At 46.9% G+C, this 143,780-nt stretch overlaps 1 protein-coding gene across 2 annotated transcripts; it reads left to right on the top strand.

The window, feature by feature from the left end:
• The first annotated feature begins 50,273 nt into the window (after window positions 1-50,273).
• PAMR1 (peptidase domain containing associated with muscle regeneration 1) lies at window positions 50,274-126,051 on the top strand. Of its 2 annotated transcripts, none has more exons than XM_007082055.3 (11): window positions 50,274-50,469; window positions 70,553-70,729; window positions 76,295-76,423; window positions 92,255-92,369; window positions 96,506-96,723; window positions 99,213-99,320; window positions 116,675-116,887; window positions 118,861-118,927; window positions 122,255-122,487; window positions 123,360-123,652; window positions 124,970-126,051. In XM_007082055.3, the coding sequence occupies exons 1-11, from the start codon at window positions 50,397-50,399 to the stop codon at window positions 125,504-125,506; spliced, it is 2,163 nt and encodes a 720-aa protein (XP_007082117.1). In that variant the 5' UTR covers window positions 50,274-50,396; the 3' UTR covers window positions 125,507-126,051. The 2 variants fall into 2 exon arrangements, with proteins under 2 accessions (XP_007082117.1, XP_042815014.1); XM_042959080.1 differs by lacking the exon at window positions 50,274-50,469 and adding an exon at window positions 65,473-65,513.
• The last annotated feature ends 17,729 nt before the right edge of the window (window positions 126,052-143,780 follow it).

Here is a 143,780-nt window from a genome sequence, read left to right as displayed (position 1 = left end):
TCGCCATGGGGGAGGATGTCAGCTTTGACAAGTGGTAACGTGTTTATTGAATTTTTGAAGGCAAAAGAAGGGAGATTAGAGAACCCAGGTGGCTATAGCAGCTCTTGGATTGGAGGCACTTAAATATACGGCTTTGTTGGCTTTGTGTAATTACAGAAGTAGGAGGTAATTGGAGAGAGCACGTCAAAAGCGTGCCTTGGAGGAAGACAATGGACGCGAACATTTTTTCTGGCAAATGGATTTTCCAGTCCTGACCTCTGCCGTCTCTGGAACACTCTCAGCCTGGCAAAACACAGAATGTTTTCGTCTTTTATTAAATTCTATCAATTTATACCATAACAAAAGTTATGGCTCAAGGTCTGTCAGTGACTATCATCAAGGTCTCATCTGGGCTGCTGCTGTTTCAAAACCCAGCCGGGGAGGGATGTTTCCATGTGATTGTGAGCCATCTTCAGGGGTTTTTTTTTTGCAGGGCTACCGCACCAAGAGCCTCAGTTTCCCAGTGGCTATTGGCTGGAGGCTGCCCTGAGTTCCTCGCCAGGTGAGGCTGTCCACAGGGAAGCTCACAGTGGTGGAAATGGGGTTCATCAGAGTGAACAGGGGAGAGGGCTAGAGAGGACGAGGGTATGAGAGGAGTCAGAGCCTTTTGTAACTGAACGTTCCAAGTGGCATCCGTCTGTGTGACCACCTTCTATTTGTTAGAAGCAAGCTGAGAGGTACAGCCCACACTCAAGGGGAGGGGATTACACACGGCTGTGAACCCCAAGAGGAGGGATCCCTGGGGGCCCTTTCAGAAGCTGCCTCCCACACAAAACACTAACCGAAGCCTAAATAAAAAAATGAACTTGGCTTGAGGGCCTCATGGAAGAATGACCTGGAAGGGTGAGAAGCTGAAACTACATTTCCCAGGATATTATCCTTTCTAGAGCTTTGTTGGCTTTTGCAGAGGGCAAATGACTGGCTAGCATTCTCACCGTGCTCGGCAAACTTCTCCACGCACGTCCTCATGATAACCGAATCTTATAAATGTGCCGCACGACCTCAAGCAGCCCGCTGCAAACGGAAAGTTTCCTTAAGTGTTAATGCTTTGTCCCAGCAGTTCACATGCACTGTGTATCCTGGGCCGTACTGTTTGCGTTTGTTTGAATATAAAAATACAAAAACGACTCGCCGTGGAGAACTGATCTTGCAAGGGGAGGCACCACGTGGGTGTAGCTTGGAGAGCCTGACAAAGACTTCACCCACCGCTTCTCTTTCGATGAGTCATCTCTGCTGAGTCATCCGTGCTTGTTTCCTCTGTGACAAGGAGAAGCTAACTACTATCACCTGCGAATAATAGGAAAACATTGAGAGCTTTTGCAACGCCTGTTTATTTTCTGTTACTTTGGGCATCCAGGCTCCCCGTTCACCAATTCTGTGTGGTCCGCACACCAGCCATGTTAAACACCCCTGGAGCACAGCGGCTCTCTCTGGCCTCCGGTTGTGTGAACGTGTAACTCCCTCAGCCTGGACCGCCTTTTTCTGCCTTGTGTCCCTGTGTGATTTTGCTTTCCCCTTTTTCATTCCGTGCAGGGGGTCAGGGGTAGTCTCGGAGAAACAGTGACACGTCATCTGAGTTAAGCGCGGCACCTGCTCTGTGTTTCCAGAGTTACCCTCATGTCAGTGTTCAGACGAAGAAATCTACAGTGACTGTCTAATATGATTCAACATTTCTTCCTCTCGGTGTGAACTGCTTGAGGACAAAGGCTGTGACTTTTCTTCTTTATACTCCAGCTGTGGGTATAAAGTATCCACTATTTGGAATATAACAGATGCTCAGAAAAATAGCTGTGGGCTTGGGCTGAATCAGTGGTTTAGCCAAACGTGTTGGTCGTAAGACCTCTTTATACTGTTAGCATTTCTTGGGATTTCTGAAGAACTTTTATTTATTGGGCTATAGCTACTGATATGTATCATATTGGAAGCTCTAACTGAATAATGAAGCATAGTTACTAAAACTTTTTATTAATTCATTGAAAATAACAAATCCATCATATATGTTGACCAAATGAGAATTTTTCTGGCCCTTATATTTTAAAAGCCTGTATGCTTAGAAGGGTCTAAGCATTTCAAGGCGGAGATAAAAGTTTGGTGGGGGGAACCTCCTAAGTGAGTACAAAGCATTATTCCTCCTCCTGGGTAGGTTCTCCTCCAAGAATAGCTGTCCTGGACTTAGGGGAATGGGTTTAGAGGAACTGAAAAGAGTATGGATGTTGGTGGAGCCCTAGCCAGGAGATAGGCCCAGGAAGGGGAAAGAACCCTAGAGGGATGGTGCAGAGTCTAAGCAGGTTCTCCGGACCTGGGTCCGAGAGAGAGACAGAGAGAAGGGAATGAGAGAGGAGCCGTGGCACCTTTGGTGGTCTTAATGTTTTCCAGGCTCCAGTGTGGCCTGGGAGCAGGAGAATGATTCCAGGCACCCACATGTGTCAACAAAGTTGTGGAGAGATCCCCAGACAAGAAAGGAAGATTGCATCTTGGGCGGGGGGGGGGGGGGGGGGCGCGGGGGGGCGTCTGGGCCAAAGACACTGGACTGATGGCGGTAAAGTCTGCTGTTCACATCTCAACAGAGCTCAAGATAGAGATTAAGCTGAGTTACAGAAAGTAAAATTAGAGTCCTTCCTTCACATGAATTTCTGGACCGACATTTTGTAGTTACTGCCACTGTTTTATAGATGAGAAGCCAAATGTTTGAGACAGCAAGGTATTTCCCCAAGGTAACCCAGCTGAATGGCTTGGCTGGATTCAGACATTGGAATCTCGGTTCCTAAACCTGGTGGTGTTTTGTTTCCTGGAGGACTCAGCTAAAGGCTAGAGGTATTCAGGATCCCAGGCCACATGACGCTTCAGGGTAGACTGAGCAATGGAACTGTATCTGGTAGCCTGTGCGCTTTTCTAAGACAATGGCATTGAAGGAATATGGTGAAATCCTACGGTGAATTCTGTTATAGGTGAGTTTCTGCCGACTTTTCTGAAGACCATGAGGAAAACCTGTGGACCGAGCCTCTGTTTTTTAGATCCCGGCTTTGCAAATTACTAACTTTGAAAACTTGGGAAAATAACTTCACCTTTCACCTACTTTTTTTTTTCTGTGAAATGGGCATCATGACATTTGTCTCCGCCTTCCTTCCATGTGTGTTGTGCACAGTGACTTCCTTCCAAAGACTGCGTTTGGGAAAAGGAGGAATTTTACAATGGCGAAACCTGACAGATGCCATCACAGCCAGGTAATCAAGGTCAACGTCATCAGTGATAAGTCAAGTTGACAAAGGAACCCTTGCTGATTTGCGCTGAGGAAGGCACTTGAGCTCTCTAGTTTCCTCCCCCAGACTTACAGCCTCAGTCTAAAACCACCACAAAAATCCTAGTTTTGATCTACGGGACACATGATTAGCTTTTGCTAAAACTATTATAGTTATCAAGAACCAGGAAAGCCTGAGAAGCTTTCATAGTCAAGAGGAGCCTAAGGGGACATGACTAAAACTGATATGCTACCCTTGATAGGATCCTGGAACAAAAAGAGGACATAATGGAAGACGAAGGAAATCTGAGTAAAGTATGGACTTTAGTTAATAATAATAATATATCAACATGGGGTCATTAACTGTGACAAATATACCACACTGTGGAGACATGCGAGAACTCTCCACTCTTATCTTTTCAATTCTCTGTAAATCTGAAACCGTTCTCAAGTAAGAAGCTGCTATGAAAAAGGAAAAAAAGCAAGGATATTGGTATGTGAGTGAGAAAATGATGTTGGATATAACAAGGAGGTATCCCTGAATATGTTTATTTGATGTAAAGAAAACTATAATTCTCAAACTCAGTTTTGTATGGTGGTAAAATACACATGACATAAAATTTACCATTGTAACCATTTTTAAGGGTACAGTTCAGTGTATTAAATACATTCGTCATGTTGTGCAACCGTCACCACTGTCCGTCTCCAGGAATCTTTTCGTCTTGTAAAACTGAAATTCGGGACTCACCAAACGCTAGTGCCCCATCCCTCATCCCCCAGCCCCTGGCAATCACCATTCTACCTTCTGTCTCTATATTTGACTACTTGAAGTACATCATGTAAGTATTTGTCTTTCTGTGTCTGGCTTATTTCACTTACCATAATGTCCTCAAAGTACATCCGTGTTGTAGCAGGTGTCGGAATTTTCTTCCTTTTTAAAGCTGAATAATACGCCATTGTATGTATATACCACATCTGGCCTTTCCACTCAGCTGGACATTTGGGGTTGTTTCCACATTTTAGCTACAGTGCATAATGTTGCTATGAACAGGGGTGTGCAAACCACTCTCTGAGACCCGGCTTTCAGTTCTTTTGAGGTAAATACCCAGAAGTGGAGTTGCTGCATCAAAAAATTGTATTTTTAATTTTTTGAGCATCCGCCATACTCTTTTCCACAGTGGCTGCGCCTTTCACATTCCCACCAGCGGTGCCCAAGGGTCCCAATTTCTCCACATCCTCGCCAACACCTGTCGTTTTTCTGGGTTTTTCCCCCCTTAACATAGTGGCAACCCTAACAGTGGTATTCATCATGGTTTTGGTTTTTTCCCCCTAATGATTAGTGATGTTGGGCATCTTTTCATACGCTTGTCGGCAATCTGTACGTCGTCTTCAGAGAAATATCCTTTCAAGTCCTTTGCCCATTTTTGAATTGGGTTGTTAGTGTTTTTGTTGCTGAGTTTTAGAAGTTCTCCGTGTATTCTGTATATGCAAATATTTTCTTCCTTTCTGTCGGCTGCCTTTCTACTCTGTTGGTAGAGTCTTCTGATGCACAAAATTTAAAAATTTTTATGAAGTCCTATTTATCTATTTTTTTGTTTTGTTGTTTGTGTGTTTGGTGTCATATTCAAGAAACCATTGCCAAGTCCAACATTGTGAAGCTTTTGCCCTATTCTCCTAAGAGTTTTGGAGTTCTGGGTTTTACATTTAGGACTTGGGTTCATTGTGAGTTAATATGTATATATTCAAAACTTAATGATAAATGTTTTTAGTAACCAAGCATTAGTGACAAAGTCGTGTGTCAACAAATCCTAGTTTTAACTGCTGAGGTGGGTGGTGCCAATACAGTGCTTTTTTGGCAACTCAGGCTTCTCGATTCAGATTGTCACAGTGCCTGATGTTCTTTCCTGAGCCCAGTCTTTATCTGATATTCACTGCCAGTTGGAGCCAGACTTAGCTGATCATTAGCATCACAGGAAGACTTAAAAAATTGTAAATTATATTTTGATTAACCCAACATATTCAAAGTATTTTAAGCGTTTATTTTTGAGAGAGAGAGAGAGAAAGAGAGCAGGAGCAAGCGCATACATGTGTGTGAGCCGAGGTGGGGCAGAGAGAGCGAGTGAGAGGGAGAGAGAGAGAGAATCCCAAGTAGCCTCTGCGTTGTCAGCACAGAGCCCGACATGGGCCTTGAACCCACAAACCGCGAGAGGTCACCATCTGAGCCGAAGTCAGACCATAACCAACTGAGCCTCCCAGGCACCCCCAAAGCATTTTAATTTTAACATGCAATTAATAGAAAAATATCAATGTGATCGTTTACTTTTTTTTTTTTTTTAAATACTAAGTCTTTGAATTAGGTCTGTATTTTGAGCTTACAGCACATCTCAATCTGCGCTGGCCACATTTCATGCCACAGTCGCAGTCCTACACTCTCATTTAGTAAAAGAAAAAACACAGTCTCGCACACACACAACCATGATCTTGGAATTTTTTTTTTTTAATGAAGACATTTAGATGAATAAAGGAACGAATTGCCTTGTCCCTATTGTTCTCTGTCTTCTTTATGACTGTCTTGGAGGGCCACGGGACTTCATAGAGAGGTGTTCTTCGTTAGATACCGCAGGGTACGCTGAGTTGCACCATGGTGTCTGGGACTGCCCCACCTGAGTCGATTCTTTCTTGCATTGACCAGCTATCCCTGAGAGCATACCTTGTACCAAGCCCAGCTGGGGAGAGCTTGCTGTGTGTGAGCCAAGAGAAGACATCTCAGAACGAAACCTACCTGACCAGCACCTCGATCTGTGACTTTCCAGTCTCCGGAATCGCGTGCGAGAAAAGCGTGTTGTTTAAGGCCCCCTGTCTGTGGTATTTTGTTATGGCAGCCTGAGGTGATGAACACACCGGATGAGTTTGACGTTCATCTAGGTGTTAGAACTCTTGATCTGAGGCAGGAATAGCCGTTAGAGTTCTTCTCCCTCCTATTAGGGAAGGACTTTCCCTTGGTGGAAACAAGTGCTGTATCTAATTGACCATTGATGTTTACCAAGGCTGGCAGGACGAAGGGGTGGGGTGAGGGCATGGGGTGGGGAGGACGTGGAATTATTTGCCGCAGTGCCATGTATTTGCCATTCATGTATTTCTTTCGAGCTTTAACAGCTTCTGTCCTTATTTCCTCGAGTCCTTTTTTCCCTTCTTGGCATTGTAGTATTAATAACATGTTAGCAAATCCTCAAAGAACTTTGCACCCTTCCCCTTGACTCATACTCATGCTCCTTGGATTTCAAAAACAGTTGCTCAAGAGCCAAGAGTCACTGTCTACATTTACTGCATTGGGCTTTCCCTTTTGGCTTATCTTGTTTTTTTCCATTTCTGTTCAGAGTTCTCAAACAAGCTTGGGAGTGATTCATTAGTCATACGTTCTAACTTTAAAGCAAAAGCATCTTTGGCATTCAAAATGAAAGAAGACAATTAAAATGTAATATTATTGTGTTCCTTATCTTCGCCATCCATCCAGCTGTTATTTTTGAGCACCTTCTAGGAGTTAGTCCCAGAAGGCTGGGCCTTTGGGAGACAAAGATAAATAGGAGATAAATCTCTGCCCTTGGGAAGCTCCAAGTCAAACGTGAGAGCCAGGTTCCATATCGAATGGTTATAATGTGTTAAGTGCTGTACTGGGAGGTGCTAAGGGATCACGGAGGAGGGCCCACTGCTGTCTGGAAGGGATGATTGAGGGCATTTTGGTTTTGGATTGCTAATCACACTCCTTCCCCCTGTGGATTCCTTAATTCATTAAACAAATAAATACGGAGCCCTTCCTATGTGCCAAGCTCTGATCCAGGCACTTGGGATACATCAGTGAACAAAATAAAAATTCCTCCTCTTGTTGAGCTTGTGTGGTAACTGGGGGACCAAATAGATTGGGGCCTCATCTGAAGACCAGCACATCAGATCTATGAGCTGGTGACAGGGTATGAGAGACTGGTTTGGACCTGTGGCTGGGGTCAGTTGCTCTGCCTTCCCTCCCACTGTCTCTGTGGGAGGCAAAGGCTGCCTCATGCTGTCCAGTCTCAGGACTGATCTTCAGAAGGGAGGCCCTGGGCCCTGACCTGGATGTGCTCACCTCAGAGTAGGAGGAAGGGTCAGGCTAGCCTGAAAGAGAGAGCTTTTCCTAATACCGACATTCTGGTGTCATACTCCCCCTTCACACTAGGAGAAGAGAGTAGGAATGGGGCCAGGGCTGGAGAGAAGGACAGAGTGGCTTTTAGGGACCTGGAGGAAGGTGGGGAATGGGGAAGAAAGTCTCCTTTTACTTTAGATCTGGAAAAAGTGCAGCGATAAGGAATTGGATGATGAGGAATTACCCACCAGGCAGATGAGGAAAGAGGGGGTTTTAGTTCAAGAAATTGCAGATGCTGAAGCATAGGCTCTGCCAATAAAGCCCCTGTAATGTTTTTTAACCCCCACTGGATAGATGAGGAAACCGCACTGGGCCCCTCTCGTGCTCATGTCCTCTGGGCCTACCATTGAGTCTAGTCATTGATGCAGCAACCAGCTTGGCATAGGTGTGGCTTGCCTGACCACACCTCATCCAGACTGTACCTCACGTCTCTTGCTTTCTGCTGTTGGGGAGGAAGAACTTTTCCCGTGCCCTCTTCGTTTCCTCTTCTGCAGGCCGGCTCGTTGAACTGACAGAGACAGATTAGCAGGAGGAAAAGTGTTACTTGCCTGTGAAAGTTAACAAAAGAAGTAACTAGCTCATTACATGGTTAAAGTTAGAGGATTAGAGACCTAACTTAGTAGGAGAAAGGGGAGAGGGGAAGGAGTTCTTCTTTGGGAAGAACAAATAGATTTCTCTAGAAAAGACAAATAGATTTTTAGGAGAATGAGCTGGAGATAAGAAGGTTTGTGATAATGTTTGCTTATGCAGGTGCAGATGGCCTTTCTGTTTTCCTGATGGCCATGACACTCCCCTGAGAGGGAACTCATGGCAGCCTCATTTCCCAGAAGTTTCTGCTTTTAGTCAGATAAGGAAAACCCTGACAACTGACAAGGTTTCTTTCTGCATCTTTTCATTTTCAATGGCTGGCCGCTCAAAATAATCCTTATGCCAAAATAGCCGATTTTAAGGTGGCATATTCCGGCATATCCACTGCCTCAGGACTTCCCCGAGACAGCTGCTGGGGACGTCTGCAGGAACCCATACTCATACTCATGATCTGCGAGCGGATGGGTGGAGGGGTGGACGGTGGAGCCTGTCCAGAGCCAGCCCCTCTTTTGTTCCTTGGACCTTCAACACGGACCCCAGAAGGTCCCTCTACTCTGGGGCCCGGTTGTCCACCGTGGCGGCTAACTCAAGAATACCCCCTGGTGATGACTCTCCCTCCTTTCCTGCTGTACTTCCTCCAGTTCCCAGTCCTTCTCCTAGGTCATGTCCCCAAATACCTGCATACCTGCATAAAAGCCCTTGCTTATGCTCTGCTCTGTGGTGGAACCCAATCTAAGACAGAAACTGCAGTTCAGAACTGGGTGGGGACAGTGCCAAGATGCCACAGATGATAGATCATGGAAGAGGAATCCAGACCTGGGCTTCACTCAAGACCAGGTTCGTTCTTCCTCCCGCGATGGTGCCTTTCTTCTCTGCATGTTTTTAGTTGCTGAACTGTACTCACATTCACTGTTTTGAGTCCTCTAGGCCAACAGCTAAAATAAACCAGGAGTGGAAAAGAAGAAGATATTTTGTAAAGTTTGAAAACGGGAAAGTTACATCTGGTTTCTTGGGACTTTTGAGAGTCATTGCCATCAATAGTTAAATTTCGAAAGTTTGTCAAAATACGGGTTTTGGAATGGGTTCCTTAAAATTATTTGATTTGGGATCCATTCCATGTGGTTTTTATAACACAGAAGTGACTTTTTAAGACAGTGCAAGGCTGTTTGTTTTCAAACTGTTTTTTTTTGAACCGGACCTCTTAGGCAAAATATTTTTGTAACATTTTTCTACTATCTAAAAATTAAAGAATTTTTAAAGCAAACGGTTTAAAACCCTGTAGAAACCTATTTATCTGAGTACTAAGATTTTTGGATAAGTTTCACACTATTTAACTTCAAAACACTTAGTCAAAATAGCTTGGATCTGGGACAGATTTCAAAGCTGGATACTTTCACATGGCTCATCTAGATAACATGCAAGGATATATGGACCATTTTATTGTCGCAAAACATTGGTTTCCCATCATATAAATAAAGCGTAAGCAATAACTTCACATAATTGCAAAATCAGCTACATATTTGAAAAATTAAAACATCTGTGCAATGTGCAAATGGATTGAAATGTTTTCTTTATCAATAATATGGAAACTATTTTGCAAAACTTTCAACCCAGCCTCCTCTTTCCCTCCCATAGGATTGTGACTCCGTGGGTTGTACATCCCTGGATAGAGCCAGCACCATGTGGCCTTGCCTTGTGCTTCCTTGTACTGTCACTTGTAATTTTTCACAGCAGTGCTGTGAGGCACATAAGATTATTATCTCTTTTAACAAACAACCCCCGGGGTCAAAAAAGGTTTTACGTCTCTAAAGTCGTAAAGTTCCTCAAGTACAGGTCCCAGGCCTCCTCCGGCTGCGTTTCTCAGATTCTTAGCCGTGGTACTTCCTGCCCGTGCCCCATTTTCATAACTTGGACTCACCGAACCTCTCTCTCGGGGCTGTGTACTTCCCCCTCTTCCTAGTCTTTTGCAGAGTGGATCTCAACGAAAGAACTGCCGTGTACCTGCAAACGGTGGCCAGATCGGTTGCGAGTAATTTGCCATCGGTCCCACCCGTGGATATAAGCTCATAATGATTTAGGTTGAGGCATGAGAGTAGGTTCAGGGCTATCCGTAAAGTTATGTCACTCCTGCACATTCCTATTCATATACGATTCCTAAACTGGGACGGGGGGAACAGGTGCAGTTCGAGAACAAGACATCCCACAGTCCATGTGAAAGTAGCACCATTAGCATTCTCCAGGATGAGAATGGCCCTTGGCCAGGAACTGAACGTTTTCTTTACATGTGGTTATTCTAAGCTCAGGCTAGGGCCATGGGGAAAAAGTTACTGTTGGTGCCTATCGCTACCAGGGGGACAGAATTTGAAAGGGTGAGGGGTGAGAGTAGAGGGGATAGGAAGTGACATTCTGCGTGGTAACAGAAAGGGCTCAGAAACAGGGAATTGTAGGGAAAAAGAAAATATTTCTCCTTCTCCTTATGGGATGAGTATACTGTCTCTGAAGTTGGTGTTTGACTTTGGGTGTGTTTGATTTCAACAGCCAAGAGCCGGACAATAAGGACAAATACGAGGTATGTCCCATTTCTGGAATGTTTTGTGGGGCCTCATTAAAATACTTTGTCGTGGACAGATGACAGCTGCTGGTTAGGGCTCATCTACCAGAATGAAACCATTTTGCCTCTGACTCGGTATAAACCTTTCAGATAAGTCAAGAATTAAGACAATTATGCAAATAATGTAGTCTTTGTGAAAATGAGTAATGGGAGACCTCACCAACTGGAGTCAGGATGTCCGCGTGGGGTTGCTCACTCTGCCAGTTGTAGACCCAACAGGAATAGACAGACCTTGCCCTGGATACTTCTTTCCTGGGGCAGCACCAGGAAGAAGGTCTTTCCTCCTCCCCCGACAACAGCCCAGCCAATGAGAGACAGTCACAACTCAGCCAGTGAAAAGCCATTATACTTCCAATTCCCAGTTTACCCCAATGGACTTTTTGTTTACAACAGCCTCTCCAGATCTCCTCCTTTCCTCTATAAGTAGTGTTTCTCTGCTTTGTTTGGCCTACTTGTCTATGCTTTTCCGGAAGGTTGCTTGTCTTGGATTATAATTCCCTGTTATCTTGAATAAACCCATCTTTTGCTGGGAAAATAACTGGCGGTTTTATTTTTAAAGTTAACATCTTCAAATATAGTTTTCTCTGAAACATTCATCTAATTAAGGCAAAGGATTTTTTCATTTCGCATAAATTTTCCCCAAACTGCTTTTGGGCTCTGTTAACAAAGCCACTGTCTGTAGGAGGAAATGTCCCAAGATGGGGGTGGGGGGCTGAGTGGAGGGGATGGGGGGTGAGGGTATGGGGTGGTGGAGATAGTTCTGTAGTGAGAGAAATTAGAATTTAACAAATAGAATGGCTGGTTGCCTTTCTGCATTCCAGGGGAGACACTAATTCCCTTTGTTTGTAATTTCACTATATTTTAATTCCCCTTTACAAGTGGGCAGCTTTTGTGAAGGAGATCACCTTGATAAGTCTTGATGGACTTTAAGAATGAGAAAGGTGAGACAGCCCTCTCCGCCCCCAACCCCGTTTCCTGGCTGAATTTGAATGGGCAAGCGTGAATTGCTCTGGAGATAAATTCCTAAGAATTAGGGTTTGCTAAGCTGAAGCAGAGTGAAGAAGGTCTCCAGAGAGAGAAGGACCCAAAGGGGAAGGAGACAGGAATATATCTTAGAGGAATTTGCCACAGCAGAGAATGACTGATAGATTTTAGGAGTGAAATGCCAAATATTAGTTTTTGGAGCATGTGTGGTTGTATGTATTTTGGGGTAGGAAACAGAGAGAGCAAAGTCAAACAATTTTAAAGGATCTACCATAAATCTAAAATGTTGATTCGGGAAGCCACACTATCTTTGTGTAAATCTCAGGTCCCACTCTTCCTGGCTGCAAAATCCTGGGTAGGCAAGTTCCCTAACCCCTCTGTGCTTCCATTTACCCAACTACAGAACACGGATGATAATGACTCACTCCCGGGGTTGTTAAAGGGAATAACTGATTTTCATCCATGTACCATCTGTAAAGGGTCAGGAACAGTATGTGGCTGCTAATGAGCACGTTATAAGCACCATATGTATATTGTCATTATCAAATATTTCTGAGGTGCTTCTCTTAACCCCACTTTGTCTACCCGTGCTGTCCCATTTCTTTGATCCCCTTTGCAGCAAATCATTGGAGTATTGTTTATCTTCTCAGCCTCTGAGGCTTTTCCTCACCTTCTGTCTGGAACCAGTGTTTCTCATGCTTGCTTTTTCGTTATTGTCCCCACAATGCGTCTTTCTGGGTGTTTTTTAAACTGCCTTCTCTCACCCATGACTTGTGAACACCGCAGACATCCTGTGTAGTTACGTACTATATGTTTACCTGTGCTCTAGACATAACAAGAGCAAGGTTTTTTTTCCATCTCCCAAGAATTGATTTTCCCTCCCTCGGGAATGATATCACCCCACTAAGAATGTGCGTCTTAAATCTACTCTAATCCTTCTTTTGTCCCCATTAGAAAACAATTCTCATTCAGGGTCAGATCATTGACCTCCATGTCGCCAAATCCATGGTCAGTTCTTAGTTCCCATCTTAATAGACCGGTCCTTGGCACCTGTACAGCTGATGACACCCTCCTCCTTCATATACTTTCTTCAGTGCGCTCAGTGCATTCCGTTATCTTTGTTTTTTCTCCTGTTTACTAGTTGTTGCTTCTCAATTCCTTGTGATTCCTCTCTTCTTGTCTTCCTCTTGATATGGATGGAGGACCCTAGGGCTCAGTCCTTGATACTCTTCCCTACACTCACTCCCTTGGTGATGTCATCTGATACTCTAGCTTTGCTACCAAAAGTCTCTCCTGGGGGTGTCTGGGTGATTCAGTCAGTTAAGCATCCAACTCGTGATATCAGTGCAGGTCATGGTCTCTCAGTTCGTGAGATCGAGCCCCGCATGGGACTCTGTGCTGACAGAATGGAGCCTGCTTGGGATTCTCTCTCTCTCCCTCTCTGTGTCTCTCTGTCTCTCAAAACAAATAAATAAAAACTTAAAAGAAAAAGACTCTCCTGGACTCTAGACTAGTATAATAATAACTTCTTACTCCCCTTCTCCATGTGGGTTTAATGGACCTCCTCCATTAACATGTTCAAGATTTAACTTTTGGATTCTTTACCCAAAGTACTTTATCCAAGATCTTTCCCTTTCTCTATTTTTCTTACACACTCAAGTCCATTAAGAATTCTGATACCAAAATAGATCTAGAATGCTCCTTCAAATTTACTCAAATGAACTGAAAAAATCAGGTGTTTACACACAAATGAGCACGTGGATGCTTATAGCAGCTTTATTTGTAACTGCCAAAATGTGGAAGCAACCAGATATCCTTCAGTAGGTGAATGGATAAATAAACTGTGGTACATCCAGACAATGGAACATTATTCCACACTAAAAATAAATGAACTATCAAACCATGAAAAAACACGGAGGAAACATAATGAATATCACTAAGTGAGAGAAGCCAATCTGAAAGGCTACACACTGTATGATTCCACCTATATGACATTCTGGAAATGCAAAACTATGGAGACAGTGAGCAGATTGCTGCTTGCCAGGGATTGGGGTTTTAGGGCCATGAAACTATCGTGTCTAATAACTGCAGTGGTGTATTCGTGTTGCTGTATATTTGTCAAAGTGTATGCCATTAAAGGCACAATACTAAGAATGAACCTCAACATAAACTATGGACTCCGAGTGATAACGATGGGTAAGGGTAGGTTCATTTCATTGGTTATAACAAACGTGCCTGTGGGATGCAGGATGTTGACAGAAGGTTAAGTTGTGTGTGTGTGAGGGCAGCGGGGAGATGGGAACTCTCTGTACTTTCCACTCAATTTTGCTGTCAACCTAAAGCTGCTCTAAAAAATAAGTTGTGTATAAAAAGAAATCCAGAATCTGCTATGAGCTTGGTGGGTGCCACCATCTGACTCTCTCCTAAATGACCACGATTGCCTTTTAACCAGGCTCCATGCAATGGCCTTGTCTCACTGTAGTCTGTGTTCATCCCAGGTTCCCCATCCTACACAGAGAAAGTCCAAAGTCCTGCACATGGCCTTTTTGGCCCTTCTTTCTGACCCTTGTCCTCCTCTTCTCCCTCTTGTTTACTGTGGTCCAGCCACACGGACTCCCTTGCTATTTCGCTAACACACCAGGTGTGCTCCTGCCTCATGGCCATTGTTTCGGCCATTCCCTGTCCCCGGAATGCTCTTCCATGTATCCTCATGACTCTGTCACCTCCTACAAGCCTTTGCACAAACGCTACCTTCTTAATGAGGCCTTCTTGTCCTCCAGTTAAAAACTGTAGCTCTCCTACCCTGCACTCTGAGCTCCCTTACCTGCTGTATTTGGTTTGTTTTTCCATAGCACATCATTTTTAATGTACTAAATCATTTACTTTTTAGTTTGTTGTTTATTTTGTCTTCCCTTGAACAAACACAAGGACAGTGACTTCTATCTTTTTGTTCACTGATGTATCTCAAGTACCTAGAACAATGCTTGGCACATATTAGGTGCTTGATCAGAATATGTCGGATAAGTGGGAGTCCCCCTACCGCCCCTGCCTCCAGGTCCTTCTGTGTAATGTCCTTCTGATGTCCTATGTACATATAGGCATATGAGATGAAAATAAGCCAGTTCTTATACTTTGCTGTATTCTGTTGCTCACAACCTTCAGTAAAAATCTTCTGTACACAATGCTAACACTACTTGGAGGGGCTGAAGGAAAGGAGTGTTCGGCATGTGATAAGTGGGACAGAGAGAAGACAAGAATCAAAAGAGATGAGTCGTGGAATGGAGAGAATCCATCAGAAACACAAAATCATGGTATGGTGGCCAGTAGAAACATATGGTCCCCAAGAAACCTTGGCGTTGTATATATACTGGTTGCCTATTTATTTACTATCCTATTTGAATGATAAATGAAGAAGCCACCGTCTACCAAGATTGGGAGACTTGGTGATATCTAGACAGCAGAGGTCTTGATCGGGATAGAAGCATCATCCCGATTCTTTGTTTCCTGATGCCGAAGTTAGCGTCACTAGGGGCAGGCTCTCCAATAACTGCTCTATAGTTTCTGTTTTCTTCTTTCTGTTGCTTTTATGAGATGATATCGGTTCTGATGACTGGGACCAAAGGTGTGGGTGGAGGAGGATGGGAGATTGTGAAATTGGCTGAAGTTCCTCAGGATCCTGTCCTGTTGGTCCAGAGACAGGTTCCTTCTCCCCCGCTCGCTGATGCAGGGGGTTGAAAACACTAGGACACAGACTCCAAGGCTGGGCTGGCCTCCTCTGGATTTTACAGCAGCGCAAATCTGTTTCCTTCTGGCTGTAATGCCTGGGATTGCAGGTCTGGAACATGTATTAGCGGAGCAACGTCTGGGGAGAAGGCGGCGGTGACATGGAAATGCTGGCTGCTATGGCAACAGCTGGAATAATAAACAACTTCTTTTCCCCCCTAGGAAAATCACAGAGCTTGGCCTTGGGGCAGCATTAGGAAGGGGAATAAGTAATACCCAAGTTAGAGCTCATGTTTGGCCTGATTTTTAACTCCCGGGTCGAAGAGGTTTGCTAAGCGCCTTATTGGGCAAATGGAGGGAATTATATGTCATCCAAAAGTTCCTACGCCTTTCTAGAAATTGCTTCAAATGAAGGCAACTCAGAATGTTTGAATTGGAGAGTCAAAATTTCCCCTCCCCTGCGTCCGCCTTCCTCTTCTGGGGTAATCAATACTATGTGTTGGTGACAGTTGGGTTTGGGGTTGGGCTGTTACTGAGTGGGTGACGCTTGGTGGGTTGCAGTCAGTAAGCGGTACAATTTCCCCCCCATTTCTTATGTCAAGTGTACTCTAATGATTTCGCTTCTCAATCCCTTGAAGGCATCTCAGATGGTCCCCTAGCTTTTGGACTGCTGGCAGGTGTTAAAAAGTCCAGCCCAGTATAAATGAAAACTTTAATCTCTCATCTCAGTTGGTTTCTTTCCCCACCACGCCCACCATGTTCCCGGACCCCAACTTGGTGCTGACCTGATGGGGAAGGAAGGTGGTAGTGATAGGATCTGTTCTTCTTCTTCTTCTTCTTTTTTTTTTTTTTAATTTTTTTAATGTTTATTTATTTTTGAGAGAGAAAGAGAGACAGAGTGTGAGTGGGGGAGGGACAGAGAGAGAGGGAGACACAGAATCTGAAGCAGGCTCCAGGCTCCGAGCTGTCAGCACAGAGCCCTACGCAGGGCTTGAACTCATGAACTGTGAGATCCTAAACTGAGCTGAAGTCTGACACTTCACTGACTGAGCCCCCCAGGTGCCCTTAGGATCTGTTCTTTCATACTTCTTGCATCTTGCTGTGCTTTGTGGCTCTGGGCTCCCCCAGGTTGGGAAGAAGGAATTAGAAGGGTGCCATCTTATTTGATTGGCAGTGTTGTAATCTGTTAGGCAGATGCTCATTTGAATGCTGGTTCTTCAGAGACCCCATGACTTACTCCACAGCAAATCCAGTCTCCTTTATGCCATTTGATGAGTTTATTGCTCCCTAAACTTGGGTCCTACCCTTTGGGGTACATACACCCTGGGATCTACTTGCCTCCTAGCCCTGTTCACTTCCATGGAGTTCTCTTGGCCCAGTGCTGCCCCCAGCCTTGGGCAAAAAGGGTACCAGCCCTGCACCTGCATTCCCCTCCCCCCCCCACCCTTTAGGGGACCCCATGCTTGCCCTTTTCTATCTGTAGCTCTTCAACTTGGTGAGAAATCAGTAGATCCATGAGGACATTCCCACCTGGAGCTCAGGCAGTCCTAATCCTCATTTGGGTAATGGGAGTCTGGAGTTCCCTACCGGAATGGCCTCAACCCTGTTTCCAAGGTCTTGGTGGTTTTCTTCCCCAGGGCCCCATTGCAGGTATGTACATCTCGAGGCTCAAGGAGTAGTCAAGGGGTGCTGCTTCCTAGGAATGTGGGTGGAACTCATGTGTGGATGTGCTGGAGCAGGAACGTTGGCGGGAAATGAAGGGGAGGCCCCGGAAGGGCCCAGCTTCACCACGCCTTGCATTCGAGCGTGAGTTCCAAGGATCAGGAGAATCCAGCTCCCCAAGTCATTATGGAATTACATTTGTCAAGGTAACATGATAGAGCATGTTTTCTTTAGCTTGATTCATACTTTACAAATATTTAGATATAGGATATGTGGGCCTCCACTTGTATTCTTGGTCTGTGCCCTGGAAATATTAGAGGTGGCCGTGACTCAGCCTGTAGGAAAACTCACGCCTCCATGACATGCTCAACCTTGGAAGCATAGGGGGTTCTGCTGCCTCCCTCTCACAACTCCCTAGCGTCACAGGTAGCTTTGGCAAGCCCTCACCTTTGTACTTCTCCAGACTAGAGGTGGGCATTTCTGTTTCCCTGTCCGTATCGCTCAAACTCTGGGGGCTACATTTCAGATTCTTAAAGGACTCTTTGGCACTCTACTTAGGTAACAGCACCTGGCGGTGGGTTTGTGAGTTGTCCCCTGGACGCATTAGGTTAGGAAGGGTGAGGTGTAGCCATTTCTCCCGGCAGACAAACCGAGACTGCAGGAGTGGTCCTCTTGGGGAGCATCTCCCCTTGGTCTGAAGTGGAAAGAAGGAGAAACAGGACTGTTTTCTCTACGCCTCTGAATTCCCTCCAAGAGATTTTCCCTCTGGGACCTCTTCCTCTTCCTATGTAACCTGAAGTTGGGTGAGCAGAATTGAAAGTGGAAGGCCTCTTTGCCTACCTCATGGTAAGACCTGTGTGGATGTATCTAGAACTTCTCCTTAGAATGTGTGGGGACTTGTCCCCTAGTTGTTTTCAGCTTTGGGCCTTAGCAGAATTCAAAGGCGGTAAGACAAGTCCCATCTGGTAATCTGTTATACATACACATCTACCCATTTATAGTCCTAAACGGGGCTTTTTCATTTGGGTGATGGTTTACACATTTCTTGAACAGCTACATAACATTTTGGATGCTACATGGGGCTCTACCATAATTTGTGTAACCGTTCTTCTATTGATAGTTATTTAGGTAGGTCTTTGATATTGTAAGTGGTGTTGCAATGAATAATCCTTTGACATATATCCTTGTGTCCTTATGTAAGTATTCCTAGAAGTATGGTTGCTGATCCAAAAGGCCCACACATTTTACATTTTGATAGGAAGCACATTCTGTGTTCTAGTAGGTGGAGTCGATTTGCACTCCTACTAAAAGTCTCTGGGAGTGCCCAAACCCCTGCCTGCACTGAATATTGCCAGAATCATCTAATCGGTGAAAGATTGTACCTCATTGTCACCTTAATTTGCATCTCTCAGATCACTAATAAGGTTCAGCATCTTCTCATACACTTTTTAGTGATTTGTAATTGTGAATTATGTTTATATCTTTCAGTAATGTTGCCTTGTTTTCTATTTAGAACTCTTTGTTAGTCATAACTGCTTGAACATAAAATATGTTGCAAATCTTTTTCCCTGTTATTCTCCGGATGCTTTTATCAAAAATAGATTCTCAAAGCTAAAGGATTGTTCTGTCCTGAACCAACTTAGGTTGGTATCTGTGGAAAACAGAGTAATGAATTAGATTGGCCAAAGTAGTCTAGCTGCTATAACCGATTATCCCCAAGTTTCTGTAGCGCAATTCAGTCACGGTTATTTTTCACTTTTGCGCAAGTCCCACATGGGTGTCCCTGGTCCGTTCTTTTCCAAGGTGACCCGTGGGCCCAGGATCCTTCTATCTTGTGGTTCTACTCTCTAGATTCTTGGAGTCTTTTCCATTTAGCGGGCATATGAGGAAGGAGAGAGCAGAGCATTTCACAGGATGTTTTATGTGCCAGGATTGGCAGTGACATACATCACTTACCCCGCTATTCCCTTGGCTAGAGCACAATCATATGGCAAGGGACACTGGAAATGAGGTCCAGCTGTGAGCCTGCTGGAGTCTGTGCTATATAGTAGGTGGAGCATCTTAGCAAATATACATACGTCTTCCATTCTCATCGTGTTACTGAAGGAAGCCTAGTGGCTCTGGGATAGAATGCATAGGATGATCCCTGCCAGAGAGTTTTCAAAACACAGAGGACTGTTTGAATGCCAAGAATCATGATTCCCTTGGTTTGAAGTCTTGAATGTGTAACTTCCTTGTGGAACAGGATTTAGTGTTCTTCAAAGGGACAAGGGTTTCTTGTGGATTCTTTTACAGGAGGAAAAGATCATCTCTTAATTCTAAAACATTTCTGGAGGTTTTCCTGCCCTTCCCAGGCTCAGAGGTTTTTAGTGTGGTGACTGGGTGGAGGGGCCGAGGTCAGGCAGGCCCTGTGAGGGTTGGGGTTAGGAGCAATGCAGGTGGGGAGGTGGTTGGCCGAGCGCCCATGGGCCAAGGTAGAGCTAGGGGAGAGTTGAAATAAACAAGTGTTAGGGTTGGGAGACCACTGTTGGGGTTTGAGAAGGGGTGACCTGGTAAGGGGTAACTTTAATAACAGATCTGGGCAGAGAGAGGAGAAAGACAAAAGACAGACTGGAGCTGGGATTTCTGACTCAAGTTCAAAATGGGAGAGAGGGGGCAAAAGCTAAGGCTGGCGAGGGAATTGCTCCCCAAAAGTGGCACATGAATTTCCAGGCAAGTAGAACGTTTTGTTATCTTCAGCAGGCTTGACTCTACGCTAGCCCTGTCACACCTTGGTCATTGCAATGTTCGCTAAGCCCACGCCTCTATGTCATTAGGAAGTAGTGCTTCCCCATCTGGGTGGTCATGTACCTGCAGGAGTTGTCCTGGGGCTGCCGTGTGGCTCTGGGGCCCTGAAGGGATTTGGCTACTTGGAGAAATGAGGGTTAGGTGTTCACAGCTAGAATGCCAGTGAGGAGAACAGTGTCCGGTTCCCCATTTGCGAAATCAGAGGGCTGATCGGAACGACCTTCGACATCACAGTACAACATTCACATTCCTTTATTTTTTTTAACGTTTATTTATTTTGAGACAGAGAGAGACAGAGCATGAACGGGGGAGGGGCAGAGAGAGAGGGAGACACAGAACCGGAAGCAGGCTCCAGGCTCTGAGCCATCAGCCCAGAGCCCGACGCGGGGCTCGAACTCACGGAACGTGAGATCGTGACCTGAGCTGAAGTCGGATGCTTAACCGACTGAGCCACCCAGGCGCCCAACATTCACATTCCTTTAGATGGGATGTTGAGGCCAGCGAGAGTCACGACCTGTTCTTTGGGAAGGGGTAATTAGTCCCAGGACCAAGCAGAGGGAAACAGCAGCCTCTCCCCAAATTACTCAGGCTCCAGTGATGTCCCTGACCTCAGGCAAGTTACTTTCTCCCCCTGGGACTGTTTTCCCATCTGAAAAACGGGGTGGAATCTGTTGGGGTGATTTGCTCTACCTGCTCTGACTTTCTGTGACAAACACAGCATGTAAAAAACCCAAGTTTGCAGGAAAAGAGGGGTCGTGATGCAGTACGATCAGGGTGGCACTGAATTCAGGGATCATCGAGTCGTCTTTCTGCTGCCATATATTGCTCAAAGACCTTCAGTCTCCCTCATCACTCACTTGGGAAGATAAGGATGTCCACGCAGAGTGCTTAGTGCTGTGTTCTGGTGGCTTGCGGGCCTGGAACCCCTCCATACCCCGATCCCAGCACATCTCTGATTTCTATCTGGTGGCCTTTCTGTGTGTGTTTCACCCTTTCAACTAAGGGTGATGGTCCCTTAGCTTTGAAATTTGGCTTTGCTCTATATCACAGAGTCCCCCATTCTTTCCAAAAACCATACTCCAAAGCTCATGGGTAAGTCCTAACCAGTCTCACACAGGCTCAGAGTCCTGAGTGTCCCCTGGGGAGAGTTACTGAACAGTTACTGTTACAGCACAGCATTTTGTCTTTCTGTTTTCTTTAAATGTTATTTAACTTTGAGAGAGAGACAGAGTGCATGAGCGCACACGAGAGGGGGAGGGACAGAGAGTGAGGGAGACCGAATCTGAAGCAGGCTTCAGACTCTGAGCTGTTAGCACAGAGCCTGATGCAGGGTCTTGAACTCATGAACCGTGAGATCATGACCTGAGCCAAAGTCGGATGCTTAACCGACTGAGCCACCCAGGTGCCCCACTTTGTTTTTCTGTTTGACCAAACTTTGGAGGGTGGCAGATGGTAGTCAAATGACCTTTAACTCCGAGGGGCTGAGAATTCTTTGTGAAAGTAATGTGAGTAGTGGCATTTCCAATGGCTAGGATTTACTAGATGCTGGGCCATCTTGGAGAATTCATTTGCCCCATATTTTACTAAGATGCAAGGAGTTTGGCAATCAAATGTACACTGTTAGCAGCCAACAGGGTCTTGGAGTTGGACAGGGGCTGGAAGAGGTCCTGGCTGATGTTCTGGTCCAGTCTTGGGCTATTATTCCTTAAAGTTCTCCCAACATTTGCAGGTCTAGGATATTGTTATCATTAAAAAAAAATTAAGGTTGCACCGTTCAGGGTCAAGATGATTGAACAGAACACTGGGCTTATTTTTCCTTATGCTAGGCAGCCCCTTCTAATTTAGCAAGCAGGAATGGATGGTAGTCATTGAGGGAAGTGTTAAATTGGTTTATTAGCTTTTTCAGAATGGCTAGCCAAGTTCTCAGCTGGTATCACTCTCCACTTTGACCAGGCCTGTGTGTCTCTGCTTTAAAAGGGCACATCTGGGAAAGAGAAACCAATCTACCAACCCAGAGAGACAACTGTGGGAGAGAAGCTTCTGTGAAGCAGAAAGAATTTTCTGGAAGAACTTTCTCATTCATGGAAGCCACCCTAGGCTGTGGGCTCCTTGAGGGTAGGGTCCATGTTTTGGTCACTATTGCTTCCAGTGAGTGTTGAGTGGCAGCATCTGGAATGCACAGGTGAACCCAGGGCTTCCCCCAATACCCATGGTAGATACTCCCAGGGCTGGGGTGCCTTCTTTGATGAGTAAAGCCCCACAGTGACTGCCCCATAATTTGGGGCACACATTCTGCTGTGTTCTGAAACCCACACTGTTTCTTACTTTTTTTATTCAACATGGTTTTTGAGACCTAGCCCTGTTCCTACCTGTAAACTATGATTTTTGACTGCTGTATAATACTTCATTATACATTTATACCAAATTCTCTAGAGAGGGGTATGTAGGTTGCCTCCAGCAACGAACTCCAATTCCTAGCTAGCTCGTTCAAAGTATATCCTTGTGCTTATCTTCTTCTGAAATGCAATCTGTCTTTATTTGTTTCATGTTTACTCAGATACTTTGAAGGATTAATTCATTGCTTTCTTAACTAGTTTGTAAGTTCCCTTTGATCAGGTAATCATAGTATCCACTTTTTAGGGTGGTCGTGGGTATGGATGAAATCATGCGTATGAAGTGCTTAGCACATTATCTGGCAAGCAGAACATTCTCAATAGATGGTATGAGCCCTCCAGAGCCTAGAACACATTAGAACTTTAATAAATACCAATTACAGTAATGAACGTTTAATGACCTCTGGTGATCTGGGGTCTCCTTCCTCATAAAACTAGGCCCCAGAACACTTGAAACATGAGTTATTCAGGAGATGGTAATTACGGTGGCCACCATTAATCCTCCCAAATGATTCCCCATTTACAGATGATAAAACTGAAACTCAGAGAGGTTATACATCTTGCTTATGGTCATTCAGCATTGTTAGTGGCAGAATTGGGGCTCAAACTCTGGTCTAGCTCGAAAGCTTTTATTCGTAGCTACCCTGCTATATTGCCCCCCTGCGGGAAAGTGTGCTTAGATTATCACCATTTCAGCAACAATGGCTTTTATTTTCTCCCTGTTATGGATAGCAAAGAATTTAAGATTTAATTAATGTTTACTGAAGCCTAACACGTGCCAGGCCCTGCCATGGCCATTTAGCTGTGGGCACATGGCTTGCTCAGTGGAATCTGGGCTGGATTCTGGCCTCTGCCTGTCTCCTCACCTGGGCACCTGTGTGCAGAACACACACTGGCCAGGTGTGCGCTGTGTCCCTACGAACTTGCCGTGTTTCCTCACTGCCGCGACATTGAATCTTCCTCCCCACACCAGTCCAAGGGGGCAAATGCAGTTCTACGTGACAGATGAAGAGAGTGCGGTTCAGAGTTGTGACATTTCCAAGGCCGTATGGTCTCACGGTATCCAAATAGGAGCGTTCAAATCAGAGTCCTTGGACTCCAAATGCAGAGATTGATCAAATATGAAGCCGAGGGCTCCAGGAGGGTGACACTGTGGGAAGGGAAAAGAAATACAGGAATCCCTGGGCAGTGATTGGGCAGTGGACCGCCCAGTTTGACCGCTCGTGCTCGGATGACCCTTGTGTGCCTCTCTGGCGAGGGGTGGATATGGTCCACTGGAACCCCAGAGGAGACAAAGCACCTGGCAGGCAAAAGCCCTCTGGTGCAGGATCATCATTGAGCTTGGGGCTGTGGAAAGTGAGTGCCTGGAGGGCGTTATAAGCTCCTTGAACAGGCCTCAGGCTTCAGCGCACACCGCTTCTTCTGCACAAGGGATCGGTAAATGTACCTGCATTTGCAGAGTGGCACTTGCTTGGCCAAGGCCCGAGAGATCTTTTCACTGGCCGAGTGGAGCGAGACAGGCTGTTGAAGAGCCGGGTCAAGAGGTTGGCCCCTGGAGAAACTGGAGGTTTCCTCATCCTCCTTGTCCTTCTGTGATTTTTCCAGGCCTTTGAAGATTGCATTTCTGATCTCTCTGCAGATGCCTCAGTGTCCCCAAGTCAAACAGAATGTTCTACAAAATCATTACCTCCAGGAGGTATCTGCACTCCCACATTGACAGGAGGAGTGTTATTCGCAATAGGCAAGGCGTCCACTGGCAGGTGAATGGATAAAGAAGAGGGAAGAGGCAGAATGGAATATTTATTATCCAGCCTTAAAAAAGCAGGAAATTCTGTCGTTGGTGACAATACGGTGGAACCTAGAAAGCGTTATACTGAGTGAAATAAGCCAGACAGAAAGACAACGCGTGGTATCATTTGTATGTGCAATCTTAAAAACAATAGTGTCGAATTTCTAGAAAGACAGTAGAAAGGGGCAAGGGGGGCGGGAGACCTAGGGGGGGTTTGGTAGTAGGGAGCAGGCGTTCAGTTACAAGATGAATGAGGTCTGAGGGTCTGATGTATAACGTGGTGACCATAGTCAATAATGCTGTATTATATCATTGAGATTTGCGAAGAGAATAGAACTTAAGTGTTCTCTCTCACACAACAAAGGTAAAATGTGAGGTGATGTGTTAACTGACTCTATGGGGGAGTCCTTTCTCAGTGTATACGTGCATCAAATCATTTTGTTGTACACTTCAAATATCTTACGATTTTATTTGTCAGTTATACTTCAGTAAAGCCAGGAGTGGGGAAGTGGGAACAAAGATTGTTCTAGAACACCGCAGATTTTTCTGTCAGTGAAAGAGATATATATTTGGCGGGGGCATTCTCAAGTTACTCTTTGGAGGCATTTCTTCCTTCCAATGCTGGGACTTTTTCCCTCAAAAACCTGTGCCAGGTATTGGAAATACCATAGTAGTATTTCCTGCCTCGATGGAGTGTACATCTAAAGGGAAGCAGATTAATAAGCAAGAATTTATAATCTTGTATGAGAGCTAAAATAGGCACAATACTGGGGGAATCAGAGAAGGCTTCCTGGAGGAAGCAATATCTAACCTGAGTCCTGAAGGATGAGTACAACGTGGAACAGGAAGAGGGCTTCAGGGAGAAGGTGCATCCTGTGCAAAGGCCCAGAATAAGTCAAAGCAAACGCGCTTGAGGGACCGAAAGGCTGGGAAACAAAAGACTTTTCAGCGTTGTTGTTGTTGTTGTTGTTGTTGTTGTTGTTGTTGTTGTTTTAGCTACATTCATGCATTTAGGCTTGTTCTTGGGCAGTAGGGGTCCTGGAAGGAAGAATTGGAACAAGGATTAACCTGCTGTGAAGTTGAGAAAACCACTCTGGCTCCTTGGGGCAGAGAATTGGGGTGGGGCAGCGAGGGCCATCCAGATGTGGGATTACTTAAGAAAACCTAGAAATACAAGTCTCACTGGCCAGGAGGAGAGAAGACTTCCCGCCCAGGGCGTTACCTCTAGATTCTCTGAAGCCCCCGAAGCTGGGAGAGCCCGAGGTTCTCCTGGCTCCCAACGAATGCTCTGCCCCAAAGCTTCTCCCGGCCCCTTCCCTTCCAAGAACCAGGCCTTCCCTACTGCGGCTGATCTTTCCTTCCCACATCCCCAGGGCCTCCAGACCCATCCCTCATATTTCTTCCTGTGCCCTTTAGTTTTCCTTCCGACTCTCCTCTGATCTTCTCTTGACCTCCCGGGACCGACACCGAGATAAATCTGTCCGCCTCTTGGAGGGGGAGCCCGGTTCCTTTCCAGATCTGGCCTGACACTTCCCCTTAGCTCAGCAGGGCCGAGGCAGCAGCTTCTGTCTGGCCTGGGACTGGGCAGAGAGGCAGTGAAGGAGCTCTAGTTGCTGGGAGGTCTTGCCATATAGACTTTGGAGAAGGCGAGAAGACCTGATTCTGGTCTCCTCCGTGAGGAGTGGTGTGTGTGTATCCTGTCTCAGTGGTTCTCCAGCCTGGCCGTAAGATAGAAGCACCTTCTGGCGCCTTTTTTTTTTTTTTTTTTTTAAAAAGGCCTGGTTTTCCACCCCAGAGAGTCTGATTGTACCGTCATGGGAAGAACTCAGACCTCCATCATTTAAAACTGCCCAGGTGACTTTAAGGTGTGAATATCAGCGAAGACAGCTCTCCTAGCGGCATGTTTCAGAGATTCGTAGGCTGAGTGTCAGCTCCGGCAGCCTTTTGGCTGGGCTTGCCTTGGACAAATCATAGCCTGTCTGAGCCTCTTGAGTTTTCACCTCTGGCGGGGGGACTTAGTAAGGACCTACCCTGAAGATGGTGAGGGATCTGCCCAAGCCGGGCATTTGCGATGCTGGGCACATAGTTAGTGCCCAACTGTGAGCACTGACTGCTTCTCTTTCTTATCATTGTACTTCTAGTTATGCTTTGGCCTAGCCCTCCTGTTCCTTTTTCATGCCCAGCCACTCTCGCGCGAGTTAGACGATCAGATTTCTAACACTCGTGTGTGAGAGGGGATGTACTAAAGGAGAAAAGTGCAGGGTTAAAATTCTCACAAAATGACTCAGTAGAAAAGTTGTCTCCAGGGCCCCCAGCCCCATGTCCTCTCCCTGTGCCCTCAGGCTTTAGACAGGAGTTGAGGCCGGTGGAGGTCCACGTACCGAATACAAAGCACTTCAGCACTGAAGGACCAAGCATGCCTCTCCAAGGAGCATGGAGAAAGAATTCTTCTGGAAACTCTTCCTTTAATAAGTGGCTTCCGTGCCATTATACAATAAGACTTTCCGTAGCTTTCCTGCCAGAGTGTGTTCCATTGGTCTCTAGATGGTTTAGTATCTACACCTGTGTGGGCTTTGCCTATGGGTGGACGCTGAGACCCCTCTCGCTTCCTTACTTTGGCTGTGATTCAGGGGCTCATGCTGGGTAGCGTGGTGGGGGAGGAGTGACTTCTTCCGGGCAAGGTAGCTCTGCAAAGACTCCATCCCCTTCCTCCAGTATCACAAGCGTGTTTCGCTGGGCACAGCAGAAATGTCAGCAGAGGAGAGAAAGGTCAGCGAAAACTCATCACCATTCCAGGAGAGAAAGCTCACGACACGCTTTTCAATGATGAAAGGAGCGATGTGTCTCTCTCAAAATATTTGAGACGCAGAGATAGGCAGTGGTGCTCTAGAGCAGCTGAAACTGAGGCCCAGAGAGAGGCTCAGAGGGCCAAGTGACAGCTAATGGGAGACACCCCTGCGTCACAGCCATTGTGATAGAATTCTAGCTTTATTTATTTTTTTAAGTTTACATATTTATTTTGAGAGAGAGGGTGGGGGAGAGAGAGAGAGAGCATGAGCGGGAGAAGGGCAGAGATTGAGGAGAGAGAGAATCCCAAGCAGGAGAGAGAGAATCCCAAGGAGGCTCCGACTGTCAGCACAGAGCCGGACTCGGGGCTCGATCTCACAGAGCTGTGAGCTCATGACCTAAGCCAAAGTCAAGACTCAGAGGCTTACCCGACTGAGCCACCCAGGTGCCCCAGCTCTGATAGAATTCTAACCCAGAGGGTATTGGGTTGCCTTTCCATAGAGATCAGGCTCTCCATGAAGGCAGAAAACAATGCTTTCAAATATGAGCCCTAAATGGATTAAGCTAAATGGATATGAGCCCTAATGGATTCAGAAACTTTCAATTTCTGAAAGTTAAGCTATTTTAAGAAGCAGTACATTATCCCAAAGACTTTTTATTTTTTTTTTATTTTTATTTTTTTTTTATTTAAAAAAAAATTTTTTTAACGTTTATTTATTTTTGAGACAGGGAGAGACAGCATGAATGGGGGAGGGTCAGAGAGAGAGGGAGACACAGAATCTGAAACAGGCTCCAGGCTCTGAGCCATCAGCCCAGAGCCTGACGCGGGGCTCGAACTCACGGACCGTGAGATCGTGACCTGGCTGAAGTCGGACGCTTAACCGACTGCGCCACCCAGGCGCCCCTCCCAAAGACTTTTTAAATGCTATGACAGCACCTGGATGTCCTATGCATTGAATCACTTCGTAATTCAACAAACACGAGTTGTCTTAGTGAGTATCTGCGTCTTCTGTTTTGCCACAAATGCATCACAGGGGCAGACCTTGCAACGGCAGGCATGGATTTAACTATGTGTCCTGGAGAACTGAATGACCAGTTCACCACATAAAAAAGCTCTAATGCAAAATTAAAAACTATTGTAGCTTGGCATTAATCATTAACAATTATAAAAAATTATTATGACTTCAAAATTAATTTTTATTGTTTCCATTAAACTTTATTTAACAATGGTTAATTATTTCTGCTGAGCCAACCTGGCAATACAGTTAGTGAAAGAAAATATGTCGAGTGCACAGTGTCAGACATTTAAATACGTACACCAGAGGGGCGTCTGGCTGGCTCAGTCAGAAGAGCACGCAACTCTTGATCTCGGGGTCATGGGTTCAAGCTCCACATTGGGTATACAGATTACTAAAAAAAAAAGCAAAACAAAAAAAAAAACCAACCAATAATAATAAACTTTCAAAAAGTACATGAATAAATATATAGACAAGAAACGATGGTTTTCATTTTATGGGAAAATTATTATTTTTCCAAAAGATAAAGAAAGCATTTTGGGAAGACTTAGTTTTTACAAAAAAAGGAATAAATATGGTACTAATCTAAGGGCTAGTCTGATAGTCTAGGAATCACAGTATCCATGATTTCAAATCTAGATGTTCACTGGGTTTTGCCATTTCCTTTTTTTTTTTTTTTTAATATTTATATATTTACTTAGAGAGGGAGAGAGAGAGCATGATCAGGGGAGGGGCAGAGAGAGATAGAGGGAGACAGAGGATCTGAAGCAGGCTCCAGGCTCTGTACTGACAGCAGAGAGCCTGATGTGAGGCTCGAACTCACGAACTATGAGATCGTGACCCGAGCTGAAGTCGGATGATTCACCGACTGAGCCACCCAGGCGCCCAGCTTTGCCATTTCTTGAATGATCGATCCTATTAGCAGCAGCTACTACAACTATTATTGTAAGTATTATTAGTAGTATGGTCCCATTTGTCGTTGGCATCATTTATTTCTGCTTGCACAGGATCCCAGCCTCAGGCCCTGGATACTGTTTAGATTTTCCTTTGGATAATTACCCCTCCTCATTGGATTTGGTCTCGGATGGGATGTGAAAGTGTCAACCCTCCTTTGGAGGGTGACTCCATGTTAATGGAGCTGATTCATCCTGACAGCAACACCTGGAAGATACTGTCATTAGTTCCTGGGACTTACCTGGGCGCTCTCCTGACTCCTGCATCCTGGTTCCTTCCAAAGCTTGACCAGTCAACCTGTCCATTGAGTCCCTCTACTGTCTCCAAACCACTCATCACATGTTCTGTTCTTTTTCCCCAGAGGTGATTTGTTTTGCTTGGTAATCAACTCTTACGTAATATGCGGGAAGTATTATTAGTAAAAGCAGCTCTGATCGTCACTGCCTTCGTTCTCAAACTCATAGTAGCAATAACTACCTTTTACTTCCTATGTACTATGTTCTGGACCCTCTTCTTCTTTTTTTTTAATGTTTATTTATTTTTGAGAGACACAGAGACAGAATGCAAGTGGGTTAGGGGCAGAGAGAGACACACAGAAGCAGAAGCAGGCTCCAGGCTCTGAGCCATCAGCACAGAGCCCGACGCGGGGCTCGAACTCACGAGCTGTGAGATCATGACCTGAGCCCAAGTTGGACGCTCAACCGACTGAGCCACCCAGGCGCCCCAGGACACTCTTCTAAGTAGTATTCCATCGTACCCTCATGACAACCCTGGGACGTAGCAGATACACACCATCGTCACCCCCTTTTGCGGACAAGGAAACTGGTTCGAAGAGTCTAGCAATTTGCCCATAGCTAGCAAATGATGCTAGCAAATGTGGTGTACCCAGCTGTGGCACAGACACCCTCGATCCCTGGGCTGCTTTGCTCTGAAATGACTCAGACAAGTGCCTGGCAACGTGCGAATCCCTTTATTTATATCAATCACCTCTTGAATTTTTGCAGAACCAATCATGTCTCAGTATGAGTTCTGTGTGCAGTTCTACAGGTGAGGAAACAGGGGCTCAGGTGGGTTAAATGCTTTGTGCAAGGTCACTCAGCTACTCACATTCCAGAGCAAAGCCATGGAGGAGAAAGGTCTGAGCCTGTCGGGAGAAGGATGAAGGAAAGGGCCAGGTCTGTCCAGACTTAACCTCACTCACTGTGAGCAGAACAAAAGAACCTTTAAAAATGCGGAGAACTGGGCTGCCTTTGCAGAAATCCCCGGAGGTTTCAGCGGAAAGGGAAAACTTCCTTGTACTGAGATAACTTTGAAACCCTCACATCTAGGCCAGTTTTTTTTTTCTTTCTTTGTTTCTTTCTTTCTTTTTTTTTCTGTCTCCTTTCTTCTTTGAGAATTCCAGACCTGATTAGATCATGCTCTGGACTGAGTCAGCCAAGGGCCATGGTTTCAATCACTGTGATCCTGATGACCTTACAAGAACATCTTTAAAGGATAAATCTATTTGTTTTACACTGAGATAATGGAAAATAAAGCAACCCCCGCTCCTCTCCAGGAGACCTTGCTTGCCAACTTGGTTTTCGTAACATACTTTTACAGTTGATTTATCTCCTCTGAAAAATGAGATTCAAAAACTAAAAAATAAAGAAACCCTTAGTAGTGCCTGTGCCAAAAACAATGGCAAAAGCCAAGACCGTCTTCACAGAGCCTGTTACCAGAATTGGCAGGTTGATGTGCTTCCAGACATGGGAACAAAGACCCCAAATTCCATGGAGTCTGGGGAAACTTTCAGCGGCTGTATTTCCAGGGGAGTGAGTGAGGTGGAAAGCACTGTGTGGCTGCTGTTTGGCCCCCACCCTCGGCACCAAATCCCGAGGGAATTTTGGCCCTCACCCCAAACTCCTAGGGCAAGTGGGGTTGGCAATTTGAAATTTGTACCCAGGAGGTAGATAGGGTCATCTTGAGAGGATTATCTGGCTGGGGTGATTTTTCCAGGGGATGCTGACGGGGGTGGTGTGGGAGGTACTCAGGGTGATGGCGGAAGGACAAGTGATTTCCGTCTGTCCTGCCTTTTGTAGCAGTTATTTCTAGGGGAACACAACTTTTCACAAGCGTGGAAGGATGGGATTGCCATTGACTTACCGTCTCTTTTTGGTAAAATGGGGGTAGTCTGGCACCTAACTCAGCCAAATGGGAGGCTTACATGAGGTGACAATGCATGCATCGTGCCTGGCATAGGGTGAGGTTCTGGGAAATGGTAGGTGCTTACCGTTACCCCCTGCCAGCTGCTTTTGAGCTGAATCACTCTGTGGTCCCACGTATGGCCACTGGTCTGCCTTCAGGCGGCTGTGGCCTACTTAGATCACCTCCACATCTCCTCCTGTACTAATACCCTATTGCCCAAGGCCATTCCCCCCATTTTATAGGTGGATAAAGAAACTGATGCCCCGGAAGGTTGTGCGACTTATTCAAAGTCACACAATTAGTAAATCTAACTCTATTGTTACCAGCTATCTGTTGCCGCATAACAAATTACCCCAAAGGTAGCCTCTTAAAGCAATAAGCATGTAGTATCTGACACATTGTCTGAGGCTTAGGGATCCGGGAGCAGCTTAGGTGTGTGGTTCCGGCTCAGGGCCTCCCACGGGGTTGCAGTCATGGCATCGACCAGGCCTGCAGTCAACCAAAGACTTGATTGACCTGGGGAATCTGCCTGCAACTCACTTACATGGCTGTTGGCCAGAGGCCTCCTAGTGCCTTGGCACGTGAGGTTCCCCACACGGCGGCTCATGACTTCCCCCAGAACAAGTGATCCAAGAGAGAATGCGGACGGAAGCACAGTGGAACCTAATCTCAGAGGTGATGTAACATCACTCCTCCTGTGTGCTGTTGGTCACACAGACCAAGGCAGGTGTGCGGTAAGAGGGGACTCTGTGTGCATGGGTGCAACTTCCAGGGGGTGGAGGCCAGTGGCACCATGTTGGAAACGGGCTACCACCTACCCCTGGCTACTACACACGACAAGGACAAAAGTCCTTCACGTGACCCACAGCGATCTGTGTCCCTCCCCAGCCTCACTCATTGCCCCCTGGGTTCCAGTTCACGTTGGCCTCATTCCTCACGTATCCCACGTTCCCGCCCAGCCTGCCTTTGTGTGGTGCTCTTTCCACCTAGACCACTGCTGTGTCACTCTGTCTCAGCAGTTCCTCTCTGACCTTTAAAGCTCAGCCCTGCCGGCGTGCCTCCAAGAAGCCCTCCCAGATGCCCCAGCCTAGGTCTGCTCTTCCGGTCACATGCACTGTGTTGGCAATAATCGAGTCACGAATCGGCTCACTAATTAATTGATAGTACCAGAGCATGTGGTCTGACGGGCAGGGAGCACAGACCATAAAGTCAGGCCTGCGTTCCAGTTTCTTCACTCAGAATCCTGAGTCCATAACCTTGATAACCACTTAAGATTCTTGTTTAATGTTTATTTAATTTTGAGAGACAGAGAGCGTGAGGGAGGGAGGGGGAGAGAGAGGGGGAGACACAGAATCCAAAGCAGGCTCCAGGCTCTGAGCTGTCAGCACAGAGTCCGATGTGGGGCTCGCACCCACAGACTGCGAGCTCGTGACCTAAGCAGAAGTCAGATGCTTAACCGACTGAGTCACCCGGGTGCCCCTTCATAAACGCCTTTTAACGCCTATTCCTAGCAGGAGAAAAATAGCTATTTTGTACCTTGTCCTTCTACAAGGCTCTTTTCATTACTTCTAAAACTAGGATCATGCTCATTTTCCAGACTGAGCATCTAGCCTGTGGGTTTGCTTCCAGACCCCCTACATTAACCACAAGAAAGCACTTTCTTACAGTATGATCTTTTATTTCCTTATTAATTTGATTCGTACTTGTCAGCAAGTACAGAGTTTTAAAAGTCGCCAGCACCGTTCTTTGTCACAGGTTTTCTTTGGAGATCAAGTCCTGCTTGTAGAATACATTTGGGGGAGAAGAGAATTCTGTTTTTATTTTTTTATTTAAAACATTTTTTTCTAATGTTTATTTATTTTTGAGACAGAGAGAGACAGAGCACGAACGGGGGAGGGTCAGAGAGAGAGGGAGACACAGAATCCCCTGAAGCAGGCTCCAGGCTCTGAGCTGTCAGCACAGAGCCCGACGCGGGGCTCGAACTCACAGACCGCGAGATCATGACCTGAGCCGGAGTCGGAAACTCAACCGACTGAACCACCCAGGCGCCCTGAGAATTCTCTGTTTTTAGCCAGTCTTGCAATTTGGCCCACTGGACGGGCCACTTGGAGCAGAGCATTTAGTCCTTTTCTCTTAGGACATGCACACTCACCCCTCACGGTCACACGCACATCTACTTACACTCTCCCTGACCACTCAAACTCACAAACTCACACAGTCTCCCACACACACTCATGTACTCACATACTCACATACGCCCATACCCACATCTACACCCACCCACACGTACACACCCCACACCCACACACTCAGTTTTACTCACACTCGCATGTGCTCACACACCCACGCTCACGCACAGTCTTACCCGCTCTCACACACACACACACACACACACACACACACACACACACACACTCCTTTGATTTATTTGCTGGGATGATACAGTGGAAATTACAGAATCAGAGATACATACGTACGTGTGCATTTGGGGGCAGAGCGGGGATGTCTCGACTGAGCCTAAAATGGGATTCAAACATGCCTGTGGATGTGGTGGGGAGATTACCACGAGCTGATTTGCAGAAAGGCTCTCCCACCCCTCACTGGGAGGAAAAGGGGCTGGATGGGAGGACCCCACGTAGTCAGACGCTGTGTCTGGGTCTTGTAGAAGGGAAGCTTGCAAGGAAAAGAACGAGGATCTGTTCGTACAATAGATCCTGGGCACAAGCAGGGGCACAAGCAGGGCCTTTTGGAGGTCTAGGTGACCCCATGTAATTCTCAGCGGGGGAGGGGCCGATCACCTCCCTGCAGAGAGGACCAGAACTTGCTGGCACCTGGAGGGGCCCGGCAGCTGTGGAAATACTGGCAGGTGGCATCCTTGTGCGGACGTTGGCATTGAACTAGCAGCAGCCGCAGCTCAGAGGACACGCTGTGTGCGCTCAGGGGGCTTGTGATGCAGGCAGCATACATGAGTGGGGCGGGAGAAGGGAAAGGCCCAGCGGCTGCCACAGGAGGCGTGGTGTCTGTGGTCACCACTTGCCGTGTGAACCCCCGGGAGATACTTCCAGGGGCGCCAGGGTACGAGTGATCTCACGGGCCGATGTCCTTCCTCTGGGGTCCTATGGAACAAAGAGCCGGGGATGTGGCGGAACAGCTATAATAGGTAGCCTGTTCCCGGGCACAGAGCAGACAGACTTCAGAAACTCAAATCGTGCAGAGTAAACCACTGAAGCTGGAGGCTAAAAGAGACCTAGAGGTCATGTAGTCCCACTCAGCCCTCACTAACCGATGAGGAAGCAGAGCCCGGAAGACAGGCACGTGGTCCAGGGGCGGACAGCTACGATGGAGATCTGGGTTCGAGCCTCATGGCGTCTTGTTGCCTGAGGGAGTGTGGGGAGCTTGGTTTATCACTGTTACTTCAAGACTGTTGACGCTTGGAGGGGTGGGCTGATGCCAGAGGGCAAGCAGGCCCCTACGTTGGGTGGCTCCGTGTCACGTGACTGGAGGGACAGAAGAAAGCCAGGACACTTGAAACATCTCCCCTGACGGCATGCCCTGGACTCAGGAATGCCCTCCCCTCCTTAAGGTCATCCTTTGGTCTAAAGGCTTGTGCTTACTCGAGGAAGCGGGCCCTGGCAGGCAGCTTGGGAGAAGGGTCAGAGAAAGGAGCGGAAGGTCTGCAGCAGCAGCAGAAATGGCAGGTCTGGGAGAGGCCAGGGAGGGGAGGTCCACGGAGACGCCCAGAAAGGCGACCAGATGCTAAAATGGCAACAGTGGGGTGGAAGTGGAAGACAGGGACCAAACGGGCCATTTCCGGTGCCCCTTCAGGCAGGACTCCCTGAGTTTCAAAGGGCCTGATGTACATCCACCATGTGCTGAAAAATCCCCTTTGCCTAGATAAGTGATGTCCCAGTCCGGCCTCACGCTTAGGTTCCTGAGCCTTGTTCCGCTGCACATAGAGAGAGAGAGGAGAGGAGAGGAGGGGGAGGGGAGGGGAGGGAAGGAGAGGGGGAATCAAAAGGAGAGAAAGGGAGAAGAGAGATGGAGAGTGAGGGAGGAGGAGAGCAGAGGAAGGGGAGATATACAGAGAGACACAGAGAAAGAGCAGGCATGAGCCATAAATTGCTTCCAGGGTGTAAGGAACCACAGACACCCACTTTCAAGACCTTTGGGGGCCGCTGTTTCACAGCATCCAGCTGCCTGGCTGCGGGTGGGGCTCTCACCTGACTCCCATTAGAGCTCCTTGCCTCTGGAAACCGGCATGATTTATGGGTCCCTCTGGGCGCGTGGTCAGACAGCCACCCCTCACCCGTCACGTCCTGGCTGACCCTGAGTTGCCCTTCTTGTTGCACGTGGTCTAGCAGGTGGATTTGAATTTCTAATGACTGCAGACACCTGTGCTTCCCTGAGGCGCTTGCCCTGGTGATGGAGACCAGACCCCGGCCTTACCCAGGAGGAAGAGCGCAGCGCAGGAAATATGAGAGACAGACCTGTCGGAGGCATGAAATATCGCGGAAAGCGTGGACCCTGTTCGGTTTCATTAACTGTTTACATTTCCCCGGCTGCATTCCACTGGTCACCTGCCCAGAAACACAATTGGAAACACAAACCTTAAATGAGATCAGATTTTCCAATGAAATATGATAAGAAAAAACCAAAAAAGGATCTGGAGCCAAGTCACAGGTAAATGGGCCCGGTCCACCAGAGGGCCATTGTGGAGGAGCTCGGTGAAAATGCAGCCCCGGTCCAGTCTTACCAGACTGCCAGACTTACGGTTATCCTGCGGCTCCGGGAGGCCTACTCTGAAGGAGAAGGGGTAAAGCAGGTTTGCAGAGCCCAAGGGAGGCACGTAGGGACTTGGATTTATTGTGAATCCCCACCGGCTCCCTCCCAACCTCTTAACTTCTTTGGAGAATAGTATGCTGCCCCTGATCACAACTCTGTTGCAGCGGATAGAAACTCAGGATTGAAAGTTTAAGTAAGATCCGTGGTCCGGCCGGCAGTGCAGGGGGAAGAGGAGACCTCGTTACAAGTCCTAAATTCTTCAAGATACGGCAGGATCCATGCTGTGCACCTCCAAGCTGCTGAGCAAAGAGCAGCCCCTTTGTTCTGGGAAGCGTGGTTTGAAAACCACCTCTGTCAGGTCCGGCTAAGTCTGTGGTGCCAGCTTTCAAGGGTCAGCAGTGCCCCCATGCTGCTGCTTAAAGGGGAAAAGTGGTCCCTGCTGAATAATTCATGACTCTCCTTTAGAGCCTATTGAGAGAACTTTTTCCTCTATCAGAAGGATAGAGGAAAAAGTCCTCCTTACTCCTCAAACTTACTCCTTACTCCTCAAACGGTAGTACGTAGACCGGCATCATTGGGATTATTGGCATGATTTACGTCCTTGTTAGAAATGCAAATTCTCAGGTCCCTGTCCCACTCCTACCGGATCGGAATAGCCCCATATCAGGGGCTTAGGGTTAGGCCCCTCTGGACATCCAGAGGTGGCAGAAGTCAGGTTGGCTTTGGTAAGAAGCGGTCCAGGCTGTTGTGTTGTGTAACCTTGGTCCCTGCTACAGTGGTCATTCTGTTGATGTGCCTATCCTGCTAGGCATGGGTGGCTGATGACAAATACTGGTTAATGTCAACTGGCTGAGTCATTTTTGTCTGCGTGGATATTCCATGCCTATTCCATGCTGGATTCTTTCTTGTCCACCATGATGACATTTTCTGGTCGTCTTTGGTGGCTGGCCACCCACATGCGTCTGTTCCAGACCTGCTTGGGTCCAGTCCTTTCCTCTCGGGCTCCTCATCAGCCAGAGAAGCCATTTGCCAGGGTCTGTGAGTCTATAAACGTTCTCACTTCAGGCTCCTTCTCCCATGCAAGGCAGATGACTAGGTGCACCACTCAGAGCTCCCCGCAACGGGAAGATTTTCCCTCGGTTCCTTTGTTCAAGTCCACTCCGCAGTGGCTCTGCTCTAGCCACCATTCATTTTCAGCTCGTACTCACATTCCGAGATGTCCCATCTCTGAACTAAGCTTGAAGATTTTCTCCTTTAGCTACGTGAATTGGGAGCCCCCCCCCCCCCCACTTAACCATCTGGCTCTAGGTCAAATACCTCATATCCCCCTGGCCTCGGCAACACGCTTGGATCTGTTCCTCCAAAAGCAAATGCTGTAGATGAAGTGGCCTTGGTCCAGAACCCCAGGGGCCTATGTTGTGATTCTCCCACTAGGGCTTGAGGTAAGACCTCTGCTGCATGCGTTTGTTTGTTTGTTTTTGTTTTTGTTTTTGTTTTTCCAGCAGTGACACCTCCAACACCGGATGGCCTGCTAGATCATATGCTCCAAATGGCAGAGCTACTTGTACCATGGCCCCTTCCTTGCTCCGGGCCCCATGCAAAGCTGGCTGCCTTTCAGATTTCCTGGCCCACCGACTGGCGTAGTTTTGCTGGATGTGGAATGTGCCGCCTCTAGAGCCCAACCCAAAGAAGACTGACAGACATTATACTTCATTCCTATGGTAGGGGATGAAAAATGCAGCAATTTGTCTTTCACGTTGGACAGTATTTCTCAGCATGCCCCTGATCTCTGGACCCCTGAAAACTTTACTTTCGTAGGGCTCTCTCCCACCATCTGAAGGGAGTTACTTCACCCAGGCCTCCATTGTGCTAGCCTTCTCTTACTCTCTCTGCTCTGTCATTAATGTGATGGATCAGTGTGATAATTCTGCAGGATGTCCAGAGGGTCCAGACTTCTTCTGCCTACGTTGTGGGAACAAGAAATTAGCATAAACCTAGACGGTCCTAAAATGCATACTATTGTCCATTTCACGTGAATGTAAATTTTTTCTGATTCTCTTTTCTGATCGAGCTGGAAAAGAACTCATTGGCTGCATACCATTTACCCGAGTCTGTGTTCATCTGCTCTAGTAAAGATCCCATGACTATCAAGACAACCATTGTTGGAACTACTTCTTGGTTGAATGTGTAACAGTCTGTAGTCATTCTATAGGCTCCATCTGCTTCTTCAGGGACCTGACTGGTGAATTAATTTGAGATATGAAGATATGAAAAAGATTGCTGCTACTGCATCATTAAGATCTTTAGGGCTGTCGCTAATCTCTACCATCTCTCCCGGAATGTGATACTGTTTTTGATTCACTGTCTTGGGGAGGTGAAGGTAGTTTCAGAGGCTTTTACTCTGCTTTTCTGTTATGATGGGCATGATCCCATGTTGGAGTTTCATGGCTGCATATGGCAATCCCAATTATATATTTGGAGACCAGGAAAATGATCACTGGATGGGTCCATGGACCTACTGGACCCACTGTGAGCTAGATTTTGGCCAGGATTCAATTTATTAACTTGTCTCCATATACCCCAGACAGATGGCAACGATGACATTTTGGGTCTCCAGGTATTGAGGTCATCTCAGACTGTGTCCAATACTCAAAACGTATGGGTATTTCCCTTTCCTCAGTCCATAGCCATCTGAGTAAATGATCATATGTCTTATTAGAGAATGGTCAAGGGAAACATTACAGTATCTATTTGCCATGGTGTTACTGGTATACTTCCTTTTAGGGAACCATCTACCTCTGTAGCCAATAGTTCTTGGGTATGAAAACTGGCTCAGGGGGTGCCTGGGTGGCTCAGTCAATTGAGTGTCCAACTTTGGCTCAGGTCATGATCTTGTGGTTTGTGAGTTTGAGCCCTGCATCGGGCTCTGTGCCGACAGCTGGGAGCCTGGAGCTTGCTTTGAATTCTCTGTCTCGCTATCTCTCTGCCCCTCCCCTGCTCACACTCTATCTTTCTCTCAAAAATACACATTTAAAAAAAAAAAAAAAAGAACACTGGCTCAGGTCACGAAATTGAGCAACGTTCATGACTTCCTATTGGGGTGACCCTCAGCTTCCTGCTTATCTAGCCTTGCTTCTTTGATTGTGTATAATAAGTAGCACCCTCCTTATGTGCCTATTTTGTTCCTAGGGATATCGAGTTCTACTAAACATCTCCACAGCTTCTTGTGGGTCAGGCTGCCTTGGGTTCCTTTCTAATTTTATTGGCTGTGATGGTAATTTGAGGGCCCCCTCATTTCTGGCAATTAAACACCACCACCTGGACTCTGTTGCTTTGAGTCCTCATCATTCTCACTGCTATTAATAAGCCAGGTTCTGTGACATATTTCCAACAGTCAACCCTAACCTGTAGAAGAAAACCACCACTGAATGTCTTAGTGATGCCAAGACCTGTCCCATCAGTACATCCCCGATGGCCTTGGGGAATAGTGTGTTCTCTTAGTCCTTCCACTGAACAAAATCTCTGATGGGGCTTTTCTCCTCGTGTAATATATCTGATCGAATATGCCTCCTTTCCTGGGCCATTTAATCCCACTGTCTTCTATGGCATCTCAGGCATTACCACTTTGGTCAGTATGGGCTAATTTTTTCTCCAGGTTTCTAAGAGTAGCAACAGGTTTTCCCACAGCCAAGGGTTCTTGCCAGGGCACTAAATCCCATAGCCTTGAAGAGTACTCCCAAGTAAGTGAACTTGTGCTTATCTTTTCCTGTGTTCTGTACTCCTCCATGAGGGACCCTCACAATCCAATCCAATGGGTACTTCTGTTGCTACAGGCTAACCAATTCTTACAGATCCACTGGGATTTGTCCTTTTCTTTCTTTATCAGACCCATCACTTCCTGAACTGGAATTTAAACCTAGCTATTGACCTGGCAGTGAGGACAGGTCTTGGGGCAAAGTCTTGAGGAAGACACCGGTTGTCTTGCAGTGGCGAGGCCTATGCTATATCTTCCCACAGAAGGGAGTTCTAGCCCTTCTAGGGACTACAGATCCATCCATCTCTGTAGGCCTAGAAGATTCAGGGGGAGTCAGTGGAACCTCAGTCTTTGGGAGCATCCATCTAGATGACTCAATCTTATGTTTAGGAGTTCACGTTTTTCCAGCCAGGGCCCTGATTTTAGCATAGTAGATCTGCTTTGATTAACCATCCAGCTCTCTTTGAAGCTTGGTGACAAAAAATATCAGAACCTGAGTTTGCTCCTCAGCAGTGTCCATTCTCCTGCAGGAGCTACCTAAGAGGACCATTGTCTTTCACGAATAATTTTTAAGTCTGTTAATTGCCCTTAGTTTCTCATGATCCCTCTGTAGGCATCCATTCAGCTTAGTAATCAGCTGTTTCCATTGTCCTTAAATGTGTTAATCCTCCATGATCAGAGGCCCGAATCATCATCTCAGCCAAGACTTTCCCCTCCCCAGGATGTTCTTTTAAGTAACTACCTGTGAAATTTTTAGCAATTGGATTGTCATCCAGTTGTCATGCCAGGAAGTATCTGTGCCCCCAACACCATTTGGGATGGAGTCTTCTTTGCCAGCTGTGTGGTGAGTGAGGTGGAACCCACACCCGACCTTACCACCTCTTTTTTTTTTTTTTTTTTTTGGTCATTCCTGGTACCAGTTGTGTTGGTGGGTTCTCTAAGAAACAGACACCAAGCAGAATTAGAAGTGCAAGACAAATTGTTGGTGGTGAGGTCTGTGAAAAATAAATGGGAGAGGGGAGCAGAGTAGGCAGGGAGTGCTCTGCCGGTCTGACACTAAAAGGCAAGGGGAAACAAAGGAAGATTGAGGAAGATACAGCTGACTTGGGTAGGACCTGGATGGGAGCCTCAGGCTGACACAGCTCTCAGGACTTTTTAGCCAGCCCAGTAGGGGCCCTAGTGTGAATATCACCTAAAGAGAACTCCTGCATTGGGTAGAAATGCCAGCTCCCGTACCCTCATGGACCAGAGGCCACCTGGGCATAGCACGGCCTCAATTCAAAGGCTAGAATTAGGGGCGGGTCCACACATCCACACATACCCCCAAATTGTAGACAAGAATCAGTGTGTGTATATTTTGCTAGGACCTATAGCTTGTCGCTAAATTCTCAAAGGATTTTCGATGCCCAGATGGTAATGTGATATTGTTATCAAGCTTCACTTGGTCATACCAACATTTTCTCCTGGTCTCTTTCATGCCCCCCCTTGTTAAAAGGGTTGGGCGTGTGCTTGTGTACCTGCTGCCCTGGCTTTCTCTGTGTTCCACACGCAGGCGGGGCTCATTCCCACCCAGGGCCTTGGCACTAGGGGCCCTCTCTGCCGGGCACGCCCTTGCCTCAGATGCTCCCATGGCACTTTCCTTCAGGCTCGAAGTGTCACCTTCTCAGGAAGGCTTGTCCTGATTCCTTCCGCAGTCACTCCGTGGCGTACTTCTCTGCTTTGTTTCTAGCATGGCAACTCTCACCCTCTGATCTCCTTCTTCACTGCTTATATGCCTTTGCCCCGTTGTGTGGAAGCTCCGTGAAGCAGGAATCATTCTGTCTTGCTCACCAAGCTGTCCCTGGTGCCTAGAATGTGCCTGACACATAGGAGAGACTCCAAATGTTTCCCTAGACTGAAGAGTAAGTGCCTGCCTGCTCTGTCAGAAAATATTTTCCTATGTCCCCCTTTTATATCTCCCTATTGTGCCTTCTTTATAGCACTATAAAATAGAGATCTACTTATCAACAATTCAAACATATCAAAATTTTTCAGAAAATAACAGGTACCTATGGGTTCTCCTCAAAAGATAAACCGATATTTACATTTTGCTCCCAATTGCTTCCGATTTGTCTTTCGCTTCCTTTGTATTTTAGCTACAATTGCATGCCCCGTGTTTTGTGACACCCTTCGTTTTCAGTGATAACTGCTGTCTTGGAGGTAGTGTATGTCACTTCTGCATACGATTTAACCGTTTACTGATTTGCATTTGTATTCATAAACCGCATATGCTATTTTTATGTGTCCTGGGGTTTTTATATAATGGCTCGCGTGCCGTGCAACAGCATTGTTGTTGAGCCACAGAATGAAGTAACACTGAAGCCGCCCTACCTGTGGACTTCTTGCTATACAGGGTCGTAAAATACCCTATTGTCTACGCCACGTGCATTGGGTTTGTTGTTCTGTGCTGCTGACAGCCTCTGCGCTGTGGGGGTCTCATTCCACAGACACTTCTCGCAGTTGCATCCTTAAGCTGGGGCTGGCTAGCAGTTTCCCTTTGGTCACAAGTGTACCAGGATATAGACGGGTTTAGTTCCTCCTTTAACCCGGATTGCCCAATTCAGAAACCTCTTGTATTGGTACCTGATTGCTGTGTAACAAATTTAGCAACTTAATACTACACGGTCGATGATCTCATCCAGTGTCTGAGAGTCACGAGTCTGGGAGCACTTAGCTGGGTGGATCTGGCTTGGAAGGTTCTCCTGAGGTTGCAGTCAAGTTGCCGGCTGGAGCCGCAGCCATCCGGAGGGCTGGAGGGGCTGCTTCCAAGCTCATTCTCACCGCTGTTGCCAGAAGTTTCGCTTCCTTTCCGTGTGAGACTCTCCAGAGGGCTGCTCTCACACAACATGGCAGCTGGGCACTTCTCCCAGGGCAAGTGGTCTGAGAGTGAGAACGAGGGGGCTTCTCCAGCACAGCCCCCTTGCACACCCCAGCATCCACGTGGTCATCAGCCGGGAGTCATCCTTGACTGCTGTCTCTCCGTTATTCTCCACGTACATCAGAATCATGGGCCCCATCTGGTTGACCTCCGCAGTGCCTCACACACCTCCCACTGGTGCAGGCAGAGTCAGAGGTACAAATCTGATCCAGTCACTGGCCCTCAAACTGGTTCCCATTGCCCTTAGGATAAAGTTCATGGTTTTCATAGCCGGCCTACATCTCTAGCTTCCTTATGACATGACCCTCCTCAGACCTTGTCCTCGCCTGTCCCTACCCTCTATTTTTCTTTAGATCTGAAGCTCAAAGGCACTTCCTCAGGGAAGCTTTTCTGACCCTCCGACAAGATTCCCCTCTGCCTCTGCCAGTTAACATGCTTCTAGAATGTTCCATTCTTACACGCGTTGCTTTTCACATTTGCTCCATGTCTCATTGCTTTCTGGTCTGTAAATCCACAAGGTGAGGGACCACACAGGTTTTGTTCAGAGCCATATTCCAAGGATTTGAAATGATGACTGGCACGTAGCAGACAGGCAATAAATTGAACTGAATAAGGGAGCAAATGCTTTTTATCTGGTAAGTATTTGTGCTTTCTCCTTTGCTTCCTTCCATGGAAGAAGTCAACTTGCTTTACATATAAATCCTATTTATCCTAATGAACAATGTAGCAAGATTGAACCACATAGTCAATGCACAGACCCCCCCCTCCCAGGCTTTTTTCTGGGTTCTGTGACAAAGACTGTCTCCTTAACCAAACCCTTTTTTTTCTCTTTTACTAGACCTCACCCGTGGGCCTTGTCCTCAAGAGCAAGAATCTCAGCTTAGTGAAAATCTCCCAACCTTGGTATCTGATCACCCAGGCCTACCTTAGCAAGAATCCTGTCAAATTGGTTTAGCCAGAATACCCCCCTCTTATCCCTGAGTTTCCCCTTGATAATTTTCCATCCACTGATTTCTACCCTGTTCCTTGGCTATAAATCCCCACTTTTCCTTGTTGTATTCACAGTTGAGCCTGGTCTCTTCCCTCTACTGCAAAGCTCTATTGCAGTGGTCTCTTGAGTAAAGTCTTCCTTACTGTCTTTAACAAGTGTCAGAATACATTTTCCCCTAACACTTGGATGGGGTCCATTCAGGTCGGGCGTCTCAACTTGTCTTCAAACAAATGCACCCCCTGTCCCGAGACCTCCAGCTGGAAGCAGAAATGTACAAGGCAGTATATTTTTCAGACATGAATTTCTTTCAAATTAATATAGGAACATAACTTACATCACTAGACCTGAGGAAAATGGTAGCTATTTAATTTCAGTTACATTTCTGAAGGGAGGATTTTTTGAAAACTCTTAAGATCAGATGTCCATACATAGTTATAATAATAGTCACCACTGATTGAGCTACCGTTATGTTAGCCAGCCTCATTTTAATCTTCTCACCAAAATTATAAGGTAGCTATAACCTCCTTTTTTATAGATGAGCAAACCGAGGTTCAGAGAGACCAGTGAACTAGCCCAACTTCAGCTAGCCAGTAGGTGGTAGAACCTTGATCCATACTGGGGTCTGCTAACTACAGTGCCTTTTTGGTGCCAGGGTACCCTGGTGCCTTCCCTTGGAGTTATTCATTCTGCTTTTGTCCCCTTCCCCCCTCAAAATAGCTCAACTGCACAGAACTGTGGAGCTAGCCGCTTGGACCGTGGTCAGAATTTTTGCCAGTATATTCTGTATAAAGCTTTGCAGTTCAGTTGCATAGCAGACAGCATTTTTTTAAAAGTGGTTTATAAATACACACGTCGAAGTCAAGAACAGGTTTCCCCAAGCGATTCAGGAGTCCTTCAACTATGAAGGAGGGAAGCTCCCTGGCTTTCAGCAATTTGCATGAAGAATGACATAGAGCAGGAAGAATGTGGCCAGAGAAAGCACCACGCACCTACCCCCTAGCCTGGCTCCCAGTGGAAAGGGAGTGGAGCTGTGCCAGACCTGGAGGCAGAACATTATTGCTCATTGTGTAGGTGAACAGCCGGGATTCATTAGGGCTGGAGGCTTCCATGGTGGGCAGGTTCTAGCAGGCTCCGGTGGGAGGGCCCTTTGTCTTTCCCACAGACCTACCCCTCTCTGTCTCTCGGGCCCTGGTTGACTTGAACTTTGCGTTTTGTGCGGCGGAGGAAAACCAAACGTAATTACCCTGTTCGTCTGCGATGTTTCTCTCGGGTTTGCAGGCCATTCTACCCTAGCCTTCTTTCCTCTGGCTTTCCCACCGCGTGGTGGCTGCTGGGTGCTGATCCCAAGGTACAGCTTGGAGACCGGGGAGCTGTTGGCATTCATTCACAAGGCAGCCTTCTCAGGGGTTTCTTCCTGTGTATTCACATGCAACCAGCCTCCCTGGTGGCACTGAAAAAGGTACAGGTTTTGCTAGAGTGCCTCATCCTTTCACGTGAAAATTAGTGGGTATTGTGACTTGTAATTAAATGGGTGGCTTGACTCCTTCTACTACAGCCCATTGTTGATTTCTGAGCGCTGATTATAAGTAGATAATTCTTAATTCCAGGCGTCATTCCCTGCTTCCCAGCATGGCAATTTACCTTTTTTCACCCACGCCTTTTTGGCCATTTACTTCTGCCAGAAGTGGGTGTCGAAGATAAGGGCAGAAGGGGGAGATAACGGCAATAAAAATAGCTAACATTTACTGCATGCTTGGTGTATTTTAGGCACTGTGCTGAGCACTTTACTTCAACCTTCTGGGGGCAGATATTATTCTTCCCATTTAACAGATGACGAAACTAAGGCCATCACAGCTGAGAGAACCTGCCCAGGTGTACATGGGTAGTAAGTGCTCCAGCCAGACTCAGCAGTAGCCAGTGATCCAAGGCAAGTGCTTTTAAGGCAGAAATCAGGGAAAAGCTAGGGGGAAGGCTGGTCCTTCAAATATCCACCGTGTAGTTTGTAGCCTAGACTCAACAATTGTACACATAAAACCACTTTCCCCAAACCCAACAAATATTTCCTCAACTTTTCAGTGTCAGCTTATGAATACCAGTGATTCTGAAATGAGTTGGAAGTTTGTAGATCCTCTTGAGACTTTGAAGAAGGCTATGGCTCCCTCTTACTCCAAACTGCATGCAAAATTTTGCATATAATTTGGGGAGGTTTGAAGGCCCTCCCAAAACCCCCTCCCAAGAGAGCCCATGGGATCCAGGTTAAGAAGCCCTGATTTAGGACAGTACTGAACTCTATTGCTATGAAAAGTTGAGTTGACCATAATGGGAAGAGAGGAAATTAAACTTGTGTAGGAAAATCGAAATTTGTGTAGGGCTGTACAGCCTCAGGCAAACTACTGAGCTTTTCTGTATCATAGTCCTGGCTTCCCTCTCCCTCTATAAGCCCAGGTTTATTGTGAAGTTCAACAAGGAAATATTGGATCATGCATGGCTTTGAGTTCCCCACAGAAATGTGTCCTGCTTCTTTCTGAGAATTCCTTTCCAGCCTCTGTAGCCCTAGGAAATCTGCAAACCCAAATAAGACAACAAATTAGCAGGGAGCGATTACTACTGTGGGCATTCCAGGAAGAGCAGTGAGGGCCTGTTTCCAGGTTTCTAAGCCTGGAGGAGCAAAGACCTGGCACTAGGGACTCCTTTAGGTTCATCATCTGGAGTCCTGCCCTGTTGGGGTATAGTTGCTGTAGGGGTGAGGCTGCTGGGTTATCAACCCAGGGAGGTTGAATGTGTGTGTGTGTGGCAGGGGCGGGGGTGGGGGGGCGGCGGCTGGAGATGCAGGATCATGGAAGAAGGAAGTGCTACTGTCAGCTGGTAGTAAGAACAGACTCTTGAGAGGCTCTAATACCTACCATTATTTGGAAACTAAGTCACCTCCTCCCCAGTCCCATCATCGAAGGACTGGGGCTGGTTGACCAGACATAAAGTGAACCTCCCCTCTTCTCACCTCCGCCTTCCACCCCTTAGATATGCTGCTCTTTGGTATTTCCCACCTTTTTAAGGCTTTTTTTTTTTTTTGGTGCTTTTTTTAAAATAATTTTTTAATGTTTATTTATTTTTGAGAGCGAGAGGAAGAGAATGAGTGGGGGAGGGTCAGAGAGAGACGGAGACGCAGAATCTGAAGCAGGCTCCAGGCTCTGAGCTGTCAGCACAGAGCCCGATGCGGGGCTTGAACCCAGGAGCCGCGAGATCATGACCTGAGCTAAAGTCAGACGCTTAACTGACTGAGTCACCCAGGTTCCCCGGTGCTTGTTTTAATCAGATTTCACCCAGACAGGGAAGTTGAGGGTGAGGAAGAAGGTCCTTACCATAGGATTTCCTTGGTGTTAGACTGAGGCCCATAATGCAGATAATGATTACTCTTTAAAAAAATTTTTTTTTAGTCTTTATTTTTGAGGGAGAGGGAGACTGAGTGCGAGCAGGGGAAGAACAGAGGGAAAGGGAGACACAGAATCCAAAGCAGGCGCCAGGCTCTGAGCTGTCAGCACAAAGCCTGACGGGGGCTCGAACTCATGAACCGTGTGATCATGAACTAAGCTGAAGTCAGACGCTTAACCAACAGAGCCACCCAGGCGTCCGGATGATTACTATTCATGGAGCATTTAGTATGAGGTAGGCACTGTGCTAAGGGCCTTATATACACAGTCTCCCTAAATTCTCCCGTCTACAAAGTTTGATGATTATTTCCATTCTACAGATGAGAAGACTGAGATTCAAAGAGTCAGTTAGCTTGGTTTAGGTCATTGTATTAGGAAGAAAACCCCCAAACCCCTGCCCTTCCTTCTTCTGGGTGTGTCCCCTACTCTTGGACTACTACCATACTCATTTTGGAGACTTCTGATACCAGGCATGTGTGGGTTTTCCCCGCACCACGCAAGTCTGCAACACCAGCTGGGTGTCCTATAATTTTACTCAATCCTGACACTGCCTGGGGGGAGTGCCACATCCCACAGGTCAAGGGCTCAGTCTCATGAGACTGTCCCCCACTTCAGACATCAACCGCCAGTACTAGGTCCCCAAGTTACCCACAACCCCTGTCCCACTTGGCTGCAAATCTGGAGCGTCCCGTGACTTCCTCCTCGTTGGATTCGATTGCTTGCTTGAGGGGCTCACAGAGCTCAGGGAAGCCCTTACATTTACCAGTTTATTAAAGGGTATGACAAAGGATACAAATGAAGAGATACGTAGGGGAGGTCTGGGAGGGTCCCAAGTCAGGAGCTTGGAGTTGGGGTATATCATCCCCCCATGGAGTTGGGGTATATCATCCCCCCATGGAGTTGGGGTATATCATCCCCCCATGGAGTTGGGGTATATCATCCCCCCATGGAGTTGGGGTATATCATCCCCCCATGGAGTTGGGGTATATCATCCTACTGGTACGTGGTTGTGTTCCCCAAGCTGGCAGCCCTCCAAACCTCGTACCGTTGGGATTTTTCCAGAGGCTTTGTCATTTTAGGCATGACGGGTCATTAATTCCATTTTCACCCCTTTTCCCTTCTCAAGAGAATAGGGGGTAGGACTGAAAATTCCAAGCTTTCAGTCATGGCTTGATCTTTCTAGTGACCAGCCCTATCCTGGAGCCCACCCAGAGTTGCCTCATTAGGACCAAAGACGTTCGTATCACCCAGGAGATGCAAGGGTGTCAGCGCTCTGTGCCAGGAGCTCGGGGCAGAGACCAGCATGTATTTTGTGTGATCTCACAGACATAGAGTCAGAAAGTGGTGAATCAAGGTTTTGAACACAGGGCTCTGACTGCCGAGTTCCTGTTCATGGTCACTTCCCTGCAATAGGCCCCAGAAGCAGGGCTGGGATTTAGGAGTTTCTCTCTGAGAGGAGTGCCTGGGCCAGGCCCCTGCCTATCCAGTCTAGCCTGAGCCCTGGGGGCTCTCCCTTCCCTAAGTTTCTCCCGTCCTTCTTTCCTTCCACTCCATTGCTTACTGCTTACTCCTAGTCTGTCAACAGTCTCAGAAGTGCTCCCAATGCCAGCCTTGGCCTCCTCCTTCCCTCGGTCTGGATGCCAAGGTGGCTTTTCTTCCTAGAAATTTGCTTCGGGCTCAGCACCCCTGCTCCTAAACCGCCAGAGCCCCTCATTCGCTCCAGAATAAAATCCAAACACCCTAACCACTTGCTTCCTCTTTTCCTGCTCTCTGCCCCATCCACGCGACACACATTGTCTATCCTCCTGAGTTGGCTTTTGTTCTGGTACTGATATTGTTTATCCAAACCGTTAAAGATGTATTTTAATGGTACACATTGCCATGGATCCTTTGGGGACAAGAATAAATATAAAGTTGTACTATACACAGGCAAATACTGATTATTTCCCGGTGGGCCTGGTCAAATTTAGTCCTTCCTCCTAGAAAGGCCTCCCCACACCCCTGCCTGGGTTGACATCCTCCCTGTCTCCCAGGCTCCAGGCGAAGCCTCCCCGGTTGAGGTAAACCTCCCGCTGCCCTGGGCCTGAATGATCACTCACTTCTCCCAACATGGGTTCTTCATGTGAGAGTGCAAACTGGGACCAGGCATGGCCTGAAGCCCCAACACTTCCCTGAGTTAGACCTGGCTGTGAATCCTGCCGTGCTGCTTCCAGCTGAGTGATCTTGAGCACGTCACTTCCTCTCAGAGGCTTGGGTTTCTGCGTGCGTGCTGTGTGGACAGGACCGTCTGTTGCACATGCACACAGTGCCTGCGGCACTTTAGCGCCATATTCACAGCATCCTAGGGAGTGGTAGAGCCCGACGGCTACGACTGCTGCCTTTGGACCTGGGTTCAAACCCTGGCTGTGCCACTTACCCACAGCGTGGCCTTGGATGAGCTGTTGAATGCTCATCCACTCAGTTTGCCTCCCTGTAAAGCGGAGATGATAGGTTAATTACAAGGAATGAATGAGTTGATACATGTAAGGTACTTAGATCCCCCGTGCAGAGAGATTGATGTTAAAAATCAGCTATTGTCTAGGGGCGCCTGGGTGGCTCAGTCAGTTGGGCGTCTGACTTCGGCTCAGGTCATGATCTCGCGGTCTGTGAGTTCGAGCCCCGTGTCGGGTTCTGTGCTGACAGCTTGGAGCCTGGAGCCTGCTTCCGATCCTGTGTCTCTCTCTCTCTCTCTCTGACCTTCCCCCATTCATGCTCTGTCTCTCTGTGTCTCAAAAATGAATAAACGTTAAAAAAAATTAAAAAAAAATCAGCTATTGTCCAATAAGCGTTCTTTCTCCTCATTCGAGATGTCATTTGCTATTCCTGTGTCTAGACTGCTGCTCTCACAACGGAGGCGGCAGGGTCCTCTGTGTTCTTTTATCCCTGAGCCTACTTCCCTGCCTGGCACACACTTTATGCTCCTGAACACTCCATGATTGGGCATCAGGGGAAGATGCCTGTGATGCAGAGGATAAGGTTTTCAAATTGTGATCACCTGGAGGAACTGCTGGGGGGGAAGCAGAACTCGGGGATAGAGGTGGGTGAGGGGGAGGGTTGTCTCCCTTTCTCCTCGGTCAAGGCCACGTTCTTAGTCAGACTGAGTCTGTAGTCTTGGCAGGGTTCCTGTGGGATGATGGTGGGGTGGGGGTGGGGTTTCGGGCCTCACCTGAGCTGCCCCACCGTCCCGCCTACCTTTACCCCCATCAGAGGTGCTACCAGCTCTCCCCCAGCATCACCCCCCAACCCCTGCCCCCACAGCTCCAACCCGGCTCTGGGCATTCAGCCTGACTCAGGCTGGCCTCCTGCCCCGGGCGTCCCTCGGCGTGACCACACCTCCCGGGCCCCGCAAGGGTTAAGGCAGCGGAGAGGAGAGGTTTGGGCTGACGTCGCTCTGGCTGAAGGTGGTTCCCCTCGGACGAGGATGGGAGAGCCTGGCGAGCTGAAACCCGAGCTCCCGCTCAGCTGGGGCTTGGGGAGGTCCCTGTAAGAGCCGCCTGCCCCAGCCTCCCATCGGTCCCTCCCCAGCAGTCACTCTGGCACCGGCGCGGGAACGATGGAGCTGGGCTGCTGGACGCAGTTGGGGCTCACTTTCCTGCAGCTCCTTCTCATCTCATCCTTGCCTAGAGGTACTGTGAGTAGCATTCAGGACCCCCAGGGGCACTTCCCTCCTGGGTATGGTAGGGAGCCGCCCCCGCCCCTCGGGGGGGGGGGGAGCCCCGAGAGGTGGTGGTGCTAGGTGGGGGGCTGGGGGGAGCAGAGGCAGCGCTGGTGTAATTTGGGGGGCTTGGCTGCTGGTGCTGGAGCGTCTGTCCTCCCTGAGAATGGGGCACCGTTTTATCATCCCAACTGGTGGGACTGGACTGCCTCAGGAAGGGGTATCAGCTCCAGTGCACTTTCCTAGTTTTCATTTTATCTTCGTAAAGCACAGAAGTACCTCTGGGAATCTATCCGGTCTGATTCACCCCCTCTGACTAGCAAGAGGGAGAAGTTTCCCCTGGAAAGAGCCCCCCCAGAGGTGAAGCGGGAAGGAGAAAAACGAACCAAGAGCAAGGCTCGCAGCAAGGGTGTTCCTCCTGGTGGATGTAGCTTGCTGAAATCCTGCAGTCCCAGCCTTCAGAACAGAGCCCCAGCCTGGGAGATTCACCCACTCAGCATATATACACTTCCTTCCCATAAGAATGAGAAAGAAGAGAAAAAAAAAAAAAAAAACAAGCAAAAAACGGCCGGGGTTAAAAGTGCAGAATCGTTTCTGGGGACACACAGTGTTTGTTTGGAAAGAGCTTTGGCTTCTGTGTTTTTCACTATCATTTTCTGAGCCGCAAACCCCATGTCAAATGGGCTCCCAGGACAACTGAGGCTGAAATGTGACCCAGAGCTCCTGTGGGGCCTCTTAACCCCGCGAGGGAATGGCAGGCTTGTCTTGTAACTGCTCGCTGGCAGGCAGAGAAGCAGGGACTTCTGGGTGCATCTGTCCTTACCTGGCTCGAGCAGGGCCAGGAGTCAGGAGGTAGGTGAGACGTCCTGAGGGAAGGGCAGGCTGACGTGTGCAGATGTGACAAAACAGGGCAGCTTGGGGAGGAGCAGGCAGTGTGCGAGCATTTGCTACTCGCCTTCTGTGCTGGTTACCTGTCACCTTGCTGGTTACTCGTCACCTGTGTTCTACTTAAGAGGTGGGCGCCCCATCGCTGCAGGTAGCTGGCGAGTGTCCGGGAATGAATCAGGGTTAAGTGGGGTGCTGAGGGCCTAAAGTCAATAGCCTGCTGTATAGATAGGGGACTCGACCATAGGCACGTCCCTTCATGATGAACAAAAAGCCAGGACACATGAAAAACCAACCAACCAACCAACCAACCATTTTGGTCAGTACTTTCCACCTGTAGCCTGCCGGCCCCAGGTGAAATCTTCCTTGGCGCTCTGCTCTCAAGCGGGGGTGTTTCATTGGAGTTTTGCCTCAGTGGCATCTGGGGACAATAAATATTGAAGGAAGAAGGAGCCCACGAGGGGCCTGATAGTCCATAAACACAAGTGCTCGCCCAGGGGTAAGTCACCAACTTTCATTAGGATTCCTCCCTGTTCGTCTCTGCCTTTTGGTGGCCCTAGCCCAACTCCATTGGGGGGTTCCTTCCCAGAGCACCAGGGCTCCGAGGACTAGCTCCTCGGGGCTACATCAACCCTCCCCTGCTTCCTTTTTTTGTAACACAGCAGGTAAGATGGCTCAAACCCACGCCAGTTAAAAAACAAAGGTCAGCTGCCCCTCTCTTCTTGCCCGGGATCTGGAAAACAAAACCCATTTATTCCTGACCCGAGAATCTCTTTTACCTTTGGCTACGGAAAAGCTTCGGGAAGGGTGCCTGGCAGTCACGCTGTTGACGGAACCCCGTAGCACCCTCCAGCAGCCTCACGTGCCTAGTGAGGCTATTTTGGTGGTTGAACGTCCACTGTCAGAGGGGAGAGGGAGGAACAGAGTGGAGAAGGGAAATAATTCCTCAAAGAGTGAGTGAGTCCACTCCCGGCTGGAATGCTGAATCTGGCCCCGTCTAGAAGAGCCTGGAAGCAGATTTCCTCTAATTGCTTTTCTAAAACGAGCGTTTGATGAACTGTCAACATCCACTGGATGTTGTGTGGATGGCACAGGAGGTGGTTGTGGCTCATCGACACGGGACACATGCTGCAGGGTGAGAATGCAAACATTAGGCCAAGTGACAACCCAACATAAACAGCATGTGGGGGAGAAACCCGACTCCAGTGACTCCACCAGACAGCAGTGGCTTTGCCAGCAGGATTCTGCCTAAGAGGAAAAACTCATGTAAAATATGTGACTCTTGGGAACGAAACCTTAATGTGGATAATTTTGCAAGTGTTGCTTCCAAGAGACATTAGCTTGCGGAGAACGAACATAGAGGCAACTGGGGAAGATAATTTGAAGCCCAGATATCCAGTGGGCAGGAGCAACCAGCCGAGAAAGGGAATGTGGAAAGAGAGCAAGGGGAAAGGAGTGGCAAGAAAAATGAGATGTTGGTTTATGATGGGATGTGTTAGCAAACTCCAAGGAGAGAGCTTTGGAAATTGGGCCATCTTGGCTGGGGTGGGTTTTCGTGGGGACCACGAAGACAGTGTTCCCCTGATCGATAACTAAGAGCTGTGGCTTCTCCACCGGGAAAATAATTTGACGGTGGGGTCATGGATTTTTGGAGCTGGGAGCGACTTTGGAGATCACTTAGTTTTGAGCACCTTAATTTCCGACGGCAACGTGATGAAACATCTGTGGACCTTTATGTTGTGCCCAGTCTTTGAACCAAATTCCGTACATGCATGAATTCTCAGGCCACCCTAATAAGGTAGGGGCTGTTATTATCCTCATTTTACAAACGGGGTTTAGAGAGGTTCTGTGACCTGTTCAAGGATGCACTGGCCTGGTTTCTCAAAAAAAAAACAAAAACCTAAACGTTTGACCCAGCAATTCCATTTCTGGGTGTATACACAAAAGAAATGAAAGGGGGGACTCGAACAGGTATTTGTATACCAGTGTCTGTCGCAGCCTTATTTCCAATAGCCAAAAGGTGGAAACAACCCCAGATGTCCATCCATGGACAAAGTGTGGTATCTATACACACTGGAATACCATTCAGCCTTGAAAAGGAACAAAGTGCTGACACTGACTTTAGCAGGGCTGAATTTTGAAGACATTACATGCTAAGTGAAAGAAGCCAGACACAAAGGAAAAATAAATACTGTGTGGTTTTACTCATAGAAGGTGCACAGAGCAGGGAGATCTAGGAGGGGCTGGGGGGGAGGAGAGTTGGGCGAGTTCACGTTTAGTGGGCGTGGAGTTTCACTGTGAGATCATGAAAAAGTTCTGGAGATGAATAGTGGTGTTGTTTGCACGAGCTACTGAACGGAACACTGAAAAGTGACTAAAATGGTAAATTTTGCATTACTTATAGTTTGCTGCAATCATGATGAAAAAGACAAAGAATGCACAGGCAGATGAGTGGAGCCTGGGGTGAGCTCAGACTGTCTAATTCCTGAGCTCAAACTCTCCTGGTACCTGGGTGACTTAAATTCCCGCATTTAATGGATGGATCGATTATGCTGACGTACGTCTCCACTTGGCACGGCTTCAGGACCCGTGTGGTAGGGGAGAGTCCTTGCTAGCTCTAGTTTCGGTGGCACTGGTTGCCTGTAGCAAAGAGGGAGACTCGTAGAGCTGAAGGTCTGGCAGTCTTTGGGTCGAAATGCCTGCAAAAGTATTTAGGTAGTATTTGAGGTAGGTTGGTCCTCTCTATGGCCAGACACCCCACCTTTTCAACCTACGTGTATGTTCCTGGCTACTTCCTACTGGCAAGTGAGATTTTGACTGCGTTCCTGAGAGGGGCGGGGCGGAAAGGGAGAGTGAAAGCCAGAAGGCAGAGCGCTCAGTGCTGGTTGGGGAGAAACACATGAGAGGATTGAGTAGCTTGACAGGACTCTTTATTTTATTTTATTTTATTTTATTTTATTTTATTTTATTTTATTTTATCTTACTTTATTTTATTTTTAATGTTTTTATGTATTTTTGAGACAGAGCACAAGCAGTGGGGGGTGGGGGGGGAGGGGGTGGGGGGGGAGGGGAGAGGGAGACACAGAATCCAAAACAGGCTCCAGGCTCTGAGCTGTCAGCACAGAGCCCGACTCGGGGCTCAAACTCATGGACCGTGAGATCATGACCTGAGCCGAAGTAGGATGCTCAACCGACTGAGCCACCCAGGTGCCCCTCGACAGCACTTTGAAAAGAAGGAATGTGAATATAAACTTGTGGGTTTTGTAGAACATGTAGAACCTCTGTGACCACCAACACTTCAGTAAAATGTTTTATTCCCTTGAGCTCTCAAGAGTGAGCTTTTGATGGAAACAGAGGATGAAGCTGGGTAGTATGTCTAGGTCAATAAGCTGGGGACAAAGCACCTTTGGACATGGGAGCCCAAAGGCAGAAGTGGTTTAAAGCATGTGAGTCTCTAAGAAATACCCAGAAGTCTTAGGGAAGGCTTTGGAATACCACTGGCATGGACTGAAGGTTTGATTTAAACTTACCTACATCTGAGTTACACTGGCTAGACAGAAATGGCTGAGATAATGGTGTCTGGGGGGATCTAGTGACTGGCCTTAAGTCAGAAATTATTTCCACCTGTCCCACTAGGGACGGCCAATCCCCATGCAAGAGAAACGTCTCTACCTGCCTCCCCTGAGACCAGCTCTAGAAGCTGCGATTGATTTGTTGTATGTGTGGATTGGGGGAGGTGCCATTTCAGTGGTAAATGAGGGAAGTTTGTGCCCCGTTTCCCCCCAAATGTGGGAGGACCTGTCACCCTCACTCTGGGATATCTGAAAGTCACAAGAGCCCAGCTCCCTCCCCTCTTTTTTTTTTTTTTTTTTTTTAAATTTGAGAGAAGAGGGAAATGCAGTGTTTACATTTTCCAGTTCCTGAATTCCAGGGTAAAGGGGCCAGAGGCCAGCTGGAGCTTTGAAAGCTACCAGATCAGTGGCAAAAAGTCTACCAGCTTCCAAGCCTGGTCTGTGTTTAAGGAATTCTGCTTGTCAGCCATCATAAGATCTGGGCTGAGGCATTAGGTTGACAGTGAAATGTGTAGGAAAAAACAAACCTTGTACCTATAAGCAAAACTACTCAAGGAAGGCAGAGAATTAGAGTTGGTATTGTACTCTCTTAGTCAATGGGACCTTCCACTGCTCCCGGCTCAGCTCCACTCCTTTCATTTTTCTGGGGTACAGTTATCTGTGAGACAGACCCAGAGCCCGTGTGGTTGACAGCAGAGTGGGTAGGGGTTGTACCTCAAACCCTTCACCCTTGATGATGGAAGCACCAAATAGCCTCCCATCCTCTCGTGTATAAGGGACCTGACCATAAGTTTGGCCACCCAGATAATTAATGGCGTTTGTGGTAAATACCAGGCTCTGTCCTATGTGCCTTACGTTTAATTTATTTAATGACACATGGAGGAACTTAGGTAGAGAGTACTCGCCCTGGCCACATGGCTGGACATCCATGTTGGAGCCCAGACAGTCTGGCTCCATAACACACGCTGGTGCCCTCCATGACACTGACTATGGTAGGTAGATGTGCCGGCTGTATTTTGGCTGACTCATAAAAGAACACGGTGTCAGTAAAGAAATCAGGTTATCCCTTGGGCATTGAAAGTGCTCAGAATGGCAGAAGTGAGGCCGTATGCTCACCACTGCGGAGATGGAGAGGATGCGGGAGGAGGGAGAGAGGCATCAAAAGCCCCCGTGGGCCCATGTGGGATCTGGGACTGGGGGGGGGAGCCGTTCCCTGAAGGAAACTGAGGCACTGAGCAGAGGCCCAAAACTTTAACCAGTTGCTGGGAGCGCTGTCCACAAGATCATGTGTCTTATTCTGAACCAGCATAGAAAGTGAGACTTTCTTTGTCTCGTGGTCAACTTTTATCATCGGAATCACGTGTCTGTTTGCAAAGGGATAGAGTTAAGGATGAGCCGTGTTTCATGTCCAGCCCTGATACTATGTAGCCTATCTCCTTTATGGATTTATTCTGTCAAGATCATCAGTGTGTAAACCCTTAACGCTTTGGAATGGGAGAAGCAGGCCTGGAATAAATAAAGGCAAGCATTTTTTCCCCTTCTTTTTTGGCATAACGCAGTTGATGGATATAGCAGGGGATGGAGACACCATCCCCTCCCAGTAAAATTAAGATGGGCTTTAACCAATTCATTTCAACCATGAATAAGGATCTACTGCCTACCAGACACTAACGTGGAACAGTTAAGAGAAGTGCCCCCATCGTCTGGGCAGCAAACGAAGACATCTATTTCTGTCACCCTTCTGCCTCTGGAGCTGGGGAAATGCCTTTATTCCTGCGGTGTGGGTGTCTGTGTCACCACCCTCCCTGAGGTTCTGGCCGTTTCAGAGGGCTGCGTTAGTGGTTTGGCAGTGAGTCTCCGTGTGAGTAGAAGTCTGGTCAGTGGGTTTGGTGATTGGAAAACCGGGGCTGCCGCCAGAACAGAGTGAGGAACGCATTCAGGCAACGTTAGCTCATGGGGAGACAAGGCAGTTGTCCTCATAAGCTGAATCCACGATTGGTTTAAAAAAAGTTTTTTCAGCCAGTTGAATGGAAAACCACTAAATGGAGGGGATGTTGACCCAGTTTGCTTCAAGTCAAATGAATCATTTGAAGACTAAGGAGCTGAAGGGTCAGTGTTTTTCAGAGCCCCCTCTCCACTTCCTTCATAGGATTCCTTGCATGTGATCAGTGAATCGCCCTCATGCTGGGATCTTCCCTCCAGATCAGCACTGAAAGTGGAGAGCACCTGAGATGTCCCAGGACACGTTGCCTGAGTTCAGCTTCTAGCTGGTCACTTCTACTCCCATACTTTGCCACATCCCCTTGGCTCACCTGGTTGTGAGCAGAAGCGGGGGTTTGGGTGCCAGTAAAGAATGTTTGTTGCAGGATTTCTTGGTCTGGCTTTCTGCCTCCCAGTGGGTGGTTGGCTGCCTGCTTCTGTGTGGTGCTCAGCCTTCCTTCTGTGCAAGCCCGGCTCCCCTGGCCAACCCGCTGGTGGAACAGAACAAGCAAGCATCCCTAGTCTTTGTAGAAATGAGACACACACTGCAGTTAACAAAAATATTCACAGTAATAGACCCAATGGATTCCTCATACTGCACCATCGAGACTCCCGTGTGACAGCAAGAGCCGTTTCTAACCTCACTCTTTGTCAGAACTAACCTTTCCCTGGGAATCACACGTGCTTCACGTGTCCACATTCAGGTATTTATTCAGCAAACTTGATCACGCACCTACCCCGGGGCCAGGCGCCATCCTAGGTACTTGGGGATGTCATGATGAATAAGACAGTGTTCTTTTCCTTAAGGCACTTGAACAATCTATCGAAAGAGCTGTTGGTCCAGTCTGACATTTTTCCAAAGTGGGTTTCATGGCATTCTAATGCTGGAAGATATTCAGCAAAAATAAACAAACAAAACCGAGGGCATTATGATGAAAAATGTCTGGGGAATGTGGAGATTAACTGTTCACAAAGCATTTATAGACACTGCTAAGCCCTGCAATAAAGAAAGCAGTGATTAGCATTTTATAAGGTTAAGCACAGAATGTCTTTTCACACGATACCTTATACCACCAGTGGAGTTACTGCTCCTTAGAATATAGTTTGGCAAACTACTCCCTTGCCCATAAGGAACGCAACGCTGAGGAATACCTCACCATTACGGAGGATAAGGGAAGAAGGGAATTTGAAAGTCTGTAAAACGGGGGCTTCTCATTAGCCTTCTGCTGAGGGCAGGGCAGGAAGTCTGATGTCCTAGTCACTTACCACTCCCTGAAAGAGTGAAAGAGCCATGGATTTGGCCCCGTTCATGTTGAGAAACATCCTTGCCAGCATTGACCTGCATGGTTCATTGAGGAAACTCATTTCTCATAGTCAGGTTGCCTACAGTAATGCAGTCGGTCTGGGATCATTGGACAAACTGAATCTGATTAACAGGTGCCCACAGTGACGCAGCAGTTCTGGGGAGTGATGGAGCTGTGGCTTGACTCCCCAACTAGACTGTATCCTTGACTGTCACCAAGTCTCCCCTTCACAAGGATGCTACTTGAGCATCCTTCGAATCCCTGGAGGCACTGAGTCCCAGGACTGTTCATCACCAGTTACCCTCTCTTCTCCACTCCTCCTTCCCCCACCCTGCACACCCGGAGGCTTGTCTCCAATCCCTTGTTATTTACCCTGGTGCCTGCCAGCTCGGGAATAGCCCAGTCACTGTGACCGAGATTTACACACCCTGAAGTGGTCTGAGCTGTTTACACTGGGGCAGTATTCCAAAGAGACAGCACGTGAGTTTGAGCTGCTCATCAACCCGATGTTTGCTGCTTCTGGGAACTTCTTTGTTCCTGCCTTTGCTAAATATTGTTCTTGTTGTCATGCAACACGCTTCTCTCTTGGCCCTAGCATTGCCTGCCCCTTCTCTCTGCCCTGACTTGTTTCAGATTGGATAACTGCGGTGGCAATGGGTAAGGGAGAAGACCTGTTGTTCCCTTAAGGGGTACCTTGCCAGAGTAGACTCAAGTCATCCATGACCTCAGCAAAGATCCAGCCTTTACTTGCCATAATTCTGGAATTCACCTTTGATATAGATATCTTGGTATGGATGTGTCCAAGTTTGAATACACACGTACACAGAAGAGTAGAGATGTGGATGTGTGTTTGTATGAATATGTATATGCACGGGGTGTAGAGTATTATGGTTTAAAGGATGGGGCAGGGTTTGAGTCCTGGCTCTGTTGTTCGTGGCTGCTTTTCTCTGGCAAGTTACTTAACCTTTTTCATGTGGCCTTACCACCTTCCAACCTGTAGACTGAGGATTGTAGTGTATTATGGGTTTATTGCAGGTGTTAAATGAGAATCTACTTAAAGTAGATTAGTGAAACGCCTCGCAAAACAGGAGTGCTCAGGAAGTTACAGTCGTCTCCTTCTCTCCCTTCTACTGTACTTCCCACCAGCAGACATTTCACAGGGTATCGAGAGGAAACACTGGCGGCTCTGTGTGTAGTAGGGTGGGAGTTACAAGGTCCCCTTGAGGCCCTCTTTGCCTCAGTCCACAGTCCTATCCTCTTTCCCTGTGGCTCTGTCAGAAAAAAAATCCCCTGAAGATTCACCGTAAGTTTCTCTCTTTGAGCCTTGCTACCTTCCCTTGGTTTTAGCATGCATCCACCTTACAACCTTAGAGGAAATGCCCTTCCGCACAGTGCCTTAGTTTCTCTGTGTTCGCACCAGGGCGAACGGTAGTTTCTTGCAGGGGCTGAGAGGTCAGTGTTTTTTGGAGCAGGTGATTCTGGATCCATAGTGTTGGTGTCCCAAACAGGAGATGCTCCCGGCCCCCTGTTGCGATTCGAAGGTGGAGCCAGGCAGGAAGCCTCAGGCAAAAAGAAGTTCCCCTTCTCTTGTTCTAGCCCCCAGAGCTGGGGGAGGTAGCTATAATGAAGGCTAGCCTGCCTGAAGCTGCTGCCAGCTTAGGGTTCTGTGAACAGGACATACCATCATAAACGCATCATCCTCACTCAACTTCCCTCCACATTCGACCAGTGCTGTTGGCCAGCTGGCTCTGGCAGGAGGAAAATCTGGCTTCTGCCGGGCATCAGTGACCCTGGATCTGAAGACAGTAACACTAACCCTGGAAGCTATTGGCAAGGAGGGAGATGTGGCCGACCAAGACTCCTGTGTAGCCTTGATGTGCTCCGATTCAGAAAGAAGGGTTTGAAAGTGTGGAAGATTGGGGGCGGGTGGGGTGGTTGGTAGAATTCTTGGATCCAGGGAAATCCAGATTGGATTTTTAGGGTAGAGCTTAAGTTTTATTGTTTTTAACTTGGCCATTCTGATGCTTCGGTTGATCTAATAATTTGCTGAATTCGATTGCCAAGTGCTTTTAGATGCATTATTAAATTTTTTTTTTTTGTAGTAGCCAATTCTACTGAGAAAATAAGACCCAGTCAGCTCGCTCGTTTTCCAACAATGGAAGTAACCCAGAAGCAGCTGTCCTTCAAGGATTTCCAGCACCACAGTTGTTGAAGATAATGGCAACTGGGGGCCCTTCCAAATGCCAGAGTTTAGGTTTTGTTCCCTTTGGCTATGGATGTCGACTTTCTATTTCTAGAAGAGAAGCAGCAGGAGGTGAGGTATGTCCTATTTAAATGGGTGTCTGAAGAGGGAGTATTAGGAAAAAGAGACCAAGAAATCTAGGAGCAAGGCGAGGAATTCAGAATGCCATGATTTAAACATGAGCCTACTGCTGAAAAATGCCATGTATGTGTGGGCCTCAGGAGAAGACATTATTACTCACCCCCTTCACTCCCTTCACCATCTGTGTCTTAGCCAAAGACGTGATGGCTCTTTATCCTACAGAGAATATTGGTAATGTCTTGACAAATCTGTACTTTTTCTTTCAAAGCCCTTTCTGCTCATCGCCTTCTTCCACCGCAATGACGTCGACAACACCATCGGCCTACACCTCTCCGCTTGAAGCTTTGGGGGAAGGTGTCTTGTCTGCGATTGTCCAGCAGCGTAAAAGAGGGACAGATTTCAGGATTAACATTTGGGTGGTCTGTTTCCCAAACGTGTCCATTTCATCACTGCCGAATTTTTAATCTGCAAAGTCAGGGGAGTGAACTCTCTAGAATGAAGCTAGTGTGTTGGAAGGAATCTGTTTCTAGGCTCCGGCTCTAGAAAGAGGTGGGTTCTGATGTTCCTTCTTTCACCTGAAAACTGTGCCGCCTGGGGCAGTTTATTTACCCTGTCTGTTCCTCAGTTTCCTCATCTGTCAAGCGAAGAAAATAATACTTACTTTGAGGGGTGGCTCTGAGGATTCAGCGAGCTGATGTGGGCATGCCCTGTGGGTATCGGGGCCCAGGGTGCAGAGGAGGGAATGAAGAACCACAGCGGAGAACAGTGTGCTTAATAAAGGGTGGGTAGGGACAGCTCGTGACACACTGACTTTTACCTCCCCGTCCCTCCCCATTGTGTGCATGCCTAAAAACCAGATTTCTACAGAATCCCTGAGAAGTTTTCTCACTCCTGATACCCAGAGGTGGTGACGAAAACCTTGACTGCACAGCTGTCATTATCTCATTAACAAGAGGAGCTGTAAAAAGGGGCAGCCAGAGGTCACCGAGTTGGGGAACCCAGCCAGGCTGGGACCGAGGGTCTCTGGCTGACAGGTTGGTTCTCAAAGGCTTAGGAAGAGACAAGGAGTCCCCGAGGGCCCAGTCAGCATTGCGTAAGCATCGCCTGTCCCCTGACTCATCATCCTGCCTGCCTGGGGTTTGCCTGTCATGGATCCCGATCCCGCAAGCAGGAGGTCTGACCCTGGGGAGTCAGGAAAGGCGTGTGCTGCCCGGACCTCAGCATGGGGAATGCAGATCGCATTTTTTAAAGTTTATTTATTTTTTGAAAGAGAGAGACAGAGCATGAGTGGGGGAGGGGCAGAGAGCGAGGGAGACACAGAATCTGAAGCAGGCTCCAGGTTCTGAGCTGTCAGCACAGAGCCCGACGTGGGGCCTGAACCCACGAGACATGAGATCATGATCTGAGCCACAGTCAGACGCTTAACTGACTGAGCCCCCCAGGAACCCCCGAGTTATGCGTCTTTTTTCCCCCTTCTGGTCTCAGAAGGTTTACGGAATGCAGGACGGTAAAGGCTCAGTAGAAATTTTAGTTACATGTGGTTACACGGGAGGACCTGGAAGTTTTCGGGGGACAGAAAGGAGGGCTCTAACATCAAGGAGGAGTGAGCACCTGACAAAAGTGCCTTTCTTTGCCACCTTCTGGGGTGGTCTCCACCAGGGCCTTTCATCTGACAACTGATGTTTCCATCTTGCAAGGAACAGGCTGACCCTTGTTTTCATGGAGAATCCTCTGGGTTTTTTTCAGATGGACCTTAACGGCCATCAGTTTCAAGTTATTTCCTTAAAATGTCGTGTTGAGAACACAGTACTTGAAGGCTACGGGGACACAGTCCCCCACCATCCTGTGGAGGTTAGCACCTGCTGTTTGAGGGATTATGGGCTCTCCATCTTGTCAGCAGGAGGGAGAGATCAGAGCTGGACAGCCTTCAAGCAGACTGTCAGGCTGCCGAGGGACCCTGCAAAATAACGATGGTGACAATGACATCAGCCAGCTTTCTTTCATTGATTCATTCATTCGACCTCCATGTATATGAAAGCTGAACTTGGGCCAGCTGGTCAGCATTGTCCTCATTGCCTTGGCATTCCCACTGATAGAGCAGGACTGAGAGCTCGAGTGCCTTCCATTTTCCACAGTGAGTTCTGGAAGAACCAAAGCTGGACCAAAACAATGGACTCTCTACTCTGGACAGGAGCTGCTAGGATGGCTTATGCCTCTAAACATGGCAACTGTGAGGACAGAGCTTATGATAGCAAACTACTTTGCAACTCTCTTGCTTTTATTTGCCCTGATTTAAAACAGAGGGGAGCAGGGGCACCTGGGTGGCTCAGTCAGTTGAGCATCCAACTCTTGATTTCAGCTCAGGTCATGATCCCAGGGTCATGGGATTGGGCCTCATGTCAGGCTCCACACAGAGCATGGAGCCTGCTTAAGATTCTGGGGCACCTGGGGGGCTCAGTCGGTTAAGTGTCAGACTCTTGGTTTTGGCTCAGGTCATGATCTCACAGTTTGTGAGTTCGAGCCCCACATGGGTCTTGCTGCTGTTAGCCTGTCGCCTTCTTTGGATTCCCTGTCCTTCTCTCTCTCTGCCCCTTTAATTAAAAAAAAATTTTTTTTAATGTTTATTCATTTTTTGAAAGACAAAGAGAGACAGAGTGTGAGGAGGGGAGGGGCAGAGAGAGGAAGACACAGAATCCGAAGCAGGCTCCAGGCTCTGAGCTGTCAGCACAGAGCCTGATGTGGGGCTCGAACTCATGAACCGCGAGATCATGACCTGAGCCGAAGTCGGACACTTAACTGACTGAGCCACTCAGGTGCCCCATCTGCCCCTTTAATTTTGATGAAAAAATTAAAAAAGAGGGGAGAGGGCACCTGCACACATGAGATAATTATGCAGCAATTTAAAACCACTTTTGGAGACTCTTAAGTGTCAAGAGAAGGCATCCATGATTGAAGTAAAGAAAAAGGAACAGTGGTTTCTAACTGGAAATGTCACGTTTCCAGAAGACTATGTGTACACACGTATCAGTATCTGTATGTGTATATATATGTCCGTGGGAATAAGACAACTTGAAGCTTGCTGTCTATCCAGACAGCAACAATATTAAAGATATTCCTCAATATTTTTCATTCCGTTATGATTTTATTGTTGAAGCTTTCATAAGGAATCTTTGATATTAAAATGTGTAGTGTTTCATAAAAAAAAAAAAAAAAAAAAAAAAAGAGAACCGTAAATATTTTACCCAGTGGAAGAGCTCGGCGTGAACAAGTGTGAGTGCCACGCAGAACTCTCGGAGCTCGATTTCGTCATGGACGTGTGTTCTCAGTGCCTTGGTTTATCCCAGGCGAGTTCTTTGTGCTTTATTTGTGCTTCCTTCCTGGGAAGCGCTGACGGGATAAGGCACATTTGCAGCTTATATAAGGTTTTGTTCTTAAATGTGGACGGCAGAGTAAAATTTGCTCACCTTCCGTAGCTGCTCATGCTGGGGGCGGTCCTGGCCCGTTGCCCCCTGAGCAGTGGGTTTTTCATCCCCTCCCTAGGCCTCCTGTCCTCCCAGAATTAATTGCCCAGAAAAGCTTTGGCATTTCTCTTTACTTCTTCTCCTACCTAGCTCTTTTCCTCCTTTTCCTCTCTGGTAAAGTGAAGAAGTGAGGCTACATCATTTTAACTTAAAAGAAAAACCTACTTCCCTGGGTCACATTGAAGATTAAATTGCATGAACAATATAAAAGCACTTTAGGTAAACACATGCTGACATGCTTTAGTATTCACACGTACATCCAGTAACTTCTGCTATTGGAGAGGTTTCTCTCAATCCTACTTTCTGGAACTGGCCTCTAGCACCATATTGAAATCCCCTGAAATCTATACAGCAAAAGCCAAATGACCAATATGCCTTTTCTGCAAATGTAATTCTAAGAAATGGAGGGAGGAAAAGTCCAGGAGATTGCTTTTGTCTGCTTACCTCGTTTTAAAATCTCTTCAGCTGGTCAACTTTAATTATTTCTTACAGAATATTTCACTTATCTATTTATTTCTCACACATATATTTTGAGGGCACCTTCTCGTCTCTGTTAAAGCTGGAGAGAAAGAAGGGTGATGGATTTGCCAGACCAGAGGGAACAGGTCGAGTCACAAAACCATTAAAACCATTGCCTCCTCTGGCACTTACACGGATTTCTGAGTTTTTGGTTTTGTTTTGTTTTTTAAGATTTATTTACTTATGTATGTATGTATGTATGTATGTATGTATTTATTTATTTATTTATTGAGTAATTGCTATACCCCAGGTGGGGGCTCAAACTCACAACCCCAAGATCAAGAGTCACATGTTTCACTGGCTGATCCAGCCAGGTGCCCCTCTACCTGTGGTTGTATTTAACGTCCTCCCCCCGCCCCCCCCCCCCCCCAGCAACCCTGTGATTCCCATAGATTTGGTACTAATGTCCCTTCATGACCATCCATTTGTTCTCAGAGCATCCTGAAGTTTCCTTACCACAGTTAGTGATCATGTGTCTGTGAGGTCATTTGCTCTTAGTCTCCTCTTCTACAAAACAGTGACTTCTGTAAGGCTGGAAGGGTGTCTGTTTTTCTCTCCATCATATCCCAGCACCCAGCCTCCTACAGGACACAAGCAGACACTTGGTAAATACTTGTGCAATGAAAGAATGAATTTGTCAGTTCACCCATATTCTTGGCACTGTGTTCAGTGGGGAAACTGAGGGACGGGGTGGTTAAACCTTTATTGATTTATTTTTTCTGAGAAGACGCAGCATGTTAGTTCTGTTAGTATGTTACCGCGGTAACAAATTACCACAGACTTACTAGTAACTTAGAACGGCACACCTTTATTTCTTCCAGTTCTGGCGGTCAGGAGTTTGAAATGAGTTTCCTGAGGCTACAATCGAGGTGTCGGCCGGTCTGCATTCCTTCAGGAGGCTCCAGGGGAGGGTCTGTTCCCGTGCCTTGTCCAGCTTCCAGAAGCTGCCTGTGTTCCTTGGCTCGTTGTCCCTTCCTCCATCTTCAGAGCACGTCAGTCCAGCCTCTGCTTCTGTTGTCACATCTTTCTGAGCATCCTGCCTCCCTCTTACGAGGGTCCTTGCAATGACGCTGGGTCCACCTGGACAATCCAGCATACTCTTCCCATCTCAAGATCCTTAAATTAGTTATATCTACAAAATCCCTTTTGCCTTGTAAGGCAACATTTTCATAGTTTTGGGGGGTTAGGATGTGGACGTCTTTGGGAGGGCCATTATTCTGTTTGCCACCCACAGAATCCTCGAAAAGGAGCAAGTTGGCGGACCTGGCAGACAGAATAGCTTCCCGGGATCATTCCCTTTGGTTAAGATGATACGGCGCCTGGGACGTTACCTATGAAGTTAATATGATGGGCTTGGGAGGGCAGAGGTGGACTTGCTCATTGAAGTTAAAAGAAATGTCAATGAAGGCATTTTAGGGAATTAATTTCTGGGTAAAAAGGAGGCCAGAATATTCCATGGCTGGGCCAGAGGTGTTGCCTGCTGCTTAGGAGGAAATGGACGTCACTCTCTGTTGGAGTAGAGCCGACCTCACTTGGCCTTCTTAAGTTTAAAGGCTTGTAAAAGTTGCAAATTACTTTTATCCTGCCATTGCCCTCCCAGGAGTTACTCGTGCTTATAAATTCTTAGAAAAGCCTGAAGGATGTAGGGCTTACCCTAAGGTGAACAGAGGGAGGGCTAAGACACGAGCCACACCCCACAGGCATATTTGCTGTTCCCGGGGTTCAGATTGTGCACGGCTGGACAAGGTGGGGGCTGGACCCAAGGCAGGCAGCCTGGACCCACTGTCCCAGGCACTTGTCTACAGATGGAAAGTGCCTTAGTTCCAATAGCAAATTATGGGATGAAGCCAGCTCCCCTGGCTTGTAGCCCCAAGCTGGACCTACTGGATGGAAATACTGGACTATTGAAGAGAGGTAGCTCGGGTGTTAAGGCGGATTCATTCAATAAGCATTTATTGAGCGCCTTTTGTGTGCCAGACCCTTCCCTAGCAGCTGTGAACAAGTTAGATGTGGCTCCTACCAGCTTATGGTCATGTAAGGGATGCAGACAATAGGCAAGTAAATGGAAATGCAGAAAATGAGTATAAGTTGTGGTAAGGGCTAGACAAGGGAACACTTAGTAGAGATTATCATGGAGGGGGCGGGTGGAGCTATGCACTTCCGGGGGAGAAGTCAGTGAGAACCTCTCTGAGCAGGTATCATTTATCATAAGGCCTAAAAGGGTGAAACAGAGGCAGTGGGAAAAGCAAATGTGAAGGCCCGGAGGTGGACAAGAGCTTGGTGGTTTTGAGAAACTTCTAGAAGGTGGGAGACCATGGCCAAGAAAACGTTTGGAGGGGTAGGGAGTGGTGGGTTCTCAAAGGCCTGTGGGCCATGACGGAGCATTTGGGCTTTGTTCCAAACGCAATGGGAGCCAACATGAACATTTTAAGTAAGGAACTGGTATGCTATATAGTAAAACCTTAGACTGTGAGTGTTGTGCAAAACAAGCAAGCATTTCTAATAAATTTTAGCTTGAGAAACGAGCCGTGTCTTGCAATATGAGTAGTATGTGATGCCGAATGTCACATGATCACAGCTGAGCCAATGACTCTTCTGTCTCTTCTCTCGCTGTGGGATGGTGGGCGATCATCTCCCGTGCTTGGATGCTCGGTCTCAGGCCATGGTGTTTGGCAGAAATCGTGGATTTTTCAGAACATTGGAAGGTGCCCACAGCCGGTACTGGTGTATTTTTTGTCACTTCGAAGCACCCGTGGACAGTCCTTTGCTTTTCCATACAAGAGTAAGCTCAGGAATGCTTTGCCTCATTCTAGGTCCGGCTGCCTGCAGATAGAGACCCGTTCCTCTGCTGCCTTATTGCCAGCTACATTAAATACGGCGTATGACAAGAGTTTATTAATACTGTACTGTAGTCAACATCGGTTAGTGATAGTGGTAGTCGTCCCACACAACAACCCTCCTTTCTTGTCTCCCTCACACCAGCCAGGAAGGTTTTCAAAGGCAAGTGCAGGTTAATTTGTTTATTTTTCTCCATATCTTGTCCATACTGGGCACCTGCAGGTCGCAGCCGTGCTGCATGCCTTTTCATGGCTGAGTAATATTCCACGGTCCGAGTACCATTGTATCCTGCACCACATTTCATTTACTCACTGATCTCCTGATGGACACTTGGGTTGTTTCCCCCTTTTGACTCCGAGGAATAATGCTGCAATGAACATTGGCCTACACGCATCTGTTTTGGGTCTCTGTTTTTGATTTTTTGGGAAGATAGGTGGGAGTAGAATCGCTGGGCCTCAGTGATATTTCGATGTTTGCCTTTGAAGGAACCGCCACCCTGGTTTCCACTGCACCCACCTTACCTTCCCACCAGCAGCACACGAGGGTTCCAGTCCCTCCACATCTTTGCCACCTCTTATTATTTTTCTTTTTTGTAGCCACCTGGTACTGTGAGCTGGTATCTCTTCATGGTTTTATTTTGCATTTCCTCAGTGACTTGTGATGTCAACCATCTTATGAGCTTATTGGCCATTTGTTTATCTTCTTTGGAGAAATACGTCTTCATGCTACTTGCCTGTTTGTCTTTCTGAGGTGGCGTCGTAGGAGTTCTTTATGTATTTTTGATACGAAGCCCTTATCAAATCTTTCATTTGCAAATCTTTCCCCCCATTTTGTAGGCTGTCTTTTTACTTTCTTGACATGTCCTTTGTTGCACAAAATTTATTAATTGTGATAAAGCCCCATCTATCTGTTTTTTCTCTGTTGTTCATGTTTAAGGGTCGTATTTAAGGACTCGTTGCCAAATACGATGGAGATTTACCTTTGTGTTTTCTCCTGCTCTTTCTCATTTTTAACCATTATGTTCTCATCTGCATTTTCTTTTATTTAAGTTATTTTTTTAATGTTTATTTATTTTTGAGAGAGAGCGAGCAAGCAGGGGAGGGGCAGAGAGGGGGGAGACACAGAATCCGAAGCAGGCTTCAGGCACCAAGCTGTCAGCACAGAGCCTGACGTGGGGCTTGAACCCACAAACCGTGAGATCACGACCTGAGCCGAAGTCGGACACTTCACTGACTGAGGCACCCAGGCGCCCCTTGTCTACACTTTAGAAGTCTTCACTTCATCCAGCCAACATCAGAAACATGGGAAGCCGAGTATCTATCCCGGTGTCTGTCCTGGAGGGGCCCGTAAAGTAGTGGGGGAAACAAAACCTCACTAGTGACATTACAGTAATCTCTACCAATCACTCCCAAATGCCATCGTGAGGACCTTTGCTGGCTGGCCAAAGTTTGTGGGGGGAAAATTAGAAAATTTTTCAAAAAGCTAAATTTATTCCATGTCAGGAACCATCTCTTATTATGCAAGTGGTTCCTTGCTATGATGCTAGAATGTTCTTATGACCTGAGGCTGACAGGAGATGGTGATAGTTTCTCTAGATGGTTCTACCTGGCAGGTTAAGGATGATCAACTCAGCATCAGGCTTCCAAATTTAGGAGGGGAAAACAGAAAACTAAACTGTGAAATTCGAGAGGTCAGAAGCCACCACAGATCCTAGTGTTGGTTTATGTGGGCCTGCAAAGCATGTTGGGGGATCCTTGCCCAGGGTTTTCAGGGACGACTTCACAGAGAAGCCAGATTCGCTTTCTCCCTCAAATATCTGACCTATTTCTTCTTCAGTCATCGTCTTTGTGCAAAATTTTTAGAAACTGAGAGTGGATGAGAAAAAAGAGCCAATCAAAACTCAGTCTGTTTTTTAGGCTGGGTTCCTCTGGGCAGCCTCCAACCGAGTCCTCTTATAGATTTTACCAGATGGTTTTTCTTTTTCATTTACTTAAGCTATGTTTTAAAAAAGAAAGAAAGACAGAAGTTCTACCCAGAAATACTTCTCTCTCTCTCTCTCTCTCTCTCTCTCTCTCTCATGGGAAAGAACGCTCAGTTGTATTTGGGGACTGAATGAAGTTTTGCCAATGAGTTCACCCTGGTAAAACATTGAAATTCTCCCAGACATACTAATTAAGATACTTTTTGTCTTTTTTGTTGGTGTTAGCTTTGAAGATACGATAAAAATGGCATGCTGCAAAATCGAGGAGCCAAGTTTGGAGGAAATGACATGGTCTCTGCTTGGCAATTAGCCTTGAACTTGAATGGCCTCGTCTAGAGAGTAGTCTCCAAACTTTTTTGATGGCCCAAATGTCTGGGCTATGCTATACAGGTGTTCAGTTGAGTGGTTCCTCCTGGAGTTGCGCAGTGTACAACCTATGTAGCTGTAAGCAGTAGCCGGATGCACCCCAGCAAAAATAGAAATGAGCATAGACACTCAAGAAATGTATACTTGTTTATATTATTTTTGTGTATTCGCACAGATTATATATTGATAAAACATCAGTTCTTAGCTTTTTTTTTTTTTCAAGAAATAAAAATGAATAATACTTCTAACACAATTTCATCTGTGCCCCGGTGGATGGTTTTGAACACCCTTCAGGTCAGGCCACCCCACTTTGGAGACACTGGCCTAGGAAGAATCCCCACGGCCTTCTCTATTGTTCAGGCAGGATGATGCATTTATTTTATTTATTTATTTATTTTAATTTTTTTTAACATTTATTTATTTTTGAGACAGAGAGAGACAGAGCATGAACGGGGGAGGGGCAGAGAGAGAGGGAGACACAGAATCGGAAACAGGCTCCAGGCTCTGAGCCATCAGCCCAGAGCCCGACGCGGGGCTCAAACTCCCGGATCGTGAGATCATGACCTGAGCCGAAGTCGGACGCTCAACCGACTGAGCCACCCAGGCGCCCCAGGATGATGCCTTTATTTATTTTATTTATTTATTTATTTATTTATTTATTTATTTATTTATTTTGGATGATACCTTTATAGGGCAAGGTTGCATCGTCCCAGTAGAGCCCTCATGGGTCTTACCCCTGTGCTCAGCTGCCGGTTTCCATTTCAGAGTACACGGTCATTAATGAGGCCTGCCCGGGAGCCGAGTGGAATATCATGTGTCGGGAGTGCTGTGAATACGATCAGATCGAATGCGTCTGCCCTGGAAAGAAGGAGGTAGTGGGCTACACCATCCCTTGCTGCAGGAACGAGGAGAATGAGTGCGACTCCTGCCTCATTCACCCAGGTGAGCATGGAATGCGAGACCTCAGGCTGCCTTCGGCTTTCCTGAGGTCGTGAATGGGAAGAGGCTTAACATCCTGGCCGACAGATACCAGGAGGCTGTGATGCCGCGACCTGAAAAGTGGCATGATTCTGCCCAGGCCAGGGAAGTGGAGGAATTAGAACCCTCTTCACTGTTAACATGGGAAAGCTGTGAATTCATCCACTTTTTCAGTCATTTAATGAAAGACTCAGCAGCTCCTATGGACCATAGCAGATACTGGGAATACAATGATGTTTTTTTAAATAAAGACATATTCCCTGCATTCCCAGAGCTTGTAGCCTGGCGGGGGCGATGGACGAGTAAACAGGCAGCTACAGTACACAGCATGGGGAGTGCTGTGATAGAGAAGCACCAGGGGCCATGGGAGCGGGGATGGCGACGGAGGGTGGCGGTGGAGCTTACTGGAGGAGGTGATAGGTGTGCCGAAGGTGGAAGCGGCAAACTGAATGGGGTGGAGGGGGTGTGGTAGAGAGCTCAAGCCGTAGCCGAGAGCATGTGCTAAGTCCCTGTGGCGAGAGAAAGCATGGGGTTTGGGAACTGCATGTTCCTGGTCTGGCCAAAGGAAGTTGTGTGTGTGTGTGTGTGTGTGTGTGTGTGTGTGTGTGTGTGAGAGAGAGAGAGAGAGAGAGAGAGAGAGAGAGAGATGAGAAACATGAAGAGTGATAAACAGACAAAGAGAAAAGATTCTAAGAGAGCTATCTGAGGGTCCAACCCCCATAGGCTTTGCACGTTGTGCTTTGACTTTAGGCTATATCCTGAAGAAATTTTAGCAACATTGGAGATCTTTGAGTAAAGACGTGAAACACGATTTTCTCTTTGGCTGAGGTATGGAGAAGGATTAGAGGAAGGGCAGGCCAGGAGGCGGGGGGGGGGGGGGGGGGGCGGGATGTGTAACGGAGACCTTAATGAATGCCGAAGCCTTGCAGATGGAGAGAGGTGGCGGGATTTCAGAGCAATGCAAGGGAGTGCAATTGCCAACAGTTTGGGATTGGCTGGATGGGGAAGGGAAGGGAAAAGCAGAAGTCAAGGATGATGCTCTGGCTCTGAGCTGGACATTTAGGAGGGGGTCCCAGTAATATAAGAGCATCTGAAGGTGAGACGGGACCTTCCCAGGCCACCGTGTACTTTTCTTTGCCTTCTTCCGAGCCACCGTATCCCCACCACTGAGGGGACAGTGATTGTCGTTTTTCACTGCAGTGCCTGTCTGCCCAGAGGCCCGTGAACACCCTGAGCCTCAGACTGAAGATGTTTCCAATGTGATTAGCAAGCCACCGAACAATTTCTAGGCGCTTTCCTGTCTGCTCCCTGGCGCGTCTGGCTTTTCCCAGGGGCGTCTTACCTTTTCCCTCGTAGGCCAGATCAAAAGGAAGATGTAGAGAGTTTCCAACACGCTTTCCTCGGGCTGAAGACCGAAAGGATGTCAAAAGTGCGTTTGGGGAATTTCTCTGGTTTCTGCTTTTCTCCCCTCTTTGACAAACACCCAGAATGACGCACGTAACTACCAGGAAGTTTCTTTTGTGGGAAGCTATAGAAGTGGAAAGAAAATGGGGCTCAAGTAAACAAGTGATATTTCTAAACTGTCTTCCTTCTTAGAAGAGAGCAATGCTGAGTTTGGAAATTCGAGTGACCTCGGTATAGCCTTTGTCCATTTGATCTAGAAAAGAAACCAACTGCCCCAATTTTCTGATGGTTAGTGTGGTTTGGAGGGAAATACTTGAGTAATGCTTTCAGATTTTCTAAGGAAATTTTGGGAATGAAACCAGGGTCTCTCAACCCGGGATCCTTGGTAGTGGTATCAGTCTTTGAACGATTTTCAGTATTTCCAAAAGCCTGGTGGTCACTGTTGGGGTGAGGGCGGGGCTTTGATTTTATGATAAGTAAGAGAACTTCATAAGTGGTGCTTTGTGCTTCCTGCTACATTGTACAGACGGCAGTCAACACCTGTCTCAGCCGTACCAACCTGTTCCTGTTACGTCACACAAGAGGCACCCGGTGTCGCCCCCTTGAGGAATGCTAGGAATGATCTTTGGACCTAAGCGGTGACCAGCTGGTTGTTCCTGAAAGGGCAGGTTACATAAAGGCTTGTTTTCTTTTTCTCATGTTCAGAATAGTGAGTTGATGCCCTAGCAGTTCCTACTGGTGATCAAAGAACCGTGTGCATGGTGTGTGTCAGTGTGAAATTATGAATTTAGGTGCTTTTACTCATGTGGTTTAATCCATTTCAGTCATGATTCATTTTCATGCATACATCCCCCTATCTCAGGACACTGGGGGGCCCCCCTCCGTGTCCATCTGTGTTCTTCGACATGACCACTCTAGTGTTTGAGATCTTACTTGATTTCAGGCTCTTCTTGTGTATTTTCTGCCCCAGATCTGGAATCAGCCATTCCTCCAAGGAATTCTGGGCTGACGCCATAATCTGGGCTCCAAACATGTTCCTTGTTCCTGGACTGTCCTTGCTGTACAAGGCTATCATTTATTTATTTAAAGTGGATGGGGCTAGGAAATACGTATTTTTAAACAGAGAAAAAAGGAGTTTATGCTGGTAGTCAAGTTCAAATGTAATATTCCGAGGTGGTTTAATTAACTTTGCTAATTTTATATTTGCGTGTCTTTTCTGTCATGGTGAAGACACTGTTTCCTAATGGTATTTACCTAATCATTTATTGCTTTATCTTATAGCATAATATCATTGTACAAAATAGCAATAGCACTATTTTTTTTTTTTGCGGTAACACCATTAATACTAACAAGGCCACTGATTATTACGGTTTTTATTGACCTTAGGCTACATCCCCCTAAATATAGTCGTTCTTTCGTCTGTGGTGTTACACCACGTACTTGATATATAGGCAGGTTTTTTGTTTCCATCTGTGTTCTGTATTTGACAACAATATACACATTCGTATATACATTTATATATCTTTCCCCTGGCACAAAAGACAGCCTACGATAAACACCGCTAACTACCTTGCTTTTTGTTTTCCTCTTAACAATATATGCTGGAGATCACTGACTGACCGGATGGATAAAGCCATTTTTTTTCCATTTCTTTTTACAGTTGCATGTAACTGCATTGTGTGGACTCCTATAGTTTACGAGTATTTGGGTTGTTTCCAGCCTTTTGCTATTATAAATAATACTACAGCGAAGAGCCTTAGACATACATCACTTAGTATTTTGCAGTGTTCTTTGGGGTAGGTTCCTGGAAGAGAGGTTGCTGAGTCAAAGAGAGGTGCCTATGTCATGTTGCCGGCCTTTGTATCGTCCCCCGTGCACTTGGCATTCTCAGCAGCCGGGTATGAGGGTGCTGTTTTCCCAAAGCCTTGCGACACAAATCGTTGTGGATTTTTGCCAGTCTCAAAGGTGAGAGATGGGATCGCAGCACAGTTTTAGAATCTCTATTCTTTTCCTCATTATGGTAGACAACCATCTCCTCTGGTGGCAGTGGTTACAGGCAGATCCACACCCAGGCACGTGGTGGTGGGGATGTCAGTAGTGATGTCCCACGGTGTCCCGCAGCACTCGGGCCGCCCCCTGGATCGAGTGTGCCATGTATTTTCGTGTGGCTTGAGGCTAGGTAGCTCTGAACTCAGTCCTCTGGCTTTTCTGGCAATGCTGTGAGCTACTTAGTGTCTTTGCGTCATAGCCTTGCTCATCTTGATCACCTGGCCGGTTTTTGTGGCTTGCACCCAAAGGCCTTGAAGTTACTGTGCCCAGAGAGAAAGTTGGCGGGGTGGTTAGGGGCAGACTCGGAGTCCATTTGCCTCCTCAGTGGCAGAGTGGATAGGGAACCAAAGCGGGGAAAGTGCCACATGGGTGAAGACGGCCTTTGGAAAGCACGGTGACTCCCCTGGGACCCGGTTGTGGGCCACATGGCCCACTGGGATTTGATGAATCATATCAGCAGCTCTTCTTCTCTGGTAGGAGGAAGCGGTAGGACAGGGAAGCCGCATCAGGGTGGTGTGCAAAGAGAGGACTGCAAGTGCACACTACGGGCGGATGAAAACCCAGTTTCAGCCCAGATCACAGAGGTGTGCTATCAGCTCAAGGAAACGCTGGTCGTCTCAAATGGTTGAGAAACCTGGATTAGCAGTTCATCTTTCCATCCACCCACCCATCCCTCCGTCCATCCGTCCATCGCGTCCACTTATTCATTCATTCAAATAGTACTTATTGAACACCTGCTATGTTCCAGCTATCACATTAAGTGCTGGGAATATATTGTTGAACAAGATGCAGTTCCTGACGTCAGCCTGTCGTAGGCAAACAGACAAGCAGTTAAACATTGAGCGGGTTATGTGCAGGGGTAGGAGAAGCCACGTGCAGGTATGAGTGCAGAGTAAGAATTATAGTTCATATTTGGGGGGTAGGTACTATGTGCCGAGTCCTTTATATGTATGTGTTCATTTAATTTTTAAAATAACCCTTAGGGGCAGGTACAGTTTTTACCCCCTGTTTTACAGATGATAACATGAGGGCACGGAGAGCTTCAGCAGTTTGCTCAGGGAAACACAGCCGGAGAACTTAGCTCTCCATTTTGATAAGTGGGATCGAATTATCTCTATCTTTCATCACTGCCCCCTTCCCCTCAGGAGACTGTGTTTTAAAAATGACCCTTAACTGGGAACTGCTCAACCTTCTGCTGTGGCCTGCTGGTGGGGGCAGTGCGACACGTTCTGGGGTGAGCCCCTTATTAGGCGTTAAGGTTGTTTCCCCGGCATACTTGGGTTATGGAAGTATATGGTATAGAAGACTATTTAACAGAACAGGAAGATACTATCTATTATTAACTGAAAAAGTAAGTTACAAAAACAGAATGTACAGTCTATGACACAAGCTTAATTTTAAGAAAATGTGTTTTTGTATATACACAGAGAGGGTGTGTTACCAATCGTTGTTCCTGGGTGATGGACCGTTAGGTGTCTTTAATTTAATTCTCTTTGCCTGTCTGAATTTTCTAAATATTCCACAATATGGACATAATACTTTTAGAAAGAGAAATAAATATGCTACGTTGATAGATTCTAGCTTTTACTAGAAGTAGGTTTATGTTACTTCAAAACGTCAGCCACTAACTCGGAAGATGGTTCAGACCACCCCCCCCCCTTGGACTCCTCGCTGTGGATTCTGGTGACTCTGGCATTTTCCTAGGAATAAGTATCTTTTCCCAAGGGCTCAGGCACCTTTCTAGGCCCAGAGGCCTTCATCTGAGATGGGGCCCTGAGAAGGTACGGTGTGTCTCTCATGCTGTCCATTAGAACCCGTAAGTGCTTTTTTTTTTTTTAATTTTTTAAACATTTATTCATTTTTGAGAGAGAGAGAGGGAGACAGAGTGCAAGCGGGGGAGGGGCAGAGAGAGAGGGAGGCACAGAATCTGAAGCGGACTCCAGGCTCTGAGCTGTTGGCGCAGAGCCCGATGCGGGGCTCGAACTCACGAACTGTGAGATCGTGACCTGAGCCACCCAGGCGCCCCAGAACCCATAAGTGCCTAATCTAACATCCTTCTGCTGGGGAATTTTCCAGGCTGTACCATCTTTGAAAACTGCAAGGCCTGCCGGAACGGCTCGTGGGGGGGCACGCTGGACGACTTCTACGTGAAGGGCATCTACTGCGCAGAGTGCCGGGCGGGCTGGTACGGAGGAGACTGCATGCGTGAGTAGACCCCGACGCGGCCCCCTCCCTGTGCATGCTGTGTTCACGTGGCAGCTTGCAACACACTAAGGTTTGTCTTGTTGGAATCTGAGTTCTGGAAAGCTGCGGCCAGAGGGCTTTCTAGGTAAGACTATAACAAAAAAAAACAAAGGCGTGTTTCCATCTGCTGGGTGTGGATGGTGGACATCTGTTTAGAATTGGCGACCAGGGGTTTATATCTGCTCTTAAATCTTCTCCTTTCTCCTAAATGAAGCCAAGACATTCTGCACCCAGCACGCCTCGTGTCTGTTAACACAGAAGCAGTTGTGTGTTAGCAGTGGTCAGCAACCGGTGAATGAGGCTTCAACCATGCTGAGTTCTGTAGTGCATTTTAAATATCAAGTTCTATTGGTGAATTTCTTGAATCCTGAGTTAAATTCCTGGCACCCACATCAAATTGTCGGCATGCCGCTTCTCCCAGGAAAGGGATTCTTTCTGGGTTTGACTTCGTCTCTAAGAATTACTTAATCTTTATTAGGGTTCCCCTCTGAGTTTCAATAAGCCCTTGAAAACGGAGTGGAAATCTAACCTCTCAGTTTAAAACTCCCCTCCGCAGTGCCCTGACAGTGACTGTCCCTCTGAGAGTCTGGAGCCACAGACTGTTATCTTGTTAAGCCTCTGTTACATGCTCCCTATTTGTGTTTTGTTTTTAGATGTTTATTTTTGAGAGAGAGGGAACCAGAGTGTGAGTGGGGGAGGGGCAGAGAGAGAGGGAGACACAGAATCTGAAGCAGGCTCCAGGCTCTGAGCTGTCAGGGGCTCAACTCACAAACTGCAAGATCATGACCTGAACTGAAGGCGGACGCCCAACCGACTGAGCCACCCGGGCGCCCCGACATCCTCCCTATTTGAGTCAGAAACAGGATGAGTTGACAGTCCGAGCGAATTTACTCTTATGAATGATAGTCCCAGTTTGCAGAGATGAGTATAGAGTATTGTTGATTTTTTTGCCTGACCCCACCTGCAGCAAAATGCCATGAGTTTCGAGAGTCTAAGGCAAAGGATTCGCTGTGTGGTCTGCAGCTGAGGGACTCCGCTCTATCTGGAGGAGAATTGGTGTTATTAGAATTTTCGGATGAACCTGGATGTTAAATTATCCAGAATACAGATAAATTTATTTTATGTATTTATTTTTAAATGTTTTTTTTTATTTTGAGAGAGAGAGAGAGAGAGAGAGAGAGAGAGCGAGCATGGCCAGGGGAGGGGCAGAGAGAGAGGGAGACAGAGAATCTGAAGTAGGCTCTGCACTATCACTGCAAAGCCCGACGTGGGTGGGGCTCGAACTCACGAACCCTGAGATCAGGACCTTAACCAAAGTCAGAGGCTCAACCAACTGAGCCACTGGGGCACCCCCAGAATACAGATACTTTTAAAAGTGCTGGGTTTTGGTTGCAGATTTAAAAACTTCAATGTCATTTTAGGTGGGTTCTAGGTGAATTAGCTGTGGGATTTAACCCTGGTCTGCCTTTGGCCGCTGTTCTCTGAGGATGGTGTAGCATAAAGGTCAAGACTACAAGCTCTGGAATGACGCAGACCTGTAATTTTGCCAGTCACTAGCACCGTGGCCTTTGCCAAGTCGCTTAACCTTGCTAAGTTCAGTTTCCTTTTCTTTACAGTGGGAGAAATGCTACCTCCTAGGGTTAGTTCAAGAATTCATAATGCATATGAAGCACTTAATGCTTTGTCTGGCGCATAGTAAAAGCTCAACAAATACATAAATACATCATTATTATTCTATATGCTCCTTAATTGCCAAGCTGGTAGGTGGCCCAGAAATAAAAACTACTTTCAATAAAAGGGTTTTAAAATTTTTTTTTTTTTTTTTTTTTTCAAATTTTTTTTTAACGTTTATTTATTTTTGAGACAGAGAGAGACAGAGCATGAATGGGGAAGGGTCAGAGAGAGGGAGACACAGAATCCGAAACAGGCTCCAGGCTCTGAGCTGTCAGCACAGAGCCCGACGTGGGGCTCGAACTCACGGACCGCGAGATCATGACCTGAGCCGAAGTCGGCCGCTTAACCAACTGAGCCACCCAGGCACCCCTAAAAATTTTTTTTTAATGTTTATTTATTTCTGAGACAGAGAGAGACAGAGCATGAGTGGGGGAGGGGCAGAGAGAGAGGGAGACACAGAATCTGAAGCAGGTTCCAGGCTCTGAGCTGTCAGGACAGAGCCCGGCTCGGGGCTCGAACTCACAAACCGTGAGATCATGACCTAAGCCGGAGTTGGACACTCAACCGACTGAGCCACCCAGGCGCCCTCAATAAAAGTTCAAGAAAGAAGAGATATAATGTACATGGTTAGATTTCACATTGACCTTTGGGGTAATGAGATAACTTTGGGGTTTTCTCCCCTTTGGATATGGGAAGTTGCTCTTTTTCTTTGTGAGTGAACAGAGAAGTGGTATGAGATGGGGTGAAGCCATCTGCCAGAGTCGGCTCACATACGACCTTAGAGGCAGGGAAAGTAGGTAAAGAGTTTAGATGTTTTTATATTTTATTTTATTTTATTTTATTTTATTTTATTTTATTTTATTTTATTATTTTATTTTATTATTTTATTTTATTTTATTTTTAATTTTATTTCATTTTAGTTATTTTATTTAAAAACTTTTTTAATGTGTATTTATTTGTGAGAGAGGCAGAGACAGGATGCAAGTGGGTTAGGGGCAGAGAGAGAGGGAGACACAGAATCTGAAGCAGGCTCCAGGCTCCGAGCCATCAGCACAGAGCCTGACGCGGGGCTCGAGCTCACGAGCTGTGAGATCATGGCCTGAGCTGAAGTGGGTCGCTCAACTGACTGAGCCACCCAGGCGCCCCTTTAACTTGATTTTATTTTAGACAGTACACCCAAGTGGGGGAAAGGAGCAGAGGGAGAGAGAGAGAATCTTAAGCAGGCTCCACACTCAGTGTGGAGCTTGACATGGTACTTAGTCCCACCATCTTGGAATCATGACCTGAGGTGAATCAAGAGTTGGATGCTCAACTGACTGAGTCGCCCAGGTGCCCCAAGAGTTTAGATGTTATCGTAAGAGCAATGGGAAGCCAAGAAAAACCTGTGAACTAGGTATGGCTAAGTGCTCTGAGAACATAGATAAAAGAACAATTAATCCCGGGGAGTCAGGGACAGGGGAGGTAATGGCTGAGCTATGCCTTTGTTCACCTGTGGGTAAAACAGGAAGGTGCCTAGGTCTGTGTGATTCTAGACCCCTTGTTCTTTTTTTTTATTTTAATTTTTTTAATGTTTATTTATTTTTGAGAGAGAGAAAGACAGAGCGTGAGTAGGAGAGGGGCAGAGGGAGGGAGACACAGGATCTGAAGCAGGCTCCAGGCTCTGAGCTGTCAGCACAGAGCCCGTTGTGGGGCTTGAACCCTTCAACTAAGAGATCATGACCTGACCCGAAGTCGGATGCTTAACTGACTGAGCCACGCAGGTGCCCCTAGGCCCCTTTTTCTTTCTTTTCTTTTTTAAGTTTATTTATTTTAGAGAGAGAAAGAGAGAGAGAGAGAGATTGAGCACGAGTGGGGGAGGGACAGAGAGAGAGACAGAGACAGAGAGAGAGATAATCCCAAGCAGGCTCTGCACTGTCAGCATACAGCCTGATGCCGGGCTCGATCTCTCAAACCGTGAGATCATGACCTGAGCTGAAATCAAGAGTTGGACACTTAACCGACTGAGCCCCCCAAGTGCCCCTAGACCCCTCATCCTTAAGCACAGTGCCATCCTACCTCTGCTGGCAAGGCCCCATCGGACAGCTCTGTTTCCGCTGAGAAGTGGGAAGTGAAATCCTGCCGACAGCAGAGTGCACGTGAGTCTGTGACTGGGCAGGACCGAAGGTTTGGGACAGCGGCAGGAGGACTAAGGAAAGGCACCAGCTCGTGGCAAAGTAAAGCTTGTCCAAGCAGACTAAGGACCCCGCTGTAGCTGGATCCCCTGCGTAGGTGGTACAGTCCACACGGTTGGGCAGTGCTCGGGCAGCAGGGCAGCAGAGGGGAATAAAACCAGTCATCTGGCGGGTCCACGAGTTGGCTAAGACATGATGGTCCAGATTGGGGACTACATGAAACCGGAAAGAGGCTGGAGAAAGGGCAGTGACCAGAGGTGTCAGTGAGGTGGAAAAGCAGGTGCAGTGGCATTAGAGTAGTGGAACGTGTAGGAGGGAGGGGTACTGTGATCATAGAGCAGAATTTCCAAGTGGAAGCTTCCAGGAGTAGTGGTGATAAGGTGTTCATGTATATTAGTCATTTGTGTGTGTGTGTGTGTGTGTGTGTGTGTAACAAACCATCTCAAAAGCACAAATGTTTATTTTCCTTTGTCATGCGTCTGTGGGATGGCTGAGGTTCAACTGATTTCAGCGGGGTTGGCCTGGGTTGCGCTCCGGCTTCAGGGCTCAGCCCCAAAGGAGCAGCAGCTACTTGGGACGTACTCTGCTCAGGGTGGGTTGCAAAAACACTAGAGGCCGCGCCAAACACACAGGCACATTTAAGGCCTCTGCTCCCATCACATCCACTAACTTCCCCAAAAAAGTCACACGGCCAAGCCCCCGATCAGTCAAGTAGGGAAGTGTATACCATCCCAAGGAGGAGGGGGTACAATTATTTCCTAAATGGTTCTCCAGTCCCTCCGTATAAATAAGTGAGTTGTTTAGGGACAGGACAGGGAAAGAGAAGAATATTTGGATACAGGAGAGTGCTAAAGCAAGTAGTAACAAGACAGAAGGAGAGCAGTTGCCCAAAGAAATCCTGTGCGTGAGCCTTTCCAAATAACACCTATTGGTCGAGTCTTGGCTTTAGCCTCAGTATAAAAGTTGGCTGTATATGGAATCTGACTGGTTGGATAGTGAGAGTGCCCATGTGTAGGATCAAGGGTTTCTTGAGGATAGCAGATAACAGGGCAACTGGTCATGAACCCTAGGAAAGAGAGCAGAGAGCATCATTCGTTAATCTACCCATCCATTCAAAAAAGATTTCTTTTTAATGTTTATTTATTTTTGAGAGAGAGAGAGAGAGAGAGAGCGAGAGCGTGAGCAGAGCAGAGCAGAGAAGGGACAGAGAGAGAGGGAGACATGGAATCGGAAGCAGGCTCCAAGCTCTGAGCTGTCAGCCCAGAGCCCAACGCAGGGCTTGAACTCACAAAACCCGAGATCATAAGCTGAGTCGAAGTTGGACGCTCAACCGACTGAGCCACCCAGGCACCCCCCAAAATATTTCTTTAAAAAAAATTTTTTTTTAACATTTATTTATTTTTGAAAGAGCAAGACAGAGCGTGAGCAGGGGAGGGGCAGAGAGAGGAGACACAGAATCCGAAGCAGGCCCCAGGCTCTGAGCAAGCATTCAGCACAGAGCCTGACGCAGGGCTCAGATCCACGAACCATGAGATCATGACCTGAGCCGAAGTCAGACACTCAACTGACTGAGCCACCCAGGTGCCCCCTAAAAATATTTCTTAAATAGATGCTCCTAGGTCCTGGACATACAATGGCAAGACAGATATGGTCCCTGTAATTTTGGATCTTGCAATATAGAGAGGAGAGACCAAAAAAAAAAAAAAAAAAAAAATTGGAATGTGGTCAGCGCTATGAAACAAACAGAATAATGGCCAGATTCCTATCTCATTCTGTGTTGGTTCGGTTATGCTTGTTCAATTTCATTATGCTTGTTCTGAAAGCCTCTTTTCGCACATTGTATGTTGTTTGATCACAGTCATAAGCATTTATGAAGCATTTCTTATGGGTCGGTCACCAGGGAGAACAATGAGCCCTCAATGAGTTTACAATCCAACTTACGGGAACAGGGCTTGACTGTGAGAAGACTAGGTTCTTATCACCTGCACCTCATACTGGCAGAAAATAAATGTGAAGGGAATTCAAAGGAGGAAGTAATTCATTGCGCTGTTTGCTGAGCGCTTGCCTACTGCTGGGCACTATGCTGCCTGCCTGTATAAAGAAGGAGCTGAACGCTTGGTACCCTGTTCCTGGCTGGAGCAATGCAAGCATTTACCCAGTAGATGGCACCCAAGTGATCCTTTCAGGCTGTTTAATTCAGAAGGAGGGCTTCCTGCTGAGTAAGATCTGTGGAGCCCTGGCTTTTTTTCCTGAGTGCCATATAGAACCTTGGAAGGAGAAGAGACGGGCAAATGCCACAAAGGATCAGAATATTTTATATTTGAATTATAGAGCATTCAGTATTGAGCAGATGCTATAGCACCTTTATTTGCTCACTGTCCTTGACAATATTCTTAATAATCAGTATGACAGTCTTAAAACCCGTTAGGTGATTGATTCAGTCATAACAATTGACAGATTATATTAACCAAGTTCATAGGAGAAGGGCCTGAGGTCAGTGAGCCCAGGAGAGGACTTTCTTCACATCCTCTTGCCTAAGGAAGATTGGTTTAGTAAGCTCAGAGTATTCCAGGCTTCAGAAAGGAGCTGATTCTTTCTTCCTTCCTCCAACTTTTTATTTTGAAAAATTTTATATTCACGGAGAGCTGAAAGAATAGTACGTTCATATGCCCTTCACCTGGATCCACCAATGATCATTTTCTCGCATCTGACTTTCTCTTTTACAGCACTATGAACGCATGAATTTAAATTTTTTCCATATTTTGCAATGTTATCATCATTTTTCTTTCTGATGCTCAAACTGTCCCAGAATTGACCAGTGAAGACCTTTCAAGCCAACTCTATAGCATTATTCTCTAGGCACTTCCTTGCTTTCCTTCTGCCCGCCCCTCAACCAGATGTTTCAAGTTCACCTCGATTGTTTATGTCCAAGTCCTGGCGCCAGCCATTTCTCCATGAATCCTGGTTCCTTTTGTAGGGAGTGGTTATTATGAACTGTGAGCTGGACGGTGGCTAAAAAGGCACTGATATCTCAAGTCAACATTAAGGCTTCCTCCCAAGGCTTCATAAACTGGAAAGTTGACTTCTTAAGTGGAACCACTTCATTGTACTTCAGAGTGGAATTTGTTTGTTTGTTTAATTTACTTACTTTTATTTTGTTTTAATTTTTTTAATATTTATTTTTGAGAGAGAGAGTCAGAGTGTGAGTGGGGAAGGACAGAGAGGGAGAATCAGAAGCACGGAGCCCTACACGGGGCTCGCACTCATGAACTACGAGATCATGACCTGAGCCAAAGTCAGATGCTTAACTGACTAAGCCACCCAGGTGCCCCAGAGTGGAGCTTATTTAACATGGCCCTCAGGCTGAGTTCTTTAGCCACCGAATGAGATGGGCAATGAGAGGGCAGAAGAGCCACCCAGGATGCCATACCTTCAGCTCACATTGCAGTGACCCAGACTTTCAGGCTATGGAGAATCTAGGGGATGGAAGGTTAGGAAGTCAACCCAGATGAGAGAGGATTTATGAGGAGAGATTATGGACCCTTAATACATTTTATCTTCTTAGCCATATTTTGGATAGAACAGAGGAACTGGCCACGAGCCATGCCTAAAAACATGGGCTAGAATATGAGACAGGAGGACGATTTGTGTAGCCTTGTTCTTGAGCCATAATGTGGAATGATCAAGAGCAAATTTTGAGAGAGAGAGCGCGAGCAAGAAGGCTCACAAATCTATGTGCTACTGATATATGGAGCTGTCTTCCTAGGGAACCATAGAATCACCAGGGAGGAGTCCCTGAAAACTGCCTCATCTTGTTCTGGACTTATGTGTCCTGAAACTTCCAGGAAAGGAAAGATGCCCATGTGGATCCAAACTGGGACTGTATTCTGTGGTGGTTACCAACTGGGCTTGGAACTAGTGGGACCTGGATTTGAATCTCTCCTCCCTCTGTGACTTGGGGCAAAGTTACTCAATCTTTGTAAATCTGTTTCCTCATTTACAAAATGGGATAATAATAGTGGGCCCTTTGTGGATTTTTGTGAGGGAGGGTTAAATGAAGCACTATCTGTAAATCCCTTAATATGGAGCCTGATTCATAGTAAATGCTCAATAAATGGTGGTTGCCATTCTTATCATTTCTAAGCAAGAGACAGCAAGAGAGCTCTTGTTTTTCTTTTTTTTTTTTCTTTTGTTTGGGAAGGAAATGAATGTAGGGCCAGAGAGCAAAAATAGTAAAGTAGAATTCCCTAAGGAACAAGAAAATATATACCAGGCATGAGGAGGTAATCTTCCCAGAACAAGTATTATATGGTAAGTGGTATTTTACATCTCATATAAAATTATATGAAAATTATATATATATTATATATATACTATATATATTTTTTATATATATACTGTATATATTTATATATAACATATTTTATATTGCTAAAGCTGTGACTGCAGGGAATTCATGTCTGAACCTTTGAAGAGGATCTTATTTTATTTTATTAAAAAAAATTTTTTTTAACGTTTATTTATTTTTGAGACAGAGAGAGACAGAGCATGAACGGGGGAGGGTCAGAGAGAGGGAGACACAGAATCTGAAATAGGTTCCAGGCTCTGAGCTGTCAGCACAAAGCCCGACGCGGGGCTCGAACTCACGGACCGCGAGATCATGACCTGAGCCGAAGTCGGCCGCTTAACCGACTGAGCCACCCAGGAGCCCCTGAAGAGGATTTTATATTGTCAAAGAACTCATCAATCATTGCTCAGTTTCTGGCGAAGGTGTAGGAGGACATGAAAAAGACCTTCCTTCCTGCTCAGATAGCAAGAAATCAGTTGATAAACCAAAGAAAATCCACAGTTTTCTTTAAAGCTGTCAAGTATCCGTGAACACAAAATCTAAAAGAATCTAAACTCCAGAGGAATAAGTTCTTCCTGGGTAGGTGGGTCATCCAGGATACCTTAGACCAGGGCTAGCTATGAGGCTGAGGGCAGGGCAGGTGAAAGAGGTGGGTGGGTGGGGGGGCGGCTAGCCAGACTTGTGATGAACCTGTGGGCCAGCCTGCTGAACTTGTATCTAAAGGAGACCCCAAAGTAAAGGCAATTCAAGTATTTTCTTAAATGAAATTGCGCCGAGCAAGCAGAGTCTCGGGCAAGACTGCAAAGCAGAAGATCTCGGGATGCTGGAGTTTTGCAACTTCAAAAACTTGGTGATTTCAAAGTCTCAAAAGCTCACAGTTTCCCAGTCTTACAATTATGGAGGTGGAGGAAGCTGAGGGGGGAGGTTCAGGGGGAGTGTTGAAAATCAAAGACAGACTTTTTTTAGGTTTCTGGTGCTTCAATTTCAAGATCCCTCTAGAAGAATCATATATCCCATCCTGCTTCATACTAGTTTAATTTCTGATTGGTTCCAAATGATCAGCCCCTCATCTTCCCTGCCTAATGGAGGAAAGGATATTACCAATCAAAAGAAAAATATGTATTTTCTATTGTGAAGAAGCAAGAGAATATAGCCTTCAGTGTAGAGAAAAAAATCAGTCAAAAGAAACAGATCACGCATGATCAAATACTGGAATTTTCAGTTAAGGAATCAAAAAAACCACTGTTTAATAGGGGCACCCAGCGGGCTTAGTTGGTAGTAAAGCATGCAACTCTTGATCTCAGGGTCATGAGTTTAAGCCCCATGTTGGGCGTAGAGCTTACATAAAAACAAATAAATAAATGAAATAAAATAACTTTAAATATACTAAAGGTTCCACAGGAAAGAAGAGATGAGAAATTTCAGGATATATTTGGAAAGTGTTAAAAAGAAATTTCATAACCGAAAACCATTCTACACACACACACACACACACACACACACACACACACACACACACACACACTACTGTATTCATTGGAGGGGATTAACAGTTGATTGGTCACAATGAAGAAAGGATTGGGGAACTTAAACACATATTTAATAGAAATCAGCCAAACTAAAGCACAGAGAAATCCTTTTTTTTTTTTTTTTATTCAGCAGTTGAAGTTCTCTGTGCTACCCAAGCCCAGATCCTCTCTTTTGAGTTGGATTGGCAGAGTTCAATCTCTACTATTTTTGCAAAGATCCTGATGACTTTGGGGAGGACAGACTTTCTACAGCAAAGTGGCAGACACTGTTCTTGCTGGCCAGTTGTTTCAACTAAGTGGACAGACCGCTTGGTACAAAGATGAGGAGCTTTCAGAATGGTTTGATTGGGCAGGGAGATGTTTGAGTTTATCTGGTATAGGCATTCATTCAGTTAACAATTATTTGGACACCTGCTCCATGCATATAAAGGTGTGAACAAGACAGACAAGGTCCCTGCTCTCACAGAACTGTGTCATGGGGCGGGGGGGGGGGGGAGGCAAACAATTAAATAAACCATCACTCTAATGTATCAAATTAGTTGAGATTATAGGCCAAATCATAAGGTGAGCCATGGAGTTATTCCTAGACATCTGACAGTTCCTGATTAAGATCTGAGCCCCTGATAAAAGCCATCTTTTAGCACTTATTATGAACCAGGCATTGTTCTAAGTGCCTTCATGTCCTAAGCCATCATTCCTCATCAAAGCTGTTTTATAGGTGAAGACACTGAGGCACAGAGAGGTTAAGTAACTTCCCTATTGTCATGTAGCTTGTAAATAGCAGAGGGAAGATGCCAATTCAGAAGCCAGGCCCCAGAGCCCAGTCTCTCACCCTCTATCCTAAATCGTTTCTTGTTGTGGGAGGCACTTGAGGTCCTCACTCTGAGTTCCTGTGCAGGGGCCTAGCAGGTCATGGTAGGATGATACAAGTCACGTGAAAGGTGTCAGCTCCCCCCTCAGCTCCTGGCCTGGAACGTGGGTCGTCCCCATGTCATCATCCAGGCATTTCTTCTGCCATCAGTGTCTGGGTTCCTGGGTCTAAATGGGTTTAGGGATGTAGCCAATGCTGTAAGGAGGCCCTTAGGAGCCTTGGAGCAGGCTGGGGCATCCCCAGCGAGTCTTGCGCCAAAATAGCGTCTCAGATCCAGACAAGACTCGAGAAATAACATGATTAGTTGCCGTTTATTGAGCATTTTACCTATCGGGTACTATGCTAAATGCTTTACAAAATGATCTATCTTGTTTAATCCTTACAACAAATAAGAAAACAACAACATGGTGGAAGGAAGATTCTCATTTCCAAATGAGGAAGTCTTGGTCTTGAGAATCTGGAGAACTTGTCTGGGGTCACACAGCTAGTAAAAGGCTGAGCGGAAGCGGACCCAGCCTGACTTCACGACTGCCCCTTAATCATTTTGAGTCTTGCCCTGGAGTCCTCTCAGAAGGAGGGAAGAAAATGCAAATGTCTCTGTCTGAATGCTTGCTTTCTTTACTCCTTTCTGCACCCCCCCCCCACCACTCCCAAGAGGAAAGATTTAAGAAACAAAACAAACACAACAAAACCCCAACCATGTCTCAGAAGTTTGTTGTGTCTGTCTCTTGCTCCTCCTTCCCCACCCTCCATGCTGGAGATAGCAAGACTTTTGTCTGAGTGCTGCGGTATTCATTTTTGTTGGGAACCTTCCAGCTCTCTTGCCAGTTTAGAAATTAATGGAGATTTCCCTTCGGCTCTGCAGCAGTAGGGTCTCTCCAGCTAACTCTCCTATTTTGGCTTATAGCAACAGAGAAGGGTCGGGGGGTGGCGGAGTTGGAGAGGAGTCCAGGATTTGAGAGCCCAGGGGACAGTGTGGCTTCGCTGGCAAACACCCCTACACACATACACACACGCCCCACTTCCCCCTGCAACAAGACATCGTCGGGGAATCTGAGCACGTTTCCGGGCCCACTGCCTGCTCTGGTCTTTCAGACTCAGGACCACCTGCTTGGTTGGCCAGCAGTGCCTCCTTGGCGGGAACACTCAGCTGTGTTCACTGTTCTGCTCTAGACAGAGAGGTGCACTGAGTCCGCCCTGCACCCAGGCCCGCCAGTTCCCGGGGAGGAGGCAAGAGTGGAAAGGGAGCTGAAGGAGCCCCTTGGGGTGGGCAGGGGGTAGGGCTCCTTCCTCCTCTCCCCTGTGCCCAACACCCCTCCCCTGAGCACATTTCTGAGAAGTGGCCTCTTTGTGTCTGCTTGGTTGGAACTTGTCCGCCGTCTTGGGGTCAACTCCTCCCTTCCCCCCAGAGGGAGAAGGAAAACATCAGGAGGAACCGAGGCATGGCATGTGCTTTGGAGTCCTGGCTACTTCTGAAGGACAGCCCCGGGCCTGCAGGACCAAGTGGTCTTGCATTTCACATGGCCAGGGGCCAGCACCCAGGTGGGAATGGAGGCCCCAGCCTCTCCAGAGGCTGCATGAGATCCTGGGTCTGGCTAAAGCCTGAATGGTCCTGCCAAGGAGACCTGACTGGGATGGGCACCAGCACCCCCGGCCATGAGGAGAGGCCTAGTTTCCCTGCTGCCTGAGTCCAGCTTCCATATGCAGGGAAGCAAGCAGGCAGCATTTGCTGCTGGTTCTCACTCAGGGTCTCTGCAGGAGGTTTGCTGTGGGAGCTGGGATTTAACACCTTGCAGGCTGGGAAGCTGCCAGTCCCCAAAGGGTGGAGGCTGTGCAGGCAGGTTTCTTTTTTTGTCTCTCACACCCAACGTATCACTTCCGTAGCCGGGCAGCAGATGGGCGGATGGGGGCGATGGCGTGTGAGGTGTGCAGGAAGGAGGAACGCGCACTTCAGAAAACACGGCTGAGGGTGGGGGTGGGGGGAGATTCAATGTCTCTTTTTCAGGGCAGTGGAAAAATCCTACTGCTTCGAAATGTGAGTGGGACAGAGCTACGCTAGAAAGCCCCCAAGACAGTTGAACATACCAGCCAAGACCCAGCATTGGTACTAGACAGATCCAAGTTCAAATCCCGGTTCTGCCACCAACCAGCAGCAGCTAACATTTACTGATGTCTCTGCTTAGGGCTTTCCACCCATAACCTGATTCAAGTCTCACAAAATCACATGACGTAAGTGCCAGTTTTATTCCCATTTGGTTCCGGTTTCCTGAGGTTCTGAGAGAGGAGGTAACTTGCCCAAAGCCACACAGCCAATGAAGATAAAGCTGAGTAGTGGGGTAGTGGGTAGAGGGTAGTACCCTCAAACCGAGGGTACTGGGGGCTCTGAAGTCTCCATTCTTAACTAGTACTTTAGAGTTAAAACACTCGCTTGCAGACTTTGACCTCTTGGCCTTCTGGCCTTGAGGAAGTCACCTAACTTCTATCCTCAGTGTTCAGCATCTGGGAAATGGAGAGATGAATGGTGTTCTCCTAGGTTTCTCAAGAGCATTAAATGAGAGAGTGTTTGTAAATGTTTCAGCCAGTGCCTGGCCTGTGATAGTATCATCATTCATTCATTCATTCATTCAACCTATTACACACCTGGCTCCATTCCAGGTGTATAAGCTAGAAAAGGTCCCAGCTCTACTAAAGTGAGTGAGCAGATAAGCTAGATAATTCTAAATAGTGATGTGTGTTATGAAGAAAACAAAAGTAGAATAAAGGCAGTTCCTATAGAGACATGGGGTCTCTTTGAAGCAATGGCATTTGAACTTAATTTGCAAAGAACAAAGATGTGGAAGAAGACAAACCTGCCAGGCTAAGAGCAGCAAGTGCAAGGCCCAGAGTTGGGGACAGAAATGAGGCTGGTGTCGCTGGGGCAGTGTGAGGAGACAGATGAGTGGGACTGGGGACCGGGCAGAGGGTGGGCTGGGGCACTCAGTGAGGCCGGGCCATGAACATCTGTGGGAAGGTATTTGCATAGCGGGAAGCCTTTGGAGGGTCAAGAAAGCCTTTGGAGGAATCAAGAAAGCAATGTGATCTAATTTATCTCTTTAAGAGGTGGCTTTGGCTGCTGTGTGGAGAATCAAATATTGGTGAAACGGATTACAGAGAGGGATGGCAAAGGCTGGGCGGGACGAGGACCCCCCAGTGGAAAATGGTGGACCATGCTTCTCCCTGGCAGACCAGGACAGCAGCGGTGAAAGTCCGAGCAAAGACATGACTTGTGCAACCAGCCTGGCAGTAGGTGTCACAAAAGCCAAAGCCTCACACCTCACAGCTCATCGGAAGCAGAATCTGAGCTCTTTCCCTGACATTGTAGAAATGTCACCACCACCATCTTGCCATGGAGCAGTATCCACTGACATTAATATTTTTCTTCTAAGCGATGAGAATTTATACTTTGGGGGGAGGAGCTATTGAGTGTAACTGCATACCTAGAGTTTATGAGGTCAAACTGGATTTCTGTATAGAGCAGGGTTAGAGAAACTTTTTCTGTGAAGGAGCAGCTAGTAAATATTTTCATTTTTGTGGACCCTGCTGTCTGTTTCTTGTCAGAACTGCTCAACTCTGGCATTACAATTTGAAAGCAACCATAGACCATGAATAAAAAATGGGTGTGGTTCTGTTCCAATAAAACTTTATGTGCAAAAACAGGCAGTGAGCCACATTTGGCCCATGGATTGTAGTTTGACAACTCTGGTAGAAAATAGTGTTTACTTACATGACCCAGATAATTTTATTCCTATAAACCAATTCAAGACATTTTCCCCAAACTCTTTTGTGAAACTAGGGTGCATCTTGCACACCTGTGCTTATCTTAACACTAGAGAATATGATGTAATTTAATGAAGACTTAGTCCAGTGGTTTTCAAATCTTAGTGATTCCTGGGAGGTAACTCAAGGAACCAGGGCGATAGTGAGGGTGGAGGGCTTTTGACCCCCAGTTTCAAGCAGGAGAACCTCTTGGATCCATGTTTTTCTAATTGGTGTTTTTCATGAAAGTTTGTCTGGAAAAAAGGGGTTGGGGGCTAGGAAAAAAATAGAAAACCAGTAATGCAGCCCAGCTGGTGGAGAGCATGTCCCCCTTCTGGTGTCATGTGTTAAAGAGGCATTTATTACATAATTGCACGTAGAACAAAAATTGACACATAAATGTTCTAAGTGGATAGAAAGAGGTCAGGAAAGAGTTGCTTTGGGGTTATATTTGTGGAGTAGAGCATGTTCAGGGAACACAGACCAAGGGTCTTATGCAGATTTAGGCTTCAGACAAAGGCCACTGTGTCTACTTTCAAAGCTTTTAGGGTGGGGGATCCTGGGTGGCTCAGTTGGTTAAGCATAAGTCTTCAGCTCAGGTCTTGATCTCACAGTCTGTGGGTTCAAGTCCCAAGCTGGGCTCTATGCTGATGGTGCAAAGCCTGCTTAGGATTCTCTCTCTCCCTCTCTGTCTCTCTGTCTCTCTCTCCCTCCCTCCTCCTCTCGCCCTCTCTCTACCCCTGCGCCACTCATGCTCTCTCTCTCTAAATAGTTAAAAATAAAGCCTTTCAGGGTGGAGTCAGCAGGTTGGCATATGGAAGTCTTGGGGAGGCAGAATGATAGAGTGGCTTGGACTTTATACTCAGATACAGTTAGGTTTGAATCTCTGCTCTGTCACTTAGTGGCTCGACAAGCTATTTCTTTTTTTTTTTTTTTATTTCTTTATGTTTATTTTTGAGAGAGCAAGAAGAGCACAGATGGGGAAGGGGCAGAGAGAGAGGGAGACACAGAATCTGAAACAGGCTCCAGGCTCTGAGCTGTCAGCACAGAGCCCGATGCAAGGCTCGAACCCATGAACCGTGAGATCATGACCTGAGCCAAAGTCAGGTGCTTAACTGATTGAGCCACCCAGGAGCTCCTCAACAAGCTATTTCTTTAACTCTCTTGTTATACATTTTCCCAGATGGAAAACTGGAATGATATTACTTCCCTTTTCAAGCTGTTGAGTAGATTAAGTGAATTAACCTATGCAAATTTCCTAGCACATTGCCAGGTGCTTGAGAAAGTAATTTCCTTCTCCATTCTGTTCTCAGGGGTGTGGGATGAGCACAAAGGCTCTTTGAGACCTTCTACCATCTCTTTCCTGTTTATTCCAATTTCCATGCCCCAATCTTCTCTTCCCAGGATGTGGCCAGGTTCTGCGAGCCTCAAAGGGTCAGATTTTGTTGGAGAGCTACCCTCTAAATGCTCACTGTGAATGGACCATTCATGCCAAACCTGGGTTCATCATCCAGCTAAGGTAAGGGAAGGGGCTGGGATCAGAATTAGGGAGTTTGAGGTTATACGGAAACACAGTAAGAGGACTGAGTGCCCTGGATCCTAGTGACCAAAGGCTAACCATCAGAAAATTCAGAAAATGTACCTTATTCGGAAAATGTACAATGGAGCCTTTTGTTTGTTTGTTTGTTTGTTTTTAAATGTCTTGGCAATTCCATGGAATAAACCTGGTCAAAACTACAACCAATGAAATGTTTGTCATTCACTGCCCTAGAACAGGGGTTGCTTAGGTAATTTTGAACCAAGGATAACACCAACAAAACAGAATACTGATAGCAGTCTACCCATCCACAAATCTTTACCAAGTCTTCCTGTTCACCCAGTACTGGGCTGGGTTCTATGGGAGGAAAGTGAAAAAATTAAAAGGCACGGATCTAACCTTCAAGGAATTTATACTCATCAGCTCCTTTCGCTGATGTCCTCAGAAAACAACAACCACATCTGTAACAAATAAACCAATTTTTTCACTTGCATGGAAGATAAGTCATCTCTTCTTATGAAGCTTTGGGGTCCTCCCAAATATGCAATTTATGCCATAGTACAAAGTGTAGATCCAGTCTTGTTGTAACTGTAGATAAATAACACAAGAGAGAACTGTTCACTGCTGCATCCTAGTGCTGGGAACAGTACGCAGTACACATCATAGGTGCTTGATAGATACTTGTTGCATGAATGAACGTTGAAAGAACTTCTCCCTGCCTCCAGTGTATCTCCTTTTTCCTGGCAAACACCTCTCCTTTAACTCTCTAGGGAATCAGAGTGACCCACTCACCCCTAGGATTTCTAGGGATATTGTCCACTTAGCTCTTCCTTTTCTAACCAGGGGGGGAGGTTGGCAGTAATGGAAATTTCTAATCTTCTAGGGCATGGGTTTTCAATAAGTATTTTCTGGATGGATCAGTGGAAGTTTCCACATTCCATCTGGCTCCTCAAATGGCTTTCTATCCTCTAGGAGGGACCGCATGGTATCCTGCCCGGGAAGGATCCAGCAAAACAGGTCCCCTTCTCAGTTCTCCTCATCAAGGCTGGCCCTCAGTGGCTGGTCTCCCCATTCCTGTAGGATCTGGGGTTGGGAGTGAGTCTCATCAATTGGACTTTTCTAGAGGAAGGTTAGCACAAGGAACATCTGAAGGCCCACACACTTCTGCTTAAGGTGCTTCAGGTGGGGTCTCCCAGAGATGGTGAGGGGAGGTGTTAAATGCTGCATATTATTTCAGCACCTCAGGGACCAGGCCAGATGGTCCCCCTAAAGGGTCCCCTTAAAGGAGGAGCTTCTCCAAGATCCAGGATATAAAGGAAATCTGTCCCCAAGCAAAAACCCAAAATGGTGGAGGGATTGGAGAAGCACATCACCTGCCTGGGAATGCCCCTAGGGAGGCCTGCAAATAGGTAGATTTCTTTCCTTCTAGTCAAATCTGGACCTGCTGCCCAGTGATAATAATAATAATAGGAAACACTGATGCATATGTACAGTGTTCAGACCAAAAGCCAAGCGGTCATCCCTGATGCCCCTCTTTCTATCACCTATCACAGCCAGACCACCACAAAATCTATTTTATTACCTGTAAAATAATCTCAAATCCATCCACATCTGACTCTAGTGCCGCTATTCCACTTTATACCACCACAATCTCACCTCAGTTCTCTCCTGGCTTCCTAACTGGCTCATGTTTCCACTCTTGCCAGCTCTGCTGCTTTCTCTCCTCAGTGACAAGAGTGACCCTTTAAAATCCTAAGTCCAGGGGCGCCTGGGTGGCTTGGTCGGTTAAGCGTCCGACTTCAGCTCAGGTCACGATCTCATGGTCCGTGGGTTCGAGCCCCGCGTCGGGCTCTGTGCTGACCGCTCAGAGCCTGGAGCCTGTTTCAGATTCTGTGTCTCCCTCTCTCTGACCCTCCCCTGTTCATGCTCTGTCTCTCTCTGTCTCAAAAATAAATAAACGTTAAAAAAAATTTTTTTTTAATCCTAAGTCCAGTTCTGTTGTCGAAACCTTCCAGTTTTTTCCTATGAGGCTTGGAATCAAATCTGGATTCAGGATGCTGTATCTGGATCCTGCTCTCCTCCTTAGTTCATACCAGTCTCCTCTTTACACTCCATCATGCAGCATCCCTGACCTTCTTTCAGTTCCTCAAATGCGCCAAACTCATTACTGCTTCAGGGCCTTTGCACTTACAGAGCCCCCTGCCTGGGCCTCTCTTCCCCATGACCTTCACATGACTGGCCCTGTTTCATCATATAAGTGTCTGCCCAGATATCAAGTTCAGAGGGGTCTTCCTTGACCACATTGCATAAAAAGCTTACCCTCCCCAGTCACTTTTCATGCTCTTACCCGGTTTATTTTATTCACAGTGCTTAATAATCTATGAGATTACCTTGTATTCTGGCGTCCTTGCTTATTATTTGTTCACCAAATCAGAACTACTCTCCATTAGGGCAGGCACTAGTTGGGTATATTTAGTTGGGTCACTGCTGTGCTTTCAGCACCTAGAACAGCGCCAGCCACAGAGCAGGCCTGCCACAGATAGATGTTAAGTACATGAATGAACGAGGGTATGAACATAAATACAACTTGGAGTGTCTCATATTTTGGTTTCAGAAAAAGCTGTGATCTCTTTTGGGTGGTGGCCTTGTCCCTCCTCCTTCCCTTTTCAGACAGAGTTACCAAAGTCCAGAGAAAGAACTGATCTGTCAAGGCCCACCGTGAGCTAGCCATGGCATCTGGATGAGAAGTCAGGTCCTTAGATATTAGACCACGTTTCACAAAGCATGATTAATGGGCCTTACAGTCCTTTACAAAAAGTTTTGTGATAAAAACTTTGTAAAATAAACACTGGCCATACATAGTTAGAGGGCTTCTTTTTCGTAAGATCCTTAGGTGCATTTAAAATATACTGATTCACTATGTTCTAGTGTTCTCTAATCCTGACCCTTGAACTTTTCACCCAAAGTGGTAGAAATAGACCCTTGTCCCAGCTTTTCAGGTGGCAGTTGTGCACTCTTCTGTCTTTTCCTGCTTCTTCTCCAAAACTCGAAGGAGAAGATACAGATGTATATTCTGTGAACTCAGTACCCAGGCATTCCCTTGGGAATATTTTGAAAAATGGCTTTTCCTCTCTTCCTCTGGGATGTGGCTGCCTCCTGTCTTGTCTGTTGGCAGTGGAAGCTTGCATTCACCTTCTGCTTTTTTGATCTGATGTATTCCAGCATTTCCAAACCTGAGACCCTTTTAGGCAAACACACGTTTATCAGATCTCCCCCGTTTCTGAAATTCTGATATAGTGCTACCTTTTCTACTCTTTGGGGTAAGAATTATTGCTACCCAGAGGATAATTACCTTCATATCCTTCCATTAAAATAGAAGAATGTGCAGAGATTTTGTTCTTTTATTGAGTTTTGCAAGGCAATGTATACTTTTTCCATTCTTCAGTTGTAAAATTATACTATAGTATCTATTCAACCATATCTTCATCAATATTTGCTTGGCATCTCTATATGCCAGGCACTGTGTTAGGCACAATGAAAACATTGATGGAATAAGACAGATGTTCTCTCCTACACTCAAGAAATTTGCAGTCTAGTGGAGAAGATAGGGATTCATGCATGTGAACGCACACACACACACACACACACACACACACACACACAATCAAGAAGATAAATTTGAGGAGTTAAAATTAGTATCCTCACTATGAAGAGAACAGAGGATCTCCTTTAGAAAGAGTTGTCAGGGAAGTGTCTTTGAGGAGAGAATATTTAAGGTGAGGCCTGAGGATAGGAAGGAACCAGCCAGGCAGAATGGGTGGAAAAGTTCCCCTGTAAGAGAGGCCAGCTATGTGCAGAGATTCTCTGAATGGAATAGGTACTCCCTCTCTCTGGGCATGCACATACACATGGGGACAGCAGACATATACATGCCCCTCTGTTAAAAGAAATTCATCTCACCTCACATTGTCCAGGACCCTTTTTCTATCAGATCAGGCCAGTGGTACCACTCTTCTGAGACCTGTTCATCATCTGGTCTGGAACTTGCTCAGGGGTCTCAGGAGTCTCAGGATGGTCAGGGCCCACCTGTTTTGTGCTGTCACTCTCTCCACCCACAGGTTCATCATGTTGAGTCTGGAGTTCGACTACATGTGCCAGTATGACTATGTTGAGGTCCGTGACGGGGACAGCAGCAATGGCCGGATCATCAAACGCTTCTGTGGCAATGAGCGGCCAGCTCCTATCCGGAGCACAGACTCTTCGCTCCACATCCTCTTCCATTCAGATGGCTCCAAGAATTTTGATGGCTTCCATGCTGTATTTGAGGAGATCACAGGTAAAGGCCGTGGAGACAAGTGTAACATCTTATGGCTGTGCTCCAGATGAACATCTTTCTGTGCACGTCTCCTTCTCCCTGCTCAGCCTTATTAAAACCCAGTGGGCTGAGTTCTCAGAAGCAACCTACACATCGAGAAGGAAGAAAGAAATGGCGAGGTATATTTCACAGATGTTCGCCAGAAGCATAGCTAGGAATTATGGACGCCCTCGTATGCTGGAGCAGGGAGAGGGTAGGTTATTTGTCCACGGTCACAAAGCGGTTGGCTCTATGGATCACACTGCGGGGGGAATCTCATGGTTAAGAGCATTAGCTTTGGAGCTCTGGCAGATTAAGCCATGTGACCTGGGGTAAATTCTACTTCTCTGAGCCTCAGTTTCCTAATCAGCACATAAGGGAATATGCCTAGATCCTGCTCCATTACGGAGGCTCTGGGAGATGGAGTGGACGAAGAATTTAGCCCAGTGTCTGGTATATAGGATGCACTCAATAGCTGCCCAACCCTAGGCCTGCCCTGAGCCTCCCTCTGTCATCTGCAAGATAGGCATCAAAAGTGTTTAACTCAGTGGTGAGGGCCACTTACTTTGTACCAACTCTGAGCTTGACTTTAACTCCTGCCCTATTCATATCAGGAAGTAGGATTTGACCAAAATGCGCAAAACGTTCCATCCTAAGAAAACTCCCTCAGCTCTCACTGTTCTGAGATTGAATTGCATCAGGTTTTACAAACTAAGCCCAGGCTTAAAGTTCTGGGTTTTTTTAAGTACCCAATTAGGCATTGTTGTGGCATTTTGATCGCTGTGGCTTCCTATGGAAGGTATGATACGAAAGACTCAGGAAGAGTGATGGTGGCAGTGGGATCATCCTTCTGCAGCCTTGTCCTTTTGGTGAGACTGGGAGACCACCCCCCCCCCCGCCCACCTGCCCATCCCTTGGAATGTCTCCACGTGAGCTCTCAGCAGCTGCGGCTCCCCTGTGTGCCCGCTACCTTCACAGAGGATGTCTCCTGTAGAGCTGTGCGGGCCTGGGGGTTCTGGAAGTGTGCTTCTGTGGTGTGGTGTGGTCAGCCTCCGGCTGATCTGCCCCTTTGGTAATACGTGGCTGGCCGAGGCTGGGCAGGGGGTGGAAGGGTCACACTTGAGATACTTGTGTGGGTACTCATGACAGACAGCAGGGCTGGCTGTCAGGGAAGCCAGGTAGAAGCAGCGGCAGCTTGCCAGCTTGTGACCCTGTGACTAAGGGGAGGGCCAGGAGGGTCTTTTCCTCCCCCGAAGTGGACTCCTCAGCCCCCTCTGGAGAACTTTGGGAAATGCTGGTCTGCGTCGTCAAGTGGAGAGTAGCACTCGTGGCTTCTCACACACCCTGTTTGCACGTGTGTACTTGAATTTTCTCCTCAGGCTAATGTCACCTCCTCCACACCTGTACATGAAATCCCACCCTTCAGGGTTTGTCTCCCATTCATCCTCCTCTGCTGAACCTTCTCTCTTGGTCCAACAGGTTGTGACTTTGCCCTATTTTGAACGTCTTACAACACTCTCTCCCGTTTCCCAACGCGAGGTGAATTATGCTTCAGGTGATAGTGGTTGTATATTTTTTGTCAAAAAGCCCTGATTTGGTAAACACGTGTCCTGTTCATCTTTCTGTCTCTCCAGTTGCCTCACACAGAGCAAGCACTCAGTTTGGGCTTGTGGAAGCGGACCCAGCGATCTATTTCCATGTCAGGGTAAATGAATGGAGGGTTAGTGGTTAGGACACAGACCTCCGTTTCCCAAAGTATTCTCTGCAGAAGAATAGTTCTCTGTAAAATGTAGTTTCTGAGGCCAGATAAGCTTGGGAAAGGCCAGACATGATGTGCCTTCTTAGATATCTGCAGTGCACATTAGGACATGGAACATTCTGAGAAGTTCTGCAGTAAAGAAATCTGGTTCGTTGCCATTTAATACCAGTAGCACTTGCCCACCATATTTGAGCTTAGAACCCTTTCTTAGTTGAACGTATCAACATCTCAAGAGACTAATGTTCACAGAATGTATGTTAGGATGTTCTCAAGTACGCTTTTGACAGTGTCATGGAGATCTTCCAGTTCCTTCCCCTAGTACCCAGGACACTGAGCTTTCTTAAAAAAAAAAAAAAAAAAAAAAAAAAAAAAAGGATCTAAAGCTGCCTGAGGACGCCTGTCTCCCCTGGAGTGTTTATGGGAGGGGTAAAGGCATGCTTCCACTTTAATCCTGTGGTGTGCCTGTTTATGTTGGCTTTAGGCTTTTCAGACCATAGAAGCATACTTCTGGGGCCTTTGAAAATATCAAATAACATCAGATAAGCACCGATTTTAGGCACTCTCAAGTGACGGTAATGTGGATCCAGTAAAAGAAGTAAAAATATTGCAAGAAGACTGCAAAAGGCAAGTGAAAGACCCTGGTCGAGGCTCCAGGCTTGAGGAAATTGACTCACCGCAGTGACGCTGAGGGAAATTGCCTTTTCTCTTACAGCATGTTCCTCTTCTCCCTGTTTCCATGATGGCACTTGCCTCCTTGACAAAACCGGATCTTACAAATGTGCCTGCCTGGCAGGCTACACCGGGCAGCACTGTGAAAATCGTGAGTATGCTTCTGGAGTGAGGGTTGAGGAGTCACATGGGGCTGGCATGAAGAAGGCTCTGGGAGCTTATGAAGTATGTTGTTTCTTGGTGTTTAGGACGGTGTGTCCAGGGTGGCACATAATGTGGACATTCCCGTCGAGTGGTTCTCGGGGCTCGGCTGCCTCTGAGTCAGGATATTTGGAACCACTTAGGTCTTCCCGTTGACATTTCCACATCTCCCCCACTGCATATAGTTCTCAAAAAGATATGCCTTCAAGGGCTTGAATAATATTCAGAGCTCAAAAACACGGAAGAAGTGCCAACAGGAGAAAGCCACCATCATAAAATCTCCTGTGGCTCTCAGTCTGAACTCCCTGTCCTTTGCAAGATCTGAATTTTGGAGTTGTGCCCCAGGGAAGCATTTATGGATTCCAGTATGTTGTTGCATGGTCTGAAGCCATCAGCAGAGAGTGACTCAACATCATGACCAGCAATCATTTATCAAGGGTCACTGGTCACCAAGCCTTGTGTATGACATGTGTCGCAACCAAAGTTTGAGACCTGAAACAGGTGTCATGGACTGCAACTATCAGCATAGAATGAGATGCACACAAGAATAAGAAGAATCAAAATTTGGGGAGGAGGGCAGGGGGAGGAAGCAAAGGAGGGCAGATAATGGCATAGGCAGGGGTTCCCCCCAGCAGATCCTGAGTGGTGAGTATGAGTCAGGAGATGAATTAGGACGTGCTCCCAGAGAAGCTGGCAAGGGAGTGGGGAAGCTGGACTGGGAAGGGAGGGAAGCCAAGCAAAGGTGTGATTTTAGGCAAAATCCAGCCTCAGTGGAATCTGGAATGTAATTTATACCTCTGCGTGTATCCTGGCTTTATAGCAAGGAGCTGGGCTTCCATATCCCCCTTGCAATCAGCCATTGACCAAGGGCTGCCCTGGATGAGTGGGAGAACACAACTGACGTTCTGTGTATGTGGGATGAGTGGTTCCAGTAGCCCCTGAATAGTCAAGGAGATCTCAGGTGCAGGCCAATGGAAGCAAAACCATATAGACTGGGGGATGGGGGCGGTGTGGGACCCACAGAAGCAGTGAAAAGGCATCTGAGGACAGTGAGTGCTATAACCACTTGCAACTAGCGTGCACGGGTACTTTGGGGTCGTCCTATAAGGTTCCTGGTCTAATGGCATTCTATAAAGTTCAGACATTTTCCAGTCAATTTCATCAGTCGTCCTTATCAGCAAGGCAGACGGAAGCCGTGGTGTCAATAGTGTACCCTTGAGTGTGTCATTGCGTGGTGCTGATGACCTTGATTTGGTCCTTGATTTGGCTTGGCACGGCTGACCTGAGCATGGTTATGCTGGGGGCTTAGAAAAAGATGTTCTGCTTCATGGCTCCTGCCTCGTTGGAACCTGCTGTGTTGTGTGCAGGGCAGGGAAGAGAAACGCTGCTTTCTCTTTGTTTTGAAATTGCGTGTAGAGAGTGAATCTGGAATCTCGACAATGGCAGATCCTGAGCTTTAAAGGGTTCAATTCAGAACGAGAAACAAGAAAAAGGGGGAAGGCTTAATTTCTTGATGAACTAATTACACAATGCTAGAGCTTTGAAAAACAAGGTAAAATTGGAGAGAAGTGAAGTATTATCGAAGAAGCCAAAATGCATTAAGAAGCTGGGTCAAATCAGGGCACAGTGAGGATTTGGGGGCGGGGGGAGGGAAGGGTAGAAATTGATCAAAAGTTGTGACTAAAATATTTATGAGTTGCTTATGAGTCAAACATTGACTTTTCAGCATTTCCATTTTGTCCAGAACACAAAGCAAAACAAAACAAATACATATAATGAGAAAGAATGGAAACTATGTCATTACAAACTGATTCATATCTTGAGTCACAAACTGGCTCAAATCACATCTGACCTCAAAACACCAGCATAGATGCACAAGAGAATTCTTCCTAGCTACTTTTTAAAATGTCCTTAAAAAACCATAGTTCCCTTAGTACCTTGTAGTTGTAACTGGGTGAAGGTATTGGTGGTGGGTATCTGATACATCATTTGCTGGCATTCATGTGGGGGACCAAATGTTTTATTATTTTTTTAAATAAGATTTAGGTTTGTTTTTCCTTCTAGGAAATTCAGCAGGAGTCCCCACTAACTCAATGAGGGGAACGTCACAAAAATTAGCTGTGACAGTTTACCTTGTAATTTCTGAACAAACCATAGCAGATTTCTAGAATAGCCTATTAGTTAGAAAAACCAAGGAGGAAAAAAAAAAGATTTACGTTATTGTTTTCCTCCTGAGTATACCACTGAACTGGAATAATCTCCCTGGAGGAAATTCCTTCAAAATGAACAAGAAACTCAAGCATTCTGGGATTCTTTGTACATTCTGAAATGCCTAAATTGGAGTAGACATTTGTTTTACAAAATAGCTTTAAAAGCACTGAGTCAAATATTGATGAGAATTCCATCTTTTATTTATGTAGTACCAAATCTGATGAGGGGCAACCACATCATAGATGCTGCTTTAATGGTCTGCCCTCCTGAAGGCTTTGTGAAAAGGTGGATGCCCCTTTTAACGGATGAAGGATTTGAAGCAGAGAGCGCGAGGCACTGAAATTCAAAACGAGATGCTAGAATGCCACATTTCCCATGTTGGTCACGGTCTCCCAGACGTGGTTCTCGCCACGTGGCTCAGTGGAACTGTGGGTGAACAATTGATAAGCTCTGGTCATGGCCTCATGGTCCATTATGTATTCCTCTCAAAGGACTTACCTTCCCAGGTAAGCTCTGCCTGTCACTCTTTTCTAAAGAGCATCCTGACTCCCTGTCTCTTGATAGAAGCTATTCTCATTCTTTTCTTTGTGTATATTTAAGAATGTGAGTGGGACTGGAATAAAAATAGAAATTATACTGACTTACAGAAGAAATATGTGCCTATAAAAATAATCAAATAGTCCAGAGGTGTTTAAAATAAAAAGAGAACATGACTTTCCCTAACCGACCCTAGTAGACTGTTACTATGGTCCTTCTGGACTTTTTGCTATAATGTACAAACCTAAGTTGTTGAGAAACCAGTATTTTAAACCAGTGATTCTCGGTTGGGGATGATTTTGCCCCCAACTTCCACCCTCAGGGGCGTTTGGCAACCTCTAGAAACATTGTTGGTTGTCATCATGGGCGGGGGTGGGACGCGGGGGGATGTCACGGGCTTCTAGTGGGTGGAGGCCAGGGATGCCACTAAATATCCTACAACGCATGGACCCAGACTACAGAGTTATCTGGCCCAAATGTCAGTCATGCCAAGGTTAAGAAGGACTGTTTCAAACAAAAGTTTGTTTTCAGTGTGCTGTTTTCAGTGCCTGTATCATGGATATTTTTTCCAGGCCACTCCATGTTGGTCTACCTCATTAAAAAAAAGGGGGGGCGGTGATTTTCTGTGTATTCCATCATAGGGATATATATACAATTGTATTCATCTAATCCCTTAAGATGGACTTGATGCCGTACTTAATATATTGTTATAAAGAGAGCTTCGGTGAATATCCTAACATCTACCTCTTGGTTCATATGGAGAGGAATTTTTGTAAGATAAATTCCTAGATGTCGAGCTGTTAGTTCAAAGGGCACACATATTTAAACTTGGGAGAGCTGTTGCTGAAACTGTCACTAAGAGGTTTCACCAGTTTACGAGATGAGCTGTTATAAACACCAGTCCTCCGATTAAGAATTAGAATTCGCATTTGAGAGACAAGGGTCTGCTCTTGTCAAGTTGAAAATGGATTTCTTCTCCAAGGGAGACAAGTGGGTCTGAGGGAAGATCTCATGGCCGGACTTCCTGGGGCTGTGAAGACAGAGGAGGAAGCAAGCACCCGCTCAGGCGGGCGCCTTCAGTTGTGGAGAGGCTGTGAGAGCCCCCACTGCAGTTGGACCATAGGTGCTGCCCCCCTGCCCCCCCCTGCCCCCAGGTGTCTCCTCAGACTGTTTCCCAAGGAGGAGCGACTTTCCCCTGCTCTCGGGTGACCTCCTCTGAGAGCAAAAAACAGGAGTGGCCCTCTCCTCAGCATTGGGGCCAAGCTAGCCTCCGGCCAGCACCCTCAGTGACCCCAACCTCCCTGGGCCACCGCGTAAGAAACTGCTCCCCCCACCTCTTTTCCCTCTGAAGTTTCCTGTTTCTTTGTATGGGACACAAGGACAAACTAAGTTCTTGAGTAAATGGTGGGAATCTTGTTCTGTAAAAGTGAAGAGCGAGGGCTTCATTGCCCCGTTCCAGTTTCCATGTTGCCTTTGTTCCTCTGGCCCAGTTGCCGATGCCCGGGCTCTCCCCTGCATCCTAATGAAGGACGATGAAATGGGCTAAATCTTGGGGCACAATGCTCACACTGCGGGCTCTGACGCGCTTTGAACAAAACAAACCGGCTTCCACCAATTAAAGAAAATGGGGGACTCTGGATTCGTTTGGGGTTTGGAGCATCAGAAGGTTTCCCGCTAGCCTGTCCCAAGGACTGGGAAGAAAGAGCCCCAGATGAGAGGCACACTTTATACTTTAGCTTCAAAGGGGCAACCGCATTTCTCATCAGAATAAGTGATGGGGAACTTGGGGGTTTTCATGGAAACGGTAATGCTGATGCAGTGAGAATGTGCCGAGGCCAACAGTGGGTCATGATCACCTCTCCGATCAGAGATGTAAGATGCGGGGCTTTGGTGGGATTCGTGCAGATTGTCCCAAGATCACTCAGGGGCGGCACTGTTAAAATGGAATAGTTGCCTGGATTTTTCACAGTTCCAAGGGCCTGTCTCGTCCTTAATTTATGGAAGACAGGTGCACCTTTGTCTGTAGTCTGGAGATGGTACATCCCGGGGTGGAGAGCTTGGGCTCTGTGGCCAGAAAGACCTTGGTTTGACTCTTAGCCTGCAATTTACCAGCCAGAGGACCTTGAGCAGGTCGTTTAACTCCAGCCTCATTCTCCCTGTTTACAAAGTTCAGAAAAATAATGCCAAATATTTCTCAGAGCGTTTGTGAGGATGCAATGAAATAATCCATGTAAGGTGCTGAGTTGAGTAATAGGAGCCATTACGTTTTTAAAATTTTTTTTAATTTGAGCGTAGCTGACGCATGATGTTATATTAGTTTCAGGTGTATGACATAGTGATTCAGTTTCTTTATGTGTCACGCTATGCTCACCACAACTGTGGCCACCATCTGCCACCCTACGCTGCTATTACGGTATCATTGACTGTCTTCCCTATGCTGAGCCTTTTGTCCCTGTGGCTTATTTATTCCATAACCGGAAGCCTGTATCTCCCACTCCCCTTCGCCCATTTTGCCCATCCCCTACTTCCTTCCTTCTAGCAACCACGAGCTCGTTCTCTGTAGTTATAGGTCTGTTTCTACTTTCCATTTGTTTATTCGTTTGTTATGGCCACTTAAAAGTTTGTTATAGGTCTGTTTCTACTGTAGTTATAGGTCTGTTTCTACTTTCCATTTGTTTATTCGTTTGTTATGGCCACTTAAAAGTTTGGCAGAAAGCAGGGGACCCTCCAGATAAGGGGTAAGGGGAACAGCACCAGTTTTTACAAACCAGATGATTATGACACACCTTTCTTGGGGCTCCAGGGCTTAGGAAAATTCTCCCTTCGACTTTCTAAGTTTCCTCTGTGAACTGCTGTTTGTAAATCATCGCCAGATACTAAGAACTGCTACCTCTGCGTTTGCATACAGGCAAGAAGGATCTGGTTTTATCAGGGCAAGTAGACACTTCCAGTGTCGTTGTCATGGAGGCATCCTAGATCCCAGGAGAAGACACCCACACTGGGCATGAGGGAATAGGAGCCTTTGTAACCAGGGCAGCTCAGAGTGGGGGCTTTGAGAAGTGATGGATGGAGTAATGCCCCGGGAGGAACTGGATTTGGAAACTCCAGGGCAAGTTGCCCAAGCATCAGTGTTATCTGGTCAGCCTCCCTTTTTCTTATGGGGATTTTCAGAAGTCACTCACTTCACATGTGGCGGGCCCTATGTCAGTCCCCTGGTGGTCATATAGGAGACTGCTGCCCCAGGGCATCCCTTACATGTTTCATTACAGGGACAAAGCAATAAAGAGAACGAGCAGTCTGGCTTGAGATGGTATGAGAAGCAGAAGGATAATTCCGTGAAGAGTCCTGGGGAAATCCATAGTTGTTACCCACAAGCACTTGATGGCCCAGAGCCTTCAGAGATTTCAGGGGCCCCAAGAAGACCATCAGCTAGTGGACTGCTAACTCCTCATACCCTTCCTTACACCTGTGCCTCCCGTCCACTTCTGTCCCTAACATGGAGATGAATCTCTGACATCCTTCTTGGTGTATTTAGAGGGATGCCATCCCGTTTAGATTAAGATCTGAAAAGCAAAAGCTATAACTGAACACAATAGAAACTGCCTTTATGTAGTTATCAAGGTATTTGTTTAATAATTCAGGAGGAAGTTTCCTTTTCGTTTGGATCATTCCTTGTTGGGCGAACCTGAGTCTACATAGACGACATGACGCTTTAGCATCAACTCTGGTGGGCTCTGCGGGCCTCCAGCCTCTTAGACAGAGTGTTGCCATATCCCATTCGGGGTAAGATGCTTTGTGGTCGGCATACAGGGGATATATTTTGCGAGTCAGCAATCCCTCTCCTTATGGACAACATTCTAGCAAGTAACAAGAGGACAAGTGAGGCCACATGGTCAACTTTCCAGTCTGACTGTCTCTAAGAGCTTGGGATGGAGCACCCATCAGTGTGGAGAGGGCCAGACCCACCACTGGTTTACTAAGAATTTGCTTCCATTCGCCTGCCCCTGACGGGGCCCTCTTGGCTTTTGCTTCGGCAGATGAGGTCACTGACGCAGGACTTATCGCGGGAGGCAGATTTGATTTTGGGTCTGAAGGGGTGAAGAGGCAATCCATTAGAGCGGGGACGGGCTGTGTGCCACTGAGGGAAGGCACTGGAGGAGGCAAAGAGTAGAAGAGCATGAGAGCAAAGCAGAACGAGCTTCTGGTGGGAACAAATATCCCTGCCTTCCTGGACCCTGAGACTGACCCCAGCCCCCTGACAGAGGCTAGAGGGGGGCCCCACTTTTCTCTACAGGCTCCTGCCTTGTGGGATATCAGCACTTGTCCCTCACCCTGCTTCGGAAGATGAAAGCTTCCTCTCTGCAAAATGTAAGACCTTGTCACTGGCCTCCAAATACGAAAAACGACAAAGGTAGTTGCTCTTATTTGTGTCCTCGGCACAGGCCAGACTCTGTGCTTTATGTGACGTTGTCTCATTCCATTGTCTCAACATCTCCACGGGGTGGGCACTATTATCCACGCCACTTTATATATTCATGTAGCCGAACATTTTTGAGTGTCTGTTACGCTCTAGGCACTCAGGAGCTTGGACAGGGCTATACCGTATGTTTTTTCCCTTCTATTTGGCAGAACTAATCTTAGCCTTTCTCAAGTGCAGAGGAGAACATCCCATGCCACACAGTTCCTGGTCACAGCTTCTTCTAGTAAGGCCTTTGGTGATGGTGATGGTGGCGATGAGAATTACTAAGTGGGCAGAGTCTCTTAGGACTCTTCTGCAAGGTCATTCTCTTCATCCCCAAGGCTAAACAGAACCGAATTGCCTAGCCTGGGCCATTTTCATGGTAGCGTTTCTTATATGTTGAAAAGTTGACAATCAATACTGCTGGGAGACATTTTCCCTGGGAATTTAGCATTAGGACCCACCTTCTACCACAAACCCAGCAGCTGACTCAGAAGCCTGAGATTTGGGGAGGCCCCTAGAAGACGATCACCAAGCAGGTCCAATTGGTAGAGGGCAGCTAAGTTTCTACCAGTGACATAGGTTACTCAGTTACTCTACCAAATAAGTGTGTGTCAGGTTGATTTTGAACAAAAGTAAAATGACTAGTACTTTCTGAACATCTTTCAAAGCCGACCTGTCTCTTAGACACAGGCAGTGTCAGCTAAGTAAATAGGCCATCCAAACACCGGAAAAATGGTATCCGAAAGACACAGTGTACCAGGGGCCAAGGACAATACTGATTAAGATCAAATAGCTAATTGTAAGCCTCAGCCTCCAAATTGCTGCCGGATGAATAAACAGCAGTGTGTGCAATCCAAGCATAATTTCACATGGATACTGTCTCATTCACACCCGCAGAGGGCTGGAAAGCATCAGGGGGACAGAATACCATTGGCTGGAAAGAGATAAAAAAGGGTTTGTAGTGGGAATTACATCGCCGGTGGGTGTCATTATGCCTGTTTGGGGAAGACTTTTGTGGAGGTAAAAGATAATTGGTTCGGTCCAAAGGCACTAAACTCAAGTATAAGCTGAACAGGAAAAGAGGAGACCAGAGCCCATCCGGTGGTTATCTCTGGGCGTTGGTCTTATGTTCATTCAGGTTTCCAGGATGAGCAAAGCCCCAGTGGGAAAGTTAATGCCTTTTCCAAACAGAATGTAAATTCTGTCACAAACTGTTTCCTTGATTTTGGTGACACGTGAGAATGGGCGGGTACCAAGGGTATGCTAAGAATTGAGACCAACAGCCTCCACCACCCAGCCCCCAACATCAGCCAGGTGCTGGGGTCACGAATTGTGTTGACTTTGGATCTGTTTTCTTTGCTGAAATTCTCAGATAATCTCCCAGATCTGAAACTCAGCTCCTATTTAAAGAGACAAAATAGTACCCCGGTTTAGTTTTTTCCTCACGCGGCTATCTGGCTGCCATAACTAGTTCATTCATATACGATTCGACAAAAGAAATGTATGCTTTTTGATGTGCAGTTTTGTAAATGACATCAAACCGTTGCTGAAAGCCAGGAGGATGTAAATAATAGTAATTAGAAGGAATCCAAGTGATTTAGAAGCAGGGCAAGAACAAGTGAAAGAGAACACTAGATCAGATGAGGGAGTTAAATGCAGCTTCCACGTTTGCATTAGGTGAAATGCAGCTACAGATGTCTCTGATTCTGAGTGTTCTGGCAGCAAAGGCAAAAAGGGAAATGCCTTAGATGGTACGGCTCTAATTGTGTATCAAGTGAAAGTGGACGCAAGTTCATTGGGAGATGCAAATATCACCCATCCTGTTACAACCCCTACTCCCTTTTGCTCCTTATCTAAAGATGGGTGCTGGGGAAATGCTTTCCACTTCAGTTTTGTAAACAACAGAAATCTAATCTTTTTTTTTTTTTACACCAAATATTTCTAAAAGCTAAATCCATCCACATCTCCTGAAAAAAGAGGTAGCTGGACTTTATTATGTTTACACCATCACTGTGTATACTGACCCACTGGCTTCCAATCCCAGGCTCCTGCAACTGTGCCTCAGGGTTTTCTTGGGCTTCCAAAGCCCACTGACTCATATATATGGGCAGACTGGAGGTGCGGAGGAATTAATGTTTATCTCATCATCCTTCAACAAATGATTGATTGCGTTTGGTAGGTAATTACTCATACCTCTTACTCCTTCTGTAGAATAATTCTGAGGTAGGTTCCTCACTGTCTCTCAGAATTTGCCAATGGCATTGAGCCTCAGTTGTCCCCAGTAGTAGCTTTCTTGGTAACGTGAACTTCCCTGTCTCACTTCCCCTACACTACCATTGGTCCTTCCCGGGATCACCACCTAAATAAACTACCTGCACTCAAATCTCTTCCTCGCAGTCTGCTTCTGGAGGGACCCAACTGAAAGTACCTCATGAAAATATTTATTTGAGAAGCTAACTTAATAGAGGGCTGGAGCTCAGGTCAGCTAGATTAGCATTTGATTGTTTCTTTACAATATTAGGTAAGCCTTCCATCAGTGCTGAATAATGTGTATTTCAGGATTGCACTGTCTGAAGGATGCTCAAAATATGATTGTATGGTTGACTTTAAAAGATCCAGTGTTAGACCCAAGAATTGATCTCTCTCTCTCTCTCTCTCTTTGTCTCACGTTTGTGTGTGTGCGTGCACACACATTCTCTGTGCATAAGAGCCAGCCCCGTCCTTTATTCGGTGGGGTGGTGAAAGTGAGTGGAGACTCCAGTGGTGATAGCCTATAGTACCTCCCAAAGGACTTGAAATCTTCTGAAGGATTTGAGCAAACTTTGCCACCTAGCATTTCCAGACAGGGGCTAGAAAGTGAGTGGTCCCACCCTCAGGAAACATCATTGGGCCTTCACTAATGGTCTTATCTTTGGTTATTGTGCCCTTGATTGACTGGTCATACTGCACTAACTTCAACGTGTGCCCTGGTTAAATGGTGATCTCTATGTCAACAGCTCTGCCTAGTAACCCAAGGGGAGCACAATTGTGCTAAGACATTCCAACAAGTCCCCAGTGGTTATTCTTAGCAGAAGCATCTGAATTAGAACCCGGTTCCACCTCCCCCGGGTTCTCTGTCTGGATTTACAAGTTTTCTTTCAGGTGACACAGCAGGCTAAGGGCTATCAACCCAGTTCAATCAACGGTGCCTGATGAAATCTTTGTTGCAACTCAGACTATAGTCAACTGCTGGGGTCGGTTAGTGTTTGCTGAGACCCCACAACGCATTCAAACTCATTTAAGGCCCCTGTGATTACCTTTGTTTTATTCCTTGGTCAGGGCCCTACATTCTTTTGTAATTTTAGAAGCGAAGTTATATATATTCCTCTGGATATTTTGTTTGGTAAAAATCTGACCTGGGGAATAGGTAGTTGGAAGGAAGTCCCCAAACCATTTCTAACAAGTACTAAGTGAGGCCCGGGAGAACCTTCAGGTACCTCAAGTACTTTAGTACAATAAGCCTTAACTGACATCACTTCTATTTCTGGGTTTAAATGAAAACGTTTCCGTATTAAAGATGTAGGAAAACATCTTCCAGTGCCTTATTCTCCTGGGCACAGAGGAAGCACTCATTCAATATGTGATGCAAGAAAATTAGTCCATGAAATCAATAGAGCTCAGCACTCCCCCACGTCTTTCTCTACAGAGAGGCATGCTGGACTTCTAAAAGGCAAAGCAGTGATTGGATTCTCTGCTTCCTAGGGGTTTTTTGATAGATCTTGTCTTCAAATTTGAACTTGTAACTTCAAGAACAAAGCAAAAGGAAAAGACAAATATTCGTGGGTGTTTGGTATATCATATTGAAATTCTGGCCTTATTCATGAAAAGAGTATTTTTGTGGGCAAGGATATACTGGCGGATACTGATATAATGGAAGAAGAGGTCTGGGTGTTTGTTTGTTTGTTTGTTTGTCACAGCTGGGAACTGCCCCCACTCCCGAGTTTTGTGATTATTAGGGGGATGGGGAGGTGGTTCCACTTCCTAAATTAGGGATGAAGAGTGTGGACTTTGTCATATTCAATATAATTGAGCAGAGAACACAAAAAAATTGGTGTTACTTGTGTGTACTGAAGAGCCCCCATTCCTAAAAATGTCTCCACATTATCTTGACATGCTCTCTGATATCTCCATCATCATGTCCATTTCCTGTAGAGCTTCTGGACCTGGTCACCTCAGCTACCTTCTGTCGAGTATGAATCTTAGTGTATCAATCAGGGGAGAGAAAGCCGTAACTTTATTTGCTTTAGGTCAACCTAAAGCCAAGTCTAAGACTCATCATTCAGACTTGTGAGAAATTCAGTCTGGCATTGTTGGGGCCTTGTCTGTACCTTTGGGGGGTAAACAAGTTGCTGGCTTTACAAAGAAAGACAGCACCAAATCATCAGGGAGAATCTTCACGTGGATTCTGGGTCCACGCTGTTTAGCTCGCGAGGAAGCTTCTTGTCTCAGAGCACCTGATCCCTTCAGGTCAAACACCTCTGCTGACGTGGGGCTGGCCGGCCGCTAGAGGATCTGTGGAGGCTGGAGGCCCCTCTGACTAGAGCTGGCCTCTCTAGATGACAATCATCCTCCCCAAGATCTCCCAGGAGTGCTAAAAGGCATGCAGAGCTTCATGCCCAGGGCTGAGATGACCGCCGCTCTGGGGTCTTGTCACCTCCCGGGAGTGCCACCGTGGGGAGGCATGAGGGGCCCTAAAGCCCAGAGCTAAGAAAATAGCAGACCTGTCCTTGGTAACTTTTTCCCAAGCCAGTCATTGAGCTAAGCATTTGCGTCCAAATGATTTATTAAAGGAGGTAAGGGATCAACCAGTTGATCCCAGGATCGACCAGTAAGGGAGTTGGGGAAGCGAGATGGGAAAGAGGAGGAAACCAAGCAAGAGTGATTTCACCTGAACTCCCAGACTCAGTCCGATCCTGTGGGGGTGCTGGGGAGTATAAATGATGCCTTGAGGAATAGGAGTTGAGCTTTTGTGTTTATACACCTAGCAGTCATTGTCTATAGGCAACCCTGGGGTGGGCATGAGGGGACCAAAGTCTAGGCATTTTTCAGCTTTTCATATGGGCAAGATGGTGCCCGTGCCTGTGCCCAGGGCAGTCCTCTGAAGGTGGCAGGTGTCAGCTCTCAGCAGTAAAGCGCACATGTGGAAGCTGAGCTGGTAAAAGGGGATGAGGGGACCTGGGTGGGGCACTGATAGACTTCATTACAAGAGCCATCTCAAAACCATCACGTGTCCTTCATAAAGTGGCATCACCGCGAACCACCTTGTACTGTTGCCCTGAGAAAACAAGAAAACAAGGTTAGAGAGTCTTTCTTTAAATGTTTGTCTGAAACAGCAATGCACCTCGAGATACTGTTTTTTGTTCATGAAATGGCAGGTAAGGTCATGCTAAACTTAACGTGTTTAGCATCCCCATACTGAGTCCCAAAAGTAACAGGGAGATGTGCTATTTATTATTAATCGTGGAGTATATTACTTAGCAAAGCAGAAGCTTGGTGCTTCTTCAGGCCAGGGACTCAGATGTTTTACATTCTCATTTGGCTTTGTGTGGAAACGTCCATCCCACTGAGGAGAAAGGAAGCACAAAGCCCTTGAAAAATCAAATAGAAAAGAATCATGGATCTGTTCAACGGGGAGATACAAAGGATTCTAAAAAGAGAACCCACAGGTGAAGTGAAGAGATAGTTTTTGAAATGTAACCCTGGGGAGGTGCTCTAATGAGATGCAGATGGTCTATAGACCCAACAGGTAGATGTCTAAACTGGGAGAGAAAAGGATGGGTGGAGGAAGTCCTAGAATTCTCTTCAAAAGCATCCTAGGAGAGTGTACAGCTTTGGATAGGATAGGAAATAAATGAGAGGGAAAAGGAAAGGATGCCCACTGGATGTTTGAGACAAGAATACAATTCTGAGGCTTCATGTTGCTTGATTAAAAGAGATGAGACAGAGACCACGGCTGATACCCAGAAGTCGGAGTCAACATCCTGGACCCAGGTCTCCAGCGCATCATGCATAGACATTACCAAGAAGCTAGACAATAGAGTGGCATATTGTTTTACATTCAAATAGACCCAATAATAGGTCTTTAGATTTCCTCGTGGGTTTTCTTTAAAGTGTATGAATTTGGGGAATCGAGTTTTAGAAGTTGCCTACTTTGTAAATAAAGGCAAACAGGAGAAAAGGAAACTATGTGTTATAGAAATTACTCCTCAAAACAAGCCCAGCCAGATAAGTGCTATTATCCCATTTTTCAGGCCAAAAAAAGCAAGGTTTGGAAAATTATGTCATTTTCCCACACCCTAGTTCATTAAATGGAAGAATGAATAAATTTTACCCTTTATCCCCTCCACCTACTAACAAATATTAATTGAGGACCTCTGGTGTACTTATTCTGGACACTGGGGACCCAAATAATTATTTCAACCTATATCTGTCTGATTCTGGAGGCCCTTCTTTTCCCCCCAGACTCTAGTGACAAAGCTCATTTAAATCTGAGCTCACAGTAGGTTGGATTATTCTGTGATTATGCAAGATGGTAATGAGATTTACAGGGAGGGGAGAGAGTATGGGAACATAAAACAATGCATGGCCCAGTTCATGCTAGGTTTATAGGCTGAGCAGGGAGGACCCAAACCATTTTGCCTGCTATTTTAAAAAATAAAAATAACGAATGACCACAAAAATAATAAACACCAAACTTTTATGGCTACAGTTTCTGATTGTCAAACATGGGGAAAAAATGATAAAGAGGCAAAAATCCTTTTTGATGTTACAGGCCAGAGAATGACTATAATTATTTTAAAGTATGTTTTTCCCATCTGTATTTTTTTTTTTTACCCCTTTGGGTGCTTAAAATTTTTTCTTTGATTTTGGTTTTTAACAGTTTTGTGTAATAGGTCTGTGCCTGGTTTTCTTCATATGTATCCATCTTGGGACTTTGTGAATCTGTAGGTTGATTGTCTTTTATCAGTCTTTTTCAGCCATTATCTCTATATACTGAGATGCTAGGTACATGTATTTGTTAACCTTCTCTGTATTCTTACATGTTCCTGTACATTTTCACTTTTTTTGTCTCTTGGGCTTCATCCTGAATTTTTTCTTGCGAGTTGTATTTCAGTTTATTAATACACATAAGCTGTATCTGACTTGCTATTAAACTCACTTCATTTAAATTAAGCTTTAAATTTCTGTCACTGTAACTTTTCTGTTCTACCTTTCTCCTTTGGTTAGTTTCTCAGGTTTCCAGTCTTCTACTGAGGTTCTCAATTTTCTGTTTTATTTCCTTGAGCACATTGAGCATATTTATTTTCAAGTGGTGTCCTAAAACTACACATCTGAATCCTTCCTAAATCTGTTTCTATTGCCTGTATTTCTCTTGAATTTTAGCCATCGAGTTTTTTTTCCTAAGATTGAATTTTTAAGTAATCTCTACACCCAACTTGGGGCTCGAATTTATAATCCTGAGATCAAGAGTCACATGCTCCATTGACTGAGCCAGCCGGGTGCCCCAGCCATATAGGGTTCATTGGACCTAACTCGGAAGCATCATTCAGCACTAGGAAGCTCCATCCTGCCGACCATTCATGAGCAATAACTTAAAATCAAATAATAGTTCTCTGTTATAAGATCTCATCAAGTTTAAGGTGCATTGTTGATTTAATTACAGCTTCTTTGAGAATTGGAAGTAAAGACATACTACATGAAATGTATATATGTGACCTGATTCAGACATGTCACTTAAAAAAGAGTAGCATCTAAGAATTCTAGAAATATGGCAGAACTCCTCAGCCTTGGGCAGACCTGTTTGTATCTCCTGACTCAGTTTCTCTTGGAGTCTCCCTTTACATCCTCCTCAGGGAGAAAGGCAGATAACCTAAATTGTCCCAAGGCTTTGTTACCTCCAAAGGCTTGAGAACTTTCCAGTGCATTCCTGCTGGTTAAGCCCACATTAAATGGGGAATTGGAAATATGATCCACAAGGATGCTGCCATTAGGAAATCACAGGGCAGGAGCCTGGTGGACCACAGAAGTCCTTACTTCTAAAAGGGGAGAAACCCAACTATCAGGCTCACGGTAGAAGGGATTTCTTATCTGCTGTTGAAACTGCTGTGATTCAACTATAGTTCATTTTCTTTCAGTATTCCAGGACTGGTCTTAAGTATCACCGGAATTTTTCTTGGCTGTGAGCTATAGGAAGCAAAACTCAAAATGGAGAAGAAACTGCCCTGGTGTTGCACAAATCATGCCCTTTGCACAAAGCATGGCCCTTTGATAAGCTAACTAACCACAGAGTGGAGCCCCTGCCAGGGCCAGGCAACGGGGGCTGTGACCAAAATGAAGAATGCAGCCCCCATTAAGCAGAAGCCACTTCTCAACGCCAGTTGATTGTGGCCATGTGGGAACACAGGCCCAGGGTTTCCGGATCTGAATTTTGCTCAGAAATCAGTAATATGGATTTCTCTGAGCAATCTCCTGATTTTTATGTTGGCAGTGAATTCCATTTTCTGACACTGGCAGGTATGACGCACCATACCTTTTTGAGATGATTGCAGACTGTAGGCTCAGGTTCAGGCTACACGTTCTGGGCATTAAGTGATCTCCGCTCTAAGAAGGGAGTCCCATCACTGGAGCAATATGGAATGCTTTCTCTGCCTCTCCCTCCTACATCATAGAGGCATTCCTGGGAATATAAGCACTGGGGATTTCTAAGGCCGCTTGAAGTTTCAAAAAGTGCATTGCTCTCCATATGCCATGTTGCGAAAGCTCTCTCAGGTTCATTTCTTAAGTTAAGGTGGGGTTTTGGAGTTCCCCGTTGTGGAAACTGCTCCTAGTATGTAGCCCAAAAGCATACAGAAGATCCTTGAAATCATCTGCCACATGGTCTATGGGCAGTCTTAAAGCAGACAAACCAGAAATTTGATTAATATTAGCAACCCTGCCAAATTGGCACAAAGGGAAATTTACTCATTTTTACTTCTCAAGTATTTTAGAAGTGTTATATGAATGGAATGGAGATTCTTTTCTTGCCTGGAGGCAGGCAAGCAGGTTGCTTGAAAGGTAATTGGGACGGTTAAGGGAAGAAAAGCATGTCAGTTGCATGATCACATTGCGTGGGGACTCTTTCATAGGGATGAGACTGTGTCTGAGACGAAATGATTAAAAAGAGACCAGGGAGGCTGACGGAGCGATTGGTGCCCACGTGCAGTAATTAAAGGTCGAATTCCTCAGGGGACTCCCTCTGCGTCCTTACGCAAGCAGTATTCACCCTTGTGCCATAATCCATTTGAGAAAAATATGTTACCTGATAGAATCTTTCCAGGAATTGTCTGATACCCTGTTCAGTGCTCGGACACTGGTGTTATAGCTGGTGTTGACATTTCTGCTCTCCATTGCTGTCCAATGTGAGTTAGAGAATAGAAATGCCTTTGGACTGGACATTAAGTGTTTATTTAGTTAGAAAGTATATAGTTGGAGATCGGGGGACCTTTGTTTTATCTCTGAATCTATATAGTTTCTAGTATTTTTTCACCATAACTTTCAGCACACTTGGGTTCCTGAAGATGAAACATAGCATCTAAATTCATTTCACACATAAGGCTTTGTTTCTAGTAAGTTCTACATTCTGGGTATAATACAAATAGGAAACTGAATGGTCTTGTTGAATTGCGCAAGCTTTAGGGAATGGAAGAGACAGCACAACACGGAAAAGCAATAACCCCTGGGTACTGGTCATAAAATCTAGGTGCAATGTTTATTTTGCCCAGGCCTGCCCAGCTCCCACAGTTTGAGAAGGAAATGAACAAGATCACAGGAGAGCCAGTGGCGATGTCAAATTTATTTATACACGGGATGAAATACTTCTCAAGGGAAGACATGTCTAACGCGTGCATTTTCTATTACGAGTTTTTCTCTTGGTGATTCCTCTGGGTACAATCCTTAGCAGGCCCCACCTCACTGCATTTTTAATTCAGTGAAACATGAAAAGATTTGGTTCTAAAATGGAATACTTCACACTTTTAACAGCTCCTCCCCCCACCCCCTTTTATTTCTTCTTTTAGTCCTTGAAGAAAGAAACTGCTCGGACCCTGGCGGCCCAGTCAATGGGTACAAGAAGATAGCAGGTGGCCCTGGGCTTATCAACGGGCCCTATGCGAAAATCGGCACTGTCGTGTCCTTCTTTTGTAATAACTCCTACGTTCTTAGTGGCAACGAGAAGAGAACTTGCCAGCAGAATGGAGAGTGGTCGGGGAAACAGCCAATCTGCATAAAAGGTAACCTACAAGTATTTGCGAGAGCCACAGAAGCAGACGGAGCTGCGGACTTTTTGGTAGTTCCCATACATGGGTGTTTGTGAGCCCCTGAAAAAAGAAAATGCCTTTCCCTCTTAGGTTCTCCCTGGAACCGTCCATAACTCCCAGGTGGGAAGCCACCTCTGAAAACATTTGCTCCTTTTCTGGACCTCCAGAGGACCTGCTTATCCTAATCACAGCTTCTTGCTGTGATCAAGATAGTTATCAGAGCAGTTTAGGAAAGATGACAGGACTGATTTAGATATGCAGACCCAAGAACAAAATTGAGGCAACCAGTGTGCTTCAATATAGCTGTGTTTATCTACTGTCCATGAAATACAAAGTCAACACAGGAAACAAAAGAACAAAATAGACACACCGTCCTGCCGGCCTATGTGGCAGTAAGTTTAAGATGTTAACATAGTGGGGACACCTGGGTGGCTCAGTCAGTTAAGCGTCCAGCTCTTGATTTAGGCTCAGGTCATGATCTCATGGTTTGTGAGTTCGAGCCCCTCATTGGGCTCTGTGCTGGCAGCGCGGATCCTGCTTGGGATTCTGTCTTTCTCTCCCTCTCTCTGCCCCTCCCCTGCTGGCACTGTCTTTGTCTCTCTTTAAACAAATAAACATTAAAAAAAGATGTTAACATGGTGAAAGACATCTTAACAAGATGTCAAGTCCTTGAGCATTCAAGGCAGAGTTAGAGGAAACAGATGAGCAATGTATGTTCAGAGAAGGGAACGATCAATATTGCTTGAAATGGGGATAGCTGCACACCGCAAGTCAGAGGAGAGCCCATCTGGGGAGCTGGGAAGGGTTGGCAGAGATATTGCCATCATGAGACAAAGGAAAACAAGGAAGTATAGGCAGGAGGGAACGGATCATGCTAAACTCAAAGTGGGGCCAACTGGGAATCTGGGAGGAAGATGGAAAAGGTTGGTTTGGGACTAGAAAAAAATGGAACCTTGTACAGAGAAGCCTGAAACTTCCCCCTTGGCACTGGGGGTGGGTAGTTTCTTACTGAACCAGGTCAACAGCCCCTGTATTTCAGGGGCAGGTCACAATCATCTGGCTGTTTCCTAGGAAGAAAAGCATGTCCTTGGCCTAGATTATCCAGATAATTGCCTTAATCCTCCACTTTCCCTTCTGGGTGTTTGTCAACAACCCAACTCCTGGGAAAAGAAATAAAAGAGAATTGGTTTGTGAAAGGAATAAATCACTTTAGACTTTAGCCAGAAGCGACCTTCGTCCCCACCAGCACAGACTCTGATTCTTGATTTCATTAAGTATGGACACGGTGTTACATATGTCCTTGGAGATTTTTGTCAACTCTTCTCTTACGAATTAATAACAACCAAAGTTCTCTAGTTTGCTAATTAGACGAATGTTGGCTGCCTGATTGGGAAAGTGGAACGAGAAGGATTGCTTTTCACTTGTGAAGAAAGAGACACTTCAGCAAAATTACGCTGGGCTTTGAGGTGTCCTTAAATGGTCATCAGGAGCCTCAATTTCAGAGAAAGGACATGAGGGAATCAGCTACCCAAGACTTCCCCATGGTGGACACTGACATCCGGTCCTAAAGGAGAACCTTGTAGTTCCCTGCGTGGGGCTTTATGTTAGAACCTTCATTTTGACCTTGACTCCATTTTCCATCAAGGTCACTAACGCTGTCGTGTGAACAGAGAGTGCCAGTGTGTTGACTGCCAGGGTTCCACATCACCTAGGTAGAGCGGCTTTTCAGAGGTGCATGCTCTACGTGGCTTCTTCGGAGGGGCTTGTCAATTTAGATGGAAGGCGGCGAGCTCTTTCGCTAGGGAGCTGTCCAAGCTTGGCCGGCATGCCTCCCCTCAGAGACCCCTGGGGGTGTCCAGAAAGGGCGGTCAGGGATGAATCTGAACGGAATGATGGGAGCAGGTAATATGGGAAGAGATTATGCAGTGTTGTCTCCTTCGTTCTAGCCTGCCGAGAACCAAAGATCTCAGACCTGGTGAGACGCAAAGTTCTTCCAATGCAGGTTCAGTCAAGGTGAGGTGGAGACACCCGAGCTCTGCTTTAAAGGCAAATGCATGCTTTCCCCTCCCGCCCCTTTTCTCGCCTTGCGTTTGGCCAAAGACACTCTGGGGTTTCTTAGGGACACTCAGAGCTGACTCCTCATGAAAGAACAGGGCCTATTAGGGGGAGGCTGATAAGCCAGCTGCCTTTGGCCAAGAGGTAGCAACTGCTGGAACGTGTACACGGTTCACTGGATTGTGGGAAAGCAGGTGGTTGATGGGAAGTGAAGCTTGAAGATGATCCGTGAGGAACTGGATTTTAATACTCAAGTCTTCGTGAAATTGCTCTGTGTTTACTAGGGTACCTTCTACCGGGATGGCCCTCCTGCCAGACTCAGGCAGATGTTTTCTGTAGTAATCAACCAGAGGAGGCACTCCGGTGGCACCCAGGAACTAGAGACAAACGATCAGTCCCGATGAGGGATGCGGGCCCTCAGATCTGCCCGCCCAGCCTTCCTCCAGGGAAGACAGATGTGGAGGCCACCGGTGGGGATGGAATAGGCCCATTTCTACTACTTCTCGCCTCATTTTGCAGGAAACACCGTTTCATCTCATCTCCTGCCATTCTTCTCCTCACCCTCTGCTCCGGCCACACGGGCTGCCTGGCTTGTCCTCTCTACCCCTCCACGCACGATGCCTTCAGAGCCTCACAGCTCTGTCTGGACCCTGCTTCCACTGGATTTCAGTGAGGCTTCATGCCTCCCTTCCTTCAGCTCTCTCTCAGCTTTTTAACCTGGCAGAGAGACCTTCCCTGGTTGTGCTTTTGAAAATAGCAACCCCCTGAAATGACAACTATGTTGTGGTACCATTTAATGTTTTCTCTTTTTACACCTTATATAAAATTAAGCCACAGCCAACCAGATAAATAAGTAAATAAGCAAATAAAATAAAGGTGGTAATGTCACTACCACCCAGACCGCAGAGCCGACTTCTCTACTCTCTGGCATTTGCTGTGACTCCGTCTTCGGCTTGGCTTCTATCCCCACCTGTCGTCTCGCATCCATTTTTTTATTTGTTCAAGTTCTATCTCCCCCCCCACCCGCCCCCAGCCCACAAAAATAAGTAAATACAGTTTACAAGCACAGGAACATTTTGTGTCTTGTTCATGCTCGGGTTCTCCTGCCAAGAACAATGCTTGCCACACAGGGGGCACGCAAGAAAACATAACCACCCCGAACATGGACTGAATGAATGGGACTGACAAACAATGGCTTGAGACCGGCTTCTGTCTCTCTTTAGGGCTGTATTTAGTATTCTTGGGCAAGCTCCTACACTTGCTAAGCCTTTAGTTGCCTCTTTTGAAAAATGAGGACGATCATAATAACGTGTGTCTCTGGGGATTGCTGAACAGATTAGATGCAGCCCCGATAGGCAGCATTTATCGAATGCTATGTGCCCAGTTACTCTTCTGAGCGCTTCCCATGAATTAGCTCATTTACTCTTTGTTACGCCCTCTGAGGTAGGGATTATCATTATTACCATTTTATTATAGATTTTATTACCAATTTTATTACGGATGGGTAAACCGAGGCTCAGAGAAATTAATTAACTTGCTCCAAGTCACATTGCAAAATGCGGATCCAGGATGCAAATCCAGGATCTTCACGGTCTTCAGGGTCTTCAGGGCTTGCTCCCTTATGCACTAAGCTCTAACTAAGTTCTGCGTAAAGGCTCTAGCAGAACACTTGCCCGGATGAACACCTGTCACTGGTAGTTATTGCTTTTAGGACTGGTAACAGTGCATCCCAGTGACCAGAACTGGCCACAGCCAAGTGACCTGAAATCTTCATAAAGCAGGATATTCCTCAGTCTCTCACCCTTCCTCCGGATATCTCCTATTTCTGTCTTTCCCTTTTCAGGCAAGGCATTCCCTTGGGAACAGTGGCTGTAGAATACAAATTCCGCTCCCTTTCCTGATCTTTATGACCTACCTGGAGCTGGACTCTCCGCTAAGTGGGATAAACCTGTTCTTTCCAAGGAGACGTCTTGTAGAGCAGCCCCTGAGCTATTGAAAAAGACTATGGTGCTTTGCATTTTTAAAGCGATTATAATGGGAGGTTAGGTGACAAGGTGCCCGGTAGCTCATGTAGATGAAAAAGCAAGCCTAAAACTTGGTTTTAAGGATCTTTCTGGAAGATAGGCTGCTGGAAAGTGGATATACATATCTCCAGCAGCCTAGTCACCCAAGAACCCCCAAAGGCAGTGTAGTCTTTCAACAGATGGACCAAAAGATGAGCTTGCTGGCCAATTCAGAAGCTCCTTGAACTGCAGACCTTGTTCTAAACTGGGCTCAAGATTTGTTGAATGAAATCAGTGTGGGTGGAATATTTGCTCTAAGTGAAGTGCCGTGCAGACACATGACACAGATTTCTTCAGATGATATCAAATGGCCCAGTGGAGACACCAGGTTGGGAACCATAACTGCTCAGTGCTGCCTTGGGTACCACCTTAGCTTCCCGTGTACCCTTCTGTGTACTCTCACTCCCCTCTCTGGGCTTCCTCTCCCCGTTCATTCAGCAGAGATGAAAACATTGTTTCCTAAAAGAATTCTAACTTTTCAGTGATCGTTAGCACTGATGCACCATGAACGCAAGCTCTCCAATGTGTGTGCGTCTCCCCCAAGAACGCCTGAGTGGTCTCTGGGGGCTTTAGCTCCAAGTGTGGATTTGAAAGGCCTTTTCGCATGTACACACAGTACGCTGTGTTTCTGCCAATCATTGTGCCCTGAGAAAGCTCGATTCTCTGAGGTTTACTAATTATATACGCTGATTGCTAAATCAAACTACTGTATCAACACAGTTTAGTTCAAGTCAATTCCTAATGCTACCCCATTATGATAATGTTTGGAGGAAAAAAGACGCCTGGATTTCTCTCATTCAAATGAACTTCCTTTCCTGTTTAATTTCACAGTTAATTTTTCTCTGTGTGCACGTATAACGTACCCTTGGATCGCAGCTGTTACACCAGATACTATCCTTTGGTTAAAATCCTAGGCAGCTGGAGGCATGCCAGAAATGGAAATGGATGAACAGAATGAAGGTTGAGGTGTGCAAGAGAATTTGCTCGGTGGCAGAAGGGAAGCGTGTGTGTGCATGCGTGTGTGTGTGTGTGTAAGTGAGAGAGAGAGAGAGAGAGGAAAGAGAGGGTGGGGGAGGTGAGCGGGAGGGATAGAGAGAATGAGATCGACTTTTTGTTTTCTGCTCTAACCAAATATCTACGTGGGGGGCTGGCATGGATACCATAGGGGCTGCCATGACCGTCTCTCACCCTGTTTTCTCTGGGCCCGTGGGCCCCAATGCAGGGAGACGCCGTTACACCAGCTCTACTCGGCGTCCTTCAGCAAGCAGAAACTGCAGGGCGCCCCCACCAAGAAGCCAGCCCTTCCCTTTGGAGATCTGCCCCCTGGGTTCCAACACCTGCACACCCAGCTCCAGTACGAGTGTGTCTCACCCTTCTACCGTCGCCTGGGCAGCAGCCGCCGGACATGCCTCAGGACCGGGAAGTGGAGTGGACGTGCCCCGTCCTGCATTCCTAGTGAGTCAAGGCTTGTCCTGGGGCTGGAGCCCCTTACATCTTCCATGGTTACTTGTGAAAAGCCCTTAACCCTCTTGAAGACTTTTTGGGAAAGGTTTCTCGTCCAATGGTCTTAGGTGAATTTTTTTGGAGGGGGCATACTTCCTTCTGAATAATTCTCTTATGTTTCCTTGGATAAAAGGGAGAGAACCGTCATTACACACAGGTGGGGAAAGGACTTAACAATTCCAGAAGGCTTCTAATTATGTCATCTTGGATATCCTGTCTAAGCCCGTTTTCATGCTCATCATCCAGTGGTATTGAGTAAGTAATTGTTACTAATTAGGTGATGAGCTTTTAATTACCCATAAGGCTAAGATGATGATTACTGAAGTAGTATGTGGAAGTTTCTGGAATAGGGTCTTGCACATAGTAAACTACCTTCCCCATCCTCTTTGTCAAAGGAGAACAGTATGGCTTAATTCTTTGTGGTCAAGTTTATAATGATAGTCATTGATATTTTGAGTCTAACTGTTTACATACATGATCATCCAGCCTCCTCAAGAATTGGGTGAGACACGTGTGATTCCTGTATCCATTTTGTAGGCAAGAAGACTGAGGCTTTAAGAGATTAGGCAATTTGCCCAAAGTCCTATTGATAGTTAAGTGCCTGGGATCCAAAGCCTTCAATCTTCACCCTAGACTTTATAGCCAGCCATGACAAGGTGGTTGGTAACTCTTTAGTGGGAAAGGAAAAACAGCTTAGATGCTTAGTGGTCATCACGCGCACAGTGCTTACCTTTCCAGGTTTGTGTTTTCTTGACTGAGTAACACATTCCCCTTTGGATGGGATAGTCTGAGTTTATCTCACTGAGCCAATGCTTTCTCCATAGTCTGTGGGAAAACTGAGAACATCGCCGCTCCAAAGACCCAGGGGATGCGCTGGCCGTGGCAGGCGGCCATCTACAGGAGGGCCAGCGGGGTGCACGGTGGCAGCCTGCACAAGGACGCGTGGTTCCTGGTCTGCAGCGGCGCCCTGGTGAATGAGCGCACCGTGGTGGTGGCTGCCCACTGCGTAACTGACCTGGGGAGGGTCACCATGATCAAGACAGCAGACCTCAGAGTCGTCCTGGGGAAGTTCTACCGGGATGATGACCGAGAGGAGAAGACCATCCAGAGCTTGCGGGTGAGAGAGGGCTGTCCCCTGGAGACTAGGCCTCGGCTTAGCAAACTCCACACCAGGAGAGCAGCAGGTGTGCCTGTGCCGACACCTTGGCACTGTAGCACCCAGCCAGAGGCTGGCATGTAGCAGGTGCCCAATATTTCACGTAGACAGATACTAGAAAGGGGCACCTAGAAAGACTAGGGAGTCTTTTCTCCCTTTGTTTTCAAAATAAGATTGTAACAACTATCATCTCTCATGGAGATCATCAAAAGTTAATCACCCATTATGTTTAGGTCACTGTACTAGGTAGGCTTTGAGGACATAGAAAGATTTTATCCAAGGTACTCCTGATCAATTTATAATATACATCTGTCTTTATTTGCCTCTTTCCCTCCCTTCCTCTCTTCCATCCACCTACCCACCTCCCTCTCTATCTATCTATCCATCCATCCATCCATCCATCCATCCATCCATTTATCCATCTTATCCATCTATTCATTCGTTGTTGATCTCCCATAGTATGCCATTCACAGGGAATAGATACAGAACTGATACATAAGAATAGATATATGAGGCATGGTTTTTGCCCTGAGGAGTCCACAGGCTACTGGAAGTGATGGACCAGTATGTTATGATTAGTTTGACACAAGAGAAGCCCTGAGGAAATGTGCCCAAAGGTAGTTGCAGTAATAGAACACGAACATAAAAATGTTAGAGCATATCACAGACGTAGGCTCCTAGAAGCTCCCATCAAAGTGAATGATCAGCAAGGATTGGGACAATCAGCAAAGACTGTGGAAAAGTCTTGTAGAGCATTCTGGGTGGAGCTCTGTCTTACTGGCTTACAGATGAATGTGTATGGTGGCCCAGAGGTTGCAAACTGGTCGCCTTGAGGGGTTTGTGTTTGGATGGCGCTAACATACATTTTTTTTTAAGCCAGTTCTGTGCCAGCATTTAAAAATCAGGAGGTTCAGATGAAGGTCTGGAGTCTGTTCTCTGGCCAGGTTAGAATGCTGCCCCCTTTCGGCCGGGCAGTGGTCAGCCGGAGCAAAGTGGCCGCTACCCGCTTTAGATGGGTTGTGCCACACTGTTGTCGGCAGCCCCGTCTGCCGCCCCCACTTAGTTAACCCCACCTACCAGGCAGCAGTGGGCTTTTCACTTTGCAGCCCCCGAAAGAGAGCTGATGTTTCCCAGGACCCCTTAAGCAAAGCGTCTCCAAATAATTACGTGTGTCCCTAAGACGTTTTCTCCGAATTTTATTTGGCCCCAGGGCTTGCCTGTTCTTGTTCACTGTGCAGCTCGTGGCTCACCACTACTGTCCATTTCTTGCGTTTGTAGATTTCTGCAGTCATCCTGCATCCCAACTACGACCCCATCCTGCTGGACACGGACATCGCCATCCTGAAGCTCCTGGACAAGGCTCGTGTCAGCACCCGCGTCCAGCCCATCTGCCTCGCCGCCCCGCGGGACCTCAGCACCTCCTTCCAGGAGTCCCGCATCACCGTGGCCGGCTGGAACGTCCTGTCCGATGCCAGAAGCCCGGGCTTCAAGAACGACACGCTGCGCTCAGGGGTGGTCAGGGTGGTGGACTCGCTGCTGTGTGAGGAGCAGCACGAGGACCACGGCATCCCCGTGAGCATCACGGACAACATGTTCTGTGCCAGCCGGGACCCCGCTGCCCCTTCTGATATCTGCACGGCGGAGACGGGAGGTATCGCGGCTGTGTCCTTTCCGGGACGGGCGTCCCCCGAGCCACGCTGGCATCTGGTGGGGCTGGTGAGCTGGAGCTATGACAAAACATGCAGCCACGGCCTCTACACGGCCTTCAGCAAGGTACTGCCTTTTAAAGACTGGATCGAGAGAAACATGAAATGAGCCTCGGCGCCATTGAGGTGCTTTTCGTGGGTCCATCTCTACGTGTGTTGCCTGAGGCAGTGTGGACCTGAAGTTTGATTCTGCCTGTGAATTCGGCTGGGCCAGGGCTTCTGACTTCAAGATCGAAACTCAGTGGAGAGTGAGTAGAGCTCACTTTTTGGTAGACCGCTGCCTTCCTGGCTGCTGAGACCATTTGGAAGACACCACGGCTGCTTTGCAAGGACGGAGTCTCCTCCAGAAAGACTATGCGAATAGCAGAGAAGTGGTCCCCGTTCCACCAGCCCAGTGGCTTTGCCCACCTGCCCTATGGTGGTGTGAATGTCATGGCCAGCTCTGGCGGAGACAGCATTGGCCAAGAAGTCTGGGTTTCATGAGGTCTCTTCCAAGACTCTTGCCAGACCACATTCCAAAGAGCCGCCTGTGGGACAGCCCGGGACAACGGAGCTTGGACGTGGCTCTGGCTTTTGTGTACATTGCCACCGTAAAGTGTGGTCCTTCTCTTTCTCAATCCCCTGTCCATATTTTAATAAAACGAGGGTTGGCTTCTGACCTACAGAACCGCTGTGCTATGGCTCTCATTGCTGCATGCTGCTTCTGATGGCTTGAAGCCCCTTAAAATAGATCCTCAAGTCATAATTTCAAAACAATGCGTGCGGCAAAGCCAATGCCATCTTTTCAATACAAGCCCCTGAAATTGCTGGGTTATGGGCTGGAGGAGGAACAACATGGGGGCCGTCAGAAAAGGCACAACCAGAGGAAAATACCAGGGATTAGATGATTTCTAGTGTCCCCTCTGGTTCTCATGCTCCAAGATCTAACCCAAAACTCTGCTTTGAACTTCTGTCCATCTTGATGACGTATTCTCATAGCATCTGAACTGGAATCACCTATTTACTCACACTAGATTGAGATGTGCCAAGAGAGTGAAGCTCCACTGTTTTCCAGAAGTGATGTGATTTTCTTTTGAAACGCTACCTGGCTCTCACCAGATAGCGGCGGGAAAAAAATATGAATTCAGTCCCTGAAGTGATCTTTTCAGTAACTTTCACTTTTGTGTGTGTTTGGAAGGGGGGGGCTCACTCTTTTATCCTTTCTTCCCTGCTCTCCTGGCCAGTCTCCTCTCCTCCAAGAGGGTGCCGTGGAGGCTACCCTTCAAGTACTGGGGCACAATGAGACTCCGGAGTCCCTGCTGGCTCTTGGGTGTGTGTGGTGGGTCCTTCCCATCCCTGGCCGTCCTGCCAACATTGACCTCGAGTGCCACAGCGGTAACCACTGAAACTTGTGCCATGTTCTCTCTGCTCCCCTGGGGCCCAGCAGCCCTCCCTCCTGACATGGTACTCCTGAGTCGTGGGGGTGACTCCCTTTTGACCCTGGTTTGGATCCCTCGGCCTCATTGCCACAGCGAGAACCTTCTCTGGTAGCCATCCTGCCAGACTCTCAGTGACCTCCCCTTCTACCCTTGGGGCCTTTGCGAGAATATCTCGGTCTTTTCTACACTTCATGAGGGCTGAGAGCCCAGGGTTGGTACAGGGACCTCCAGAAGATACACATCTCCTCTAGACCCAAATAGGAACACTACTCTTTCTCAACCTACTGGAGAGAACTTCGACCTTCAGATCTTGGGCCCCAACACAGGAGGTTAGGATACACTTGTCTCCCAACCTGCCTACTATCTCTGTGTCTTTACGTAATTCCCTGAGCCAGGAGACAGTTTCTGGTACTTTATCATCTTGTCGGACTTTCCTGGGGCTTTCCAGAATCCACACCCACCTCCTTTCTCATGGCTTAGTCGAAGAGCAATGTATTAGTTATCAACTTCTGAGTAACAAGCATCTAATGTTTCGTGGTTAAAACAAGCAATAGTTATTCTCTCCTAGCCTCAGTGGGTCAGGAACCGGGGAGCTGAGCCTGGCACGATGCCGTAATCATCTGAGACCTTAACTAGGGCTGCGGCATCGGCTTCGACAGATATTGTTACCAAATTGCTCCAAGGTTTTTTCGTTTTCTTTTTTCTTTTTTTTTTTTCTAAGCCTAGAAAACTTGGATTTTGAGAGGTATAATGGGAGTCTGAGCAAAGAAATCTAGATTCAACTTCCTGCCTCTCAACTTCTTTTCTAAGTGACCTGGAGCAAGTCACCTAACATAGCTGCCTCAGTTTCCCAACTGTTAGGTTGACATAATAAAATCCATCTTTTGTGGTGACTGTGATGATTAAGTCAGATACCGTGTAAAGTGCTGAGCATAGTACATGGCTTATAGCTCGGTGCCTGTAATACGAGGCGGGGGCTAGGCTGTCCAGCTGGGCACAGCTCCATAGAGCCTGCATCTGTGCCTCTGTGGGCATATCCGACATGGGTGCCCATGTGCATAACTTGTTCTCTCTGTCCTGACCCCCCCCCCCACACCACTCCCCAGACCATCAGTTCCCTACTTTCTTGACATCCTTTCCGTCCTTGCTCCTTCATTCAGACTTGGTTCACATTTCTGTCATCTCAGCTATGACTTTGATCCCCTCAGAAGTTGAAACGGGCCTGAAATCCTGGCAGCCCTGCCTTGGCATACTTGGTTAATGGGCCCCATGCCCATTTCTCCACCACCCCCAAGATCTTCCCGTCCCGGCATTGCCCTCGTGGGCTGCAAGCATTCTGCCATGCTGACCGAAATCTCTAGGTCTGGACAAGAGAGTCAGACACCAGCCTGTCCCTTGGCCACATCTGGCACCATAGGAATGCCATCCATATCTTCATAACATGGCCTTCACATCCTAGCATGGGGCTGTGAGGATGAGAGATCTCTTTCTCAGCTGGGAATCTGGAGTGGTCCATCAGTCAGGGGTTTTGATCAGAGAATCAGAACTTCTAAGAGTCTTATAGAATAGGGGATAGTAATGAAAACATACAGTTGTGGGCACTGGCAGGGAAGTCTGTGGGAGGCTCTTGCCTTGGCATCTGGTGTTGAACCTGGAATCAACAGGGCCAGCAGTCGGGAAGGAAAGCCGGCTGGGAAGTTGGCCGAGCAAGGACAAGCTGAGACCCCCAAGGATGAAGGGAAGCCCATGTTTTCCCTTGCCGTCCCCAGCCGTCCTGACACCCTTAGCATGTAGCCGTACGCACACCTGATCCAGGACACTCAGAGAAGCTTGAAGAGCATTTCCAAAGGTGGGCCTGGGTGCTGTCCCCCTCACCCCCCAGCAAGGTGAGCCGGTGGATCAGTGACTGGTGCGCTACCAGCTTTCAGAGCAGGGAGGTACTGCTCCACTCCCCTCTTCAGATCCCATGGAAGTTCCTCTTGTGCCCACCCGCAATCACATAAGGAAGGGAATTTTGCATAGTTCCAGCTTCCCCTAGGTTGACCCGGAACAAAAGCCATTGCAAATTATGGTATATGAATGCTGGACAAATGTTTGTCCATTCAGGATGCATTCGGGGGGAGCCCGAGAAGGCTCCTGCTTCACCCAAAGCAGTTTGGTTCTGATTCATTTTGAAGTAGTTCTTTTTGTCTTTTATGCACAGGCCACCCCCAGCGTGGAACGTTCTATTGGCGAGGCCTTGAGGAGCTGGCCTGGCACTCGCAGCTAGGCTATGGTGTTCTCTTGTTGAAGGTCAGTAATTTCCCAGGATGCCAGCAGCAGTCAAGATCATTCTGTGACTGCGATGGAGCAAAACACCAAGACCACATTATCTTGTCAATGAACAGACAAAAGCAGGGTCACCATACAAACCACAAGAACACCAATTACTCCCTCTCCAGCTCATGTGTGTGACTGGCTGCTTCTCCCAATTGCTGTTTTAGCTTTGGCTAGTTTTCCTTTTAGATAAGATTTATTGAGATCGCTATTACAGAATGACCTCCGCTTACTGATAGTACCTGAGCTAGAATAAAGTCCCACTTCCTTGCAACCTCTCCCAGGGAACCTAATAGAAGCCCAAATCCAGTAAGTTCTTTCTAATACTATCTAGGTGAGATACCCTACAGTTCCCCAGGATGTACACTCTCTTTTGTGTCAAAGAGCGGTTAAATCCAACTTGCTTAGCTATTGGTGTATTTCTGGTGGTCCTTGGCTGGAGGTCACTGAAAAAAAAATGTATATGCCCACATATGCTTCCATGTGTATGGTAAGAGTTTTGCCTAAATAGAACTTACTTAGATTTTGTATATCATGTGATCAAATGTATACGATATATAAAATGTAAGTAAAGTCTATATGATTTAGGCAAGCCTCTTGCCTTCCTTAGGAGTGGCCAGGCTTACACATCAAGAGGACTTTTTCAAGAGTAACTGAGTAGTGGACTCACACTGTATTCTCTCACATCCAATCCAACAGGAATTGAGATGACGGGGCAATCCAAGCAGGCTAGCATTTCCAGTTAACTTGACATTCACAGGGTAGTTAGCACTTCAACTGAGTCTTTGGAGTGGTGGATGGGAAGGAAGTAGGATATAAGAACTTGGCAAGTGCATAGGTTTAATCATGGAAAGGGATGGCCTGGAGAAGGACCAATTATTGCCCAACATGAGCCCTTTATTGCAGTGACAGGTCAGGTTGGCCAGCCAAGGCAAGGCCAGTCCAGGCGAAGCCAGTTGGTGGTGGGTTTCAAATGCTGGGGTGAATAATTTGGCTTCTTATTGCCCATCGGCAAATTTCAAACTCCTGTCGATGTTTCCAGGAGTGAAAGGGTTGAAGTGGAATTCTAGACAGGCCTCTCAGGCTGACTGTGCAGACAGAAGCAGTGGTTAGAAGACCCAGCCTGAGCTCAAATTCCATCTCTGTCAATTTGCACGCTGTGACCTTGAGTGTGACACTCGATCTCTATTCTGCAGTGGCCTCTTCTGTAAATGGGACTGGTGTGATGCGTATGTGAGCTCGGCATGGAAGATGCTGTCTGACCCATTGCACTTGGTCAAATAATGGCCACTGTTATGGCTGTTGTTTAGCTGCTCTTGAGGAGGAGGAGATTGGACATCTGGGAACCAGTTATGGGAAACCTTACAAGGGGTGGAGAGGAGAAGAGAAGTCTTTCAATGCGGCTGAGGTCCCAGCATGTAGAAATAAGTTCAAAAATCTGCAGAGTGGGGTTGACAACAGGAAAGGGTGGGCAGAAATAAATAGGGGCCTGGGTTAGAAAAACCAAAAAGTCTGAGAGCAAGGAGCAATGGGATTGTGTAAGTGGAAGGTGTCTGGATAAATTTCTGAGACAAAGTGCTAGGCTTGCAGTGATTTTTTTTATACGTTGCCCATCTGCATGTGTGTGCATGCGTGTGTGTATGTGTGTGTGTTGGGATGGAGTGGGGTAGGGGGGCTATATATATCGAAAGGGACCAGGCTGAGCTGGCCAGTAGAAAATATAGAGCTATTTCACCCCCTCCTTTCCAGCATAACACACATTGTCCTCTGAAGTTATGCGTGTGGGGGCTGAATATGAATCTTTACAGTTCTTTGGGATTTCAGATTTTTTCTGCTGCCAGATTTGTCACCTACTCAAAACTTAATGGGCCTTCCACATTCACCTCCTATATCAGAACATCAGTCAATAAAATCTCTTCTATCCCTAATTCAATCAAGAGTTGTGAGTTCATGGATTTTCTACCTGCCTGTCATTCATTCATCAACAAAAATGAATACAGTGCTTACTACGTGCAAAGGACCGAAACACTACAGGGGGGCGAAACAGGCTTGGTGCTTGCTCTTGGTCATATAATCCGAGAAATAAGAAATCACAGTCATATAATCCGAGAAATAAGAAATCATGGAAGGAAGACACAGGGTGCTGTGAGACCCTCTAGCAAGGGTGGCTGATTTAATCTGGAGGGTGGGGTAAAAGCTTGCCTCCCCCCAGTTGGCTAGCAAATGGAGCCCGGGCCGTGGGGAAGACTGTTCCAGATAGGGAGAAAAGTATGTGCCAAGGTGTTGAGAAGCAGGGCTCCCGGCCTGTTTGAGACACTTCTAGAAACCAGTAAGTCTGCGGTTGGAAGCGTGAGGAGAACAGTGGTGCGGTGTGTGGCTAGGGATGGAGTCCCATGGGCCATGACCACCTGGGGAGGTTGGAGGATGAGGTGAGTGGGCATGGCCGGGACCACCCTGCACGTATCAAACGCTATGAATTCCTACCTGTGCCCTCGAAATTAGTGAGATCAACCCAATCAAGTGTAGCCCTTGGCTTTGACGTGGGGTTTTCCATGGCACTTCTAACCTGGACAGGAAGACCTTGAGTGTCATTGCTCTGACACCATCCCATATTGTTTGGACAGCGAATGATCGTAGATGAAGAGGAGCTAAAAGAACGCTGACGGCTAATGCAAGATGCAAAGAACTGAGACCCTTAGATCTCAGCTCTGGCCTGCCTTCTATTTTTCTCCTTCTTTAGGATCCTGTGAAAATGTTGAGTGCAACTTCGGATCCCCAGGGCTTGGGGGAAGTTTATCTTTTCAGGGCTGCTGGAAAGACGAGAACATTCTGGAGTGGTTTGGTAGCCATTTGTGGTTTCTCTCTGCTTTTCCTGGCAGCAGGACCTGCCTTCCCTGGCAGGGCTCTGCCCGGATGTGCCGTTGAGGCCCAGCATTTTAAGAAGAGCGTCTCAATGGCTGAGTTTTTCAGGGCTCGCTTCACATTTGTATTTCAATTCACCGAGTGTTTCTACAGAGGCTTGTAGTCTAGGTTTGATGGAGAGTTTTGTCAACAAAGGAAAAAAAAAAGTCGGTAAAATTAGCGAATAGCTTTCTCAGGTGAAGAATAATATTAGCGATTGAATTCTCAGAGAAGAAAAACAACAGTGCTCCGTTCCTGAATTTATGGTCTCTAGGAAAAGGTAATTCCAGACCAAAGAGAAAGAAAGGACGTTATTAATCCCTGTTTGCAAAGGGGGACAGGGTGTTGCAAATACAACATCCACGTGCTAATAAATGAAATCTTCAAGTGGACTGGAATGGTTCTACTTTACCTGTTATGCAAGGCATAATTCAGCCTCCGATTTGAAGAAGAAAAGATCTCTGAATCTATAGTCTTCGGTTAGAAGAACCAAATTACCTGGTTGCTCTCTCTTATTCTCTTAATAAGGAAAATAACTTTATAAGAAAAAATACTTTTGGGATTTGATACAAAGCCTCCCTCGGAATAATCATGTAATTTCATTAGGAGGTGAATACAGGCAATAGAACAAATCACGTCGCTGGATTTTCTGAGGTCACGAGAGCCTGACTTGGGCTCCTAATTCACTCCTTTAGCCAAATCCTTTAGCATTTAACCACCACGAGCCGGTGTCAAGCAGAGAAATCATCTCAAATATAAACAGTGTTCACCCTTTGCCCATCAGAAGGATGTCACTAGGGAATATTGTAATGTGCCCGCAGAACAAAGGGAAATAACTGGCATTCTTTGCCAGGATTAGGAAAAATGGGGGTAGAAATGAAAACACCAGCAATCGCTCTCCAAAAAATATTTCCGCTTTATCCAGGATCAAGCTACTAAAAAAGAGACAGACACTCTAATTCAGATTTTTATGGTTTTTACGGCGGGCGTAAAGAATTTGTGCCAACCCTGACATTTAGCCTCAAGCCATCTTGTAGTGGAAGATGCTGACATACAGGAATGATATACCAAGAACTCAGTTCATTTTTTCCCCATTGTCTCCTTTCCTCTTTCATCTCTACTGAGTAAATGGAACGAAGTCACACTCTTTCTATTAGAATTCATCAGGAAATAAGTGTAGCTAGCAAACGTTTTAGTCTCCCTGAGCTCTCTACTTAATGAGACGCTTTCTGCCTCAAGAATGGATTATATTTAGACCAAATTCTCAGTCTGAATTGAGATTTCTATGAAGTAACATCTCTTTCTCATCAGCATAGAGAGTGACTAAAAATAGAACTCTCTTCTCTCCTGCTAATGTGTGTTAACAAGGAGAGAGTGAACGAACTCAACGTGTATCTTACCGCTCCAAACACAGGGGAGATGATGATTTCCTTTACTCTCTATCCAGCGACCACGCTGGGACAAACGGAACCACAGGCAGGCTCATCTATAGCTGTCCTGCGTTGCTGGCTCCAAAGTGTCACCACTGTTACCACTTTCGAGTAGAGCAGCCGCAGCCAGGAGACTGACATAATACAGATGATGATAGCTGTCACCTCATGCCAAGAATTGAGCGAAGTGCTTTATATGATGTTGCCTCACTGCGTTCTCATCCAAGCCCAGTAGATGGGGTCATTACCACCCCACTGATGTCCAGAGGGTTAAGTGACTTACTCAAGGTCATTCAAAATGGCGAGAGAGATGATGAACTCAACTGGAAACTCACTGGTCCAAAACCAGATGGGGTGGTTCCCAGGTTAGTCTAATTCTGAAGCCCATGTTCTAGCTTTTGCTGTGACCATCTCAGCATTCTTAATACACTGAACTGGGGCTGCTGCTGTGAAAATTCTCCCCCTACCAGTTATCTCTCTAAGTACCCCCCTCTGTTTCCAAAACCTTTTCATTTTCTTTTTTAAATTTTTTTAATGTTTTATTTATTTATTTATTTATTTATGAGAGAGAGAGAGAGAGAGAGAGAGCGAGAGAGTGAGAGAGCATGAATGGGGGGGGGGGGTGAGACACAGAATCCGAAGGAGGCTCCATGCTCTGAGCTGTCACTGCAGAGCCTGACGTGGGGCTCGAACTGAAGAACCTCGAGATCATGACCTGAGCTGAAGTCAGACGCTTAACTGACTGAGCCACCCAGGGGCTTTAAAACCTTTCATTTTCAATTTCATTTCAGACTTCTCCATTTTCTCTTGCTGATGCTCTTGGCTTCAGGGACAATGCTGTTGAGAATACTATCTTTCCCCTAAAATCGGAAGGAACATTATACAATAATTTTCACTCGTCCTAAAAGTAGCTCACATATTTGAAAAATTAGCACATGCACATTAATTGTCAGGGTGAAAGGGCCCCGATATCTTCCTCTGTTTTATTGCTTTTTAAAAAAACCTAAAGATGTCTAGTCTTATAGTCTTTATCAGGCCAAACTTTTAAAAGACCGATCAGACATGCAGCTTCCGTTTCCTCCGCTACTTCGGAAGGTAGGGGGCAGACATCCAGTGTGTGATACCCGCTTGATAGGTATCACTTTCTTAACGTTTATTTATTTTTGAGACAGAGACAGAGCATGAACAGGGGAGGAGCAGAGAGAGAGGGAGACACAGAATCTGAAACGGGCTCCAGGCTCTGAGCTGTCAGCACAGAGCCCGACGCGGGGCTCGAACTCACAGACCGTGAGATCGTGACCTGAGCTGAAGTCGGACGCTTAACCGACCAAGCCACCCAGGCGCCCCATATAGGTATCACTTTCACAGCTACAAGAATGGCTTCCATTTTATAGAGGAGGGAGTTCAGTGTTCGAGGGATTAGGGGCCCACTCGATGTCCTGGGGGAAGAGCTGGGCTTTGAACACAGGCCTGCTCGACTCCAAGACCCATACAAGTTTTATCAGAACAACTACACGGAACCTGAAAAGACAGATTTGTTCACTGGGTGGTTCTGACTTGGCAAAGAACCGTAAGAGTGAATGTCCCACCGAATGAACCAAGGGTGGGTGGTTTTCTCATTCCTAAATTCTGGACAACATCAATAATCTTTAAGAGCAAGTGTGATGAAATGGTTATTGCATTCAGGGGGAATCAATTTTAGATTTCTCAGACATTACTAAATGACAGTCCCTTTTAGAGAGGGCACCCCTTCGGTCACTTGGCAGCTAGTTCTCGCTCTAGGTCACTTTCTTCTGATAAACTTTGAACATTGAAACATCTCTCCTCTGTTGTCATCATGGGAGGGAATGGACTTCTTTAACAGCCTTTTATGGGAAATTGGTGTAGGACTTTTTTTTTTTTTTCCTTTTCTATATTAGGAGCCTCCCCCACCCCTCACCCTCCATCGAGATGCAGTAACCAATCTCAAGCAATCTGAAAGAGAACCAAGACAGGAAATGAACCCTTTACAAGAACATAACAGGAGGAGGGAGAGTCTTTACCTCTCCTTTGGTCCAACTAAGCTCCAATAACGAGGCTAATGATCGGACAAGAATGTTAAACACTGTGGAAGTTAGGCCTGGAGACTTGGGGCCATTTCGTGATTTTTTTTCTAGAAAAGGGTCTAGTTGAGTCTTCTCTGATGGAAGATGCTCCAGGTGGAGAGGTCCCCGCATGTCAGGCGACAGCCTGTTCCAGTAACAATGGCATCATTATTACCATAGGTTGCACAGCAGAGGGGTTAAAAGCCAAGTTCTACAGGAAGATTGCCTACACTCAAATCTCAGCTCCACGCCCGCTTTATCCAATGGCCCTGGAGCTCCATCCACCCTTCTCCATCCTGCTGTGCTCCCCAGGGAGGCTGGGCTGCAAGGACAGCCCGGGAATTGCAGCAATGCAGCTTCCCGCTTTGGCCAGTAGGGAGCCCCAAAGGGGAGAGAAGAACCGGAGGGAAGTGGGATCAAATTATTCCCAGCACCCATCCAACAGGTTGTGGCAACAAAGCTCTCTGGTCCTGTTCTGCATAGGGCACTCCCCTCTAGATTCTAGTAGCCTCCCTTCAAAAGTAAGGTAGGTAAGGGGTGCTTTACAACTACCAGCCCAGGGGGTCTGGACTATGCCTTGGAATTTTCCTACACCCTTCTCATATAGTCCCTTTATCAAACTGTGCACAACTTACTTAATTTGAACATGCCATCGTTTTCTAGCTAGCACCTGGACTGCTACGGCCACTCACTATCTGTGTAACGTTGGGCAAGTTCTTTAGTCTCTGTTGGCCTCAGTTTTCTCCTCTGTAAAATGGAGTTAATAATAATAATACTATCTTCTGTAGAAGGCCATCTAGAGGATCAAATGAGGTTAGACATATTATGATACTTTGAACACACAGTAAGGATTCAGTAAGGGTTAGGGGAATACCACAAATACCCTGCAGTCCCTAGACACTACCTGAATTCAACCATGGTAAGTCACTTCTCATTGCGTGGGTTAGACCTGGAGTAAACAATCAGTAGGCAAAAGAAAAAAGATCCTTTTTGGTAAAAATTAACTTTGAAAGCCTCTTAAGTCACCTATCAGAGCAGGGTACGGAAAAACGTTGGCATTCGGTGCTACAGAGTAGTTCTTCAAGTGAACTTTGAGAACGCTCGCGCTAGATCTGAGAAAGAAAAATCTATGTGCAAACCTCAGAGCATCCCATCCCTTCTGCTTTGGCCATAACCATGGCATCCTTGGAGGAGACAGATACTGGACAATTCACAAGTGTTCCTGCTAGCTTGTTGGGTTGACCTGGTTCTGTTCTATCAAGTCTCTATCAACTTCATGCTGCTGGCTAGGAGACTTACGGTTCGTTGTGAGGATAGGGGAGTTTATGGGATCATACTTGAGGTGACTTTAGCAGAGGCGAGGCTCACAAGCGAGCTCCGTGGCAAACGGTCTGTGTCTAGGGTGACCCTTTATTGAGCACTCAAGAGGTGCCAGGCTTAGAGCTAAGGATTTCCCACATAGAATCCCATTGAATCTCACAATGATCCTGAGGTGGGTGTCATTACATTCTCCAGTGTTTAGATGGGAAAGCTGAGAACCTAAAGTGCCCAGCCCAAGGTAACACAAGAGTCTAATACAGGTTCAGGGAAGTATTTAATGCAGGTCTGCCTGACCCAGAGCTGAGTTCTTATCTAGCACTGAGCTGGTGGGTATAGTGACTCACTCCCAATATTCCCTGTGTGCACAACCTAAGAAGAGAGCTCTGCGTTTGCCAGGAGAGAGTTTTTTAAATTTATTTATTTATATTTTGAGAGAGAGGAGAGAGAGAGAGAGAAAGGGAGAGAGAGAGAGAGATGTGGGGCCCGAACTCACGAATGGAGAGATCATGACCTGAGTGGAAACCAAGAGTCAGATGCTTAACCCACTGAGCTGCCCAAGTGCCCCTGCCAGGAAAGATTTTTTTGATGCCCTGTGTTTGAAGAGAGGAGGGTCAGCCTTGTATCATGTCCTTCTTAGTTTTGTCTTTCCAAAGGCTAAACACACCAATTAATTCCGTCTATTTCTGGGCGCCATTTTGTTGAACCATGCTGCCTGTACAGAATTGATCACCGGGGGAGAGGGATGTTTTAAAAAATACTGTAAGTTAAGGCCCCCACTGTAGGCTGATGGACCCAACATTTCTGGCAGGTAGCCTGAGCAGTTTTTTTAATTAAAAATTTTTTTTTAATGTTTATTTTTATTTTGTATGTTTATTTTGAGAGAGAGAGACCCAGCTGCCCTGGGTGAGAGACCCATCCCACAAACCCACAGGCAATTATTTTTAAATGAAATATAATTGGCTTACAACACAGTGTAAGTTTAAGATGTACACCGTGTTAATTTGATACACTTATATATTGCAAAATGATTACCACCATCGGTAAGCTAACACCTCTATCATATCACATAATTATCATTTCTTTTTTTTTTTTTTGTGGTGGAAACAACTTATACTTAGTCTCTTAGCAACTCAGAATTTTTAATACAGTATTGCTGTCTATAATAACTTGGCTGTGCATTAGATCTCAGGTCATTTACCTACTGGTTGCGGGTTTGTACCCTTTAATAACATCTTCCTGATTCCCTCACCCCCAAGCCCCTGGTAACCACCATTCTACTCTGTGTTTATGAGTTCTGCTTTTTTAGATTCCACCTGCAAACTATAATCATACAGTATTTGTCTTTCTATGTCTGACTTGTCTCACTCTGCATAATGCCCGAAGAGTATTTTTTAACTGGATGGTTTAAAAAGTGAAAACAATCCCAGCCCCCTTTCTCTTTCCTTTTAGTTACTCTGCGTTTACATACCACCCGGTGCCCTGCTTTCTGGGCAGTGTGTGCTAATGAATGATCCCACTCAGCCCTCCACGCCTGTGTGCAGGCACCGAGGGGTTATAATGGTGGAGTTCATTCACACTCATCTTAAGAGGGGTGTTGCAGTGTGGCTGGGATCGTTAATATCTCGGCCTGGGATAGATTTCCAGCTGCCGCCTCAGCAGGAAAGTGAACTCCCTAAAATTGTAAAGAGAAAATGAGACTGTAAAGATTCTAAGCCCCACCGCTTCCCATACAAAACCACACATCTACCCCCGGTAGGGCTAAAGTGTCAAATATAACACCAAGGTGTAAGAAGGTAGTTTTTCACCTACGAATTATTTTTAAATGCACATGCCAGATTGCATAATTTAAATACAGATTAATAACATGAGTAACTACAATTTAGAAATGCAAGATTAGAAAGGCTGTTAAGTAAAGGGTGATGGGCTGATTAACATACAGATCTGGTTGATGTAATCAGGTAGACGGGAAGAGAGGAGGGGAGAGGGAAAGCAAGATACAGAGCAAGGTATGGACGGAGGAAGATGTTTGGGCTCAGATTTGGGGAGGGGGCGGGGTGAAGGGAGGAGGTGAGCAGAGATTTTTTTTTTTAACTTCTATTTAGTTCTTTTCTCTTTTTCGTGTTAGTTCTCTCATCTGCCTTCATCCTTGGATATTGAGCCCAAGAAACTATCCTCTGGGGACCCTTAGATGTAACTGAGCAATTTTTGAGGTTTTTACCGGGTGCCAGACTTTAAAGCGCTTTGCATATCTTTTACATTTTATTTAGTTCCGGGGACGGGGGAGGGGGTGGTTGGGAACGTAACTCTCGTGTTGCCTATGGGATGAGAAGACATTGAGGAATTTGCATCCCCCCCCCACCCCCCCAACATACTCCACCGGCAGGTGGTGACGGGCTCAGGCTCTGGCATAACCACTAAGCCATCCTTGTGGGACTCCGCTCTCCTGGCACGGTCCCCGGGATGAACTCCTGGAGATTCCAGGGGGCCAGCGGTACTCCGGCGTCCGACAAGGGTCAGCACAGCCGCGGCATTGAAGGGCACCTCCCTAGGGCAGAAAACTGGGGAGGCAGTGAGGAGCGGACACTATTAGAGTGCTGGGGTTCCGTGACCCCGCTCGGAGGAGCCTGGCACGTTCCTAGCGACAAGCTAAGCGCCGCTGACATCTCCCGGGGCGCGTTTACACTTTGCAAATCTCTCCGTCAAGACAGCCTGTTTAATTCTCACCGCGGCCCTGCAAAGGGGGTTATTTTTGGTCCCATTTTCCAGACGCAGAAAGTGAGGCTTCCTCTCCCAGGCAGTCACAGCGTCCGGCAGGTGGTGGAGCTGTAGGTGTCTGCTGTGTCCCAAAGATAATAAAGTCGGCACGGATTTCGTCATTATTATGCAAAGCCGGCGGGGAGGCTCCGACCCTCCCCTGCAGGAGCCCATCTGTCTCCGTGCGCCGCCCCCGGGGCTCAGAAGCCGAAGGCGAGCGGGAGCGGGTGGAGACGCGTCCCCAGCCGCTAGCCTGGGCCACCTCCCAGCGCCCTGCGGGCCAGCGCCCCCGAAGCCGACCTCCCAAGGCTTAAAAAAACCACAGCCTCCCCAGCACCCCGCCCGCCGGCCGCCCCCTGGGAGCTGCATTAATATTAATCCCGATGAATAATTGAAGGCCAGAGATTTATTCGGGCCGCGGCGGGGGAGGGAGCGCAGCTGGGTTCGGCTGGGCCCGGCACCCGGCACACCCGGCACCCGGGACGCTGGAGGCTGGGGTGGGTGTGTCGCCGGTGAGGGTGATCTTGCTGGTGTGCGTAGAGCCCAAGCTAGTGTGCCAAGGAGCGAGGCGGAGCGCCGGGGGGCTGCTCGAGGGCGGCGGGGACGGAGGGGCATCCCAGGTCTCCGCGCCCCAGCCTGCGCTTCGCCCCGCTTGGGGTGACCCGGGGCCACGCGGGCTTGAGGGGGAACAATAGCGACTCCTTAGATCCTGGGCTCCTGCCACGGGCTGCCCAGGCCTTCCCGGCGACCAGCGGGGCCTCCTTTCTTATTTCGCTAATTTATGGCGAGAGGCCGGGGCGGAGGGGGGGGGGGTGGCATGGCAGAGAGGGGAGCGCGTCTGGGGACGGGGGGCGAGGGGGCGGCAGTTAAAGGAGTCTCCCGAGGCGGCGGCGCGGGTGATGTCAGCTCTCGACGAAAATAGAGAGGGATCGCCTGCAAATCCCCAGCTGCGGCGGGGCTAAACCTCGCAATCCCTCCCCGGCGGCGGCGAGCCAGGGCGCAGCGGCCGCCACCGCCTCCCCCGGCGCGCACACACCCGCACACGCGCGCACGCACGCACACACTTCCCCTGCACACCCGCGGCACACCCCCTCCCGGGCCTCCCCCGCCGCCCGCCCCGAGCCCCGCAGCGCACGCAGGTGGCGGCCGCGGCCCGGCGGCCCGGGGGCGGCGCTGGCTCGGGGAAGCCACCCCCAGCCCCCCGAGCGCCCCGCCGAGCGCCGGCGAGGCGGGACGCGCGCGGAGGAGAGCCCAGCCGGGGCTTAGCGCCCGCCGGAGCCTCCCGCGCGGGCTGAGGCGCTAAAGGGCTTACCCGGGAGGGGGGTGGGAGGCGGGGAGAGGCTCCCCCTTAAATAGCGCGCTCCGCCACTCTCCGGCGCTCACGCCGCGCCCGCCGCCGCCGCCGGACCGTGCCGAAGAGGAGGGGGCGTTCCCCGGACCATGGCATCCACCGAAGGGTGAGGGGGCTTTTCTGCGGACCCGCGGGGAGCGGGCGGGCGGGCGCGGGCGGGGCGGGGGGGAGGGTGGCCCCTCATCCCGGATGGGGACGCGGAGACGTCGGCGCCGGGCCTCGGAGACGGTGGCGGAGCGGTGGCTCGGCTGGGGGTGGGATGGTGGGCAGGGGATTGATTTTTCTTTGGTGAAGCTAGCTGCTTAACCCTTTGGAGATGCGGGAGACAGACGCTGCGTTTCTTTTAATCAAAAGGCACCGGTGGAGGTGTGAAGAAGAGTCCGACGGGGTGGAGGGGAAGAAAAACCCTCTTGAGGTTACTTGTGAGATTTAGAAGCAATACGGGATTGGGCACGACGTGAGCGGCAGGCATTGCCCGGGGAAGCGGCGCTTGGAGCGCGGCGCGGGCTGGAGCGTGGGGACCGGCCCGGAATGAATGAGCCGGGACCAGGACCGGGGCGGGGCGAGGACCGGCGCGCGCGGCCTTGAATGTCAGATTTGCTGCAGAGTCCCGGGGTAGATGCTCGGCCTGTGGAGATCGCACTCTGTCCTTGGATGGTGGAATCTCCCTGGCCAGCTCAAAGGAAGAGTGGAAGAGATTTGGGTACTTCCCGGGAAGAGGCGGGAAAAGAAGTAGTTTTGGGCAAGGACAGGAGTCCCCAGATTCCACTGGGTAAAAGCGCTGGCCTCCCCATTCCGCCCCGGGGCAGTGCAGTCCGCTCCAGCCTTCTGAGGCAGCAGTTGGAGGGGCGGATGTTCCCAGTGATAGATGACAGCTATCTTTAGCCAAGAGGGGACAGGGGCTGCAAGAGGCAAGAGGATCTCTTGAATACGCACACCTCAAAGGAAGGGTCCAGAACAACGTCCCTGGAATCAGGATCTCCCAGGAAACTTTTCTGGCTTGATAGAACCTGGTTCTGGTTGGGGAGCTCAGCTCTTTGGTTAATACACAAAATTGCCCTAGCCACTTGCCAGAAATCACCAAATCCAAGTTGTGTAGAAAGCCACTGTCAGCACCTCCTCGGGGCACGGGTGGAAAATCCTCGGTGCTGGCACTGTCCATAATTTCTGTCTAGTAAATTTTCCAAACACCACAGGCTTCTTTGGGGGGAAGGAGTCTCTAGGAGTAAAAAACTGGTTCCCAAGTTAGATCTTCAGATTCCTACCTCCAACAAAAGGAAGATAGTTCTAAAACCGTCTCTCTGTGTTCAGGGAAGGAGCTCATCCCTTTTCTGTCCCCAGGACTCTTTCCGAAGGAGTCTGGCACCTTGTGCTAGCGTGAGATTTCTTCTCTCTTTTCATCCTAACATTTCGGCAGTGTGGACTATTTTGATTATTATTTCGCCAAGAAAGATGTACACACGTGTACAAGGAGGGTATCACATTGTGCTAAAACAGAGCTCTGGAATTAAATATTAAGAGCCCAGATGGCTCAACCTCAAAGCCTTTCCCTGTTAAATCAGTCTTTCAAATTAGAAAGGGTCCTTCTAGACTTAGCCCTGCTTTTAAAAGCTAGGTTGCAAAACGTCTGTGAAAGAGGTGGATGATGGTAGTCTTTCAAATCCTGCACCCAACTCACCCCTCATTTTGATAGCCAGATAGTGAAGGCAAAGGTTAAAGCAACAACAAAGACCCCCCAAAGGTGTTTGTCTCACTTTGTCCTAAATGAGAGTTGTCAAATGATTTGACATTAAATACAGAGTGGAAGTGATTTTCAGTGTTTTTAATGCCTTATTTGTACACTGTGCATGTTAAGAGAAAATGGCAAAAAAAAAAAAAAAAAACTTGTACTGAGAAGATGAATTGAAAAAAAATGAAAGGCTGGGAAACATAGAGAAAGATCTATGAGCCGTTATCCCTTAAGAACAATAACTGATGAGCGGGTAACATTTTCAGAAGCCCTGGTCTGTCTTTGTCTCTTCCTTTCTTCTACCTTTCCTTCCCGGAGCATCTCCTGGGTAGACCCCACATGCTAGGCACTCCTCGGAGATACAAACAAAAATAGTTTGAGAGCTGGCTTTTAGAATGCTGCCTCCAATCAACGACATTGATTGGTAAATTGTTCGTACAGTTTGGTGGGATTCTCCTGCGTCTTCTGATATCTTTGATTAATGTGCCTTATAAACACAAGTTCAAGTTCATGGGGAATTCTCAGACCAGTTGCCTTCATTAGCTTTTGCTTTCTACCAGTGTTGAAGCTGTTTCTTTGAAACACATTGCTGAGAAGGAAGCAAGAATAGCAACACAATTATATGTTTTCCATGCATGTATTTTCAGTTCAACTCTATTTGATCCAGAATGTTTGGGAAATGGGAGAGTATGGTGAACTGACCATTCTGGGTACCATTCATTTGGTGATACAGTTACCGTCAGCTACTTAATGCCGATTACCAGCTAGAGGCAATAGTGACATCTTATGTTTATTTAGTACCCCACTTGCAAAGCTCATTTGTATACATCATCACATTTGCTTCTTCCAATGTCTGTGAAGTAGGTGGTCCAATGAAAATGGAGTTTAAGAAGAAGATGGCGTAGAATGTAAAGTCATCTTTCCAGGAAGATTCCAGGACTTGGCAAAACTTTGGGGTTATCATCTGGAAATGTCAGTTATCATCAGAGAGTATACTAGGCATGTCTAGCTCAGAAGATCACCTGCTTTCTCTCAATCCTTTGGCATACACACCCTGCAGATTTGCCTTTTGGAATATTC

The sequence above is a fragment of the Panthera tigris genome, chromosome D1 (assembly GCF_018350195.1).
Source record: "Panthera tigris isolate Pti1 chromosome D1, P.tigris_Pti1_mat1.1, whole genome shotgun sequence".
Lineage (NCBI taxonomy): Eukaryota > Metazoa > Chordata > Mammalia > Carnivora > Felidae > Panthera > Panthera tigris.
The sequence above is the reverse complement of the archived record's forward strand: the minus strand, read 5'-3'. Positions and strand labels throughout refer to the sequence as shown.

Excerpts from the sequence above, each read along its gene's own strand:
- PAMR1 (XM_007082055.3), top strand. The coding sequence starts at position 50,397 with ATGGAGCTGGGCTGCTGGACGCAGTTGGGGCTCACTTTCCTGCAGCTC. Across the intron at positions 70,730-76,294 it reads CTCCTGCCTCATTCACCCAG|GCTGTACCATCTTTGAAAAC; the intron begins GTGAGCATGGAA and ends GGAATTTTCCAG. Across the intron at positions 76,424-92,254 it reads GTACGGAGGAGACTGCATGC|GATGTGGCCAGGTTCTGCGA; the intron begins GTGAGTAGACCC and ends TTCTCTTCCCAG.